The sequence below is a fragment of the Ictidomys tridecemlineatus genome, chromosome 7 (genome assembly GCF_052094955.1).
Source record: "Ictidomys tridecemlineatus isolate mIctTri1 chromosome 7, mIctTri1.hap1, whole genome shotgun sequence".
Lineage (NCBI taxonomy): Eukaryota > Metazoa > Chordata > Mammalia > Rodentia > Sciuridae > Ictidomys > Ictidomys tridecemlineatus.
The window spans coordinates 143,154,980-143,299,158 of NC_135483.1; the positions used below are offsets into that span (position 1 = coordinate 143,154,980).

General features: G+C 34.5%; 2 protein-coding genes, 1 long non-coding RNA gene and 1 other non-coding gene across 5 annotated transcripts; 2 read left to right on the top strand and 2 right to left on the bottom strand.

The window, feature by feature from the left end:
• Positions 1-7,745: 7,745 nt before the first annotated feature.
• On the bottom strand, positions 7,746-102,676 carry Atf2 (activating transcription factor 2). Its single transcript, XM_078017632.1, is given in 14 exon segments — positions 7,746-10,118; positions 10,120-10,325; positions 15,068-15,173; positions 26,701-26,907; positions 30,332-30,481; positions 42,868-42,957; positions 45,179-45,293; positions 45,945-46,123; positions 47,919-48,047; positions 48,182-48,300; positions 51,329-51,425; positions 62,866-62,935; positions 90,023-90,118; positions 102,565-102,676. Coding segments are annotated over 13 exon segments (1,512 nt in total). The 5' UTR covers positions 90,043-90,118; positions 102,565-102,676; the 3' UTR covers positions 7,746-10,094.
• Positions 102,677-103,167: 491 nt separating this feature from the next.
• LOC144365568 (uncharacterized) lies at positions 103,168-120,832 on the top strand. Of its 2 annotated transcripts, XR_013424155.1 has the most exons (4): positions 103,168-103,410; positions 114,001-116,095; positions 118,204-118,435; positions 119,427-120,832. It is a non-coding gene; the product is annotated as an uncharacterized LOC144365568 (long non-coding RNA). The 2 variants fall into 2 exon arrangements; XR_013424154.1 differs by having other exon boundaries at positions 114,001-118,435.
• Atp5mc3 (ATP synthase membrane subunit c locus 3) lies at positions 112,736-115,655 on the bottom strand. The gene is made up of 4 exons (XM_005324623.5): positions 115,538-115,655; positions 114,307-114,384; positions 113,493-113,686; positions 112,736-112,997 (listed from the first exon to the last, which is right to left on the bottom strand). The coding sequence occupies exons 1-4, from the start codon at positions 115,574-115,576 to the stop codon at positions 112,883-112,885; spliced, it is 426 nt and encodes a 141-aa protein (XP_005324680.1). The 5' UTR covers positions 115,577-115,655; the 3' UTR covers positions 112,736-112,882.
• On the top strand, positions 119,683-119,787 carry LOC120883799 (U6 spliceosomal RNA). Its single transcript, XR_005725995.1, has one exon. It is a non-coding gene; the product is annotated as a U6 spliceosomal RNA (small nuclear RNA).
• Positions 120,833-144,179: the final 23,347 nt, after the last annotated feature.

Here is a 144,179-nt window from a genome sequence, read left to right on the forward strand (position 1 = left end):
TATTAAGCAACACTGGGCAATGAGCTACATTCAGTGTAGTTTTAATAAGATTGTTTTTATCTAGAATTGCTGAATTTAAAAAATTTATTTAAAAATGTGACACATCTATATGTATAAAAAATTAGACAAAGTGAAACTGCTGAGTAATAGAACATGTATGTCTTTGTCTTTTAAAGAGGGATTTGAAGACACTGGCTCTGATGATGAAGGCATGGGGCCATGAGCCAAGGAATGCAGGAAGCCTATAGAAGCTGAACTCGCAAGAAAATGAATTCAACCCTAGACTCTCCAGAAGGAACAAAGACTTGCTGATGTTGGAAGGTATGTATGAACTGTGGATTTGGTTTGAGACATTAAGGCAGGGAAGCTGCTTTTCTGGGAACTCCTGGATGAAATTCCCTTGTTAGAGAAAGCCCAGATCAAGCTGGTACCTTGCCTTAGCTCATAGCCCCAGGTTCAAACACAGCCACTGGAGATAAGCATAAACTGCCAAGCACCAAACCACCTGTTTTTCCCCATTCTTATCGTATTTTTTTCTGAGTAAACTCCTTACTGATCCCCTTTGGTCTGTACCACTATAAATAAAGCATGTGCGGGTTTTTCTTTTTGTTAGGATCAGATCCATCAGGAAGGTCTATCTACCCGTCTGGCCCCTGCTTTAATATATTCCTGGTCTTTTGTCTTTTTCGTGTGTGTGTGTGTGTGTGTGTGTGTGTGTGTGTGTATTTTGGTTGTGGATGAACCTTTATATTTATTTATTTATTTATATGTGGTGCTGAGGATTGAATCCAGTGCCCACACATGCTAGGCAAGCACTCTGCCACTGAGCTGCAGACCCAGTCCATCTTTATTTTTTAACATTACTTTCAAAGCTTTTATTTTGCAGTTGGCCCACACCTTTAAGGGTTACACGCTCCCTTCCCACACAGGTTGTGGACAGAATGCTCACACCTTGATTTTTAGCATAATGAGACACATTTTTGGATATGACCTCCAGAGCTTTAAGAGAATTAATTTGTATTATTTTAATTTACTATATTTGTGGTGATTTGTTATAGCAGAAATGGGAAAGTAATATAAGAGTTGATAGACATGGCACTAGAGATTATGTTTCTTAAAAGATCTACAGGAGAGATGCCTTGATTCTTTGGCTGAGTACTGATTTGTATATATCAGAAAATAAATTAGAGCTATTATAATACTTTACTCAAGACTGGAGAAATAACCATTGGAAAGGAGTAAATCCATTTTCTGAGATCACATAGAACTGTGAATACTTTCCAACTCATATTTAAGGAAGAAATAATACAAAATTTTCACAAACTGTTCCAAGAACAGAAGATGAACCATTTCCCAATTGATTTTTATGGAGCCAACATTACCCTAATACTCAACCTAGATAAAAAACCTTGTAAGAAAACAAGATACCAGTAGTCCTTATGACATCATATATGCAAAAATAAAAATTTAACAGAATGTAGCAAGGAAGATAAAATAGAAAGAAGCTCCTGTGTGAGCCTAACAAGAATCCCAGAAGATAAGAATTATAAGAATAGAGGTTATTTTCAAAGATAATGACTGGAAATTTTCTGTAATAGATGAAAAACATGAATTCTCACATTCATGAATCAATTTAAATAAAACTTTGTGGAACAATATATTTTCTCTGCTTTTAAGATTTCCTCTTTGACTTTGGTGTTCTAAAGTATTTATGTGATGGGTCCAAGTGAAGAATTAGTTTTATTTAAACTGCTTTATGAAAGTGAGAAGTCATGTCTTTCATCTATTGCAGAAAATGTCCAGGCATTATCTTTGAATATAACTTCTGTTCTTTTAATTCATACCTTCTGGGATTCCTGTTAGGCTCACACAGGAGCTTCTCTTCTACCCTTTGTCTCTTTCTTCTCTTGTGTAATTATCTTACTAATTATTTTTCCAATTTGTGTATGTCCTTTATCTTTCTTGCTACATTCTGTGCAATCTCTCAGATCTAATGTGAGTTGGCTATTGTCTTATTATCTGTTTCTAAAGAAACATATTCACTGACTTTTACATTTCTATACGGATACTTTTTATTTATAAAAATCTTACTAATTATTTTTCCAATCTTTCTATCCCTATTCCATATATCTGCTTATGTGTGCCCCAAAGTTCATTGTTGGAAACTTGATCCCTAGTACAACAGTGTTGAGAGGTGATTAGGTCTTGAGGGTAAAGCCCTCACAAATGGACTAAAATCTTCATCATGAGAAATGTGTTTGTTATTGACAGAGTAGGTTTATTATAAAAATGACTTTGGCCCCCTTGCTCTCTCTCTCCCTTTCTCTTACCCTGAGATACCTTTCACCACATTATGAGGCAACACAAGGCCCTCTTCAGATGTCTGCCCCTTGATTTTGGATTTCCTGGTCTCCAGAACTGTAAGCTACACAAATCTGTCATTTTAAAGTTATCCAGACTCAGGTATTGTTAAAGAAGCATAAAATGGACTAATATAGTACTTTATTCTTCTCTTAGGGTTTTGATCCTTTCATTTAGTCATTAATCATTTCAACGTAGTTAGTTTCCCTTCAGGATGTTGTTTTATTAGCTCAAATTCTTGGAAGTCTAATCCTATTTGTTATTTGCTGCTCCTGGTCTATGGTGGACTTACTCCACTCCCCCTGCTGCACCTTGCCCCAGTGCTGGGATTGAATTCATGGGTGCTTTAACACTGAGCTACAGCCCCAGTCCTTTTAATTTTTTGAGATAGGGCCTAAATTGCCAAGTCTGGCCTCAAACCTGTAGTTCTCCTGACTTAGTATCCCGAGTTCCTGGGGTTATAGGCATGTGCCACTGTGCCTAGCTCTGTAGTGAATTTTTTACCTTTTTAAAACATTTGCTATTGTTAATGGGATAAAATTTTTGTACCTGTGTCACTTGAGCATGATCTAGACTGGGTATGTTCACTTTTAGAGATTTTACACTTGGGCCCCCAAAACATTACTAATTTTTCATTATGGATTCCCAGATTATGTGGTTGGTGCACATTGAAACCTAAAATGCCAACTACATAGGGTAGGGAAGTGGTTCCATCAAACCCAAGATTTCTAGATTTCTCTTCCATCCACAGATGTGAAACAAAGCCCAAGCCTGTAGAGATTATTGTCACTAGTTAAAATCATTGCACTGAAAATGTTTCTATAGGTCCTGAAAGACCATCATGCCCAGCTGTTGTTTCTTCACATTTTTCACGTGTTTCTTTTATGAAAGTCATAGATTCCCATGCTTTCTAATCTAAATAGCTTTTCCAGACCCTGAATAATCCTGCCCTTTCTAGCAATGCAGATCCACTTCTTACTCCTAAAACACGTCTGTCTTCCCATTGTCCTGTGAACATAGAACATTTGTATATCTAAATTTTTGTCTCTAGATTTTATTTATTTTTGGTACCAGGAATTGAACCTGGGGGCACTTAACTGCTGAGCCACATCCCTAGCTCTTTTTTTAAAATTTTATTTAGAGACAGGGTCTCATTGAGTTGCTTAGGGCCTCGCTAAGTTGCTGAGGCCGACTTTGAACTCAAGATCCTCTTGCCTCAGCCTCCTGAGCTGCTGGAATTACAGGCATGCCCCACTGTGCCTGGCTTTAGGTTTGTTTTCTTTCTACCCAAATTTCATCCATAATTTGAGGCGAAGCCCAAATTTAATGGTTTATCTTCCTACTTTACTTATAAAACCTGTTTACGTAAGTTGTTAGGCTGTAATAATTTTCCTCTCAGACTTGTAACAAATATGTTGTCTTCTCAAATAGATTCTACTTGTAGGTAGGGACCTGGTCTTTTTTACTTTAGTCTCTACAGCTTCCAACAGCTTAGCATGAAGTAGCAATGAACAGGTACTGATTGACCCAATTCTTCTCTTCCATGGCCTGTCATTTAGCAAACTAATACTGCTACATACTTTGACCTGCAAAAAACAAAACAAAAACTAAGTGAATTAATTAATTTTTTGGTGGTGCTGGAGAATGAACCCAGGGCCTTGTGCATGAGAGGCAGGAACTCTACCAACTGAGCTATATCCCCAGCCCATAAGTTAATTTATTTTTTATGTATTAAGAATTCTGGTGAAAAATTCATTGGGAGAAAATTTCAAGATGCTAAAATTTTAGTTATAAATGATTTTCAATTATACATGCCTATGTATTTTCTGACATTTATAGCAGGCATATAAATCCATTTTATACAAATTCTTAAATTATTGACTAATGTAATTTTCTAAAAGACTTCACTACCTTTGAGGCACTTATACAAGTTTCTTCATATAAAGAGGACAGTAACAAAAATGACAATGGGAGCATATCTAATTTTCAAAATGTTATCTCATATTACCTTGTCACAAATACACTTTAGTCCATAAAGAATCAGCCAGTTTTATTTAAACTGAATACTGTCATGAAGATCTGAAAAGCTCCTCTTGCAATATGTTACTGATGTGACTGTTTATGATTCAGCAGATTGCTTCATGGTGCTGAAAGTCACCTCAGAAACCATTAGCTGAGTTGAATGAATTAGGAGGTAACATAAGAGGTATTTTCCCTAAGAATGGAGACGTTGGAGGAAATCAACATATTTTTTAATTGCCCACATAATTATGCTATGATAGTTTTATCATATAACTCATTTTATTTGAATTGGTACTATTTAATTTGAACCTGACAATGAATTTTAATAAGCATACCTCCCAAAAATGGTCTGAGAAACTAGCTGCATTATTAAAATTACATTAAAAAAATCGCTGAATAAAAAAAAATCAAAGAAAAGATAATACGATATTAGTGGATAATGCAAAGGGTTTATTGTTGAATAATGGCATTGACAAGTTTTCTTATTTCTCATAAACATCACATAAAGTATTTGTCTCCCATCACGAGAAACTCATAATAGATAATGCTATCTTAAATTCTTCTAAATAAACCACATGAAATAATTTTTTTTTGCCAAATTTTGTGTTAGGCTTTGAAAAACAGCATTTCTTCTTAATTTACATGCTTCTTTAAAAATTGAGCAAAAATAAAAGGAAGGAGCTCACTTAGGGGAAACATTCTCTTTTATGCACTTTCACAGAAAGCAAATTCACTGCAAAATTAAGTAAGTAAGCCAAATCTTATTTCACATAACTAGAAATGAGATTAGGATCAGAAATACTTTTCAAAAGAATCGAGGTCATACATGATACAAACCATAGCAATTATTTTGTTCAAAAAATTCTGTCTCAAGAAATGCCTAAAATGTGAAATCTAATGCAAAACAGAGGCAAGGAAAGGCATCATGACCATGACAAGGGTATACCAATGACATAGTGGTGGAAATCCTTTGGAAGGACTAGTATGAACATTTGAGGAAACAGATGCAAACCACTGGCCCATCATCAAGTAACAGTACCTTTCTAGCTTGATTGCTGTGACCATGTTTTATATTTTACAATTAACCACAGATTTGGTGCTTTGGATTGCTACAAAGAATACATCTATGCAAGTTGTTTATCTTATTGTGGGTTACAATGTCACATGCGTTTTGCTATGTCGAAGTTCTTTCATTCTGGAAACAATTTCACTGAACTTTTCCTATGGCAATATATATATAAAATTTACTTAAATGGTTGAACTATCTGTTTATTTAGAAAGGCCTTTATTTTATATTTTGAGAATGTTTTCTACATAGAAGGATACTACCTAGATCTCTAGGATCTTAATGCTTTGCCTTTATGAACACTCAACCCTCTATCTACCATATTAATAACTGAAAAGATTTGTACTTAAATATTAGAAAATCACAGGAAAAGTTCATTGGTATTTATTAAAATTTAAAGACATTTTCATAACTGCAAACAAATGAAATTCTATAACTTTGCCTCAAAATTAACTATTCTGTGGTCAAGATAATCTAGAATGATCAGATTTTAAAATTATTTGTTCTAAATGTATTTTAAAAGTACTTGCATTGATAACTGTGTTCTCTAGGTATTTTGTGAATGTATTTGAGCATGTGTAGATTTATCTAAGATGAAGGCCTAGGAGTAAATGGGATTCTCCTATAATTAGTCTCACAACTAGGCATCAAACTCTGTAGTTTCATAGAAGTAGAATTAGTAAAACTACTTTTTAACAGTAAGCACATGCCATAAATAAAAGATTGTTCCTGTCCTCCGGAATAAGTCCAAATAAATACAAGTTTGATCTTTTAATGCATCACTTATTTGTTGAACCCTAGAAATAGAATTGGTTTGGTTCCAGACCACTGCAATAAAGTGAGTCACACAAATTGATTTCCCAGTGCACATAAAAATTGTTTACACTATAATCTATTATGTGTGCAATATCATTATGTATAATAAAACAATGTAATACCTTAATTAAAAATGCATTACTGCTAAAAATGGTAATGATAGTTTAAACCTTCAGTACATGCTGTTGGAAAATGGCATTGATCAGACTTGTTCAAACAGGGATGTTACACACCTTCGATGTGGGGGGAAAAAGCAATATCTGTAAACTAGAATAAAACGAGGTATGCTTGCACAGTTTATCTTTGTTAAACATTTTTAAAACCTAATATCAGACATCTATCTTAAGTACACTAGTAGCTATGCAATTGTTTGCATCTTGATTGGTTCCATCTGATATGACTAAAACGTCATTCCACTGTTCTCCACAGACTGTTTCTTCATTTAGCTCCTACCCCTTGTCATATACAATTGACTTATTTATTATGTTTCCCTACTCCTTCCTACACCCTCTTTAGTAAAAGGTAAGCTTCAGGAAGACAGCAATTTTTGGCTTTGGTTGCTGGGGTATGTAAGTGCATAGACCACCACCTGACACTTGGTAGCACTAAAAACATTCACTGAGCAAAACAATGTGGTTGGAGATGACATCAGAGATGTAATTGGATGGGCCTTGTAGGCCATTCTGAGGACTTGAGGAACAACTTGGAATTCTGAGCAGAGAAGGGCTGTAACCTGACAGGTTTTAAAAGCATCACTCTGGCTGCTGTACTGGGGATGAGCAGTGGTGGTCAGGAATAGAAATGAAGAGACATTTATAAGGCAACTACAGCAAATGAGGGCACAGATCAGGGTGATGGCAATGTACATGGTGAGAAGTGGTTGCATTCTGTATTATTTGGAAGGTAAGGTAAACCTTGAATAAGGGCTGGGAGAGTGGGGCATCAAGGATGACAAGAATGTTCTGGCTTAAGCAACTGGAAGAACTGCACTGCCATCAACTGAATCATGAAAGATTGTGAGAAGAGTATATCTGAGGTTAGTGTGAGGGAAGGTTATTTCAGTGTTGGATATGGTCTATTTAAGATGGTTTTTTTTTTTGGGGGGGGTGGTGGTGCTGGGTTTGAACTCAGGGCCTTGTGCATGCTAGGCAAGCACTCTACCAACTGAGCTATACCCCTAACCCCAATTTATGAGGTTTTTGTTAGGTGGTGAGGAGGTGGGTCTGTGGCTAAAGTTCAGGGAGTGTTCCAGGCTGGGGACATAATTGAAAGAATCATAGCATATGAATAGAGCTTAAGGTAAATGCATAAAAAAGGAATAGGCCTGAGCACTCTGAAGTTAAAAGGTCTTCAAGTATGAATGAATCTTATCAGAAAAGTGGAAAGAATCTCAGTTCTTCTCAGGTAGTTAAACGTCCTGAAGGAAAAAAACACTTATTAGGTGATATTACTTTGTGAAAGACAGGTAAAAACAAGCAAATTATGAACATAATTTAAAGATAGAATTTATTCTCTTGACGGTTTACTCATGCAAACTGCACATAAAAGAAAATAGTACAGTTTGTGTAACATTGCAAATATAAGGACTCAAAATGCTAGGTACAGAAGTAGTGTGACATCTTGGAAGTCAAAATGGAATTTGTGTTCATACAACTAATAATGATTTTTATTTGCTGAGTACAGATTGATTTACAATGAAAAGTTTGCTAACCTTGGTAAGCTCATTAACCGTTTACATGACTTCTTACATCTATGTAGTTTTATTTTACAGTTGCAAGAATTGTTACCAAAAACTTTAACTTGCATAAATAAGATGAAAGAAAAACGCACTGAAAGACTTTAGAAAGTGAAAAATTGAGGCTTTTCCTAACCCATCCAAGCTACGATAAAAAATAGCCTTCTTGTATAATTCATATTTTGTGCCTTGAGATCAACTCCTTAGCAAACTATGACAAAATCATGATTAGAAATTGATTACTTTAAAATTATGACATCAGTTAAAAATAAGAAAATTTTGAAGTAGAATTGTCAACCAAAATGCTCTCATTTTAAATAAGTCAAACAATAAAATTCCTATTATCTTCATACTTAGAAGTCCTGAAATATCATTTGTATAATTTGCATGTTTCCCAGTTTGAAACTTAGGCAGGTGGGATACTCCCTTGAATTATCAAGGATATTCCATATAGGCTTTTAAAATGTCAATCTCATCAGAAGATGGCACAGAGACTTTAGCAAGTAGTGTAGTATGGATGTAGAACAAACTACACAACTCATTATTAATGCATTACAGATATTTACATAATGGAATCCTGCTTGAATGCCAGAAGTTGGAACTGGGTAGGACTCATAACTATTTTACAAAGGTTTTTTTACACACATTTACTACTTTTTTATTTTTATTGTTTAACAATTGAGTCTATTTAAAATATTGTACTGTATTTTGAACATAACTGAAGAATAAAAATAGATAATGGCACATTAGAAAATTCAGTATCCCACAGATGATTGGATAATGAGAAGTGTACCTACAATCATCTCATCAGAAACAAGCTACTTCATGGAATGTTAGTTGTCCAAGCCTGCACAGTAATGACATTTTAAATTGCAATCATCTATTGGCCAGCATCACACTGAAGGCATCGTTAAACATTCAAGCAAAGATTGCTGGCATAAACTATTGAGAGACACACACACACACTCACACACACACACACACACACACACACATTCTCTCTCTCTCTCTTACATTTCCCACATTATAATTACATTGTTCTAAAGATAGATACTGATTTTTTTCCACGAGAAACGTTATCAAAATTTGCTACTAAAAGATGACAGTGCTTTCACAAGAATAAGTACAAGTTAGCTCGCAAGTACAAGACAATGGGGGTAAACAGTCGTAAATTTTCTAAGTAGTAATTTTAGGCTTTTCTGGCAACCATACCATACTTGATTATGCATAAATTCTGTCTGTAACCTGAAACCTGAAAAAAAAACCCTCAAAACAAGAGCTAATTTTAAAAAATTACTAAATATCTGATAACCCTGTATCGTATATTATATAATTTCATACTTTTCAGCCTCAAAACATAGTTTAAAAACACTGAATTTCAGACTTAAAAATAAAGTCATTTTTTAAATGCTGAAGATTCCAAAATTTTTGTCTACTTAAAATCTTAAAAAAAGAAAATGCATTATTAATGAACTTGATTTAACAGTGTGCACATAAAAGCACTGTATGTCTTTTATCATGTTTTCTCTCACTTAAAACAACAAACCAGTGTTCTCCAATATTATTCCTTTTGCAAAATGTGCAAAATAAAAGGCAAAAAGATTAAAAGCAAATTTCTACCCTTCTCTTGCCTAGTGCTTTATGACTTTGTTCACATTACAAAGTCAATAGGGACTATGCAGAACTTTGGTATAAATGATAACAAGACTACCATCACAGTTGAGGGATAAGGGGTGGGCAAAAGAAATGGAAGTGGGAAGAGAGATTCAATAACACCCCCATTTATTAAAACACCACCAAATTAAAAGTAAAATAAACCACAATGAATTATAATACAATTTACACATTGAGCACAGAAAAATTAATAAATCTAACAATATTTATAAAAAAGCAAAATCAGTCTTTCCAGAGACTTAAAACTGTCGTTCAGTCTTATCATCAACTGTTGCTACACCAACTTTAGAGCCAAATTTAATTTCAAGTAAAAAAAAAAAAAATTTACAACCACAGATTTCGCATAAATGGAAACTGGTCTTTCCTTGATTTCCCTTTGAAGTCACTAATGAGTATCTAAAACTGTTGTACTGCAGGTTTTTAATCAACTTCCTGAGGGCTGTGACTGGGAGGAAGGAGCCATGACAATCTGGGAAAGCGCAGGCTCCATACTCTGGTCTGCCATCTGGGTGAGGACTGAAGTGGCTACAGCTTCTGCCTTTGAGGTTGAACTGACTCCATTGGATGTGCTGACAGAACTATGCTGTATAGCTTCTGTATGTGGACTACTTGGCACCGAAAGGTCTTCTGAACTATCATCTTTATCAGCAGCTGGACAGAAAACAAAGAAAAATTAATCATTCCCTTCTTAAAGTATATGTAAAAGTATTAGACTGAGTCAACATACAGAATAAAAAGTATTTTACAAAACTGAATATTTAGATAAGTCAGTATGGCAAATTAAGTAACTGAAAGAAATGGCTATAAGTCATGAAGTAGGCAATTTTACCTGCAACAGGTCAAATGAAGAAACAACCATACATATGGGAACATCTGGGTGCCCAGTGCCTCACAAAATAGAGCTGAAGAAATATTTGCTAAATAGTGTTAAAGAAAATTAGGTAGGAGTTTGGGAGCTAGCCTTTCACACACACAAACAAATACTTATCAGGAAGCACATTTAACAAAACCAGTCTGTTCAACAACATGTCATTCTTTTTAAAAGATAAACAAGAATTTATAAGCACATATATATACAAAATGAATCTTATATACTGATTATAATTTCAAATTATTCCCTCAGCATTTTCCAGAACTATAGTCTGTCTGACTTTCCATCTTGCAGCCACCGATGTTTATAACACCTGATTCTAATGAGGCATACACATGAGTATAAGCACTATTTAGTCTAAATGCCACCAGCTGTTATATTTGCATGAATTAATTGGGATTCAAATAAAAATCCATATAAAACTCTAATGCGCTTGAAAAGATATTCAGGAAAGGACATTCCAAATTTTTATGAAAATAAACCTACCAATATTTATGCCTGAATAAAAATCTCTTAAATCTTCCTTATTTTAGCAGAAAGAATCCACCAATTTCATTTAGTGAAAAATTTGATGTATGCCACACAAATTATTTATAATATCTGTGAGTTATAAGGTACAATGATAACATGAACACCTGTGCCCTAAGTCCCCAACTTCAGAGAACACTGCCAATGACACTGTTGCTCCTTGGATGCTTCTCTCCTTGCCACAGGTAATCCTCTATTCTGACATTTCTTTAACCAGTCCCTTGTTTTTTCTTTGTAGAGAATGGCCAGATGCCCATTGTCAAAGTTAAGGAGTTAAAAAAAAAAAAAAAAAGACTCTGAACATTAGGAAGCAAGATTACCCCATGATTTGTAATATAAACGATGGAAGGGGAGAATAACTGATAAGCATAACTTAAACTCAAAATCCTTTTGAGGATTTTCTGAAATATAGTAAAATTTACAGAATTTTGACACATCTTCCTCAAATCCATACATTTTTGAACAGCAAGTTTTCATAAATATATTAATGAGATAAAATCCTATCTTCTCCTCTATAATGTTATAAATGCAAAATTGTACCCATGGACCAAACTTACCTCAAGATACAGTAACAGAAATGAAAATTAGTAATCTTTTAAAAAATTGTATAAAGCATTAAGAATATTTTTCTAATCAAGCACAATGAGTACTATAAAATATTAATAATTATTATTTAGCTAACACAATAGTTACATGTTCAAAGAAAACACTGGCAATGACAGGTTAACAGGAGAATACTAAGCAGTCTTTTTTGTTTATTTCACCACTATTTTTCAACAGAACAAGGCTGACCTTTCTCTGAATGTTAAGTTCTCAGGATATAGCAGCTTTCAAAAACAAAGGGATTGATAGATGATGAGTGGTACAAAGAAATCTAAACATATACTGGAGGCAAAGACTCAGAAATAATAAATTGTAATGGAGGAGTACTGACCTCCACTAAAAGTTTGCTCTAGGTAAAGCAAACCTTCAGGGAGCTGACAAGAATCAGTGGTTACTTATAAATTGTGTAATTATAAATTTTACATAGAAAATACCTTTGCAATGTGATATATCTTTCTTATGTCCAGTTCTAGAAGGTGAGGAGAGACAATTACCAGTACAATCAAAAGCACAAGAAATCATGCTGTACTCAAGAGTCACTTTAAGCTCTTTGTAAGCTAAATGGAATCAGATGTTAGACAATTCAATTCTATGAAAAGTTCTCTACCTATGTTTATACATATTTTCAGTAATGAAATTAATCCAGTAGCTTTGCCAAAGAGCTACATCCCCAGCACTTTTTATTTTGAGGCTGGATCTCACTCAGTTGCCTCAAACTTGAGATCCTCTTGCCTTGGGTTCCAGAGTGGCTGGGATTACAGCCCCATGTCACCATGTCCAGTTATTAGTGCATATAAATTGTACAAAATAATGGGACTTATGATGATGAGCTCATATGTATATGTAAAGTGTGTGTGTGTGTGTATAAAATGTCCTTTGATAATGTATTGCTTTCCTCTATCCTTCACCTCCTTCCATCTTTTCCATAACCTCTACTAGGTGATCTGATCTTCTTGTAATGCATTAATTCTTACCATATCTATCGCAGATTTTACCTCCACCCAGAATTGTATTTACAACTGCTTAGTGAATTTTCTGATTTGGATGACTACATAAGTAAATAAGTATTATTATTATTTTCATTCTGATTTTATATTATATAACATTTGGGGTGACCAACAGTCGACTGACTAAAGGGTTTCCTAGGATGTAACATAGGACTTTCAGTGTTAAAACTAGGCAAGACAGTGTTAATAAAATTGAGACCTTATGACTAACTATTGTCACCTTTACCTGCAAGATTTTACAATATTCCTTAATTTATACTAAATCTTGGTTCTCCTTCATAAGTGTTTTGAAAGACAGATTACCACCATTAATATTGCTATGTGCTACATGTTAGTGTGAAATCTGTAAACTTCTCCAAGATATATTCATTTAATCTCTATCACTACTTTCACTATTAACTCAGAAGAAATTAGATTTATTTCAAATATTTGAAATCTGCAAATATAAATCACTTAAAAATTTCTTTCAAATGCTAATAATTTGATTACCTAAACAACTAGACAGGAATAAAGGTAGAGATATTTCCAAATAATAAAAATATCTTTGTATTTCCTGCATTCTCATAACCTACTAAAAAATATATTCACAAAAATGTATTAATCTTGATTTTTGGTCATTTAGCCATAGATAAACCCATATGTCTATACACCTGAAAACATCTTTATAAATCAGTTGTTAAAATGAATAATTGCTTTACATTTGTTGAGCTTATATTACTTAGAAAAAAGAGTCAAAACTATTAGAATCATCCAATAAATTACTAAAGATTAAAAGCTGTATATAAATTTGAATTAAATGTTATTTGAGAAAAGAGTTACTTTATTTCTAATTTTATAGAATCGTTTGTATAATTCCATTTAGAGAGAGAATTTTTTTAATATTTATTTTTCAGTTTTTGGTGGACACAACATCTTTGTATGTGGTGCTGAGGATCGAACCTAGGCCGCACACATGCCAGGCGAGCGCGCTACCACTTGAGCCACATCCCCAGCCCCAGTATAATTCCATTTAAACTACCAAAATTCAAGGGAACTTTCCTGTTTAAGAAAATCATGTATGCATAATGCTGAACTCAGAAGCTTTATGTTAAGTCAGATGGGAACATAATGGCCTCATCCCTATAGCAATCATTGTTAATATAAATCCTAAACATATTTCTATATGGTTCCAATTTACTTTACAATGTGTTTCACTGGCCTGTGTCAAAATGACTAGTAACTCAGATTTATATTCTCGAAACTGACAGAAATTAGTGTCCTAAATATATATGGCAATGGAGAATTGCTAAATCTACTGAATCTTCTTAAATTAAAAAATATTGCCCATTCTGATGAAACTGCTTACAATGACTACAAGTAAAAATGGTAGCCATTAAGTTTTATCGTGAGCACCTGAGGAACTGTTTGCATCCAATACAAAACATTTTGTTCTTTTGAGTTACTGACACTGGCAAATTAAAATGAAGTGGATACATATGGCTGAAACAATCTTCACATTTACAAATATCCAGAAATATCACTAAATCATAAAAATGAAAGCTGTGGGTTATATATTATGAACGTTGCCTAATGCATTCCCAACTCTGTTATTTGTTTCAAATTTGTGCAATGGACAAAAATTGGCCATTTATTCAAGAGTAACAGCTGGTTCCAACATTGTGCATCTTATCTAACAAGGACATTATAGAAAGGAAAAAGCACAATTAACCTCTAAAATGCTGAAAACAGAAAAATCTCATTTTTTGGAAAACATTTAGGAGTGAACTTACAATCAGATGATTTAAATACTGTTCTAGCCTTTTCATAACTAACTATATAAAGATTCACAACAACAAAAACTCTGCACAATGCTGACATTACCTAAGAAATAATAATAGGATCTAATACTATAAATGGATATTGTATGTTAAGTGAAGATGGCTGATAAAAAGTATAATCCTGTGAAGATAAAAAAAATATCATCAGTACTTGTCAATATGTTTAAAATTTTTAGATAACACATATTGCTGATCTGCAGTAATGCTTAGAAAAAAGCTAAAAACAGAAAACTCCAAAACACTCTAGATTCTAAAAAGTATACCCCCCAACTCGCTTGTATAACAACCTTGCAGAAATTGATAATTAATCTTAGATTTAAGAACTGTGTAGGGAGGATAGGAAGGGCAGCAGAATAGAATAGACAATATAATTGATATGTGTACATTCCATGTATGTATTATATATCAAAATGCATTCTACTGTCATGTATGACTAAAAAAAATAAATAAAAATTAAAAAAAAAAAAAAAGAACTGTGCTCTCTACTTTTTTAAATGGTAGCTCTGCTCACTCTGGCAGTATTTCACTGATGTAGCCTAAGGCTGTAGGTAATGGAACATTACTCACTATGATAGCCAGATTTCTTCTGCATGGCGGTTACAGGGCAATCTTTATGAGCCAGAAGAAGCTGTTTCAGCTGTGCCACTTCATTTCTCAGCAGGGTGACTTCGCTCTGGAGAAGAAACAACTTATGTACCTTACCAGCAGTAGACTAAACACATTTTTTACTGTTCAAAATGAGTGGATTAAGATTTGAAAACTGGACATCACTGGCAGAACATTAAGGAATAAAAAAACTATGCTGCTTAAATATGTCTAATCGGTATACATCATTTTTGCTATTTTAGCTTTTATACAAAAACGGCAACTTGTATGAAAACTTAAATAAGACAACAGCACAAGTAGGTAGCATATTTCAAAGTTTTTACATTACCATTTGCCTTGGGACTCATTATATATTTTAGGTTACCTATTGAAAATATTTTTATTTACATATGTTATTTGTTCTTTTGATTATCTGATAAACAGAAAGTCTGAATAGAGGTAGGAGGAATTTTCACTGATTGTGTTAATATTAAGATTCCAGATGGGAAATACAATAACTAAAGAATCATGAATTTCTGAAATTTATTGCAAGGTTGGGCACCAGAACCACTGAAAGTACATGTAATATTTAAATGGCTTAGCTGTCTTTTACCCAGGCAATTTGTAAAACTGAATTTAAAATTCACAAATCAATGGTGATTTGTCCTAAAGCTTACAACAGAATAAGAACTTCAGTCTTTATATGGAATGCATTAATCTGTAAGTTTTATGCAAAAGTTCCAAATTGAGTTGAGTTCAACTCAACCTTTTGAGTTACCATCAAGTACTAAAAACGTATAAATTAGTGATCATTACCAATACTCAAGAATTAGAAATAATATGAATTTAACAAATCGCTAACATTAAAAAAAAATCCTCCAGGTGTGGTGGTGCATGCCTTATAATCACAGCAATGTGGGAGACTGATACAGGAGGATCCTAAATTTGAGGGCAGCCTCTGCAACTTAGCAAGATCCTGTCTCAAAATATAAAATAAAAAAGGCTGGGGATGTGCCTTGGTGGTAGATTGCTCCTGGCTTTAATCCCCAGGGGGGAAAAAATAAAGAATTTATAAACATCTTTAACTTATTTGAAATTAACATTGACTTTACCAATTTGGATTTTACTCCAAAGTAAATAGAAATATATAACAAACCAGGAGTAAATAAAAGTTTAGGCAGGTAGGTCTTTTTATATTCTGTTTCTTAATTAGAAAGCTCAATGTAAAATATTTCAGTAGATTAGGGTCATTAAGCCTCCGTAAGTGACCAATGCAGAAACATGAAAATCAACATAACAAAAGCTAAGCAATCTGGAGGCAAGTCTGTTTAATTAAATAATTCCTCACATCCCAACAACAATGAACTGTAATACTGTATCTAAAAGCACAAAACAAAACTGAGGGTCATAATAACTCTAAATATTAAAATAAAGGTCAGATTACATTTAAAATACTGAATTTAAGAATGGGTGAAGAATGATCAAAGTACAAAAGGTAAAATTTAAAAGTTTTGTTTTAGAAAAGATAAGCTGTTATTTAGAAAAATCATTTCCATGGAATATTATAACCACTGGTGTCAATACAATTAATTATAGCTCGTTCTTAATAGCACTACTGATGAGAAACCATGTTAGAAATAATCCAATATCTACCTTACCCTGCCTTGTCAGCTTGATCTAATACTGTTTTCTATAAGCTTCTCATTAATTTTTGTAATATGAAATGGATATTTATCTTTAGCTAAAAATATATAATCGTTGATAGTCTGCTGTGACCATATTGATTTCTGACTCTCACTGCTCTTCTAAAATACTATAAGCTTTAAACATACCAAAATACAAGTAATGTCCTTAAGTCTCCCTATCCTTGCTGCCTCCTTATTAGTCTGAGCCATATGAAATAACCACTATCTAATTGTCATGCCTTATAAAAATAGTAAACTTAAGTGAATAAAATGCATTGTCTCTTTCTGGAAAGTCTTTCCTTTCTTCTTTACTTTGGTAATTATTTCACTGATCTTTAAGAATCAATACAATACAAATTTGCAAAGGAAAAGAAGTCAATTTTCCTTTTCCATCTTCCCACGGCCATATAAAGGTGCATATTTACATTAATAGGTATCTGACACAGTACTTATACCAAAAATTACAATCCAGAGTGATGTTTATTTATCACCTCTACCAGATTGGGAATTTCTTGAGGGCAGAGATTATTTCTCTGTGTAACCTAAGAGGACAGTGCATGGTCTGACATGGGTTGAGTAGCTATAGTGAGGACTACAGTATATAGTGAGGACTAAAGTATATAGTGAGGACTACAGTAATTTCAGCTAATAAAAAATTCCAAAGAAGGAGAAATAAAATAGCTGAAATAATAAGAAATCGGTCTGAAGTCTTAATTTCATTATTTATACCAAAAATGTCACCAACATTGATATGCTGTTAATTTTCAACAGTTACAAAATGAAATTGACAAGCATTACCTTGATTATAAAATTTTAAAGATCACAAACCGTCTCTCAAATATTCCATAGAAACACTCATCATATAGTATACTGTGAGACAAAATGATATATGTAATAAAATGGCTGAAAGCAGTTCTGAATTGATTAACCAATAAAACAGTTGACTTAAATAATTCTATGATTAAAAATTAAAACAATATTCTTATGCATTCAAATAAAATAAATATTCAAATTTTCTTTTTAATTATGCAGAGCTGAAACTGATAAATATTTGAGACATCAATTTCTATATTTCACACAGTTGGTGATAGTATGGCTCTTGATCTAATTAGATTATCTGGTCCATCAACAAATAAACAAATGTGAAGATGCCAACAATGGGCAATAAATATTAAGGATGGAAGTGGTAAGGCACTTGGTTCTTGCAATTTGTATTTGTGCTCACTGAATTTTCACTGGAGCAAATAACAAGAAAGACCAACAGGAGGGGAAATTAAAAATAAAAAGTTTGCATACATATATCCAAAGACACAAAAGTATGCTCTAAGTTATATTCACCCAAACTTCAAACAACAAATTGTTTCTCCTGCACTTTTCACATGACAGAAAGGTTAAGAAAACCCTCAACAATTTTCAAAGTATACTCAAATATAAACACAGCCCAATTTGTTACATTATCCTGATTTAAAATGTTTTACAATGATGGTAAATTTTCCTAATGATGATCCTAAAGCTCAAAAGTGACTTTTGGGGGCTGGGGACCGGTCCCTCAGTAGTAGAGCGCTTGCCTAGCATGTGTGAAGCACTGGGTTTGATCCTCAGTATCACATAAAATAAATAAATTAAATTAAGGTATTATGTCTATCTTTATTAACTTAAAAAAATTTAAAAAGTGACTTTTGGATGAGAGGTTATAAATTAGACATAATTTGTGTTATTATTGTACCCTAATAATTAATTTCTTTAAAATCTGGTATAAGCACTAGTCTGAAAGCAGCAATAGGACATAGTTACTGGCAGTGGGACTGAGACATGTATTGAAAAGCAAACACAATTGAAGTGTAGGTTAAGCATGAGAATGGATCATGCTTTGATGGAAGTAGATTTAGTTGAGCTGGACTCCTAAATGTAAGCATATGCTAGTGGTTAAGACCAAGTCAAGTATAAGTTGAAAATATGAGGATTATGCAGATAAAGTTTATATAATAAATTAGGCAGAATAGGCTAAAGTCAAGTAATTTCTAAGTCATTCATGATATAGTAAAACTCAACAAATTTATCCAAGCATTTAAGAACTATAATCTCATATACGTAAGTTTTAAAGGAAATATTTTATTCTTAAGAACATAGGTTTGACTATATTACTCTTTGGATAAAGTGGTTGTACAAGTTATAATTTCAATTTTGAAAACTTTCTATAAAGAAAGATTAGAATACAGGTTGAGAGGGGGGCTGTTATGTAACAAATACAACATGAAGGCTTCTATACAGAAACTTCAGGAAGTTAAAGAAAAAAAAAAAGGAAGAGAATACATATACAACCAGTTTGCTTAAGCCAAAATAAATTTGAGAGGATGTTAAGACAGATTTAATAGTAAATGAAAAAAGAAATGTTTACACATCTACCATCTACTCTGTGGATTATTTTAGAATACACTTTAATTGGATTCAGCTTCCAAAGCCTTCCTGGTTGTATTGCCCACTATCTGTGAGTTAGCACTTGTAGAAGATTCTTAGATCATTTTGAAGATGAAACAAGGGGCATTAAAAGCATTTTGAAAATGCAAAAAAGTCTCATTCAAATGTGAGCAACTATTATTTTGTAAAAATAAAACAGATTGGGAAGAAAAAGGAAATGTTGAAAAAAATACTATTCTGGTCTAAAATCCAAAGTCAATTATTTTAACATCTTCTATACAACTGCTTCACTCTAATAATGTGGCTGCTTAAATTTAACTACATACTAGTGAACAAATAATATTTTTCTATATTATTTATCTGAAGCAGATAAGTCTGATGAATCATGACAGGTCAGTCAACTGATTAATCAATCAAAAATTTAGTTATGTTTTAATGGCCTGTTACTCCATAAATCTATGGTATTTGACTTTCTAGTTTAGCGACTACCCCCCAAATTGGAGAAATAATATTGAATAGTTCCTTCTTTTGGGGACTTCTTATTGCTATAAACTATTTTATTATATTCAGTTTTCACAAAAGCCAGTTACTAAGTACCAAGATTCTCACCACACAGGCCCAAGGATTATACTGGATGTAAAACCTTATAACTGATAATAAATTAGTTCTTTAATTTGTATCTGTAATAATAGGAAAAACAAATAGGGTTTTTATTAGAGTTAAAAAATATTTTGGAAATAACTTAAAAAATGAGTAGGAATGACCACTGTCCTATTTTCACATTTAATTACTTGTTTTGTGTCTGTCTCTGCTAGATCACAAATTCTGTAAATGCATAGACAATTATTTTTTACTGTTATATAATCTGTACCTAATAACATGCCTTGTACATACAGAAACATAATGACAGAATGAATAATAACTTGCACTTACATGATGCAGCTACAACATACTTCTACACTTTGTCTCACTTGATCTTTCTAACAGTAATTAGTCTATCAATTTGACAGGTTAAAAAATAAAGGCTTAGAAAAAGTTTTATTAAATAATATTAAAAGTAAGAGCTAGTGGCACATGCCTGTAAATCCACGGGCTGTGGAAGCAGAGACAAGAGGATCAAAAGTTTGAGGCCAGCCTCAGAAATTTAGTGACATCTGCCTCAAAATGAGAAATAAAATGGGCTGGGAATGTAGCTCAGTGGTAAAGTATCCCTGGGTTAAATTTCCAGTACAAAAAAAAAAAAAAAAAAGAAATTTACTAGAATTCAAGTCCATAATAAAACATACAAGGTAGAGATGAATATAGTTAAGATTTTATGGGGGTGGGGGGTGGGGAAGAGAGCACATCACAGAATTACAACTTTTTCAGTAATTAAACAAAACAGGCATTGTAGAGCATCTTCCAACTGCTTTTCTTTCCTATTTCAAGTAATAAATATAGAAATTTTATATTGTTTAGGTACTAGGAATAAAAGACTTGATTCTATTCCCTGTAAGTCACTGAATTAATAAACAAAACCTTTTCCACACCATTAACTATTGAGTGAAAAATCCTCGTGTATTAAATTATGCTTTTATTAATTTTGGGGGCTTCTACCTCACAATTATTTTGCAATATTTAAGTTTTTAAAAAAATCCCAAACGAAAAAATTAAATTTGCTCAAAGAAAAATTACTAAAGAGCTACTATTAATAAAGAGAAGAGGGGCTGGGGTTGTAGCTCAGTGGTAGAGTGCTCCCCTAGCATGTGTGAGGCCCTGGGTTCAATCCTCAGTACCACATAAAAATAAATAAATAAAATAAAGACATTGTGTCCAACTACACCTAAAAAATAAATATTAAAATAAATAAATAAAAATAAAGAGAAGAGTCTGCCTTTCTGTTTACAAGGACACATGTTAAAATTGTATACTGAAAACTAACCTCCATAATTAATATAATTGAAAGACAAAGTTAAACACAGGTTAAAACCATTTCAAATAAAAGATAAAAGTAACAGAACAGGTATTATTTTAAAATACAATTACTGATAACTAACAGTATTCAATTCTTGGTCTAGACTACCATAAATGTCTATAAATAGCATTTGATTAAAGTGCTCTTTTAGAGATTTTAGAAAGCTAAAATATGATTCAATGAATGAGGAAATGATCTTCATAATAATTTTCTTTAAAATCAAATATGTACTTGGTAAAAATATGAACAATCACAACTTAACACCTGTTAATCTTTTTATTGTATAAATAACCATGGGTCATTACCTAGTATACTGATCAGCTAAACTTGTATGCCACATAAAGGATTATTAAGGAAGTAGAATTGATGAATGATTTCCATAGAGTTTAATTATTTCTTTGACACTAAATTTTCTACATAATTCATTCTGTCCTTCAGTTAATGGGTTGGTTGTTAGCAGACTAAAAGAAATTCTTGTTCCCTGAAACCATTATAAGTGGATTAACACTTCATGCTCTGCAAATAAACTCTGGTCAAAAGAGTTTTAAAAACTTTTAATTTTATTTGAAAACATAACTATAAAACAACAAAAAGTAAAAATAATATATTGACTTGAAACAATAATAGAAAGTTATAACTGAAGTGCCTTTCTTCCCATCATCCATGGTTCTCAATCTCCTCCATCATCATTACTTACATCATGGTACACATCACTGTTAAAAACTTACCTGAATTTACAGAGTTATTTCCTAAACCATTTCTACACCTATATATTTATCTATGTAAACCACTTCATTAATTAAAAAAGGATTGTGCTATACCTTTTAATATGCAACTGACTTTGAGTAATTTGAAGAGAAATTCAAGTAACACAAAAGTAACCATTTTAAAGTGGCATTTAGTACGTTTACAATGTTGTACAACCATCACCCTCAATTATAAAATGTTTCCATCACTCTAAAGTAAAAGCCTTTACACATTAAGCAGTTTTTCCCAATTCTCTTCCACTCACCTTGCCAATATGCATTCTCTCTAGATAGATTTATCTATTCTGGGTATTCCAGAATAGGAATGAGTGCATATAATGTGCAATGTTTTGTTCTGGCTTCATTAAGCAAAATGTTTCAAGGTTCTTTCATACACTTCATTCCTTTTATGGCTGAATACTATTCCATTGTATGTATGCATATACCACAGTTTAATTCATTTATCCCTGAAGGCTGTTTCTAGCAAGATTCCTTTTGCCCATAAATATATATAATGGATATTTCTCCAGGTTAATACATATAGCTGAACTTCATTTTTCAATCTTTTTTTTTTTTGAGAAAAATTTTAAAGTAAATCCCTGATAACACATCATTTTACCTCTTCATATTTTGGAATACATTTCAAAAAACATAGTGCTAACATCATTTAATTTTTAATGATTAAAAAGATTATTTTACTTTTCTATTTGTAGTTTGAGATATTAACTGAAATCATTTTCAATTTAGAGCTTAATTTAGTAATTTCCTGAATCTGACATCCGTGTAAAAGTCAGATGCTTTGAAAATGGTGTGAATTAACTTCTACTAAAATGATAAATTTTGCCTTTGTTTCTCCAAGTGAGAAATTTCTACCCAAATTAGGAAATATAAAAAGTCACCTTTTGTTACAATAAACATTTTTATCATATGGCAGAAAAAACAAGATAAATGAAAAAAAGATTATATGTACTGTGAATACTGAATCTGAAATAATTAAGTGTTGCTATTAGTAAGTGGTGACCAGTGCTGTTGCATAATTAGGGAAAGCAATATTTCATTCAAAGCTATTAATACTTCTATAACTTGGGTCAAAGCAGAAAACTGGTCCTATATAAAGTCTTTGTAAATGATACCATACATTTATATACCCACTTAATAGTTTTCAAACACTTTTAATTTTTAAAACAAGACATAACAGACCAAATTACAAAGGAAAATACTGATAAGTTATCACTTTTTTTTTAATGGAAAACACTTGCATTCATTTCAATTTGATTTATGTAATGACAGAGAAACAGGACAAGTACTATTATTTCTATTCTACAGGTCAGACAACTAAGGCTGGAATCGATGGGTTTTATGTTATCCAACTATAAAACAGCCAAGTCATTCAGAAGGTTTTGTTATGATCAAAATCAAAAGATATATTTAAAGTCACTTTATTAATGTAATAAAAGTATTTGAAATTTTAAAACACAGTAGTTATTATTCTAACAGGTTTGGTAAAGTATATAGCTATTTTGTAGTATATACATAAATTAATATTTATAATCTGTTTAATTTTATTTAAAAGGTAAAAAAAAATTCAGAATTTTTTTCCTGAAAAATTGTGTATGGCTACAGATATAGATCAATGGCATTGTGCTTGTCTAGCATGCATGACACGCTGAGTTTGATCCTCAGCATTGCTATAAAATAAATAAATATGTAAACAAATAGTGAAACTAGTTCTTAAATAAAAATTCATTTATCATATGGTAATGATAATATTTCTTAATAAACTCTAGTTTTATACTTGTTATACTTCCACATGTTGGAAGTCTATGTGGTATAGTAAGTTATTAAAATTAAATGGTTAAATATAGGTTTGTAAGACAATTGATTTGTTCTAAAGTTACCATGTTCTTACTCAGAGCACAACATGGATTTATAAAAGATGTCTACCTCACATATTACAATTTTTGAATTAAAATATTTAATTTGGTTAAATACTATGTTTGCTGTTCGAATTTTTTTCCTAAGCATTTAAAGAGACAATTATATGTGTAATATCTTTACAGATAGATTTGAAAAAGGAGTAGGGGGTCTCTCTAATCATTAATTATGATTATATAGAAAGATTCACTTTATATTGGCCTATATTAATAATAAGTATAACTCATTAATATCAACTTCTAGTTGATGTTCATTAATTGGTGGCTAAAAAAACTTTATTAGAAAATACTCACAATGTTAAGAATGACTAAGTAAGGAGTCTTAAAATCTTTATGACCTCACGAGGTCCTAAAGAAACTATTTAAGGTCAATCTGGAACCTTTCATGAGTGTTAAAACAAAACAAAATAAAACTTGTTGTTGAGAGCCACAGCCAAAGGGGCCCCAGCAAACTTCCAGCTGCCAGCAAGCTTCAGACTGCCCCAGCAACATCTAGCTGATTGGCTCCTCTGCGGTGATGTTCATTGGGCTGTTTCCCTGCCCTTCAGACTGCCAGCTGATGATTGGCTCACAGCTGCCCCAGCAACATCTAGCTGATTGGCTCCTCCACGGAGCTGCTCATTGGGTGACTTCTTTGGCTCTGCCCACGCAACCCAGCCAATCGGCCTCAAGAGGAGGAGGATTGTGGGAGGAAAAGGCTGGTGTGGGGGAGAGAGGCTTGTGGAAGCCGGTGGTGGCAGTTGGGCTCTGAGGGTTTTTCCCTGGAGCTGTTTTGTTTGGGTACTAAAAATGTAAAAGTTTGATCAGGTGTAACTATTGCTGCTGTACCATTATTTGACCCATCAGTGAATATATTTGGAGCATTCATGATAGGTGTTTTTCTTGTCATTTTTGGAAAAATTACAGGATGCAATGACCAAAAAGACAATAAAGGATTAGATGGTAAGTGGTTATCAAATGAAACATTAGATTTGCACATTATTATTGCCCTTTCCCATATCATGAAGTTCTATTTTATTTTTTTGAGCTCATACAGACCTAGGTTAATGTTTTGCTGATCAGTTCTATTTTTTTTTTTTTTGACTATAGAGTTTTTAAACATTGCAATAGAGATTTTACCTGTAAAAAGTTATAAGGCCTTTACTATTGTGTTATGTGTTGTATGTATTATATTATGTGTGCACACTTGTGTTTTGTGTTATATGTTTGAATGTACGTATGTCCAATGTACATATTTCTATATATCATATATGATGAGCGCTCATGAAAAGATGGATCCAAATATTTTTTTTTTTATTCACGTGATTTAAATGGTTTAATTTAAATTGGGTAAATAACTGTTAAGAATTGTTTTAATATGTAAACAAAAAAGGAGGTTAACAGATCTGTTTGTTTACTCTCACCTTTAGTTTTCATTATATTTAATAATTCTCTTCACTATAATGTAAATTGTTAAGAAAATTGTTTTCTTTTAGTGTCTTCTGGAATGTTACCTAATTTTTTCTTTAGTCATTATTGCCAGAATTCCTATCTTCATCCCTGTGCCGGTGAAGACAAAGATAAAACTAATCTACAGTTTCTGCAATAGCCATCACTGAACTGCTTACAGAACTTACACTGATCATTCAGCTAAAATTTGGGGGTCAACAGAGGTGAGGCAAAGAACCTCACCCCCCCCCCCCGCTGAGACCTCTCCACAGGTGTGGCTGTACTGGACCGGTAGTCAATGACGGGTAAGATCCAATTACAATGGTACCAACCTAAGACAGGAGGCTGACGCCCTGAGGTCAGCTCATCCGAAGACGGGTAAGGACCATATGTATTGGACAACCTAAGGCAGGCACGGTCCATAAGCCACATGCTTGTTGTTTAAACAGAGAGGGGGAGATGTTGAGAGCCACAGCCAAAGGGGCCCCAGCAAACTTCCAGCTGCCAGCAAGCTTCAGACTGCCCCAGCAACATCTAGCTGATTGGCTCCTCTGCGGTGATGTTCATTGGGCTGTTTCCCTGCCCTTCAGACTGCCAGCTGATGATTGGCTCACAGCTGCCCCAGCAACATCTAGCTGATTGGCTCCTCCACGGAGCTGCTCATTGGGTGACTTCTTTGGCTCTGCCCACGCAACCCAGCCAATCGGCCTCAAGAGGAGGAGGATTGTGGGAGGAAAAGGCTGGTGTGGGGGAGAGAGGCTTGTGGAAGCCGGTGGTGGCAGTTGGGCTCTGAGGGTTTTTCCCTGGAGCTGTTTTGTTTGGCGTTTGTAGTTCTAAAAATAAAGTTAGTTTCTTTTTGACAAGTGGCTCCTGATTTGTGCCAAGCCAGACTTCGGCATTAAATTTAAAAAATTTAAAAGTGCAAACTGCTGAAGCAACTTAGTTATGATATAATCAAAAGATAAAGAAAGTGAATTTAAGTAATATTTCTAAATTTTGGAATTCTTTGATCTTTCTATTACAACTTCATAAAATTTAAGCTAGATAGTAAAGATAGTGTATTTTTTTTAAAGACAGAGAGAGAAAGAATTTTTAATATTTATTTTTCAGTTTTTGGTGGACACAACATCTTTATTTATTTATTTATTTATTTTTTAAATGTGGTGCTGAGGATTGAATCCAGCGCCCCGCGCATGCCAGGCGAGTGCGTTACCACTTGAGCCACATCCCCAGCCCAAAGATAATGTGTCAGTGCTGAAAATTTTATATCACTTCATCTCAGCATTCAAACACGTTTATAAAACTATGATTATATTACTATATAGTTTACCTAAACCCAATATTATGCCCTAAAATATCCTGATGGCCAACTAGAAAGAAACAAGGAAAAGCTATGTTCACAACTATTAAAGATAAATGGCAAAACAAAACACATATTTATGCACCATACCTGCAGTTGACCATTTAATGAACTCAAGTCTTCTGCTTTTTTTTCTAAGGATTGAACCCAGACTTTCCTTTTTTGTCGGCATCTTGAAGCTGCTGCTCTGTTTCGCTCTAAAAATTTCCTCCTTTTTTCATCAGGATCTTCATTAGCAGCTCTTCTTCGACGACCACTTGTATTTTGAGTCTGTGGAGTTGTGTGAGCTGGAGAAGCCTACAGTGCACAGAGATGGAAGTTTGTTATATTTATGTTTAGTGAGTGAACGGATATAGGCAGTAAAGGGTGTCAAAGGGGGAGAGCCACTAACTTTATTTTCTAAGTCTTGAGGAATACATTAGTATTTTGGAGCAACATAAAAATCACCCTGTGCTTTAATTGCCCCCTTGAAATAAATGAATCATACTATAATGAAATTCTTACTAAAGCAATGTCATAGTGAATATCTTCTTTAAAGTATATATAATATTTTCATTTGCTTAGAAATAAAAATCGAAAATATAATACTAATGATCATATGTACATCTTGAATTTTCTACATGTACATTAAATTGACTTTCTTGTAATATTTAATCCTTTGAAAATTACTGATTATTTAATAAGTTCAAAAACTTAACTTTCTAATTAAATTCAAGTCAGAAAACCACTTTTTTGTCTATTTTTTAGATAAAATATATATTAAATCTGTCAATTTTCTTTATTGGTTTTTCTAAAATTAAGGAATTAAGATATGTATATGCTTTGGGGTAGTTCGCTTTGAAATTCAGGGTCAGTCTTTTTCTAAGGGTCAGGTTCTTATAATTATTAGTGCTCATTTTCCTAGCAGGCAGAATCCCACAAGAACCCTAATTTTCATTTTTTAATTGATCCCATTTCCTCCTAATGGATCAGCTTGATTTCTGATCAGCCAAGGATATAAATCTTCAATCACTAGTCAGACTGTCTAGTATATAGGACTAGAGAACAACAGAAACCTCCAGTCCTCTTATGAGCCCCCAAATCCATGCCACAAAACAGGTGAATATGGGAGATTGGAAATGAACCACTAGAAATTTGTGTAGAAGAAAGAGCACTTAATTGTTATAGGTACATAATTCAAAAGACAAGACTAAAAACAATCTTTTACCTATAATTAATTATATTTTAAGGGTGTGAACAAATCAAATCAAATCAAGTCTATGTAATAAGCAAAAATCTTACGTATGTACGTGTTCAAGATAAGTTCTGCAGGTAAATTGCCAAGCTATTCCTCATTCTACAAACTCCCCCAAATAGTAAGTTATCACTTGATTCCTTTGTTCAAATAACTAGCAGTAAAAAATTAAGAGGGTTAGGACTGGGGATATAGTTCAGTACCACAAAATAAATAAATAAGAGGGTTATTTCACTTCTGAAGTATTTTTATTATAATAAAGATCAAGCACTAAATTAAATTGCTTTTTTTTTTAACCTACATATTGCAACTTAATCTTTTAAAAAATATTTGTATGGCTGGCTTCAAGAACTGCAGCCTTGAAATATTTTTCTTCATCCTCTATCATTTTTTTTATTGAGAACAATTTTTTTTATTCAATTGTCTGAATAGAAAGAACTTCTTTGATTTGTTTTTAATTGATTTAATTCATCACAGCAAAGATTAATCAAAGTAATAGAATAGCAGAAATTATTACAATTAGAATCATGAAAATATTTATAGAAACTATTCTAGAGTCTAGTGATATATCAGTGAACAAATAGATAAAGTCCTGTACTCACTGGGCTTCTATTTGATATAATAAAACATAAAGTTATAAATCTAGGGAAAGACTAATAGTATATGAAAATAAAGATAAAATAGCTAAGTAAATATCTATGTTTAGTTGACAATCTAAAACTTGGTATTTACCCATTTCTTTGATTGGAAATTAAATATCTATGTTTAGTTGACAATCTAAAACTTGGTATTTACCCATTTCTTTGATTGGAAATTTTTAAGGTCAATACTAATATTCTTCAAGTAGAGAATATAAAATTTATTGTAAAGGCTGGGGATGTAGCTCAGTGTTAAAGTGCTTGCCTAGCATGTGTGAGACCCTGGGTTGGAGCCCTCATACTGCCAAAAGGCAGGGGGTTAGAAATTTATTGTAGACATATAGAAATATCAATCATGATAGATAGTTAGAAACTAGAGATAAGTGAAAAGGGGTTCTTAGTATAAACTGCTGCCATATTTATTCTTTTGGTGATGTTTTACAAATTTTAATTCAAGAATCATTTGATTTGTGTCATATGACTTACACATATATGGGTATGAATATTTATATATTTAAAAGACCTCCCATCACCTAGAAGTGTAGTAAGAATACTTACATGAATAAATAAAAAGAACTAGTGCTTTATAATGAGTGAGCAAATACAACATGTGAAAACAAGAATTGCTAAAGAAAAAAAAATGCCTGCTTCTTTGGACATGTGGAACATCAGTTAACAGCCCTATTCACTTCAGTGGCTAGAGACCACTGCAACACTATAATACGCTAGGCAGTGTAATTAGGGACAATGATATTCTAGGGAAAAGGAAAATCAATGACAATTTTGAAAAGAGATTCAGAAAGATTCTTATGTAGTTTTTGTTGTACTGGGGATTGAGTGCAGGGGTGCATTATCAGTGGGTTACAGACACAGTCCTTGTTATTTTTTATTTTGAGATAGGGTCTCACTAAATTGCTGGGCTTGAACTTGCAATTCTCCTGACTTAGACTCCCAAGTAGCTGGGACTACAGGTATATACCACTGTGCCCAGTAGAAATATTCTTTAGAGATCTTAGTTTTGCTATCTGAAACGTTTCTAAAGAATAAGGCATTCTTCAACAATATCAAATAAATTGTTAATGTCTATAATGTTTACAGAACATAGACTATGTAATAATATTCAAGAGTACAGTTTAATATCAAACCTATTTATATCACAGAAAGGAAAATATATTGATAATTATTGTTTGTTTTTAAGACAAGTCTGTCTATAGTTTTGTGACAATAATTAAAAGAAACTCTTCATTCCCCTCAACATAAGGTTCTAAGGTTTTTCTAGTTATAGGACAAATTTTCCAAAGAGGAAATCACAACCCTAAAATTCCTCAATCAAGAAAGAAGGAATGAAATAAGTTTCCCAAAGTTGTATTAGGTTTCACTGTTAAAAACTATTTATTTAAAAACTGGCACAGTGGTTCACACCTAAAATCTCAGCTATATGGAAGGACTGTGTGTTCAAGGCCAACCTGGTCAACTTAAAATAAAAAATGAAAGGGTTAGGGATGTGTCTCAGAAGTAGAATGCCTCTGATTCAGTCCCTAGTTCCAAAAAACAAAACAAAAGTCTTCTGTGTTGTGTCAGGTCAATACACATAAATGCCTACAGAGTTTATTATAAAATGTCTTGAACAGTAACAATGTATCTATTATTTTTATCTATTTAATTTTGTATTAACACATACATATGACCTACATTTTTTTTAAAGATTTTTGATATAGTTCTGGAATGACAACATGATAAAAAAATATTTATTTTTTTCAAAATCTATAAAAGAGTCAATGTAAGTCACACTACATTTGTTTTTTTTATTGATAACAAGAGTAGTGAATGATTAAAAAAACACACATACCGGAGTTTCTGTTGTGGATGTAGCTGGTTGTTGTAATGATTGTGGGCGAGATTCTTCTGACTGAGTCCTAACCAATCCACTACCATGACCTTTGACAGTATCACCATTGGTAACTGGAGGATGTTGTTGGGTCAAAGCAGCTTTTAATCTCTGAAATGTAAACATCATTTAAAAAAGAAGTTTCCTGCTTTATCCCCAAATGTAGTTTACAACATACCCATTAGCTAATTGAAAATATTTGTTAAGGAACATACTTGGCTTTGAAATTAGTTTCAATTATCATATTTCATTGAGTATTATAAATATCAATATGACAAACAATTGTACATTTGGAAAGCTTCTCTTTTTGTCTAATTCTGAAAAGTTAAAAAAATAAAAGTTAGCTGAAAATAACTAGCTTCGATCAATTAAAAAACACATTACAAGTTAATTGTAATATACACTTTTATTCATTCTTTTCTCCCTCATTCTTATACCTCCTCCCCACCCCCAGGTTCTGCTTAAGATACTAAAACCTAAATCTATTCTTACCCAGATTTGGTCCCCTTTAATAATCTCTGTTTATAAGTTTGGTATTTGGACAATGAAGAGATGCTGCATTTTTTTTAGGCCACTATGCTGCCTGCCAGACTGAACTTCCTTCTAGAACTTACAGTTAGCTTTACTTCCTGTAGATCCTTTTCTTCCACTATATTTTATTTTTTGCCAGTAAAATGAACCGGACCTAACTGACTTATAGAATGTAATAAGTCTGGTATTAGATTACAGCCCTACATTTTATGGCTACACTTCCTCCTAAAGATACAATTTGAATGAAATTTATCTATCATCAGAAATATGTCATGTCATATGCCAATTAGATAGTAAGAGTAGAGATTATCTTGATTTCTTCTGTGAAACTGGGCAGATGTGTTTTTAAGTTAGTTTTATGATTTGTAAGTATGTAACAATTAGTATAAGATAATCATAGTATCTCAGCAATGAAAGGAACATCAAGAATCTGGAAAAACCTGGGACTACTATTGCTAACACTGCTCTTAACTGAGATGTAGTTCTTGAGCCCCAAATAAATTTCACTGAGTTGCTTAGTGCCTCGACATTGCCGGGCTGGCTTTGAAATTTCGATCCTCCTGTCTCAGCCTCCTGAGCCGCTGGGATTACAGCTGTGTGCCACTGAGCCCGGCTTGGATGTTAACTATTAAAAAAAAAAAGAGATTCTTAACAAATTTTCCTTTCTTCCTTTCCACAGCACATAGTAAAGAATGCATGTGAAGAAAAGACCTTTTGGGGCTGGGGATGTGGCTCAAGCGGTAGCGCCCTCGCCTGGCATGCATGCGGCCTGGGTTCGATCCTCAGCACCACATACAAACAAAGATGTTGTGTCCGCCGAGAACTAAAAAAATAAATAGTAAAAAATTCTCTCTCTCTCTCTAAAAAAAAAAAAAAAAAGACCTTTTGAGGGCTGGGGATGTGGTTCAAGCGGTAGTGTGCTCGCCTGGCATGCGTGCGGTCCAGGTTCGATCCTCAGCACCACATACAAAGATGCTGTGTCTGCGGAAAACTAAAATATAAATATTAAAAAATTCATTCTCACTTTCTCTCTCTCTCTCTTTAAAAAAAAAAAAAGACCTTTTGAAAAGGCCCTCAAATGTTTCTACAACTGTTTTCACTTATTCCAAGAAAAATTTTAGAAAATTTTATCAACTACAAAATTTTTTATCTATGCATATCTTTTTATTGTTTATTATATGTGATCCAAATCCCTCAACAACTGAAGCATATATGAAAAGATCAGTAGAATTTCACCACAGGCAATAATTTATGCCTAGATAAGCATTAGTGGACATTTTCTCTCTATTGAATGCTTATAGATACTGGATTTGATTTTTTAAAAAAGTCAGTAGTTTACAGAAAAGTCTTATTGAGGTATAAGTTTTACAGACAGTAAATTTACTCATTTTAGTATATACAGTTCTTTGAGTGTTAACAAGCACATACACTTGGTGTTACTTTCTCCACAACTAGGATACTGAATAATTCTACCCACAAAATGCCCTGATGCCCTATCCTGTCATGTTTTCCTTGCATCTCTGGCCCCTGGAAACCACTAATCTGTTTTTTGACCCCCAAAATTTTATCTTATCCAGAATATCATTTAAACGGAAACACACAGTGTCTAGTCTTTTGAATCTGACTTTTTTCCTTTGGCATAATGCACTTGAGATTCATCTGAGTTATCAATAGTTTTTAAATACGTTTTTAAATGAATAGTATCCCTGTTTTATAGATTAGGAATCCGGTGATCATTCTCTCAAGCTATTAAACTAGTTCAAATCCTGGTTTCGAATACAAAATCTCTTCAGCTTCAAAGTGTGCAATTTTTCTATGGCACTATGTTACATATATTATACTTGGTACTGTCAGAAAACACAGGGAAAGAACAAGAAAGATAATCTGAGACTGCATGGCTTTCAAAAGACAACCATAAAGGATTGAGAAAGACAAGCCTTATACAACTGCTAAGCCATGTCACCCAGGATCAGGCATGTTTTCTCCTTTTCTGACAGACTTTCTCTACGAACTATAAAAATCACAATATCTGTAAAGTCCTACTATCTTCACTGATTGTACACACAATGTATTATAATATTTTTTCAGATGAGAAGATCATGTACATATAGAACTTTAATTCAAACTATCCGTAATTTTGAATAAATAAATCTTTTGAGTCTCAATTTTCTTATCTGTGAAACTGGGAATAACTCCCTTGGAGGAGTTAAACAAAAATTAAATATAATACCCACAATTAACTGATTCATAAAAGGATTTCTAAAATGTTAGCTTCTTTATTTCTTCAAGAATAGTTATTGAGCCAGGTGTGGTGGCTGTAATCCCAGTGATGCAGAGGGTTAAGGTAGAAGGATTCTAGGTTCGAGGCCATTCTGGGCAATTCAGCAAGATCTTGTCTCAAAATTTTTTAAAAGGCTGGAAATGTAGCTCTGTGACAGATCATTTGCCTAGCATGCATGAGACCCTGGGTTCAATCTCTAGTACCAAAACAAACAAACCAATACCATATACTGCAATATATTATATTTAAGAATACAGACAAAATTCCTAATTCCTTCTTTCCTCTATATCCTAACATTTTTTTTAGAGAGAGAGAGAGAGAGAGAGAGAGAGAATGAGAATGAATGAGAATATGAATATATTTTTGTAGATGAACACAACACAATGCCTTTATTTTTATGTGGTGCTGAGAATCAAACCCGGGTCATGCCTGTGCTAGGTGAGCGTTCTACCGCTGAGTCACAATCCCAGCCCAAATGCCTTCTTCTTCTTTTTTTTTTTTTTTTTTTAAGAAATCAGAAACAATTTGTCGTTAGGACAAAGGAAATAAGGACACTAATGACTGAGAATAATGTTGAAGTAGACACATAAAAAATGGAAACAGATGAGTGACCCAACTGGTAGCTGGCTGGAAAAAGACAGGAATATTCAGGAAACTGATTGAAAAGAAGTGAAAGAAAGATAAAAGTTAGAAAAGAGTATAAATCACATAAACAGAACAAAAAAGGAGAGTCTGAGGAGATGGTTGGTCTGCATATTTATACCTTCAATAAACAGAATGTTAGAGATCAAAATATAACAAATAGTACCCAATTTATAGTGCTAAATTGGAGCTTTTGTTTCTGGATATAATATGTGCAAAAATACACTACAAAATAGAGCTGTGAGGCTTGATAAATTATGTGTTGGTAAAACATTTTTAAGTCCTTAGGTAGAAAACATTATAGAATTGAAGAGCATTTAAAGTTTTATAGTGAAGAGCTTAACTCTTAGAATTAATGAAATACAGTAACTACACATAGGGGAGTCTGAAGTACATAAACATCACTCTCTTGAATAATCTTTAGTAGGGCAAGTTACAACCTTACAGAGCACTTAAAAGCAGCATCAGTATTCATTCATTATCCTCCCTTGACTGCCCTAGGGTATACAGCACTCATCCAGTGAGGAAGCACTAATGTTTGCTCCATGCTGTTACATTGATTACAATGGGTCTGACTTGGAAAGTGTGCCAGTGGGTATAAAATATAAGAAAGAGACTTTAAGGGTTAATTAACACTGCTCAACTGCTGATTAATTTTTTAAAAACTATATATATGTGTGCTAAAAACTTAGAATGTTAGGTGAAGAAAGCAGGCACTAAATATTCATATAAATTTTTATAATTCATATAAGGATACCTATAATTTACCTTTATATATGTTAGGAGTATTTTATTTGTTTGTTTGTTTGTTTTTAAAGAGAGAGTGAGAGAGGAGAGAGAGAGAGAATTTTTTTTTTTTTAATATTTATTTTTTAGTTTTTGGCGGACACAACATCGTTGTTTGTATGTGGTGCTGAGGATCGAACCCGGGCCGCATGCATGCCAGGCGAGCGCGCTACCGCTTGAGCCACATCCCCAGCCCTGTTAGGAGTATTTTAAAGAAGGTCAAATATCTTGGTTTTAAAAGAATTAATGAAAGCAAATACAAATACAGTGGACATTTATTTTACAATAGAATTTTGGAGCTAGCTGAGATAATGGAATTCAGAATATAATCATCATCTTCCATATAAGAAACTTCTCAAAAATTGAAGTTAACTGCTCAAAATCATAAAGTTAGTAGCAGAGGTAAAACCTGAAATTCTATCTGTTGACCACCCCCACCCCCAGTTCACTTAACACATTATTAACAAACACTCTGCCAAAATAGAGCTTTGCCCTAATATTAAGTATTCTAGCACCTACCTGCCAAGGGTATTTAGACCAATGTCTACATCAAGCACCCTATGTCCCTTGAGCTGTATCTGATAGAGGGCAGCTATAACAAGATATTCCTGGTCAAAGGCAACATCCCTGCTGAAAGCTACACTTTTTCAACAACATTCTGCTGGACACTATCAGTGACAAGACGGCAGGACGTATTGAGAAGGCTGAGAAAATCCTTATCACTGAGGCCACCCAGAACCTCTTTTTCAAGACACCCAAGAAGATGACAGACTAAGCTAAAAGTGAGGGTTGGTACTGGGCCCCAACAACTACTACAGTTTTGCCAGCCAGCAGAAGCCAGAAGACACCATCATCCCCTCCCCAGAACTGGCCAAACAGGTCACTGAATATGCCCTGCAGCTAGAGATGTTTGAGCCCACTGGCCCTGGGGCAGGGCAAGGCATCATTATTTAAAACTCACAGTGCAGGCTGTCCTCCAATAAAGGTGGAATGTCATTCGTTCTTCCAGACCTTGTAACCCCAGTTGGAATGACAGAGAAACCATTATTATCTCTGCAGAATTTGGAAGTTTGAGGGCTTATGGAGGTTGGAGATAATATCCTCCCATCTAACCCAGTGACAACTGCTTCTGGTCTCACACACAGATGCTCTGTGAACCATGGAAGAGCACAGGTCCCATATGGCCACATTGGAATGCTGGGCCAGGGCATCCAAATCTTTCAGTAAAAGATGTGATGTATCCCATTTTTAAAATGTTGGCAGTGTACTAAATAATTTTACAAATGGAAAAAAAAGTAATCTAAGTATATTTGTTATCAATTATATTGATATATGCTCAGTCCATTACTAAGATCAAAGTTTCTCTCACCAGAGAAATTTAATAAGCAAATAAAAGCTAGGCATGGTGGAACATGCCTGTAATTCCAGCAGCTCAGGAGGCAGAGATAGAAGGATCCCAAGTTCAAAGCCAGCCTCAACGATGAGGTGCTAAGCAACTCAGGTAGACCCTATCTCTAAATATACAAAATAGGACTGGGGATGTGGTGGCCGAGTGCCCCTGAGTTCAAGCCTTGGTACCAAAAAAAAAAAAAAAAAAAAAAAAAAAAAAGGCAAATAAAGATTGAGTGTTCAGAAAATAAAGAATGAGCACTCAAAGAAATTAAATAAGATTTAAGTGATCTATAATCTCTAATATGTACAATAAATCCTAGGCATAATTTTAAGGGAAAGGCATATACTGTTTGAAAAAAAAACCTGTCTTTTATTATTATGTTTCTAAGAAGTAGATTAGTGTTTTGAAGTTGAGTTAATTTTTAGCAATGTCAAGTTCAACACCTATAATAAGAGCTTTTTTCTTTGAGATATAGACTGTGCCAATTAATTAAAGGGTGAATGGTGCATCTGCATATTTATACCTTCATTCATTGTGATGAACAATCTGATACACTCATTTTTATAGGTGATATGATAAAAATAATTTGTTATTCAAGTTCTATGTTCTCTGCTTATGTAGCACTCTTGAAATCATCTGTATCAAATCTGTCAGAACCTGATATGAAAAAAAAAACTATCATAGTTCAGAGAAAAAAAGATAACGTTCTCTAGAAACAATTTATGAAAAAGTCAGATACATATTTCATATGTGCCACAAAAACTCATCAGAGTAATAACCCTCCTTCTCCTGGGTGTTATCCTACCATCTGCTGCTCTATTACTTATCTTTATTTTTCAACTAATTAACAGCATAATCTTCTAAATTCAGCAAGTTAATTATCATTATTGTGGTCTTTGCAGCATCATCAGTCCTCATGAAGTCTTGTCTCCCCACCCCTAGAGAACATATGAAAATGAAGTAGGTTTGGAGAGGGTCTGTTTCTTTGGTGTGGGCTCATTAGGTGTTTGCTGATTAGCTTGGCATGCAGAGGCAGGTCAGAAGAATTCTGCTGAACATGAGGTTCCATGCAGGGCCCATCTAAGTTAATGTAGGTTTCTGAACATTTGCCAAGATGCCCTATGTCAGCTCTTGGTGGAAACCCCCCGCAGAAACCCTACTGGCTACCCACTGTGTACAAAGATATTTCTCAGTATGTCACAAGTCTTCAAGGAATGATTCTGAAGGCTACTACTTAAATACTTCACTAAATATTCCTAAACAAAACTCCCAGATTATCAACATCTTATTTCTAGAGTCAGTATTTTACTACAAATATTACATAAGAAAGTATTTTAAGAGTAACACAGATAGCAAATATCTACTGTTTATGTGTTTAATGACAAAACCAAAACCAAAAACCTCCTAAATCTAAATTTGATGATATCTGCTATAATTTTGTAAAAATAGCAGCTCCTGGGAAATTTTCTATAGTGTTAAAAAGTACTAGATAATCTTGTACTAGATAATTTTTATCACATTACTTTTCCAAAGACTAATAAGTTGTTAAATTTTTTTTCTTTTGAAGTTTACTTTGAAGACTTCAACAGAAAAGAAAGACCTTATTATTTTCCTATTTGTAGTCGACAAAACCTGACACATACATAAATTTTCCTTAAGCATTGGGCATCTGAAAATCAGGTTATTACAAAAGCATCCTTGGCTTTCTTAGGATACAAAGTTAAGTTTCTCTTCAACAGTGGTGTGCTCCATTCTTATTCTTAAGTGTTTCAATTTTGCCATTTCTCTTATTTTCTTAACCATAGGTTATATGAGCAGAATCACTACTACACTAAACTATGTAGCATGCCGTTAACATATTGTGACCAAAGATCAAACAGTTCTTGAGAGAGATGTAGAACCCCCAAAGAATGATTTTTTTAGCCAGGTGTGGTAGTGTACCACTTGTAATCCTAGCTACCAGAAGGCTGAAGTAGTAGGATTGCCAGTTCAAGGCCAGTTTCATCAACTTAGTGAGATCTTGTCTCAAAATAGAAAATTAAGAGTTGCAGATGTAGTTTAGTGGTAGAATGCACATGAATTTGATCCCTAGTATCACAAAAGAAAAATTTAAAAAAGATGTTTATATGTTTTCAAAGAGTTGAAAACTACCACCACTACACCAACAAAGCAAAATTCAACTGAAATAGTAAAAGAAATAGGTTTTACTGGTGGCTGCAGTCAGAATTATTTAACATATTAAATAAATCCAGGGGTTATGAGCTAAGAACTGAAAAACTAATGTGACTCCATTTTTAAAAAATAAATAAATAACAGCAACTTCTACCTCAAGGCCTGTCCTAAGGAAGGGGGCATGACCCTTGTACTTGGAAAAACCCACAGAGCACTCCTAAGTACATACCCACCCTGCTGAGTTGTTTGTCTGTAAATAACAGGAGAGGTCTGTGACGCCACCTGTCCCTGACTCAGGCTAGGTGAGAACCATAGCAAACCCCCTAGCAACCTCCAATCAGCATGAGACAGGGAAAATACCTGAAATGCCAAATGACCCCCAAGTAGTTTATGGTGGTTGATAACATGTTGGGAAACCATGTAGTTTAGCACGAACACCCCTCTTGGCCTAAACCAATCAGTTCAAAGGAATCCTCCTCTTGTACTGACCAATCACCCCTACCCAACTTGTTCCCGCCAGTGAATGTGCTAATCAATGTTAAGAGTTGTTGTTTGACTTTCCCTCGGTATGGAATGATTTGCTGTGTGATGTTGTGACGCATAGAGTATCCCCCCCCAAACCTATAAAATCTCACTGAACAAAGTACCGGGACTCACTCCCTGGGACCGCTGCTTCGAGAACGGTTGTGAGTCGAGCCTCCAGCTTGCAAAAATGACTCTTGTGTGCTTGTATCGGATTCGGCTCCTGGAGATCTATTTGGGTCTCACGAATCTGGCATAACAGAACCATCCACTTGGAGAAAATGAATGTGGAGTTCTATCTTTGTTGCAGGAAAACATCTAGTCTTGTGATCAATAATTTGGTCATCAAGAAACTTCTGTGCACTGATATGAACCTAACTTCAACAGTCTTCAAATGGGTGGACAGAATTGTTTTTATCTCCTGAAGCTTACTAATAAATTCATGACACTGACATTTTAACTTTAAACTTGGAAATCAATTTGCACTTTTTTGGTAAATTCTGTTCTAAAAGTGCGAAAATAATTTGCTACACTGAGTAACAGATTATCTTTGTATTTTAATTAAAAATGTTTAATTTGGAGATTGATTTAGACCTGTAAATTTTAGTTTTCAGTAGTAAGATAATCTTAACTAAGCTTCTAAATGCTATAGGTATATCTAAGAAAACCATGCCTCATCAAATCTAAAAGTTTAAGAGTTATCAAACACTTAGGAAAGTTTGTTAACTGAGAAATTTTTACAAATGTGGCTTAACATATTTCAGATGCATTATATTTAAAACCCTTTAGAAGCAATTATTACACACTTGTATTTGTAAATTGCTTTCAAAACTTAAGAAACTTAAGTTTTCAAACTTGTAACTTTGATAAATGTGAACATGTTTTTAAAAAGTAGTCCCTGAATAATCAGTTTGGGGCACAAAAGTCACTATCAATGGCATCAATTCTTTTTATATTTTGAAATTTTCCATAAGAAAAATTTAAAAAGGAAGTAGAATAATTTCCATATTTTTTATTTAATACAAAACAAAAAAAACAAAAATTCACTATGATATAATTCTAATTGCAACCCCCCTCCTAATATAAATATATATCTGTGTGTGTGCGCATGCATACGTATACACACACACACACACACACACACACGTACATGTTATACACCCACATACAGAACTAACAAAAATCTTGAATCCAATATATATATAAAGAATTCCTACAGTAAACGAAAAGCCATTAAAAAATGGGCAAAAGACTTCACAAAGTTTGGTCAAAAAGGAAATGCAAACCACCAGAAACTGCTATACACTCCTAGAATGTCTATAATTAAAAAGAGAAATCTAAAGGTCAGCAAGACTGTGGAGACAAAGGAAATTCCCATATACTTCTGGAGGCAATATAAACTCTTGGTAAAAGAAATAATTTCTTTTACAATTAAATATATATTTATCCTGACTCAGCATTTCTATTCATTAGGTATTTTCCAAGAAAATAAAAATTATGTTCACAAAGAATTGTAGGAGAATGTGCATAGTAGTGGGAGCTTGGGGTGTAGGTCAGGGTAGAGAGAGGGCTTGACTAGCATGCTGAAGCCCTGGGTTTGATCCAAACAAAATGAAACTAAATTAAAGTAAAAACAAAAGGAATGCGCATAGTAGCTTTACTCAAAACAGCTAACCACTTGGAAACCAAGTGGCCGTTAATAGGAGAATGGACAAAGAAATTGTGGTTTTATTCACACAATAGAATACTATTCTGCAATAAAAAGAAGCAAACTGTGATATACTCAACAACATGAACAAATCTCAGAGACATTCATTGAGCTGGATATAAGACAGTACACATTAATTTCATTTATATGAAATTTTAGGACTACAGTCACTATAGCAGCAGAACAGCTGGAAGGAGAACTAATAGGGAAGGGAAACAAAAAACTTTCTAGGTAGATGTCAATGTTCTATATCATAATGTGGTGTAGGTTCTGTGAACGCCTTTAATTATTAAAACCATAAAAGTATAATTGACTCAATCAGTGTATGTAAATTTTGAATTGAGACAGAAATAAAAATAGTTAAATGGGAAGTACAGAATGATAGTGTCACGTTACTAAGTTGGGTGATGAATACATGGAAGTTTGTTATATTATCCTATTTTCTTTTTATATTTTGAAATTTTCCATAAGAAAAAATTTAAAAAGGAAGTAGAATAATTCCCATATTTTTTATTTAATACAAAATAGGGAAATCTTATTTATTATCCCAATTAAAATAGGCAACCATGAAAATATGGCTATTTTACATTACCAAAATTCTAATAAGAAATTAAATTGGATTATTTTGTGGGTTATTTTTTTGTGGGGGGGGCATCGGGGATTGAACTCAGGGTTACTTAACCACTGAGCCACATTCCCAGCCCTTTTTTATATTTTATTTAGAGATAGAGTCTCACAGAGTTGCTTAGTGATTTTCTAAATTGCTGAGACTGGCTTTGACCTTGTGATCCTCCTGTCTTAACCTCCCAAACTGCTGGGATTTAGGCATGCACCACTGCTCCCAGCCTAGTTTTGGGATTTTAAGTGATGATTGTTTTTTTATATATAAAATGATAGAAGTTATCGCTTTGGTAGTTTTTTCACACCTAAATGTTCAAAACACTTTTACTCTTTCAATTTAGTTTTCTAGTTACCTAAGAGAAAAAGTTATTTAGTTAGTCTTAGGTTTAATAGATGCTAGAACTATTGCCTACACTTGTAGCCAAAAGAACTTCTTTAAGTTGGATGTTTTCCTTTTGAATAAATCTGTAGGAAAAAAAGTCCACTGAATGTGTAAGCCTATTTTTTGGCGCAGTCTACAACAACAGGATCTTTTTGACTTCCATGGAAGGGTTCTCACTGCATGGAATCTTAAATTGAATTTTTCATTAATATAGTATTTTAAACAGCAAGTATAAAAAATATCCCCAGTGAATTTCTTCTGGTATCAAGTTCATCTTAATATTTCCAAAGGCTCTGACCCAACATTCTATGATGTGAACAATTTTACCCCCTACGTTTTTATGTTCTTTCACAATAACCAGTCAATGTTTACATTTTTTCAACCAATTGTTGTTCGTTCAAATGATGTGTTAACTTTTAAACAAAGGTTATCATGTGCAAATATCAGATTGATTATTTGCACTAATGGAGAATAGCTGTAAAAACCTGTAAGTCTTACAACATGTAATGTTTTTTATGTCTACACAATTGTATCATTAATATAGTGCCTAGAACTGAAGCAAATAAAAGGATCTAATAACTACTATTTATTGATTTTCTAAAAATACACTAATAAATTGATGTTAAGAAGAATTAGTCCTGCATTGTCTCAGACTATAGAATGAAGAATTACACTGATTATAAAATAAAAAAAATCTCATGTCTTTTAAAAGAAAGTTAAAAAGTTTATGACAATTTGGGTTGAATAATGCCAGAAATCAAGTCTTAATTCTATTTTAAAGACAATAAAAAGTGGACCTCAGAAAAGTTAAACTGGCTTGATTTAGGGTAGTGAATAGGAAAGTTATGATTAAAATTAAAATGTAGATCTTATCCCTTTAAGCAATACTAATTTCTCTTTCTTTCTGGTGCTTTCTAATTAGACATAATAGTGGAATTCATTATGCCTTACTTGCACATGCACATTACATAATTTGATTAATCTTATTCCCCAGTAAAAACAATACTAATTTCTTATGTCTGAAACACAATAGAAAAAGATATACTTTTATTTATCATGTACAATGTTTCCTAGCTTGAATACTATTTCAGAATTCTTTTTATACTGTTTAAAACCACTCATTCAGCCCTGCCTTCAGATGATTACACATAGTCTCAGCTGTAATACTCCTAGTCTCCACCAGGAGGAGAGTTTGTTTAAAAGAGTCAAAACCAGACAAATTACAAATGACAAGAACCAGAACTTTATTCCCAACTCACCCATTTATTTTAAAGTACCACTAACCAATTACTACGCTAATAGAAGCTTTCCTTTGCCAAAATTTACGGTTCTTCTACAATGTAATATAGTCCATGACTTTTTAAAATGGGACCTAAACTGTACCTTTGAATCAGGTTTTAATGGAAAAAACTAATTCAAAGCTTAAAAAAATGTACAAAATAAACAAATTTTTGCTCACCATTTTTGCTTCTGACTGTTGTACTGGTTGAGGGGAGGAAGGGCCTGGAATTCCTGGAACACTAGGCACCATGGTGACTGGTCGAACAAGCTATGCAAAAAAGATATTGAAAAATATTTTCTATAGAATATTTTCAAAATGAGATTTGTATTTTTATTTGTATAATGGCTATTACAATTTGAAACATTAAAATCACAAAATTATAAAACTTATCTCTAGCTGATTATATCTCTACACCAAATCCTGCTTTACATCCAGATATATCCCTCAAAAGTTGTCAGTTTCTCTGAGACAGGTGCTTCCCTAATCTTCAATTTTCATGACTTCTTTAATGTTTCTTATAAAAACTCATAGTATTGGAAGTGATTAATGCAAAATTTCTCACAAATCTGTCACTTTCATTTTGCATTTGAAAGAATGTCAAAACTAGTGACAATAGGCATAAAAAATAATTTCAACAATGAACTCTGCTTTTCTAAAATATATATTTGTATATGAAAATTTTCTAAAATATGATTTCTTTGATGTATCAATATATTGGATAATGACAAAGAAGATGATTACTTCTAACAACTTCTCAAATAATCTGGAACAGATTTTACCACATTGGTTTTTAACTAGTACTATATAAATAAAATATACCTCTTCTTTCATTTTTAAGTTGCTGTCATCACAGATACAATTAATAGGATAACCATATAATCTCAAATACAAGGCAAAAATGTTTTCTATCTCAAAAATATCCTCAGCAAAAAGGAAGAACTTGTATTTGAATATTTTACAAAAAGTCTTTCCAATAATATATTTTGAACAAAAGTTTTGTTTTGAAGAAGTCTTATTATCTTAAAATTATCCCAATCAATACTGATTTTGGATACTTAGATCACTTGGAAGAATTAAAGTATTAAGCATTTAAAAAAGTATAAACATAATATTAATCTCTTAATATTTCTGGGGGTATAACTGTATTCAAAGTATCTGTTGTTATAAGTAGGCTTTTAAAAATAATTTTAAAAAGAAATACAGTGTTAACATTACTAAATGTCACCATTTAAAAACTAAACTTTTTTATTATATAAATGAGTATCTAAGGCTTTGATAAGATTTCCAGGAAACTACAGATTCAAAAACTATTATAAATAATTTAGGTGAAAATGAAAATGATGTGCTTGGAAAACTTTATTAGATATTTAAAACAGTGGTTCTCAGGATGAAAATGTGAAATGTTGACACATTTGGAAAGTATGAATTAAACTGTATAGTAAACATGAGAGTAGGGCAGAGTGTAATGGCACATGTTTGTAATCCCATCAGATCAGGAGGCTGAGACAGAAGGACTACAAGTTCAAAGCCAGCCCCAGTAATTTAGCCAGGGCATAAGCAACTCAGCGAGACCTTGTCTCAAAAAATAAAAAGGAAGAATTGTGGATGTGGTTCAGTGGTTATGTACCTTTGGGTTCAGTCCCTGGTACCCCACCCACTGCCCACCCCCAGAAAGTGAGTAGGAAAAAAGCATTATTTCTAAGTGACAGCATTTCACAATGTGTTTTTAAATTATCATCAAACTATTAAATATCATAAATAGTTATTTGACTATTTTGTCCATGTCTTCCAAAATTTATATAATGAACATGCCCTTCAAAAAAATCTCTTGGATCTTTTCATTACAAACTGGGAGACTACTACTTCAGCACATTTAGATTTTAACATGCTTGGGCAATCAAATTCTGTAAAACTAATTGGACCATAATGGCTCACAGAACCTTTATGAGGTCTTTATAAAGAACTTTTATAAATAAATAGAAATGCCATAGAATTATTTGATAGCATTCTAGTATTAGTATCTTTAAAATTAGAACTCTGGGGCTGGGGATATAGCTTCATTGGTAGAATGCTTTTTTTTTTTTTTTTTTTTTTTTTTTGCCTGGTATGCATGAGGCCCTGTGTTCAATCTGCAGTTAAAAAAAAACAAACACAAAAAAACCCCTTCAGAAATCAGAAATACCTGAATTCTACTAATGTAGGCAAATTGAAATGAACTGAACAAGGGGTGGAGTTCTTAGTATTAAAAAAGAAAAAAAAAAAGCAGGAAATCAAGATTTGAATGGGAAGAAAAACTGTTTTCTATCCAAATACATTTGCCTACAATAGTATATTTTATTACTACAAATATCAATAAGTAAATATTACCCACCACTAATAAGTATTTTGTTAAGTTTAGTTTCAGCTAATGAAGCAGTTCCAAATATATTTTCTAACTGCTTTACAAAAACCAGTTTGCTACAAGACTTAGTCTAACTTTACAACTTACTGGGACTGCAGCTGGAACATGCACATTAGAACTTGTAATTGATGCAGGAATAGCAACAGGCATGGTTTGTCCATTAGGGAGATGTAACAGAAGAGGAAATGGGCCTGGTACAGGGCTAAGAAAAACAAAACAAGGGAAATTTTAAAAAAGCCATGACAATTATCCCTTTAAAAAACAACAGTACTCTTATTCCTATTAATTTAAAAATCTTAAAAATTATTTAAAAATAAATTTTCTAATCATTGTAAAGCAAACTGCAAAATTTAATTAGTTTTAATTGTATCTTAAATGTAGAATCTATTCAACAGTGTTAAAAAATGGAAAAGATTATAGATTCATTTGGGACAATATTCTATAAAATGGGAAAAATTCTCATCAAAAAGCTCTTGGAAGCTACTTGCAAGAACTGAAAGAAATGTTATCTGATAATGTAGTAATTGTATGTTTTTCTTTTTTTTGAAACAGCATGAAAATAAGAGATCATTTTAAATTCATATCCTATGATGATTTGTTTTTAACTAAGATTTAGATATTTATTTTCTAATCTATAAATAGTATTTACAGTAAAAAAAAAATCAAGTTTTCTGAAATCAAAATATGCAGATCTCTCTCTCTCTCTCTCTCTCTCTCTCTCTCTCTCTCTCTCTCTCTCTCACACACACACACACACACACACACACACACAAACACTAAGGTCACAATTTGAATAATTAAATGTCTTAAGAAAAATCTAACAATACAGTCAATGACTGGCCAAATCACTTACACAATTGGCCTGTTGGAGGATGGTGCCTGGGTGATTACAGTACTTGAGGTTGGTGAAGGTACTGCCTGCTGAATAATTACACTGGAGTCAGAACTTGTGAGCAGCACATTGGGAACCTGTAATGATGCTGGACGAACAATAGCTGATGTGGGTTGTGCTGTTTGTGCCAATGGTACTTCCTATTTAATAATGAGATAAAAAAAAGGGTGTCAATTATAATGCAAATCAATTTGTGTACCCTATTAAACAGAATGAAACATATTTCTAAAAGCATCCACAAGATAATACTTGAACACCCAAAATCAAATTAATTGAAAGTACATTTTAGGGGATTGGGATATAGTTCAGTGGTACAGTGTTTGTCTAGCATGCGTGAGGTCCTAGGTTCAAATTCCAGCATCACAAAACAAGCAAAATTTAGAGGCAGCTGTGAAGCACTATGCAGTGCTCAATAATTTAATTTTTAACAACTTTTTTTTTCTCCCAGAATAACTGTGTTTCTATCAATCTATAAAAAATTAGGCTGAACAATTTGGCTATGATTTAATGAGAATTTCAATAAAATATGCAAATACAATTCATTTTCAGGAATCACAGAACACAGAATCCAAAAGGAATTGCCTAATCATACTCCCTCATTATACTGTATGGACAGGAAACCAGTATAGAGAGATTATGTCATCATTAACCAAAATTCAGTAAGAGAAATGCTCAAAAATATTTTAAAGCAACACAAATGTTTGCTAATAGGTAGCTACCCCTCTAATAGCCATAATTTCTCAATATCAAAAGGCCAATATTGCTATCTTGAATGTAAAATAAATAATTACTGGAGTAAGACCTTTCTGTATTAAACGGAAAAAATAATTTATGACTCAGCCAGAGCCTTAAAGGTATTCTTTTCCCCAGTTTCACAGATTAGCAAACAAAGAGATTAGGGTCTTACTCACAACTCCTTAACTAATTGGTATAAAAACTGGGTACAGTATGTTCTTTAAATTGGTCTATACACTGCCACTTACTGTGGAATTCTTACTAAGGTACATAGAAGAAGGAGCTTCATTTACTCAAGAAGTTTGAGAACCTGTAACATGTTCTCAAAGACTGGAAAGAGAGATAATAAACTAAAACAAAACAATTTAGATTGTTAACAAGTGTGAAGTGTAACAGAATAATAAATGCAACATAATAAATAGTGGAAGATCTAAGGGTTAAAGTAGAGTTGGATATTTTAGATAGAATAAGAGAAGGTAAGCTGTTTTGCCAAATGATATCTGAACTATATTGAAAGAGTAAGGAGGAAAGCATGCTAAGAAGAAGGAAGTAATATCACAAGTAATATCTCAAGGCAGGAAAAGCTTACAGTACTTGATGAACACAACAGAGGCAAGAGGTTGAGGATGAATGAATAGACAAGTTTAGATCAGAGAAGGCTTATGTTAAGGAGTGTCAATTATCATAAATACAATGGCAAAGTATTGAAGTATTTTTCAGCAGTGGAGCTGCTTTATTTATTCATTCATTCATTCATTTATTTATTTATTGGTGCTGGGTATTGAACCCAGGGCATCCAGCATGCTGAAGCAAATGCTCTACCACTAAGCTATATTTACAGCCCCAAAGTATTTTTTAAAATATTTTTTCATGTTGATGAACTTTTTTTATTTTTTTATTTTTTTATTTTTTTTTTTATTTTTTTATTTTTTTGTTGATGAACTTTTATTTTATTCATTTATTTATATGTGATGTTGAGGATTGAACCCAGTGCCTCACACATGCTAGGCAAGATAATTATCTGTAAAGGTAGAATCTTTTTCCCCTGAAATGTTGAATATTCACAAATATAAGGTGACAATGAATTTTATATAGTTTAATACACTGACATTTTGTAGAGATTAAATAATTAAACTTTACTGGGAGCACCAATTTTTTTCCACTTAACTTGTATTTCTACTACACAAATATATTCCTAACCTTTTCATCACTGGTAGTAGACTCTGGATGAGGTAAAGGACTATCCTGGTGAGTTGTTTCCACAATAGATGGTTCCTCAATTTTGCTTCTTATGATGGGTGTTGCAAGAGGGGACAAATCTAGAGGCATCTAATACAAACAACAAAGAAAATGTTATAAGTTCAAAAACTATATCAGTATGTCTAAATTAAGAAGCAGGAAATTTATACGATCATTACTTTTCCAATCAGAAGTATTCTTTAAGTTCACAGTTAACAACATACTTTTTTAATGTCATCTTCTGAAGCCTTCTTGAATTCATTCTCAAATGGACTTGCCAACTCATTAAACAAACCCACTTCTTCACAGTTTTTCAAGAATCTTGTTGGTGTTGGGGTCTGATCTGAAATAAATGTCAAGAAGTAATCATGCAGATTTAAATACCACGTTAAGACTTTCTAAAATATAGCTAGTAAATTAACAAATCAGCAGGACTGGTTCAATCAGTTGTTAATGCTCTCTTTGAAATCTCTTCCTTTAAAACAAATAAAATTTGGTTAAGTTTTTGTTGAACTTAAAAATATTTTCTCCAACTTCATGAACCATAAAAATATGAAAGAAATCCTTTTGATTCCATAGTCCACTCCTCTCTGAGTGGAGTGGCAAAAACATACTCTACTCTAGAGATAAACTATTATCCTAGTGATTAGAATTTTAAAAATTTACATTAAAATTGTAATTGTTTAAATACATGCAATTTGGGAAAAAGTAGAGTAAGAGCATCTATATTTGCTTTAACTTGACCCTTCTCCAGTTGTTTATAATTTAGTCTTAAAAACATTAAGATAAAATATAATCTTTAATATTTAATAGGTGGACCAAAATACTACAAGAAAGAAAAAGAAAGTTAAAATGAGAGCCCTAAAAACAAAAGCAGCCCTCTTCACTATTGTCAACTGAAGTTCATTTTCTATTTTAATGCATTTTACAAAACTGGTATGAGGAGTATGTTAGAGTCAAGTATCAAAAAAAGTTCTAGCTTAATTTTTACAACTAACAATTACTTTCTCACAAATTGAAATATTTCCAATGTACTTCAGTAAGTACTCATGTTAGGTACATTAACATGTTTATGTATTGTTTATAGAATAAATACCAGTTAAGGCCCATGGTTAATGAAAAATAGTAAATTTATAAAATTTAACCATTTAATCTTATTATTTTCAAGGCTCTTTATTCATAGTAATTAGAATTGGTAGTGTATTTAAATTTCATTCACATTTTATATACTTTAGAGCATCGATTTTATAGGTTATAACAGGAATCTAGTCTAAACTAAATAAATGTTTAGACTACCAAGGTCAACTCCTGGTTTAAGAGAAAAGCCAAAAATATTTTTTGTGAAAGTAAAATTCTTGTACTTGTTAACTATTGTTTTCCCAAAGTGGGCATTACTATTTTATCTTTTTCACCACAGGTATACCCAGAGTAATATTACATATAAATACATTTTAACACTAAAATGACCTACTTGTCACATACAATAGATATAATTTAAACCTGTCTCAGACACTATTAGTAATATCAGAATTACTTTAGGGACTCTGCTATGTCATAATTTTACGTGTAATTAATCTTTAACCTATGTCCTACTCCAACATCCAAAAGACTTCCAAAATCATATTACAGTAGGGGACTTGCATACATACATCAGCTTAAGTCCCTCATGACTGTATTAATAAGTCAAATATGACTTGGACTCTTCTGTTTACAGCCAAAAGATTTGTCTATCTAAGCTTATTAAAAGTTTCTTAATTTATATTAAAGGGATGGAAAGTCTTAAAAATGCATAAGTATAAGTCACTTTTATTGATTATTAGAACCATCAGACTTGAGACAAGTCAAGATAGGCACGATCGTTTGTATATGGCTACCGATCAAATATATACCACATACATCATGCATTTTATTTATACAGTAATGTTAAACAATCATCTCAACATGTCAGTAAAAAAATGTTCAAGTGTTGTTTGTGCTATATTTTTACACTCTATGAAATGTGATCAGATAGGAAAATAATTTCTAGAAACCAATTTCAAAACATTTTATGAATTCAGAACTTATACAGAAAAAAAATGCTCTCAGGGAAACAAAAACCTTTATGTAGGGAGTAAACTTTCCAGGTTATTTTTCTTGCTTTTTTCTTTTTATTTTTTTAATTCTAGCTCTTAATATCTATAATATTCCAAAGAAAGGCTCTTCTCTTTTACTTATAGGACTGAAGATAAGTTGAAAGTTTCCTTAAAAAAACTTACCAACTTTTTGTTACCTCCAATTTCTTCATTACAAAAATTTAGATACTGAAAGTACAGGACGAGCCATCCAATATTGTCTTATTATCTACCCAAAGCATTGTATATGACAATTTAATCTCAATACTCAGTAATAATTTTAAAAATACTAATAATATTCAGGTATAATTCCAAAATTGCAAACAGTATAGCCTAAGCTTCACAAGAGAAAAAAAAAGAATCTTGAGTTAATTGAATATAATGCAAATCTGTCATTATGATATAGAAGGTCTAACTAACATTTTTGTAAAGTTTGATATTAAAACTTGTTGTTTAGGCCCTCAGTGGCCCTAAGTTGCTGAGGCTGGCCTAAAACTTGCAATCCTCCTGCCTTAGCCTCCCAAGTCGCTGGGATTACAGGCATGTGCCACCGAACCAGGCTAAAACTTATTCTCATAATACATAATCAGAAAATATGCAAATGTACTCAAATTATACATAATATATGTGGGTACATATACATGAATGTGTGTGTATATACTTAAATACCAAAAAGGCAGCTAATATAGCATGCAATAACAATAAACCAATGCATGAATTAGGTCTTTCTTCTTATTTGTAATGAAAAATAATCACCTGTTTGTTTAAGTAAAAATGTATGATCAACACACCAAAAACAGCACTGACTGAATTTAGGCTCCTTTATCAAGAATATTTTATTAATACAAATAAAAAGAATTAACAAAATCCTAATGGACAAGTCTCCTAATTGCTCTTTCTCCATCATATAGCCTTTTAAACTGAGTTAGGACAGCTAAAAGAAACACTGACTAAATACCATATTAGTTCAATTATCAGTTAACTGTAAACTTTGTAGATTGTATGAATACTCCCAGAATTTCAATTAACTTCCATAAAATTAACATTGAAATTTATATTTGAAAAATAGACAAAAAAAAGTGAAATGAATGGTCAGAAGAACACATGAAAATGTAATGGGTAAAATGCATGTTGCCAACATTTACTGTAAATGAAGTAATTGGAGTATCACCAGACTATAATATTTACAGAGAATACACAAAAATTGTGCACATTCCAGGTGAAATATGTATATAAGCTATTAAAAAAGCATATACTAACCAGCCACAATGACACTGTCATTACGTGCTGGACCAAATTTCAGTGTCATCTCATGTTTATGTTTATGGACAGCCAAATGATCCTCGTTGGTAAAACGCTGTGGCAGAAAGTTTTAAAATATAGTTAAGATTTTCAATTTGATCAAATAAGTAAAATGATAAGGAAATTCATTTCCACAACATGTAAAACCACCATTAACAGTGACATAGCAGTTTGTCAACTATAAAAGGATCTACTGTTAGTATAGACAAGCATACTATATTTCAAATAATCACAGAGAAAGTCATTACCCAATGAAGAGCAATACTAATATATTACTAAATCACATAATTTGAGAGCATTTAAAAATAAAATCTAAGGCAAAGAAACTTTACATAAATTTCATTTGGATACTAAAACCAGATCATTATTATTTTTTTGTTATATCAGTGTAGAAATATATACTCCATGGCACAATGACTTTTAAAGAAAATTCTATATTTAGCTAGACTTAAGTTTACTTACCACTTTTTTACTGAGAAAATTTATTTAAAAATATTACTACTGAACAAATAAAAAATAAGTCATGATTTCTGTTACCACATAAAAAACAATGTCTTTGTTATAATCTAGTAAAGAAACAGCAACCAATACAATGATAAATCGGTTCATCTAAATAAAGTGTTTAGCTTACAGTAGCTAAAGTGATTTTTTAAACTATGGGGCTTATATTAAAAGTGAAGCAAAATTATTTAAAGGCTATCTATCACATTTTTTCCCTTCACTCAACCTGGATAAATCCTGCATATTAAATGTGACACTTATGAGTACAATATAATAAATACATTGTTTAAATATTCTCTTTATGAAGATGCTCCTTATCAAGCAACATTTATAACTACCTCTTGTTATTTCAGAGCAATTATTTTTTTGCCCAATTCCTGGTTTGGAGCATTAATTTAAAAATGTTAAGTTAATGGATCTAAACTCACTCTTTAGTCTATAACTTTACAAATAGGGATGTTAAAATTTTATATATAACTAACTTGGTTTTCCCAAATTACTAAAATGGATCTCCCCCTATTCAATTCACTATATCCTTTCATGTAACTAGTAACAGTAGCTTTAGGCTAACCCTAAAACAATGTAAAACAATTAAATATTTTCCTCCACTATATATATATATATATATATATTTTTTTTTTTTTTAAAGAGAGAGTGAGAGAGAGAGGGGGACAGAGAGAGAGAGAATTTTAACATTTACTTATTTTTTCTTAGTTCTCGGCGGACACAACATCTTCGTTTGTATGTGGTGCTGAGGATCGAATTCGGGCCACACGCACGCTAGGCGAGCGCACTACCGTTTGAGCCACATCCCCAGCCCCCACTATATATTTTATTCTAATTTTTTTCAAGCATGCCATGGAGTACCTATATCATCACTAGCCCTCAGCCTACAGATGTAAAAAGCCTTTATCTATGTCCATTATGCTCTGTGTAACACATTGGTTATAGCACCTATCATAATAGCATATATATTTTCATGTTCTTTTTAAGTAGGCCAAGCTCCTACTATCATCCTCCAAATATAACATGTAGTAGTATGCTAGTAGTATGCTTTAGCTATATTTTATCATTTAGTCTTTAGATTACTTCACACCAGGGGAAAATTAACTATTATTTTATGGTCCTCAGAACCTTCCTTTATTTCCATCAAAGGCAATCTGGTCAAAATTTAGTTATTAAGAAAAGACTGACAGATGGATAGATGTCCATTTTCTAACAAACACTTATAAAAGTAACTATAATATATGAAAAAATTTATTTTTGCAGAATCTATGTGAACTACTTTCCAGCCAAACTAAATGGTTTATTCTAAAAGTAAGTTTTTAAGAAAAATTTTTAATGATACTATAAAAGTGTTCAGATGCAACAATACTTCTGTCCCTTGCCTTATTTATTCATTAACTATTCAGACATTTACTGAGCATCATCTAGGGGCACTCAGACAATCTTAACTTTTCCCCACTTAGGAACTATCTTCCTTTTACTTTATCATTATAAGAATCCCTCCCAACTTTTGGGGAATAAGTATTGGTGACACTTTTGACAAGACTGCTAAATAACAAAACTCCTGGAGAATGAACATATCTGTAGTTTACTAACATTATTTTATTGCTTTTAATATTTTGTATAACAATTTTAAATGTATGTGTCTTATATTCTACACTAAAAGTATATTAAAGCAAGATTGATTTTATGTTCCAAAGAATGTCACAATGTAGTTTTTCCACTAAAGGAAATCATTAAATATTTGTGAATGAATTCATTTTAGTATAGGTTTCAGATTTTAAAACTGTAAAGTTGGTAAAATTAATAAGAATAACTTACAAATTTTTCTTCTAGGAATTTTATTCTATCTGTATTCTCTGCTTAGTTTTGACCACATATATTCAAATCAAAGATCAACTGGGGGGGCTGGGGTTGTGGCTCAGTGGTAGAGCACTTGCTTTAGCATGTATAAGGAGGCACTGGGTTCGATCCTCAGTACCACATACAAAAAGAAACAAATAAAATACAGTTATTAAAAAAAAAAAAGTAACTGGGGCTAGGTATACAGCTCAGGAACTGGGATTGTAGTTCAGTGGTAGTGTTTGCCTACTATGCTCAAGGTCCTGAGTTCAATCCCCAGCACTTCAAAGAGAAAGAAAAGGAAGGGTGGAAGAGACACAGAAACTACCTATAAAGCAAATAACACTGTCTTCTTTACAAAACAAATATGAGAGCACTAAGCTTTATCCTAAGTGAAAAGGAGTGGTTGTAACAAATACTCAAGATCATATGAACTAACATTAAAAGAAGAAATCCAAGAAAGATGCATTTAAAAACTCTCAGGGGATCCACAGATTGAATTTACCTAAATGTTGTTTATAAAGGGATTAGTGATCATACACTAATTTATATACACACACTTTCTGATGTGAAGGACAAAATATACTCAATTTGGCCCTTGATACAGGTGACTCTGACCCTGGCTATATCTTAAAACATTTAAAAGAAAATTAAAATCAGCATGAAGAAGCAATCTGGTCAAAATGTGTGTTGTGCATGTACACATACGTATTCTTTTTTCAACAAATACTTAAAAGTAACTATTACATGCTAAAATGTGTGTGTGTGTGTGTGTGTGTGTGTGTGTGTATGTGTGTATTTGCACCATCTATGTGAACTGCTTCAAAACTAAAGGGAAGATAAATTTTCTAGAAAAATTATAGTGATCTTACTAGCAATACCAACACTGAATTCATGTTAATTTTTTTCTTCTAGGCAATTCAAAGCACAGCCCCAATGCAAAATGCTATAGAAATTCACAAAAATACAAGTATTTTGTTAAGCAACAGAAGCTTGAAATCTATTACTCAATAAACAATGAGAAAAGCAGTGAAAAAAAAGTGTGTGTGTGTGTTTTCTGTTGTTGTTGTTATTAGATTCCTGATAGGTAACCATTTCTCTTAGAAAGTTAAAAAGGAAGGATAACCTGACAGATGGGATAAAGGTGAATCAGTTGTTTCCCATAATAAATTAATGTAAGCAACTAATGTAAACTCTGCTGAGAAATCTGTGTTTACAAGGCTCTACTACTCGCCAGAATTAACTTCATAAAAAAATCAGTCATTCTATATTTATCTATTCACTCACATCTACAATATACTGATTATTATTCCTAGTTAACATATTAAATAGACACAAATAAGTTTTCTAGTTATCAAGCCAATAGCTCATTTTACTACCTCTTTCACTAGTTGAAGAACTTGAAAAGCAAGAAGTTATTGATTAAAAGAAGCCTGCCTTAACTGAGACTTTAGAGTAAATATAAAGCCTATCTATCTATCTATACTTTGTAAAACTGCTTATAATGTACATTTTACCAAAGAAGCTATTTTCAATGAAAATATCACCAAGGCAAATACATTAGAAATAAAACAAAAGAGTACCAATATTAAATCAATTTTCACTAAATTTTTTCTATCTCTTACAGCATTCCATAGAACATTGCTTTAATACAACTGAAATTAACAGGAGTCTCATTGTGGAATACCTAACAGTTAATTAGGCATAATAAAAAAAGATTTAATAGCAAGAATCATCAGGTGAACTCTTTGTACCAATTTCTAAAGTCTTTCTCTTAGGTAATATTAGTAACAAAATACATTTTAAATTGTAAAAAGTCATTTGAAATTTTCAACTTAACTAATTCCATTAAGTGTGTTAAAGCTAAAATTAATACTGGTAATAATATTACTGCTTACTGATAAGAAAAATGATTTGCACTACCAACACCAAATTGGTGCCTGTAAAATTAATTCTTATTTACAACCTTCTCTCTCTCTCTCTCTCTCTCTCTTTACACACACACACACACACACACACACACACACACTGGAGATTGACCCCATGGGTGCTCTACCACTGAACTACATTCCCAACCCTTTTTATTTTTAATTTTGAGACAGAGTCTCATTAAGTTGCTTAGGGCTTTGCCAATCGCTTATGCTAAACTTGAACTTGTGATCCTCCTGGACTCAGCCTCCAGATCTAAGCCACTGGGATTATATGAGTAAGCCACTAAGCATGAACTAATTTTGTTTTGAATGAGAGGCAGAATTTAGGAAATGCTCCAAAATGTTAATGAAAGTTCTTTTTGAATTTCTTCTTCTTCTTCTTTTTTTTTCTTTTTGCAGTACTGGGCACTGAACCCAGGGCCTTCTACATGCTAGGCAAGCACTCTACCACTGAGCTATATCCCTAGCCCTTGTTTCATTTTTTTAAAGACAGTATCTCACTGAATTGCCCATGTTGGCCTCAAACCTTTATCCTTCTGCCTTAACCTCCTGAGTAGCTGGGATTACAGGCATGCTCCAATACTTGTGGTTTTGCTTTGAATTATTTTGTCGTTTTAAACTTGTCGACATTTTCTGTGGTACTTTTATAATTAAAAGGAAATAATTTTTTTAATGTCAAGAAAAAATACACATATACAAGGAACAGCATTCAAGTAAGAATCTCTTGGTATCTTAGCATGCTATTTAGGGATGACTCATTATATATGTTACACAAGAATATGCTTGGATTCAAACCTAGCACTAGTATTTACTAATTCTGTGACTCACAAAAGTTCAGCAATTTGTCTCAAGTTTAGTCCTTGTCTGTAAAACGAGGCTAACAATACTGACTTCACAGGGCTGTTACAAGGATTAAATGACATAGAACACATCAAGTTCTTAGTATCAGTGAGTAGCTAAATAAAAAAATGCTATCATTATAAATGTTTTTATTACTAAGATGACTATTATATAAACCTTTAAGTCTTCCAATCCTTTTTGAAACAAGTTGGGCACAGATTAAAAAATACATATGATAAATATCTGATAAATATTTGGAAGCCCTATTCTGTGGCTGGATAGGTAAATTTTATGTACATATGTATTTCACAGGTAGTACTGTTTTTGTTGTTACTTTGTTCTCAGTTACATTTCATTTTGGAAACTGTTAAATTCACAGAAAAGTAGAAAAGATAGCAAGAGATTTCTAAATGCTTCTTAACCAATTTTGGTTCCCCTAATGTTTTCTCATTACTAGGTATACTGTTCAAAACTACGAAACCAACATTAGTACATTACTATTAACTAACTCAAGATTTCAGTAACTTTGTTTTAAGCTTATCTAACTAGACTCAGGCTCCCACTGATTTTTTGCTATGTATCCAAATTTAAAACCATTTCTGAAAACTATGACAAGGACTGCTAGCTGTCTCCCAACAAGTAGTCCTCCTTTTACTTCAATAAAAATAAAATGTTCAGCATTTCAGGTGAGCATTTAGTCACCCACAACAAAGACTACATTTTCTAGCTTCCTTTGCAGTTGAGTGGCCACTAATTAAATTCTGGTTAAAAGGAATGATTGAAAATTATGAATTTATTACTTCTAGCTAATGACTTGAAAATGATGGAGATGTAGTGTATGCTCTGCTTCCCTTTTTCCTTACTATTATTGTGGACTTGATGGCATGAGCAGGAATAGCTTCTTGGAGATACAAATGGAAGTCACATGTTGAGGATGACAGAGGTAGCCTACTGACCCTGGAATTCCTATTTCTGGACTATTACATAAGAGACAAATATATACATTATTAGATTGTATCTGTGTGCTAACTTGTATCCTAAGTAATACAAAGGGCTAAAAATTTGCCATCTCTTAGGCTATTTCAAAAATGTGTCAAAGCCTCAAAGTCTCAAAAGATTATTTTGTTGGTTCAATGAAACAAACAGAAGTCTAGTTTTTAAGGTGACTATATTGAAGGACATATGTTTGTATGTCTTAAGTTCAGGTATGATTTCTTTTCTATATTCAAATCTTCCACACTTCTCTTCTCTTCACTCAGTTACTATGAGCAAACTATTCATGGTTTATCTAACAATAGTTCCTTCACTTCATAACTGGATCATATCTACTCTTACTTACTTAAGGACTGGACCCCATTCCTGCAGTGGTCCCCTAACTGTGCAGTAACAAATACGCTGTTACATTCCTACTTTTTTATTTTTAGTTGTAGTTGGACACAATACCTTTATTTTATTTACTTATTTTTATGTGGTACTGAGGATTGAACCCAAGGCCTCGCACATGCTAGGCAAGTGCTCTACCACTGAGCTACAAGCCTAGCCCACATTCCTACTTTAAAATACAAAACAAACAAATGAAATTCGTCTTCAATTCTACATCCTTCTCCAGCTATATATCATACTTTCCCCTTTAGGTTACACTCCAAGAAAGAGCTCTTACAATGCCTCCATTCTCTCTCTCTCTCTCTCTTTAGTTATACATGGGCACAATATCTTTATTTTGTTTATTTATTTTTATGTGGTGCTGAGGATCAAACCCAGGGTCCCACATGTGAGAGGTAAGTGCTCTACCACTGAGCCACAACCCTAGTCCCTCCATTCTCTTTTTTTCCCCCATTCTCTAAATACTCTGATCAACACAGGTGTTCCTGCTGCTTCACTGAAGCTACTCTCACCAAGGTCTCTAATTATCTTCACTTTTTAAAATTTTATTTTATTTTACCTTTTTGCAATGCTGGGGATCAAAGTTAGGACTTTGCACACATTAGGCAAATGTTCTACCATTAAGCTACAAGTGTAGCCCTAAGAATTTCTAAATCAAATAAATACTAAATTCTCATCTGATGCTATATGGCTATATCCCCCCCATCATCAACAACTTCAAAACATTTCTTACTTGACTTCCAGGACTCAACCTTCCTCACTGGCTACTGTGTCTTAGTTATATTCTCCTCCTATTTTGACTTTTAAACACTCGAGTGCCCAAATGCTTTGTTTTCAACCCTTATTCTCTATGCCATTTTAAGAGTTATAAGACAAAATTTAAGTTTTATAAACCTTGACAATGTAAGAATAGTACAATAATTATCAGATATCAGGAGATGGAAAAGGGAAGTGGAGAGTCAAATATCAACTTGTTAATGTTTTTCATATGCCATAAATTTAATGTTAGAGGTCTTTTAGGAAATAAAAACTCTTACGATGCATATATACACATATATTCTAACATCTGGCATCAGTTTCTTTTTCTTCTGTTTAAATAAATTTAAACACAATGCTTTTTATAAACAAAGGCATGTATATTAGTAAGAAGTCTGTTATGTTTAGATGTGAGGTGTTCCCCAAAAACTCATGTGCAAGACAATGCAAGAAGGCTTAAAGAAATGACCAAGTCATGAGAGCCTTAATTCAATTAGTGAATTAATGCCCTCATGGGATTAACTCAGTGGTAAATGAGACAGGTGAAGCTGAAGGAGGTGAGTCATTGGGGACAGACCTTTGGGGTACATATTTTGTAGTATTTGTCAAAGAGTCTCTGCTTTCTGATCATCATGTAAGCTGCTTCCCTCCACTACACTCTTCCACCAAGATGTTCAGCCTCACCTTGAGCCCTGAGAAATGGAGCCAGCTGTCTATGGATTGAGAACTTTGAAACTGTAAGCCCCCAAATAAACTTTTCCTCCTCCAAAATTGTTCTTGACAGAGTTTTTAGTCACAGCCGCAATAAAAGCTGACTAAAACAGAGTCAATCACAAGATAACAGAAACATTCCAACTATTTTAAGCAGAAGAGAATAAGGACAAAGAATTAGGTAAGGCTTGTCTGAGTCTGTATTTTCAAGAACAACTGCTAGAACATGACCAAACTGGCTGATGCCCAAAGATTGTCCTGGAAACATATTTCATTAGCTGTTGCTGTAGACCTGGTTCCCAAGTGGGCATTATTGGGAAAGGTAGAACTACTGAGAGTTGGGGCCTTATGGGAGGTTCTTAGGTCACTGGCGGAGTGCCCCTGAAAGAGACTTTGGGACTCTGGCCCCTTCCTCTTCTTCTTGGCACTCTGCTTATGATAAGTGGTTGGTTCTGTTTCTTGCTCCTGCCATGATGTATGTTCTGCCTTGTCACAGGCCCAAAGTAACAGGACTAACCAATCATGGACAGCAACCTCCAAAACTGTGAGCCAAAATGAATATTTTCTTCTTATAAGTTGATTATGTCAGGTATTTTGTTAAACTTTTTAAAGCTCTCTTAACTTTATAGGAAAATGCATATCAAATATAACTTCAAAACAGATGTCAAGTTAGTCTATTTCTATGTCCACCATTACTACTTAGTCAAAGCCACCTAGTCCATCTCTCATCTGAATTGCTGTTAGCCTCTAATCTCCCTAACTTTCACTCTTATTTCAGGAATAGTTTCTTACCGTTCTGTGCATAAACCCCAAATAGTATGCAAAATTCTAAAGGATATTTCTCCTTTTTCCTACCATTCTGATTAACCTCTAACCCTGCCTCCCATTGACCATTATATGCTCCAATGCAAAAGAAATATATGCACATTTTCTTCATTTCTTTGTTAAAACACATTTCCTGACCAATCTATTTAAAACAGCATCAACTGTGTTAACTCCTGTCTTTATCCCGCTCAATATCGATACCAGGTAATTGAAATCACAAGACACCACTAACATCTTCACCAGAATTACTAAAAATTAAAAGACTAACCAAAACAATCTTTAAAAGGGAGAACTAAATTGAAAAACTTACCCTATCTGACTGGAACACAAACTGCAAAGCTAGAAAATGTGGAACTGGCATAAAAGCTGAGACTGATGAACGAAACAAAAATATAAAAGCCCAGAAACAACCTCATCTTATATAATCATTTGGTTTTCTATACAGGAATCAAAGCAATTTAATGGAGAAAGAAACATCTTTTCAACAAGTGATGACTGTCTGAGAAACTATATCCGGATAGATTAACTTCAATCTATACCTCACACTGTATATGAAAATTAGTTCAAGATGAAATCAGAAGACTAAGCTTAAAAAAAAAGCTTTTAAAGGAAAGCAAGGACAAATATCTTTGTGACCTAAGGGTAGGCAGAAGTTTCTTAGGCAAGTTACAGAGTACACAAAACTTATGTAAAGTAAAAATTATATATCAGACTTCATTAAAATTAGAAACACCTGTTCATCAAAAATTACTATGAAACCTAAGATGCAAATCACAGGCTTGAAGAGAATATTTGACAAATCGCAGGTATCTAGAATATATAAAGAAATGCCACAACTCAGTAATTAAAAGACAACCTGTTTTAGAAACAAAAAATAATCTGAAATGATACCTCACAAAAAATAAGGTATACAAATGGCTGATAAATACATTTTGAAAAAGTGCTCATTTTTTCATTAGTTAAAGAAATGCAAATTAAAACTACAATGAGACACCAGTATACACACATGAAGATGACTAAAATTTTAAAGACCCGACAACATCAAATGTTGACAAGCATAGGGTTTAATTAAATCTCTTATAAATTGTCAATGTAAATGTAAAGTGATATCCATTTTGGGAAGCAGTTTGGTAACTTTCTAAAAAGCCAAACATAAACCCATCACATAATCCCATCATCACACTTCTGGGTATTATCTAAGAGAAACAAAAGCACATATTCAGATAAAGACTTGTATACTAATATTCACACAAACTTTCTATCTGGAATAACTAAACACTGGAAATAAGTCAAATGTGTATCATAAACAAGTAAATGAATGAATTGTGGAAAGATGAAATATTATTTCTCAATGCAAAGGAATTAATTATTGATCATATAACATAGAGGCTATAGTTTGGGTATGTCCTTAGGAATCCACATGTTAGAAACTTTAAAACCTAAAGTCATGTTAATAGTATTTGGAAGTGGGGCCTTTGGGAGATAATTAGGATTAACAGGATTATAAAGCTGGGTCCCTCATTATATAATTAATGACTTCATAAGACAGAGCAAGAGGAAGCTTGTTTAGTCCTGCTGAGATGCCCAAAACTGTCTAGAGATTTTATAGATTACCCCATCAGGAAGGTTCTCACTGGTTTTGGCCTCTAGAACCATGAGTTAAATAAACTTTTTTTTAAAAAATTACTTAGTATCCAGTCTGTGGGATATAGCTATAGCAAAAAAAAAAAAAAAAAAAAGACTAATTCAGACTAGTTAAAATTGACTAGAAATCTTAAGTTATGTGGCATAAAAGAAGCTAGACAAATACACAAACTCTATGATTCCATTTATATAAAACTTAGAAAATGAATACATCTACAGTGACAGCAGGTACATCAAGGGTTGACGGGTGAGAGAAATTATAAATGGGCATGAGGAAAATTTTTGGAGTAAGGGTATGTTTGCTATCTTGTTTGTAGTGATGTTTTCTTGAGTCCATACATGTTAAAATTTACCACAATATGAGTTTTATGCAATTTATCATACATGACTTCTATCTCAATTAAAATAGTGATTACAGAAAATGAGAACTAATGAAGTACTTTAATGCTTATGACTTAAAATCCATATTTAAGTATGCTGTAATTTCAGTATACATCAAATTTATTCTTTCCTAGTGTTTATATTTATTTGAAGAATAGGATAATTATAATAAATTAATGATTTAATAGCCTACTAAAAATCTGAAATATTTATTATTTTCTAAAACTGCTTCCACACATGTTCTATATTAAAGATATTAATTTAAGAACACGGATACATTAATGATAACATCAGAGGTAAATATCAGTTAATTTCATAAGAGTTCAACACATAAAACAATTTTTATATAAGACACATGTTTGATTTCTAATTAGATAGTATACTAATGATTTTTGATGAATGTTGGTCAGATTTATAACTTTAAAAATCCTAGATTTTTACATTTCTATTACAAAATACTCCCCCAACCCCACACCCCCCGTTAGACTGTATTTTCTAAAACTCAGATATGTTATTGAAGAAAAAAATGAAAAGAAGAAATTCTTTCCCAAAGTGTTCTGGGCTGTTTTTACCATAACTCTTACAAAAAACACTGTAAGACAGGGCTTTTTAAATAACAATGTATTCTACCATCAATGTTCTACAAAATTATTTAAAGTAACTAATATCTATTACCTGGCCACATCCAGGGGCAGTGCATAGAAAGGGTTTGTCATCACTCATATTCCACAGGTCCTTGTATTGCCTATAATAATAGAACATAAGATGGTCACACATCTATAATATGTACATATTTTTAAATAAGGAATAGTTTAAAATATAAATCTCAAAATTTGACTTCTACTAAACTTAACTTTTTTCTATTTGTGAAATAAAACACTTTTATCGACATTTTAACTCTATTTTTCATTTCTTATGAATATAGAGAAAAACATTGTAACATGAAAATGTTATACTATAGAAAAAAAGGTGAGGAACAATGGCTATCAGAATCTTTCCTGCTCAAGAGTGTAAAAGTACTTATGGTGAAATGAACAAAGTTCATTCATTCAAAAAAAAAAAATTAAAATGAGCAACTACTATGAAGTCTTTTAAGGATCACACTGCATAGTAGTGGAACAGTGGAAGAATTTCTATCATCAGGGTTAGGGATACAGTTCAGTGGTAGAATGTTTGCCTAGTTTCTATGAGGCTCTTGGTTCAATACCCAGCACCATAATAAAGGAAAAAAAAATATGTCTTTCATCCTAAATTCTCGATGGATATTTATTTATTGGCAAAATGGGTCTATATAAATATCTCACCTAAACATCAGTTTGTCTAAAAAAATATGCTTAAATCCTACACCTCATTTGGGGGATTGAACCCAGGGGTGCTTAACCACTGAACTACATCCCTAACCCTTTTTTAAAAATTTGAGACAGGTCCTGCCAATTTGCTAAGGCTGGCTTTGAACTTATGATCTTCCTGCCTAGGCCTCCTGAATTGCTGCAACTAAGGTGTGTACCACCATGTCCAGCTGTTAAATCCATTCTTAAGTTTGCAAAGTGCTAGGGAATACTCTCAGAGCAGGTAAAGATATCCTAGGCTCAAGAGATCTCTCCTCCCAGTAAAGAAAATAAGATGGTAAGTCCACAGGAACTGGTTTCAAGACATCTTGCAGAAAACAAAATACACAGGTGCCTAAGACCCTCATATAAAATGGCATATTTGTATGTAACCTAAGCACATCCTCCTGTATATTTTAAATCCTTCTGAGATTACTCATAATACCTAATACAATGTAAGTACTGTGTAAATAATATTTAGGGAATGATGACAAGAAAAGTTCTGTGCATGTACAGACACAATTTTTTTTTTTTCAAATACTTTGGTTCCTGGTTGGTTGAATCAGAGAGTAGAAGGCTGTCTGTATTAATATAACAAAAATCTTTATTTCTAACTCTGATCTCTTTCTAAATCCAAATTTTCCAATTCTTTGTTAGTGGTAGATCTAGAGTCAAAATCTAATCTTGATTCACAGTTCCAAGCCCCTGCCACAATTTCAAGCTCTTTCTTCCTAATGTATCAAAATTTTTGTCAAAGGTTTAATAGTCCTAATTTTAGGACATTCATGATGGTTCTCAGTAGTTACTATTTAATGTTTTAAGCATGCACACAACCCATCACTGCAAATTTAAAGGGTTTCCAGGTGGTCATAATTAACATTTCATATAAAATTTGTGAAATGTATGAATGAATTACTGATTGCTTTATCCACTATAATTTTTAAATAGCCTATGGACAATTTGATACTGCACTTGTGCAAAGATGTCACTTAGTGAAACACTGATTAAGATTTTTGATTTCTAGTTCAACATATACAGAGCTTGGAAATCATCACTTCTGCCCTCATAATAATGAAATGCTATGTAAATTAACTGAAAAACAAAAAAAGTTGAACAAACAGAAAATCATCAACTTTTATATCCATCAGAAAATTGAGAGTAAAGTGCTGCCCTGAAAAGTGGAGTCAGAGAATAATCACTGATTACCAGGAATAGGAGCCTGCTGCAAGAGCCAGTACTGGTAAGAATACCTAAGTTATAATGGACCAATTGCCAAAAACTGGGCTTAGACTAGCTTGAGAAGTAAAACTCCTGAAGCCCAGTCTTGAGTGGTGGTGGTGGCACAATTTCCTGAATTGTACCTACTGGAGCCCCATTACAATATCAGGGTAAAGATTTGGAGGGGGAAAAAAAAGTAGCAAGAGTAGGGGAAAGCAACTATTTTGAAATATGCCTAGCGCACTTGGTTCTTTTAAACAAAGCACCATTCTCAGAGGAATCTTAACTGATCTGAGGACAGGAAATACTCAACTCTAGCCCCCAGCACTTTTAAATCACCTATGGAGAGTCACAGCCTATGGGTGCAGGTTCACTAAAGACTGTTGATAAGCTGAGCAAATCAATGGAAGGATTTTAGAATGCTTTCACTCTTTTCATATTTTACTACCACCATCAAACAAGCTCTTGCACAACAGTGTAACACAGCTGCCAGGCACGCCAGTAATCCCAGAGGCTTGGTAGGCTGAGGCAGGAGGACTGCAAATTCAAAGCCAGCCTCAGCAATTTAGCAAGGTGCCAAGCAACTCAGGGAGACCCTGTCTCTAAATAAAATACAAAATAGGGATGAAGATATAGCTCAGTGGTTGAGTGCCCTGAGTTCAATCCCTGGTACCAAAAACAAACAAACAAACAAACAAAAAAAAAACAAAGAAAAAAACCCTCACAATAAACAAAAAAACAACAACAGTGGGACACAGCTGAAAGATCTACAAAGCTCAGGCCTTATTTTAGCAGGAGTCTCTAAGGAAACCAAAAGACAACAGGGGAAAAAAAAGCAAGGATACCAGAAAATATTTTAGATTTGGACGCCTAGAGCCACAACAAATAATAAACAGCCCAATCATACCCAGATAAATACAAACCTTACCCAAAGGCTTATTAACCTCAATTCCTGTAAAACCAACCAGTAAAACCAACCTGTAAAACACACAACATAATTTAATAATTATGATTTATAAATCCTCATGAAGTAGGGATGGTATAGCAACTCTTATTATTTTCCCCCAGTACTAAAAATACGTTCCCTTTAGTAATAAAAAGTTTATAGCTGCACAAAATCTTGAAGGATCAAACCGAGTACTGTATCAATAATTACAACTTCAAATAGTAAAAAATTCAATCAAAACAACTTCAACAGGGTAATACTGTTCATCTAATATACTGCCTTCTTCTGACAGTTGTATAACGGCAAATTCCTAACAAATTCTTAAAAATAAATCTAATGAAAAAATGACCTATACATCTAAAACAATCAAAAAAACCCAAACTAAAAAAATATTTTCACAAGAAATTAAAGGCCTAAATAAATGGAGAATATAATATATTTACAGATGGAAGATTCAATGTTAGTTAGTTAATGACAATTCTACTCTAGTTAATCTATTAGAAATCAAGTATCTCAATCAAAATCTCAAGCTTATTGAGTGTGTAAACTGATCCTAAAATGTATAAGGAAACACAAAAGACTGCAAGATAAGCAAGACAATCCTGAAGAACCGTAATCAAGCTAAAGTACTTACAATATCAGACATTATATTAAGATCCACTATAAAACTACAATGAGATATTGTGATATCAATCCAATGATAAACATAAAGCAATAAAAAAGAATGGAGTCCAGAAATGGACTCATATATAAGGTCACCTGATTTATACAGGTTTTTAATTTGTTCTAGAAATTTTAATAATAACAGTATTTGACTCAATTAATAATTGTTAATATTCCCTTTACAACACCAGCTAATCAATCCTTTAGATCAATGTTCCCCAAAGCATTATAGAAAAAAGATCTGTATTCCACATAAATTTAGGAAATGCTGAAGTATGTGAGGTTCATCTTTAGAGTACTGTTCAGAGCCTTTAATGCTATGTCAACTAAGTACCCATAAGGAAAACTATGACCCTTAACTCCTATTTCACATCAAACCAAAAAAGTCACTAGCAGATCAATGATCCAAATGTGATAAGTAGAGCAAAAGATTCTGGAAAGAAAACCAGGAAACAATCTTCACGATTTTATAATACACAAAGTTTCCTTAACAGAATCAAACACTAAGAAATAAGACAAAAATTAAGTAGGTAAATTCATCTGGATACAGTATGCTCCGGGAAACCTTAGAGAAGCTTTGAGTTGAGAAGAACACATACTACAGAGAATATGAAAAAAATCAATAGAATGTTTTTCTAAAAATGAATGAACCTTACAGAACTCAAAGCAAAGAGAGAATAGCATAGTCAAAGAAAGTTTGGTATACAGCAAAATACCAATAAAGACAAGCAAATCATGCAACCCAATGTCTGAAACAGGTAAGAAAAGGGAGGAAAAATCAGCATTTATTCTGCTATTTTTGCTTAAATTTGTATTTCAGATAACCAAATAGTTGACGAAAATAAATTTCCTCACAAAAAAATTTATTTTAGTAAGTGCAGAAAGAATGAAATAATTAGAAAATCACTTTAATCCCAGTGAAATGAATCAGTGTAACTATCATCAATGTGTGATTTTTAAAACTATTAAGGTAAGTGAAACTTTATAATGGTTGGATTAGGCATATGACATGAATAAATCGTAAATCAACAACACTAAAATTGGATCAAATACACATTAAGTACCTCCTAATATGACCTAACAGGAAGCAATGATAAAGTATCCTTGAAGGGGTTGAAGGTGGTATCAAACCTGAAACTAATCAAGCCTCCATAGCTCCAACTACAAGGAAATACAGGAAAAACCAGGAAGCTATCAGCCAAAGTCAATACATGGGAAAATTTAGAGGACAAATTACCTGGTCTCTTCAACAAATGTATGTCATGGGTAAAAAACAGAGTATGTCAAATTAAACAAATATTATGACAAGAAGTAATATATTATAAGAGGTAATAAAAATACATTCTTGGATCCTGATTCAAGCACAACAACTACAAAGAGAGAGATTTTTGAGTCAAAGATTACTTTCTGACTTTAAAATTTCCACTTAAAGTGTTCAATTATTCCTTCAATCAACTTGCAGCATAGCACCTGTATTTCTTTTCTTTTTTCTTTTTTTGGTTCTAGGGGTTTAACACAGGAGTGCTTCACACTGAGCTACATGCCCAGCCCATTTCATTTTTAATTTTGAGACTGAGACTTGGCTAAAGTGCTTAGAGCCCAAGTTGCTGAGGTTGGTCTCTAATCTTTTTCCTTCTTCTCATTTAAAAAAAAAAAAAAAAAGTTTTATTGCTTTGCTAGTGAAAAAGAAACACTGGGGACTCCTGTCCTAGAGGCTGTGATTCTGTCCATCATGGGAACAGGGTTTGTTTTTTTTGTTTTTTTAAAGAGGTAATTCAAAGGCTACATTCCATATGCTCAGAGTTGGAGTTGTGATATACTTGTTAATGTGGGAGACAGTCATTTCTGAGATATTCGATCTCTGGTACCATCCCCATTGTCTGGACTACTTTGTTCCTATGGTGTACTCAAGGACAGATAAATCAGCCTAAAATGGGGAAGAAAGGTAGTCCTGTTTTCCCTGAGTTTAGAGAGGAGCAGGGAGAGAGACAGAGAAAGAAACACATCCATTTTCAAAATAAATTGCCAGTGGTAGAGCAGCAAGGGTGATATTCAAAGTAAAAAGTGGACCACTAATACATTTCTCCACTGTTAATTTCTAAATTTTATTGCTATAGAAAAAAAGGGTGAAGACCACTCCAAGTTGCTTCTTGCTGAAAGAGGGCAAAACTGGGGGAAGTAACCCAAGGTCCTTGTTCTCTATCAGGTAGGGCATGGACAGTTAGGGGTACTCAGCATCAGAGTAGTCCACAGGTCCACAGTGGCAGGTGGCAGGTATCTGGACAAGGCATACATAAGGCAAGGAGCATGCTAAGACAACAAAAAGCAAGACATCAAAGCATTACCTCTTTTGTAAACAATTAGCAGAAAAAGCAATTTGTATTTAAGCTAATCTCTAAAAAACATGAAGACAATAGCTCATAATCGTATCAGTTTAAAAAAGAGTTTATCAATGTGGGAGATAAGAAAGATTTGTAGGTCTATGAGATTGCAAAAGGGATTCACTTGATGCTTTGACTATATCCCTTGTCACTTTAAAACAACATTTTCCCCCGAATCATCTTCTCCCCAACCTCCTCCCTGATCTTCTTTTCACTTTCTCCTTATTTATTTTATTTTCCCTAACCTTCTCTTCCCTGATTTTCTCCTTCCTGATCCCTCCTCCCTAATCATATTTTCTCTGAACCACCTCTTTCAAAAAACCCTGTTCTCCATGATGGGCAGAATCACAGCCTTTGGGACAGGAGTCCCCTGTGTTTCTCATTTGCTAGCAAAGCAATAAGCCTCCCCCCACCCCTTTTTCTCAAGACTGTATCCTCATTATTGGATTGGCATTGGGGACAAGGATGGAGCTTTCACCAACAAAATCAGGCTCAAATTAACTCAGGACAAACTGTGACTAGAGTCTTGTGTGATCATTATTATTAGGCACTCTTACACAAGAACTCTTCCTTTATGCCAGGTGAGCGCGTTATAACTTGAGCCACATCCTCAGCCCCCAAACTCTTCCTTTATGGCCTCCAGGTTTAGTTATTTTTCATAGGTCTGACACAAGTTAGCCTTAAGTTATGTTAAACAACAACAAGAACATTGTTTTTCCTTTTAAATGTCCATGTAGCACTGTGCTTGCTATACTTTCCTGCCAGGTGTTTAAGACTAAGCTGGTCAGAACTAACCTTGTTCCTATCAACTCTTAACTGTCAGCTAAAAAGGAAACAATCAATAACGTGAAGAGAGACCCTAAAGAATGGGAGAAAATCTTTGTCACCTGCACCTCAGACAGAGCATTAATCTCAAGAATACATAAAGAATTAAAAAAAACTTAACACCAAAACAAACAAATACAAATAAGCCAATCAATAATTTTCTTCTGTGAAGAAAATTATTTCTTCTGTGACACTTCACAGAAGAAGAACTAGCCAACAAATATATGAAAAAATATTCAACATCTCTAACAATTAGAGAAATGCAAATTAAAACCACACTGAGATTTCATCCCACTTCAGTCAGAAAGGCAATGATTAAGAATACAAATAACAATAAATGTTGGCGAGGATGTGGTGGAAAAAGCTATACTCATATATTGCTGGTGGGACTGCAAATTGGTGCAACCACTCTGGAAAGCAGTATGGAGATTCCTCAGAAAACTTGGAATGAATGGAACCACAATTTGACCTAGTAATTCCACTCCTTAGTTTATACCCAAAGGACTTAAAATCAGCATACTATAGTGACTTGGCCATATCAATGTTTATAGCAGCTGAATTCACAATTACTCAGCTATGGAACCAACCTAGGTGCCCTTCAACAAATGGACAAAGAAAATGTGGTATACATACACATGAAATATTACTCAGTTATAAAAAAAATGAAATTATGGCATTTGTGTATAAATGGATGAAACTGAAGACTATCATGCTAAGTGAAATAATCCAATCCCCAAAACCAAAGGCCAAATGTTCTCTCTGATATGTGGATGCTAACTCATAATAAATGGGTGGGGGAAAGAATAGAAGTTCAATGGTTTAGGCAAAGGGAATAAAGGGAAGGGAGGGAAAATGGGGATAGGAAAGACAGTAGAATGAATTAGACATAACTTTCCTATATATATATATTTTTTTTAGTTGTAGCTGGACACAATACCTTTCTTTTATTTACTTGTATGTGGTACAGAGGATTGAACCCAGGACCTCACACATGCCAGGCGAGTGCTCTATGGCTGAGCCACGACCCCAGCCCTCCTATACTCTTATATGAATATGTGACCAATGTAATTCCATATCATGTACAACCACAAAAAAAGGGACATTATATGTCCCTTTTTGTATGTATGATATGTCAAAATACATTGTACTGTCATGTATAATTTAAAAGGACAAATTAAAAAAAAAAAGACTTGGGGAGATTCTTTCACAGATCACTCATTAGGGATGTGTGCAAAACCTCTTGGCTCCTTTAGATTTCCTCTACCAGTATTGCCATCTGCCAGGATGGGTTAGAGTTTGCTGACCATACGTGGCTTCCCTTGGAAGCATAAGGGACATATTCCTCTCCAACAACCCTCCTCTTGGAGAATGTATGCACACTGGTTGGCTTCCTGTTCTATAGGGTACTCTCCATCTCCCTGATCAGAAGATTGGGTGACTCACTAAAGTTGCAGGGCCCAGAGTAGGGTCCTGCTGTTCTATGGGTCCTGCCTGACCTTAGAGAGCAAGGGCAAAAATGTTGGCTGATTTTTTCCTTGGCCCTTTTACTTCCTTGACTTTGATCTCCAAGTTTTTGGTTTTAAACACCCAACAGGTCTGTTTCACTAGTCTTAAAGTAGGAGTAACAAGTTACAACTTCAATATCTATAATTTTACAGTTGCCCCTTTCATTTAATTGGTATTAATGTTAGTACTGGAAGTCAGCATTTTATACTATCTGTCCTACAGATAATGGTTTATTATCTCAAACTTAAGTTGTTTTATTAGAAGCAGTACCTCTGCTAAACACTAACAGGCGATAGTTCTAAAGTTTGGAAGGAAAATACAAAATGAAATTAACAGAGCAAAAACATTTTCAGTTTGTGTAACAGCTATGAACCAAGAAAAATATTTTTATAATCTTAAGTCTTTACTTAGTTATGTATTACATCGCCTATTTGAGGACATAGCAATCTTTACAACAAAAATCCATCTTTTGAACACAACTTTAAGTGAGCTCAAGTCAAGCCCATTTTGGAGCCATTCTAACACGGAGTGAGGTGGGAGGCAGAGCCTTATCTCAGGGAAGGCAGGATCTCGACAAATAACACAATACAACATTACATCTGAAACATGAATCAAACAAAGGCTAAGAGAACTTGTAACTTAAATTTTGTGAAAAAAGTAGCAAATGCTTCTATTTTACAATGTCACCTTTAAACAGATCAGGCTCTCCTTATTACTTTCCAAATATATATTTACATTCTTATTTCAGTGTGAAGAGTAACAGAGTATATATATAACTTATTGACAACAGGTTATTTTATCCAGCTATGAAATATCAAATGACATAAATACCAACCAAATTTGTTATTTATGTACAAATCTGAGACTTTTTGTTATAGATAATTTTAGTACACAGAACACCAACTTAGTACTAAGTGTTCTCCCTAAGCTTTACATTTAATTAAGTTTAACTTTTAAAATATGATTTAGAATCTATAGTGAACAGTAACAATAATCACAGATCTGCATGGGTTAGCAGTACTAGTAAAAAAAATCAAAGGATAGCCTTATATCTTTTATACATTTAGGAAACAGTGTTAATAATTAGAAATAGACTTAAGTCAAAGCAAACAGATATAAGGCACATCTTCAAATGACAGTGTGGCCCTTCTCTGTCAGATAAAATGTATAGAGAGCACTTATTGGTTACTTTGCCAGTAAACCTAGATAAACTTTCATTTCGTAAACTTTGACATGGCTCGATAGATATAGTTCTCAGATGGATGCTTATATCTAGTCACATATATTTAGACTGTAAATTATATTGTTATAAATAGTTCTTCACCTAACCAGTTACAAAGGTAATCATTTAAAAGACTTTAAAACAGGTACAAAGGTTGGGGCTGGGGCTGGGTCAGCAGCATCCCACTTGGCTGGCATGGATGAGGCACTGGGTTCTATTCTCAGCACCACATAAATAAAATAGAAGACTATCAACAATTAAAAAAAAAAACAGGTACAAAACCTAATTCCTGCAAGACTTAGTTTCCCTAAGTAACAAAACCTAATGGATAGAGGAAATTATCTTGAGAGATAAGACCAATGTTTCAGATTTTGCTTAATATCAGTACATTAAAGTTCAAATAACTTTGTGCTAATTATAGCCAATTTAATAACAAACACAAACTTTTTGAGACTTACTTTCTACAAAACTTCTACAACTTACTTAAACATTCACAACTTGCTCATAGCCTTAGTTTTGTCCTCTTTTCCATCTTGGACTTAAGCACAAGACTATTACTTTACCAGACAAATACTTTCTCATCCAGAAGTATTTCTTTTACCTTCTAATTTTTTGTACTAAAATATACTTCCATAATATTTATTTCCTATAACTTTCTTATCTTTTCTAGTTTTGGACCCTTTAAATTCATACTCTGATACAATCCTTATGAATGTTATCTGATTTTAATTTACACCACAAATTTCATTAGGAGGGGTTTAGACAATCCAGCATATACAAAAACCGTGCCTTAATCTTTTTTTCCCCAGGTTGCATTCAAGGGGTTGGAGCACAGGGTATTTTTGAGCCTGACCTGTCTCTCTTATCATTATCACAATGCCATCAACTTTAAGTGAGTTCCCCACTGTCAATTATACCCAGAGGATCCTTTGGGTCTTTTTCTTACACTAGGCATATTTATATACAATGGAGGAGGCTCTTTCCATCCTTTTCTTTAGGTTTTCTTGAAGATGCCTTTGCAGAGGCTGCCTACAAAACACAGGCTGGCCTTAGTTTCTGTCTTTTTCTTTTCTGGGTGCAGTTATTTATTCTGCCAGTCTTCCCAGGCACTGGGTTTGATGGGATTCTGTTATAGCAAGAACTGCTTTGCCCCAGTGATGGATATCCCTTGGCCAAATGGGTTATCCTGTCAGATCTTAAAAGGGGTGACTATTCCTGTCCCCAGATTATACACCAACAGTGCTAAAACCCACTGCCACATTCTTTATGGCCAGCAGCTTCCACCCCACCATGGGGCAAAAGGGGCTGGAAGGCAGGGTAGAGGCCAGGTTCTCTTTGGGCATTTTTCCAGAGCCCAGGCAGTTTTTCTGGGATTCCCCTCCACCCCCAAGTTTAGGGCTAGTGTCCTTGACCCACAGTGAGATAATCTGTGGCTGCCTGGGGCCAGGCTGAGAAGCTGTGCTGGGAGTGCCAGCACTGGGTTTAAAAGATTTAAATCTTTTTAACCCTCTCTCCTGATGTCCTGCTATCCTTGAACACCAGGGGCACTGTCTTTTGGCACCTTCAAATTAGCTCCAGACTATTCAGACCCCTTATCATGCAAATATACATACAAAATCTGTTTCATACACTTTCTGTCAGTTGGCTGACAGACCAACTTTAAGATTATATATAATATTGGGCTGGGGATGTGGCTCAAGCGGTAGCGCGCTCGCCTGGCATGCATGTGGTCAGGGTTCGATCCTCAGCACCACATACAAAGATGTTGTGTACGCCAATAACTAAATAAATAAATATTAAAATTCTCTCTTTCTCTCTTAAAAAAAAAAGATTATATATAATAATCCAGAAAAACCATCCAGAGGCCAGGCTGTGTTACAGCAAACAGTTTTTCTCTTAGATAGGCTTATGCCTATAGGTAGCCCATTCAGTTAAGATTTCTTGCTTAAGAGACTACAGGTAAGATCAACACAATATGGCTCATGTCTTAAAGGACCAGTAACAGACACAAAAATACAGACAGACAAAGAGAGGATCACTGAAACCAGGGCTAACAGATAGAAACCTTTAAAACATGTACAAATTGTTTCTACTTACTTTACCTTTGACAGACCAACTCCAATTGCAAAATTGTATAATAATTCAGAAAGTTACTTATTCAAAAGCCAGCTCATTACAGTAAAACATTATCTTAGATAGGCTTACATCTAGGTGGCCCTTTCTTTAACTTACTTTACCTCTGACAGACCAACAATTGCAAGATTATACTAAAAAGAAACAGAGAGAGAGACAACCAGAGAAAAGCCCCAAAACCATGGCCCACAGACAGGAACCTTTAAATTGACCGGCCAAGATCTTTCTCAAGAGACTAAATACAAGTCAATGCAGTATTGGCCACATGGTACAAACAAAACAAAAACAGACAACCAGAGGGAATTCCCAAACCCAAGGACAACAAACAGATGAGAACCTAGAATATAACAGAAGGGAGTAAATATCCCTAGGTTCTTAAAACCCATGTAATCCATGATTCCTCTACCAGTGGTGCCACAGATGTCTCCACAAAGAGTGACCAGATGTTCCCATGAAGAGGAACCAGATGTGTGGAATCAAGGGTCTCAGTGTGCACACAGAGGAACTTACCAGATGGCTAAAGGTGTCATGATTAACTGAGTTCAGTTTCCTTTTTCTCAAAGTGGACCACAATGGAGCAACCTATACCCTTCAAGGAGACAAAGCAGGAGTTCCCGAAAGCAAAAGGAGCTTCAGCAGCTGCTGGGAGAATCCCTTTACTCATAGGAATAGCTACTCTAGTTTAAGCTAAGGCAAACTCACCAGTCTCCTAAATCTTCTGCATTTGGCTCTCAACAAGTTCCCAGCCACCCTGCATCCTCAGCATGGATGTGGGTTCCTTAGAGAGCCAGGCCTATCCAAGAAAGCTGGAGTGGGGGCTGCTCCCAGGCCCCATCTGGGGTGCCAAATTTGTTATAGAAAGCTCAGTCTTTGTCCCTGATGCCTATCTAATAATGAGGATATGATTTTGAGAAAAAGGAAAAAGAAGTTTCATTGCTTTGCTATCCAAGGAGAAACATAGGGGACTCTGTCCTAGAGGCTGTGATTTTCTAGTCTCTAATTAGTAATCCTACATCTCAGCCTCCCAAGTTGCTGGGATTACAGGTGTGCACCACATCTGCCAAAACGAAATATTTATCTAATAGAAACAATGTATGAAAAATTTACAAACTAAGGTATTAAAAAAATGACTAAAAATACCAAATTTGTGCACATACCTGGCAGAATTCACATGTAACTTGAATTTCATAAGTTGAACAACTTATCACGTTCTCTTTTTCATGGCAAGGATACTGAAAAAAAAGTGAAAGCACTCAAATTATACTCTGTAACACTAGGAATATTCAAAACTCCAATCACTATTAACAAACATTATAAATGACAGAGCACTGCTCCTGAAATATGAACAACCATGTAAATGCCTTAACTGTAGGTATTAACATATTCAACTCTACCATAGGGGTTTAATGAGCAAGAAATATTTAATTCAGCCCTTAGGGCTATGGTTGAAGGACAGTCATTAAAATAGTAAAAGTTCTTACTTTATAAGTCTGACAAAAAAAAAGATCTGGCATTTCAAAATTTCTACTCAAGAAGCTTCTAACTTAAGATATACTTAATGGTGGTAACAATATCAGTCTATTTTGTCAAAATGTATTTATCCCACAGTGTAAATGATCCACATAAGCAGCTCCCCTTTCCATAATTTTGTAACTTGCTTATGTGATATCAACTTAAACACAGCATATTGAAACAAATAAGGTCATTTTCAAGCTCTGCCAAAACTTTAACTTATATTCACTGAAACTCCATCTAGTGGTAAACATAGTGTACTATATTATTATCCAAATAAAACCATGATATATAGAGGAAAATTATATTTTTCATAATTTTGCTTATAAATCTTGCTCAGAAAAACTGGATAATCCCTGAGCAGAAATGTGTAACTAGAGACGCAGTTCTGAGTCCTGAAGTAAAGGTCACCCTCATATGAATTAAGACAAAGGATCTTCTTCCCTGGCTGCAGGCAAAACTTAATCTGGTAGGGTTGCATTTTCCCATTCATATCCAATGGTGAGGAAAGGAAAAAGAATACTAGAACTATGCAAAGGAAACATAGAGTAGTAATGCTTCTGTCATTACCAGCAAATGTGAGCTCAGGAAGGGCAAGGAACGTATCTTTTGGCTATCTAAAAACGATGTCTCAGTAAGTTAAGTTCAAGAAACATCTAAACATAACTAAATGCAATCATGAAAAACAACAAAGAGTTGTTTCCCTGCACTTGAAAAACTAGCAGAAGAAAGAGAAATACATAGGTATGATTTCAATTAATTCATAAGAATATAGGAAAGTTGGGGCTGGGTTGTGGCTCAGTGGTAGAGCACCTGCCTAGCATGTATGAGGCAGCAACACATAAATGAATAAAATAAAGCCATAAAAAAAAGAATATAGGAAAGTTAAAATACTATGAGAGTATAAGATGGGCACGGTGGCACATGCCTGTAGTCCCAGCGCTCAGGAGGCTGAGGTAGGAGGATCGCTTGAGCCCAGGAATAAGGCCAGCCTAGGCAACACAGAGAGACCCAACTGAAAAACAAAAAACAAAAACCAACAAAAACAAACAAACAACTATGATAATGTAAAGGCAGACCAAGGATCAATCTGATAGTTCTAGAAAAGTTTCTAAGGGAGTTAACCCTTGATACCTCTCTATATAATCTTTTCTACCCTTTTATCATAACTTTCCTTTTTACCTATACAAGCCTATTTTCTAGAGTCGATACAAATTCACATTCCTTTACTACCATTTTCTAATACCTAGGTGAAGTAGCTGTAAACAAACAGTTCAAGTCTGGAGATACAAATGGTATCTTTTTGTTCATCTAAATGAATCTAAAGCTGGTAAATCTAGGCTTATCTCCTTTTTTCAGCAAGAATGGAAATATGCTCAAGACAGAACATTTGCAAGTGAGACTTTGTTACACAATACATTGTTGGAGAAGTACATGATTTCTGATTTTTAAAAAAAAAATGTAAATTGTGCCAGGAGCACATGCCTGTAATCCAGTGGCTCAGGAGGCTGGGGCAGGAGGATGGCAAATTCAAGACCAATCTCAGCAACTTAGTGAGGCACAAAGCAATCTAATGGGACCCTTTCTCAAAATAAAACATTAAAAAGGGCTAGGAATATAAAGCACCCCTGTGTTCAATCCTCAGTACCAAAAAGAAAAGAAAAAAAGGAAGATTGTTAATTGTTCACATTATATTCTCTGGTAAGTGTCTAAAAACCTATATTTCTATTCCAGAAAAATCACTGTCATGAAAAATCAGTCTTTGGGGTACCCAAGAGGGTTCTAGGCAAAATTTTAAAAATTCCCATTTCTTTGTTTTTTATCACCTCTAACTCTTCCCATACTTCTTTATTTTTCTCGATCTCATGATCTAGAGCTATCAAATTCCCCCTTTTCTTCTATCAAAAAATGAGTATACTTTGTGTTTGGCACTATCCTGGATGCTAGGAATGAAGTGATGAATTAAAATATAATTCCTGCCTTCATGAAGCTTCAAGAATAGTAATGGAGTTTATACTTGCATCCGACTCAGACAACCTAAATTAAGAATCAAAAACTACCTCTGAATGCACCTAACAAAACTATGAGCTTCAACCCTTTAGGGTTTTATCTACACTCTTAGAGATACAACCTGAACTGACTTTTATTTCTAATCTCACCTCCTGCCAGAGATATTTCTAATACACCATGGCCCATTTAACAGTATCAGACTGCCTGCCATCCGTTGAAGATGTCCCTTAATTTGCATATCCTCAATTTACATATTATTTTCACTATATCTAAAATATATCCTCCCAGATGAATGCCTGACTTCTTTGCTATTAGACAATCAAGGCCCAGTTCAAATGATACTTTCACTGCAATTCCTTCCCTATAATCCAAACTGAAATTTTCTTCAACTAAGCTTTTTGTATTGTTTATCCTCTGCTTACAGCACCCATATTAGATTTTGGAAAATAACAGATTATACAATCTGTATGCTTCTTTCACTCCACCCCAACTATGCCTTGAAGAATCATAATATACTGTAGCAAAAGCAATCAAAACTGGCTCAAACCCAGGCACTTGGCACACACCTGTAATCCCATCCACTGATGAGGGTGAGGCAGGAGAATCCCAAGTTCAAGGTCAGCCTGGACAATTTAGGCCTTGTCTCAAAATAAAATTAAAAGGGGAACAGGGTGCTGGGATATGGCTTAGCGGTAGAGTGCTTGCCTAACACACATGGGTTCCTGGGTTCATCCCTAGCACCACAAGGAGAAAAATATTGGCTCAAAGACTAGTTGTGCCACTCCTAAGACAGGCAATCTTGGTCAAAGTTCTAAACTCCTTTGAGATGCATTTTCCCCACCTATAAAGTAGGGGTAATACTATCTACTTCACAAAATTGTTAAGTATTAAAAATAGTACAGGTGAAGTGCCTCACACAATGCTTGGCACTTATGAACTCCTGAGAAAAATGGCAGTGGTAATTCTATTTTGATTTTTGTTGTTAATATTGCAAGGCTATTCTATGTATCCTTATGTCTGCATAGCATCTTATTTATAGCAAGCACAGAGTAAATGTTCAATTATTAATCACCCCCCAAAACACATACAACTTGTAAAATGAGTAGATATACATTTACTTCTTGCACAAGTGAAAACTCTATACTTCAACTCAAATGCTCTAAAATTTTAAAGGAATGGATAATATTAAACACTTTCATCTTTTTAACTGGGAAAGGACAATCAGATGATTTTTATGAAAGAAAAAACTAAATTTGGCTAACCTGAAATTCAAATATTATGAAGAATTTAAACATCACTTTTCCATTTCTCAGAAAATTATAAATGCTTCAAATCCAATGATTTACTACTAGTTAAGACATAAGTGCCTAGTACTTGCAGTAGAGATTAGAGATGAGCTACAAGAAGCATCTGTTACAGACTATTCCAAGATTCTTTTAATGTTTATAAGGGTTGAGGCGTGGTGAGTTAGAAAAGAAAACTTTAGTTCTGCAGATTCTAAAACTGAAGTAAAATGCCATCTGTATAGCAGCAGCACTGGAAGAAACATGGTGACATTTTTATTTCTGTGGTAATGGGAATTGAATGCAGGGGCACTCTACCACTGAGCTATATCTTACATCTCCAAACTTTTCTTTCTTTTTTCTTTTCTCTTCTCTTTTCTTTTTGAGATAGGGTCTTACTATGTGGAGGCTGGCATTGAACTTGTGATCCTCTGGCCTCAGCCTCCTGAGTTGCTAGGATTACAAGCACATGCCTCTGCACCCTGCATGGTAATATTTTTAAAAGCAGAGTTCACATCTGACTGTGCACTGTTGTCATAGCCTACACTTTCACTCTATCACTGTGACATTTGGTAAATGGGAATAATAATATTTACACCACAGTTATTTTGATAGTAAAATGAAAATATTGTATTAAAATGTAAGCTCAATAACTTTCTCATAGTGAGCATTCAAGTAGCAGCTGCTGTTACTTTTTAAAATACAAATGATATGCAATAAAAATGGCTTAGATGATAACAGTGATATATATTACCTCAGTTTTCTGATTCATCATTACCACTATTTAACACAGGCTCTAATTGCCCAGAAATAACTATTCAGAAAGAGAAATTAAATAACATACCCCCCTCCTTTGAGAATAAATAATAAACCACAAGAAATCGGAATTAAGTCTATTTAAGAAAGAAATTATCTTTAACTTCATGGGTAACTATGAAGCAATCACACACTACAGTAAAATGTCTTAGTCCTGGAATGTTTAAAATGCCTTGTGGATTAAAAAGTATTAGCTAGAGTAAAATATTGAAAATTAAAAGTCCCAAATCAGATTATCTTGCTATGCTTGATTTAAATAAGAACTTGGCCCGAAATGATGAAAGTATTCTTAAATGTACACAGAATCTGTCCTGAAAACTACTGATACATATTACAACACAGATTAATCTAAAAATCATTATGCTATGTCAAAGAGGACAATCTAAAAAATATCACAGAGTATGATTCCATTTATACAAATTCAAGAAAAGGCAAACTATAGGGACAGAAAGCAGACTAATGGTAGCCTAGGAACAGGAGTGGAAGATTACAAAGAGGTCACAAGGGAGCTTGTGATGAATAAATCATCTTGATGGTGGTGATGGTTTGATGGATGTATACATATAAGTCAAAACTTATCGAATTGCATACTTAAAATATGTGTGGTTTATTACTAAGTCAATAATATCCCAAAAGCCATTGACTTTTTTTAAGATTATGAAATAACCTATCATAGTTACATGAACTTAATACCAATGGCTAATGACCAATCACAAATAGTATCTCTTATATAAGTGAAATTCACTCTACTTTTTTCCTTCCTCTTACCTCATCATGAGCTAGGTTCTTCATTTCATACTCTAAAAAAACTAAGAAAACACCAGGTGCAGTGGCTCATGCCTATAATCCCAGCAGCTCAGGAGGCTGAAGCAGGAGGATCTCAATTTCAAAGCCAGCCTCAGCAACTTAAGCAACTCAGCGAGACACTGCCTCTAAATAAAATATAAAAAAAGGGCTGGGGGGCTGGAGATGTGGCTCAAGCGGTAGCGCGCTCACCTGACATGCATGCGGCCCGGGTTCGATCCTCAGCACCACATACAAACAAAGATGTTGTGTCCGCCGAAAAAACTAATAAATAAATTCTCTCTCTCTCTCTCTCTCTCTCTTTAAAAAAAAAAAAAAAAAAAAAAAGGGCTGGGGATGTGTCTCAGTGGTTAAGCACCCCTGGGTTCACTTCCGGGTACCAAAAAAACTTACTAAGAATCAACTGAAGGTTTGAAATGGCAACTTGCTCTCGTCTCCACTATGCAGTAGATAAATAAAGTGCCTCAAAACCTTTCTCCAAATTAAATCCAATGAAGCTTTACTTTCAACACTTTAAAATTACACCTACTTCAGGTTTCTTGTAATAGCAGTATAGTACTTTAAAAACATTTTCTGGTATGAATCCACAAAAAAAGTCTTAATATGTATGCTATATATGCTAGTTCAGAAAAAATGAGTATTCGTCCATATGAACTAGTATCTCAAACTTCAAATGAAAAACATGACCAAACTGCTCTAAGTTCAAGAGCAATAACAATTGCTCCTAAGATTAGACAGAGAGGTGGTGCAGAAAAACAGGAATAGTAAATTTCTAAAATATGTAAATGAAAGAAAATCTATATATTATAAGATAATAGACCTTAGTCATTTTGATACAGGCATAATAAACTTCCTATGAACTGAAGATATATGTTTGGTGCTCTGCTGCAGAAACAGACCAGTATAAAAGTCAAGTTTTCATTTTCTGGTTTTCTATGATAATTCTACCTATAAATATATATCCATTCTTCATGTTTTCCATATTTTATTGCCACAAAGTTTTATTATAACCCAAACTTGTTAAAATTATACTTTAAATTTTATTTATGACAACATAGTCAGCAATTTCTATTATTTGGTATCCTGCACAAATGACCAAATTTATTTAATTCTAAAACAACCCTTAAAATTAAAATTTTAATTGGAGTTCCAAAAAAATTCCCTCCTGAAAATATTAACTAAATTACTCTTAGTCAACTAAGACACTGTAAGGAACTTTAAATTTGCTCCCACAAAAACACAGAAGTGAAAAAAGAATCACCTGGAATACTACCACTCAGTTAACTACTATTAATATTCAGAAGTACATATTCCAGTTTTGTCAGTGTGTATGTGTGTGTGTGTGTGTATTTTTTAATACCTTTATTTTTATTTATTTATTTTTATGTGGTGCTGAGGATTGAACCCAATGCCTCACATGTGCTAGGCAAGTGCTCTACCACTGAGCATATACACATTTATATAACTTTAAGAAACGTAAAAACAGCATGAAAACTGACTTTAAAATACAATTATCTAGCAGGGTGCTGTGGCACACACCTATATGGGAAGTTGAGGCAGGAGGATCACAAGTTCAAAGCCAGCCTCAGCAACTTAGTAAAGCACTTAGTAACTTGAGGAGACCCTGTCTCTAAATAAAATACCAAAAAGGGCTGGGGATGTGGTTCAGTGGTTAAGTACCCAGGGTTCAATCCCAGGTACCAAAAAAAAATTGTAATTATCTACATTCTGCCACATCATTAAATAATAATGTCATTAAAGATTAGATGTCTGGGCTGAGGTTGTAGCTCAGTGGTAGAGCACTTGCTTTGCATGCACGAAGCCCTGGGTTCGATCCTCAGCACCACATAAAAATAAATAAATAAAAATAAAGATATTGTGTCCATCAACAACTAAAAAATATATTTTTAAAAAAAGGTTAGATATCATTTTTTCAAAATAGTTTTTAGTTGCAATGGACCTTTATCTTATTTATTGATATGCAGTGCTGAGAATTAAACCCAGTGCCTCACACATGCTAGGCAAGCATCCTGTCACTGAACCATAATCCCAGCCATAGATGTCATTTTAAATAGCTATATTTAAATACAGCTATATGATATTACATCATTATCAATGAATACTTTTGGGAAACAACTTTGTGCAATATCTATAATAATTTCCAAAGGATGAATTTCTAAAAGTGAAACTGCAATGTCAAAATGAAGGCATATTTTGAAGGCTTTGAAATTATATTGTGTTAAACTGTCCTCCAAGAAGCATTATTTATTTCTACTTTCCCTATATAAAAATAACTCATGTCTCTCAACACCTACACCAACAGTGGTACTATTTTTTTTAAATGTCCAATTAATGAAATAATTTAAAAGCTGTGTATCTTGACATCCTAATATGGTGAATTTTCTTCATATACATAATAGTCATTTATACATCTCTGTGAATTGCCTTCTTTTGCCTATTTTTAAAAAATAAAATGTTAGCTCAAAATTCTCTCTCCTGAATAAGTACTCTACCACTGAGCTATACTCACAGCCCATGGAGTTTTTATTATGACATGGGACTTCTGACCACGTACCTCACTGTGTTCCCAGTGTAGACCTAAGTATTCACCCTACAAATGAGAAGACTGAAGTTGAAAAGTGTGAAATTACTTACTCAAGGTCAAAAACCAGGGCAAGGCCCAGCACAGTAGCACAAGATATTCCCCATTGGCTCAGGAGGCTGAGGCAGGAGGATTGCAAGTTCAAAGCCAATCTCAGCAATGGCAAGGCACTATAAAAAACTCAGTGAGACCGTCTCTAAATAAAATCCAAAATAGGGCTGGGGATGTGGCTCAGTGGTTGAGTGCTCCTGAGTTCAATCCCTGGTACCCAAAACAAAACAAGCAACTTATACTGTGCCTACCAAGCTACGATATCTTTATTTTACACCTACCAACTACAGAGAAATTTTATATAAATCATATACAAAAAATGGTATTACAGAAAGATTCTTTGGAACTTCCAGAGTAATCAAATGGAATCATATAAAAATGAAATGCCAGTAAGAGGACCAAAAAAAAAAAAAAAAGAAAGAAGAAAAAAATAGATGAAAATTGAAGAAATTAAGTGTAAGAGTATCTGCATGACAAAGCTAAGACAGGCTATTAGGTTTCAGCATAGTGCAGAACCTGGGTGGGGTAGGGTGAGAAAGATGTCTCTAGTGAGAAGAAAGGAAATGAGGGTTAGGCTAAAAGGAAGGAGGTCAGCCCTACATGGGATACTGCAGTCTGAGTTGAATAAGGAAAGGTCTCTGTGTGGAGGGAAGTGTAGCCTGACAATTCTACATATAAGCATGCATTTGTTCCTCCTATTTTCTGTTTTATTTGCCACAAGTTGTATGATTCTGTTTGTTTTTAACTTCATAATACAGAATGTAGTTTTTCAATTTCTTTTCATTGTTTTGGTGCCAGAGATCGAACCAGGGGTGCTTAACCACTGAGCCACATCCCCAGCCCTTTTTTATATTTTATTTAAAGACAGGGTCTCACTGACTTTCTTAAGGCCTTGATAAATTGCTGAGGCTGTCTTTGAATTTGTGATCCTCCTGCCTCAGCCTCCCAAGCCACTGGGATTACAGGTGTGTGCCACCACGCCCAGCTCAATTTCTTGATATATCTAATAACATGAAAATTATACACAGAAACAAGAATAGACTTGTTAGAGAATCAGTACATTTTGTATTGAAGACATGGTCCAATTGGGTTAACTTGGTCAGGTATCTCCCCTAATTTACCCGAAACAGCTATGTCAGGATCATGGATATAGGATTGTTCTCTATTGCACTGGTGGTGGGCTCTCTAAGAGGTGAGTGAGTGTGTGCTGAGGGGAGATGACTAATGCTAGCACACTCATGTTCCCACAGCATCTGTGTTTTATCTTTTATAATGATTATATATGTATATCTGTATAACTGAATTAGTATCATTGTTATTATTATTTTCACTTGTTTATCTTCCTTTTTAGTCTAATTTTAAGGACAGAATCCATCTCTTATTTTTAACATGGATATGATAGGCAACCAAATGTTTTCCAAATGAAGTTCATAAAATAAAGAGGAAAGATGACCAAGTCCAGCACACTCATGTTCCCATAGCATCTATGTAGCCTGATATGAGATGTTAATGCCCAAGTGGGCTAAAGAGGCATCCACATGAGATAAGAGACAAGGATGGCACTATTCTAGTATAGGATGTCAGGGCCAACTAGTAGAATATATGCTTGATGGGGAAAAGTCTAGTGGTGAAAGGCAATTCATTACATACATACCCAGGAATTGATCAAATTTAGTAAATACATCAAGGATATGATAAGTGAAAGTAAATTCACATTATAGGTGACTATAGATCAAATGAACTATAAATACGAGGTGAACCTTTGTATTAAATGGGTTCTGAAGATAATGACATGAACTCATGACTTTCAAAATAAATATAAAGATACAGAAATAAAGATGTTAATGTCTATACATGTATGCATATATGTTCATAAAATTTATCTAGTTATGTCCACTCAGAGGGCCAGGAACACGGATAAAAAGCACATATATTGGGGCCAGGACTGTAGCTCAGTAGTAGAATGCTTGCCTAGCATGCATGAGGCGCTGGGTTTGATCCCTGGCATCACATTAAAAATAAAAGTACTGTGTCCATCTGCAACTAAAAAAAATATATATATTTAAAAGGAAAAAAAAAGCACATATAGCATTCCATATTTTATTGTGTAAATACCATTTTCCACCAAATGGGACCTTGGCTCCTTGAAATACTGGTTGATTTCAGGGATGGGCAGGGAAAAGTACAGGGCAGACCTTAAATATCTTAGGTAGAAAATAAAAACGAAACAAAAATCTTGCAGATTTAGCCCTGAAAGTGACCAAACGTGGGACAATTTGAGAATCAAAGCAAATAATGACAGTGAAGGATCAAAACAAATAATGATAGTAAAGTAAACCCTAAATAAATAGAGTTCACAAATCCATACTGATATACAAGAATAAATTAAAAGTTTGAATAGGAATAAAATATTTATTTCATCTCAAAGTATCTTTCTATAAAATAAAATGTAATAACTAAGGACAAAGAGTAATTTACAGTACAAAAATCTAGTAAACATCACCTTAATCAAGTGATCCAAGTTAACAATGTTAGAAATAAAAAGCAAAGTTGTGTGCCCTTTTTGGAATGCAATGAGAAAGACATGTCATCACTTCTACTACAATAATTCTGAGGATCAAATCATGAGCACCCCAAACTGAGGTAAATTCTGTAAAATAATCTTTGAAAATGTTCAAGTTATTGATGTCAAGGGAAGACTGAGGAACTGTTTGTGATCAAAAATTTCAATAAGATACAACAAATAACTGCAACATGAGATATTAGATGGAATCTTTTTGCTATAAAAGATTACTGGGAAGACTTGCAAAAATTTCAATGTGATCTGCAATATTCAGGTCTAATACAGAGGGTAGAAATAGACCTGTGTTGATTTCCTGATTCTCATAGTTATACTGTGGTTTTGCAGGAGAATGTCTTGTAGAGAAATATAAAATTTGTTAATAATAGGTAATAATAAGGCATCACACTGGCAATTTAGTCTTGAATTAAAAAAAAATAAGGAAGGGGCTGGGGCTGAGTGGTAGAGCACTTGCCTAGCACGTGTGAGGTCCTGGGTTCGATCCTCAGCACCACATATAAATAAAGTTATTATATGAAACTACAACAAAAAATAAACAAACATTTTTTAAAAATAGAAAAAAAACTAACAAGATAAGCTTAAGTAATACATTTATAATATGTGCTAAAATAATTCACTACATAAGCATTATTATATAACTAACGTTTTAGCAGTAGTCATGAGAAAAATACTAATAATAATAATACTAAAAATACTAATAAATAATAATAATAAATTGTACTGATTCTCTAACAATTCTCTCCTTTCTGGCTTATAATTTCAAGTTATAAAATACATCAAGGAATTGAAAAGCATATTCTATATTGCAAGGTTAAATAGAAAATGAAATTATACTATAGTAAAAGAATTTACCAATCTGAATGAACTTATAGAGGATACTAGATAATTATTTATCTTATTAGTTTCCTTTTTAGAAATATGAAATGAGGGCCAAATCTATTGCACAAATAAAAAAATCCTTCAGGCTGTAGTATCAATATTCCTATGCCATTTTAAAGTCTACCATTCAGATGATTAGCAATGAAAATATTTATTTTCCTACATCTTGATCAAAAACAGATTAAGAAGGAAAATAATTCATTTCATAAAAAAATAGTGCTTGTGAATGAATTTCTAAAAACAGAAGTGGGGGATCAATTTCTGGTGACTCTAGAAATTTCTATACTTTAAAATGTGAATTTAACTGACAATCTACTTAGTTGGTTACAGAACTATAAAATTTTGTAAACTCTTAGAATGCACTCAAATTTAAAGGCAAATTTCTAAAATATGGATAATAGTGTTACATATAATATATAGCATTCTCAAACATTTCTAATAAAAATCATTAACTTTTATGAAATTTATTTGGAAAACATTTGACTGCCTATTTTGCAACCATGTTAAATACAAGAGGTATGGATTCTGCACTTAAAATTAGATTAAAAAGGAGGATTAACAAGTGAAAATAATAATTTATTTATGTACATGTATAATCTTTCTTTTATATAAACACAGATGCTATGGGAACATGAGTATGCTGGACTTGGTCATCTCTCCTAAACACCTGCATGATCCCACTAGAGTGCCTGATCTGCCAACAGTGCAATAAAAGGCAATCCTAATATCCATGATCCTGACATAGCTGTCTCAGATAAATCAGGAGAGACACCTGACCAAGTTAAGTCAATCAGACTACTTCTTTAGGAAATTGGTAAAAAGGAATAGTCAAACAGAAGTGGGCACAAGACATTCAGAATCATACTTGAGACTAGTGGACATTTTTGGTCATATTTACAGTGACACATTTAATAAAAAGAATGGAGAAGATACAAAAGAATAAAGTCAAGAGAAAGGAAAGTAATTTCTACGATTGGATTTGTGGATTTCCTGGAAGTTTCTAGGACTCTTAGAATGAGGATTTTTTTTTTTTGGCTTTTTTTTGCCAGGGTACTGGGGATTGAACTCAGAGGCACTCAACCACCAAGCCACATCCCCAGCCCTTTTTTGTATTTTATTTAGAGACAGGGTCTCACTGAGTTGCTTAGTGCCTCATCATTGCTGAGGCTGGCTTTGAATTTGCAATCCTCTTGCCTTGGCCTCCCAAGCTGCTAGGATTACAGGCATGCACCACTACGCCCGGCTAGGCCAAACTCTTGAAATAAAAAAGTTTCTCACATTTTTAAACAATGGTATAGAGAGTAGGCAAAGAAGAACATGCAACAGAGATCACATGTGGTTCCTACAAAGCCTAAAATATTTTCTTTTGGTCCTCTTCAAATTAAGAAAAGTTTCCCTAGCCATGTTGTTAAGAAATTGAAAAATTTTAATTTGGTAAGATCACTAATAGAAATGTGGAGGATGGATAAGAGAGAGCTACACTACCTAAGAAAACTAGAAGATACTGTGAGATTGAAGAGGGAATGATGGTATTAACTCAAGTAGTGCTAGTCAAAATGAGAGGAAAGGAAAGACCAGTTATGAAGAAAAATGCTCTTAGGACAAAGCCTCATGAACTGATGGCAGCCTTTCAGCCCATCGTACTCCAGGGTACGATGATTCAGACACGGTCCCTTGCCTTCATGGAACTTACAGGTTATGAAGAATACTTCTAACCTGATCATCAACTTAAACATTCAAGTTAGTTAAGTAGCTTAAAACTATTTAATCCTTTTACTATTTAAGGATTAGTATATAAGAAAAAATTATCAAGTGTTACCACCCTTTCTTCCTTGTATTTGCTTTAAATTTTTTTCACCTTTTAAATACATATACATTTCAATTATTTTTTAAATATTTATTTAGTGTAAATGAACACACAGTATCTTTATTTATTTTTATGTGGTGCTAAGGATTGAACCCAGTGCCTCACACATGCGAGGCAAGCACTTAACCACTGAGCTACAGCCTCAGCCCCACATTTCAATTATTTTCCATATTTTTGACAAAATTAGAGTAACTCCATTTATGCATTTTTTTTTCTTTTGATTTGGACCTCTGGGTTTAGGTACAAAAGCACAGGCCAATTTGCTCATACATCTTGATATATTTGCAAAGTCTACCATTAGACTGCCATGTTTTGAAAGATTCTGCATGCCAGATCACTTTATTAAACTGATATTTTTCCTTCCATTTTATTTTAATTTTAATGAGGAGGGGGAGTACTAGGGATTATACTCAGGGGCACTTTACCCCTTAGCTACATCCCCAGCCCTTTTTATTTATTTATTTTTTAAATTTGAGATAGGGTCTCCCTAAGTTGATGAGTCTGGCCTTGAACTTGTAAACCTTCTATCCTGGCCTCCAGAGTTGAGTTGTTGGGATTGCTTTCCATTTAAAAAAGCTATATTTAGAAACTATAAATGGCTTGAGATCAAAACCCACTGTATCTCATATCTCTAATATCAATACCATATGGCTAGCACATAGATGCTCAAAAATGGTATAATTCAAGGACCTTATAATGTCAAATTAATATTTCTGATCAGTATGAAATAATAATGGTGATTTACTTGGCTGAAACAAATCAATACAAAAGCAAATAAATCTAATGTTTAATTTGCTTGTATATAGAGTATGTAAACTTTTGGCCACAAATATTTCTGAAACATAGAAAGTACTTCATAGATTTACTACTGTTACTAGTCATAAAATCCTAGGAGAATTGGGATGTTTATGTTGGGTCTACTTGTCTCCAGTCAAATAAATTTAGGAGCCTCTGAATTAAACAAAATCTAACACTTTAAAATCAGTCTTAGATGCACTTTAATATGCTGATACATGTTCTATCTCCAAAAGGACATTTCCAACTTGGCTGACACTCAGAATCTTTTTTTTTAAACTAAACATTATCAATATGGTAGCATTCTAAGTAATACTGTACAGAAACATCAGTTAAATTCAATAATATTTGGAGACAGTCAAAAATAAAAAGAATGCTTTTGCAATAAAAGCTTAATTAAGATTTCTTACCTTTCTAGCTGGTAGGCCATGAGTTTTATTCACTCTGTAGTCAGGAATCCCTCAGCTCTTACCAATAAGCACAACTTAAGTTTCCATCTAGTATCCCTAAGAAAAGAAGAGGCAGAGAAGTGTGAACTCATTACCCTGTGTGATCTGAAGAATAGCCTCATGTACTTTAACTCCATAATGATAAACACTTCAAATGTTTCTTTCATATCAAAAACACGCATCTGAATTTTGCTTTCCATCTATATGTTTTAATAGAAAATTAAAGCTCCCTCCAAAATCCTCAGTGATTCAGGAAGACATTTATCCTGTAGTCTCCAATAATTTTTGGTACATTATCACCCACTAGAGGTATAACAGTTCCAAGGATAAAAGTAGGACAATGGACCCATGATGAAAAGAGAAAATGATTTTTATCATAATAAACCTGAGGTGGGGAGGGAATCATGGATAACAGGTGACATGACATGAGATCTAAGCATCAAAATTCTTCATAGAGGAGATTAATAGTTTTTGTGTGCGTCAGCGCTACACTGTAACATCCAAGGGATCCAGTTTGTGTGCTGCTTATTTGAAAAAATAGCTTGACTTTTTGTTTTGTTTTGTTACAGGGAATTAAACCCAAGGGTGCTCAACTACTGAGCCACATCTCTAGCCCCTTTTTCTTTTCTTTTTTAATTTAGAGATAAGGTCTCACTAAGTGGTTTAGGGCCTTGCTAAATTGCTGAAGTTGGCTTTGAACTCATGATTCTCCTGCCTCAGCTTCCTGAGCCACTACTAGAATTATAGGCATGCACCCAGCCAGCATGACTTTTTAATATCTGTTAGGATAAGATTCTGCTGTTAATGACAGAAAACTCAAACAATGGCTTAAATTATTCAGAAATACATTCAATGGAAATGTAGGCAGTCCAGAATCACTATCATAAGGAACCCAGCATTGTTCTATTTTGTTTCTCTGCCTTCCTCAATGCATGGCTTCCCGTTCATCGTTTTAAAAATGATTGCTCAAGCTCTAACCATAACCTCTACTGATTAGAAAGCAAGAGAAGAAAAGTTGAGCAGCAGCTTCCCTTTAAGGAAAATTTTCAGAACTCTCATAGGAAACTTCTGTTCACATTCCATGTACCAGAACTTGGTCACACAGCCAAAGCTGGCAGAGAGGCTCCGACATATTTATTTCACCACAAACTTATTAATTAGAAATTGCAATATCTACCACTAACCAGAAAGAAGGGAATGAATTCCGATAGACAATTAGTTATTTATGCCCTCACACCCATTTCATACTACAATGTAAGATGGTTTGATACCTCATAGAAATGAGTTGGCAGTCTACTAAAGGGAGCTTTTGAAAGTAGGTCTTGCCAGTGACAAAGACCAACATTCTACCAATAAAAGGTCAATTTGCATGTGACAAAGGAAGAAGGGAAAAAATCTGAAGACCAGGATGACAAAGCCCCTAGTGCAAAGAAACAACTGGAATCATTGTTTGGGAGACTAAATCCACAAAACACAAAAATTATTAGATAGAACCATTATGTAAATAATGGAGTGCCCACCGTGAGACTGGAGAAACACTCTGCAGAAAGCTCAGCTACTAACTGCATTAAGAAAAGGTAATGAAGTTGGAAGTATGATGGTCAAAGGAGAAGTATTTTCTTCTACCATTATCATAGGACTATGTTCCCACTATCAGGCCAAGAAAGAATTTGGGAGATTTTTCTATTGCAGACTGTTGAGAAGAAGGGCTATAAGTAATTAAAACAACAAAGACAAAGCTATGAGAATAAAGAAAAAGAAGAAGGACTACTACACTTTAGCTTATTAGCTTATCAGATTGTCTAAAACATTCTATTATGCTTAAAACTTGGATGGAAAACTGGGAAGACTCAACTCAAAGGTGGCAATTCTGCTTTAAATAGGATATTTAGTTATACAAATAGGATATTTAGTTATACAAATGTAAAATGGGACTATAAATGGAACAGCAATTCAAAGGACAAATGGCTCTGTGGGATAACATAAATGTTTACCTATTTCAGGGGGAGATAAATTTTTTTCCAATTGTTTTCTTTCAGAGAAATGTATATTTGGTAAATTAGGCTCTAAGTTTTCCTATTTGTATAATCATATAGAAATGATAATTTGAAGATTAAAACTACTGTCTTTTTTCTTTCTTACCTTGAAAGGCACAGAATCTCTCCTTTTCCACAAAATATCCTACCTAAAGTACAGGCATTTCTTATAATTAGATATAACTAACCTGAGGGTAGAATCTCTACCAAAAGGTACATATACTGCTAATTGTCATGGTAAGAGACAAGTATTGTGCCTGCAAACAGGCCTAAAAGATATGTATTAGTGTTGAAAGAAATCAATCCTGTACAAGAAATCAGAAGAGTCTAACATACCCAAGTACAATCCTGTGTGGTAGAGGAGGGTAGCATATGTCCTTTGGGAGAGGAGGATCTAGACAGTAGTGAAAAAGTCTTAAAGAGGCAGTGTTCAAACTAAGTTATGTATTATTAAAGGGTCATGATTGTTTTCCAAGGGTACCTGGGCATGCACATCTTCAACTTCTCTTTGCTTCCCTAAAACTGATGTGCCTATTTTCCCTGAATCCTCATTCTCACACATTTCAAAAAAGCCAAAAGCAGGGCTAGGACGGTAGTTCTATGTTAGAGTACTTGCCTACTATGTGCAATGCCCATGGTTCCATATCCAGTACTGTAAAACAAACAAACAAAAAACAATACTTCTCATCCATCTCAAATCTTTTTTTTTTTTAGTTGTATTTGGACACATCATCTTTATTTTATTTATTTATTTTTTTATGTGGCACTGAGGATCAAACCCAGTGCCTCCCACTTGCTAGGCGAGCACTATACCTTTGAACCACAGCCCCAGCTCCCCCACCTCAAATCTTATTGGAATGTATTGCCCTGGGTTGTAAAAACTTTCATTAAACAAAACAAATGGGTAATTTAAAATAAGAATGTCTTAAAGCCTCTACTGATGAAGGCACCATTAAGCCTCAGACTCATGCTTTTTCCCATTTCAGATAAATGCAAAGCACTACGTTAAAAATGGTGCCTGTCCTGTGTTTAGAAATGTTCTGAATTTCAGATATACTGTATACTGTGATGACACTAACAATAATCTTTAATGACTGTTTCTTTCATTCTTGAAATATTATCCAAAACTGTAGCCTTGAGAGGGAGTTCCATAAGAATGAAGAAAAGAAGAAATTATAGGATACAAATCAATATACAAATATCAAGTTTTCCTACACACCAATAATGAACCTGCTGAGAAAAAAGCAGAAAAACAATCCCATTCACAATAGCCTCAGGGGTTAAAAAAAAAGAGAGGAAAAACCTAGAAATAGGCGAAAGACCTCTACAATAAAAAACCAAAGAATGCTGAAGAAAGAAACTGAAGAAGACACTAGAATATGGTAAGCCCTCTCATATTCATATGTCGGCAAAAATAATGTAGTTAAAATGGCTATATTACCAAAAGCAATACACAGATTCAATGCACTATCCTTCAAATTACCAAAGATATTATTCCTAGAACTAGAAAAAAGCAAGTCCTAAAATTCACCTGGAAGACTAAAAGACTTCAGAATACATAGCCAAAGCAATTTTAGGACAAAAAAAGCAATGCTGGAGGCATTACAACACCTGACTTCAAATTATTCTACAGAGCTATAGTAACAAAAACAGTATGGTACTGGCATAAAAACAGACACATAGACCAATGGTACAGAAGACACAGACAAACCCATAGTGACAGTCATCTGATCCTTGACAAAAGTGCCAAAAACTTGTTGGAGAAAAGTGCCTTTTTAACAATCGGTACTTGGGCTGGGGTTATGGCTCAGTGGTAGAGTGCTCGCCTAGCAGGCATGAGGCACTGGGTTCAATCCTCGGGACCACATAAAAAAACAAACAAACAAACAAACAATTGGTACTGAGAAAAATGGTTATCAATATGTAGAAGAATGAATCTAAATCCTTCTCTCTCATCTGCATCAAAGTCACCTCAAAATGGATCAAAGACCTAAAAATTATACCAGAAACTTTGCAACTCCTTAAAGAAAATGTGGAATACATACAAAATGGTATTTTATTTAGCCGTAAAGAAAAATGAAATTATATTATCTGCAGGAAAATGGATGGAACCTCAGAGCATTATGTTAAACAAAATAAACCATTCAGAAAGTCAAGGGTCATAAATTTTCTCATGTGGAAGCTAGAGAGGAAAAAGAAAAGAAAGAGGTGGTGGTGGTGGTGGTGTCTCATGAAAATTAAAAGACCAGTAGAGTAGAGGAAAAGGACCAGGGGGAGGGAAAGGGGATATCTTGAGAACAATTAAATTATATAGTTACACCATGTGCCTAAGTGCATAAAAATATGTAAAAATGATTCGCTATTATATAATTATAATTCACTAATAAAAATATGGAAAAAAAAATCAATTGAGAAATTTTGAAAATTTGAATATGTATTTGTTATAAAGTATGATAAAAGTGATCAATAAGATATTTTTATTTAAAACATTAAAATACACTGGATTCAAATAAAATTATATTGAAGGAATGGAAAAAAATAACATTTTAATAAGAAAAAAGGAACAATGAAAATTTCCAACTGTTAATTAATTTACATTAAAAAACAATTGTAGTATCAAATCATTATGGCAATTGATATTATAAGAGTGGTGTCTATATCTAGAAAAGATAGGGATATTGGCCAAATTATGTTGTTTTGTATGCATATAACAACAAATCTCATATTTATGTACAACTATAACGCAGCAATAAAAATGTGGAGGAAAAAAATAATAAAATGCATTAGAGTTTTCTTTTTTCAGTACTGGGATTGAATCTAGGGCCCCACATTTGCTACCTCTGAGCTATATCCCCAATCCTTTTGTTATTTTGGGGGACAGATCCTCAACAAATTGCCCAGGCTAGCCTTGAACTTGTAATCTTCTTACCTCTGTTTCTCAAGTATCCAGGAATGCAAGTGTGGACCACTGTGCACAACCAGAATACTTTTCAACTATCCAAACTCAGATGAAAAATTTTAGGAAGCAATTTAGAAATGTACAGGTATAGTTTATGGAATTTCTTTGCAGAATATGTGTATAGTAGGTAGAATAGCCCCTATGATGTCCATGCTCTAATTCCAGGAACCTCTGAACAGATTATATTACATGGCAAAAAGAACTTTGTAGATGTACAAGATTACAGATTCTAAAATAGAATATCCTCAGTTATCTAGGTGGGCCTGGTCTAGAGCACAGAACTTTGTTGATCTGGAGTCAGACATACAAGCAGAAAAAGAAATCAGACAAGTGAGATGCATGAGAGGACTTGATCTGCCACTATTTGAGGAGAGCACATGAACAGTATTTCAGCTTCTAGAAGCAAAGAGCAGCCCTTGGCTGATAACAAGCAAGGGAAGGGGGATGACAGTCCTACAACTGCAAGCACTGGAATTTAATCAACAACCTGAATGAACTTGGAAGCGAATTATTCCCTATAGACTCCAAAAAGGAACATGGCACTGGCAACACATTGATTTTGGTTTTGTAAGACCCTAAGCACAGAATGAAATTCTGTCATTCATGACAACATGGATGGAATTAGAGATCATTGGGAGAGTAAAATAAGACAAACTAAAAAAAAAAAAAAAATACAAGTACCATGTGATCATGCTTTTTGTGTAAACAAACAAACAAACAAAACCCCAAAAATCTCCAAACCAATCTCATAGAAGTTGGGAACAAAATGTTGGTTACCAAAGCATGTAGTGCAGGGTGGAGAGAAGGATGGTGAAAAGTTGATCAATGGGTACTAGTTATAGTCAGTGATAGGAAACTCTTTGTGTGGTACTGCACAGTAGAATGACTACAGGTAATAATTATGTATCTCAAGAAAGGATTTTGAGGGGCCGGGGATGTGGCTCAAGCGGTAGCGTGCTCGCCTAGCATGCGTGCGGCCTGGGTTCGATCCTCAGCAGCACCACATACCAACAAAGATGTTGTGTCCGCCGAGAACTAAGAAAAAATAAATAAATGTTAAAATTCTCTCTCTCTCTCTCTGTCCCCCTCCCCCTCTCTCTCTCACTCTCTCTTAAAAAAAAAAAAAAAAAAAAAAGAAAGGATTTTGAATGTTTTCACCTGGAAGAAAAGATAGATGACCAAGGAGACAGAAATGCTCAACCTGACTTGAATGCTACACAATGTATACATACATCAAAATAACACATGGTACCCATTATGCACAATTTTTTTTAGATATCAGAAAAAAATGAAAAGAACCCAAGCAGATGACTCAATTGACCTTACCAAGGCTTCTGACCTCCAGTAGCTATAATATGTTTGTATTATTTTAAGATGCTCAGTGTGTGGTAATTTGTGAGGCAGGAATAGAAAATTAATGTAGGAAGATGGACTTGTACTCTACAACTTCAAGGACAACAGCACCATAGAGGCAAAAGTTTTCTTCTGTGCTTGTATGTATATATGTATGTATGTATGCATGTATGTATTTATTTATTGTGGTGCTGGGGATTGAACCTAGGGCCTCACACATGCTGGGCAAGCACTATATAAATGAGCTACACTACAACTTCTTTTATCTTGGTTGAATGCCAAAAAATGCAAGAAATAATCCCAGAGCTCACCTTGGGAACAGCAATGTGGTCATAATAGCAAATCTAAACCCAGGAGTTTGAAAACCAATAGTCATGACCTCGAAACATTTCACTCTTCCTTTCAATTATCTTGGACTTCCTACACTAGGGCAATCTAAATAGCATAATTACACTGTGATCCTCTCCAGTAAGAAATAACATGCATTTCAAGGTTGTCAAAAAGAATTAAGGAAAACAATTTATGCAATTATTGGTTTATATTAAGTTTTTCTGCAATATTTTTCTTTTAGTTTCCTTTCTTCTTTCTTTCATTATTGGGTCCTCTAAAACTGAACTGTACCCCCTGCTCCCTCCTTCCTGCTCTCTGTTTTTGGTACCAGGGATTGAATCCAGAGGCACTTGACCACTGAATCACATCCCCAGTCTTTTTATTTTGAGACAGGATCTTGCCACGTTGCTGAGGCAAGTCTTGAATTTGAATCCTCCTGTCTCAGTCTCATGGGTCACTGGGATTTTAGGCATGTGCTACCATACCTGGCTGGTTTCCCTAAATTTGGAGGCTGGCCTTGAGCTTTTCAATCCTCCCTGCCTCTGCCTCCTGGGTAAATGGGATCACAGGAACAAACCACTACACCAAGCTTACTTTAACTTCAAATGTACATTCTCCTAATGCCTAATTAATACCTAATCTTACTCTCTTTTCATTTTTAAGGCCAGAAACTAGTAACTACATATTATAGCCACAATGTACCAATTAAAAAAATGAAGAATATTTTTAAAACTATATAATATCAAAATCCTCTGTGAAAATTAAACTAATCTTTAACACATTGATTTATTCATAAAATTGATGTTTATTTCATTAATAGAGAGAAATAATACAAATGTTAGAAAAAGTTAAAGCTCATTTTAATGAGGAAAGCAGTTTCCACTTTTTCTTCTCTCACAGAAGACATGACAGATGTCTTTCACATACATCACAATCCTTAAGAGTACACTAAAGTTTTGATGAAATTTTTCAAAGCTGATGGGACACACAAAAATCATGTCAGATTTCCTGAGACTATATTTGAATATGTGAATATCCCAATATCTCAAAAACTTTCTTTAATAAAAATAACAGTAGTCCAATTTTTAACTTCATTTTTAAAGTGAGTTGATTATTTTCAGATCTCTCATCCCTGTTTTATGGAAGGTAAGCAAGTTCTTGCTTTACAGTTTAAAATTACAACAGAATAACATTAAAAGCATATAAATACAAAGAACTTACAGATTAAGAGTTATGAATATAAATTATGAGTGCAAATCTTACTATATCACTTTAGATTTGGTAATGGAATCAGTCTCATAATGTCCACAGCATACTTTTACCTAAAGGTAGATGAATAAAATATATCTTTGTTGCTAAAAAACTTAGCTTTTTTTGGAACAAGTAAAAAGAAGCTGGGTGCAGTGGCATACACCTGTAATCCCAGTGGCTCGGGAGGCTGAGGCAGGAGGATTGCAAACTCAAAGCCAGCCAAAGCAAGGCGCTAAGCAACTCAATGAGACCCTGTCTCTAAACAAAATGCAAAATAGGGCTAGAGATGTGGCTCAGTGGTCAAGTGCTGGAGTTCAATCCCTGGTACCCCTCAAAAATTAATAAAAAATTTTAAAAAAGTAAAAAGAAAATAGAAATTCATAATTCACTAAGAACTACAAAAATTATAGACACCACCACTACTAATAATACATCAATTAAAATTTCTCATTTACAAAGAGAGCACAAACAAGATAAACTACACTGTATATATAATTCCCATCAAAACACTAATAAGCTCACCTCTCTCCCTTCCTCAAAGTATGTCCAAGTTCAAGTAAGTGAAAGTGATATTACTAATAGGAAAAACCCTTAATCCTAATCTATATTTCAACAATCATTAAAATCTGCTTTACAAACAACAAAAGACATCAGTAACTCTCAACACTGTGGATGAGAATTAATAATGTAGTTATATTACTTGAATAATTACTAAGGACTTTAAAAGAACAACCATCAGGACTGTTATTTTAATTCATCATAATCTCCTATGAGGAAGAAATAAAAGGTCTCACTAGATTGTTTATGGTGAAATTGGCCTAGAAGAAAAAAAATGGATTTTATGGAAATTACAGTATAATTGTATCACCTCAAACATGTGCATGCTAAAATACTAAAAATTTGATATAGAAAAAGTCTGATTTGGGAAAAGGGTCACACATGGAACAAAAAATATATGATACTCTCTTAAATGGATTTATGAAAATTCTAAATTAGTAAATTCCAGTACAAATAAGTTCCTGGGGAAAACCCAACTTTGTTGTCAAAACTACCAAATAGATGGATGGTGTATTATTTTCAAGCAACATCATAAACATCCTTCAAGTGGCTGTACTACATTAGTATTTCTGAGTAAACTCCATCAATAATTATTATATTATATGTTGAGTTCTCATTAAGTTCCTGACACAGTTTTAAGCATTCTATAAACATTATCTGAATACTTACAAGGTTTACAGTTCAGTGTTATTCTCCTTAAAGGAAAATGAGGCACAAAAAAAAAGACATAATTTGTCCCACACATAATACAGCTCCTAAGTAGACTCATGACAATCTGGCTCCTAAAAAAAAAAATCATCCCCAAATCCTGACTACATACTTACTATGTGCCAAAAGAAGATATCAAAGAAACAAAACCTTAATCAATTTGGCTACAACACACACAGACTTTATTTGAAGGATTATCTATAGGAAAATGAATTTGTCATTTTGAATCTCAATAATTATCAATCATGAATTATTAAGATTCAAAATGACAAATTCGTTAAGACAGAAACCCTATGGAACCTATAGTTAAAAGTCTATAATCTTAATACCATGAATATGCCCGATCTTGTCTGAAATCTATAGTTCAAAAAGCAGAAAAAAAATGAAAAATATTTATCAAACTACAAAAACATATAGTTGACTAAATAATTTCAAAACTACTAAATAATATAACTTAGTGCCATTAATAATTCCCAATTAAGCAATCACATTTTATTTAATAAGCACAATTCCAAAGTCAGCAAAATTATGGCAAAGCTACTGCATTCATAGTCTCATGACAGTGTAAACTTGGTCAACTCTACTTGGGGAGAAGCAAAAATTTAGCAACTGTAGAAACATTTCTATCCTTTCAGCAGTAATCCTATTTGAGATTAGTATCCTATGGAAACAGTTCAAAAGAAGAGAAAGCTACATGAACAGAGCTGTTCAATTTAATGTTATTGAGAGGAATAAAGTACAAACAATTATTTCCCTTTGGGGTCCTTAGAATTGAGGAAATTTTAACAGTAATTTGGCTGTCACATAACCATCAAATATTACAAAGGTTAGAAAAGTAAAATAAACAATATCTATGATATTATAAATTCTGCAAAAAACATATAGTATGTATATGCAAATTAGAAGAAAACAGTAACAATGAAAACAATTATTTGTTAGTATGGTAAAACTGGAGTCGATCTCTAATAACAGTATTCCAATAAATGTTCAATAAACAAAAGGAAACATTAGTGTAAGGAGTAAAATTAAGAAAAAAAAACAAAGCTAAAATTGGAAGAACAAAGGTATAAAGTTGGAATACAAAAGATTAGGTTCCACATAATAAAAAAATTCAAAAATATTTATAAATTTAAGGTCAATGTTAAGAGATGAAGATAATTATGCAACACCAAATAACTAAAGTTCATTTGGTATTTTGCCAATTACAATTCTCACACTTTATTCAACAATAATAATTATCACATTATATACTGAGTTCTCATTAAATTCCTGACACTATTGTAATGATTGTATAAATATTATTTGAATGCTTACAACAGGCTTTCAATTAAGTGTTGTTCTCCTTAGAGGAAATTTTGTTTACATCCCTTTTTGTTGAACAAAAATTCTTAAGTTTTTAAATCACTTTACTACCATTGCCAAAATGTCATATCCAGCCCCCCAAAATTGCATTTAAGTAAGGAAGACTTTACTACTTTGTTTTCAAGGGATATTTTAATAAGAAAAACAAAGAGAAAGAAATACCAGCTTATAGACATATTTCATAGGAGGAAGAGCTTGAAGAAAAAAATGAGTGGAAATAGCATATATGGTGGAATTGTTTACCTGATCTAGCAATTCAATTTAGTAGCAAACAACATAAATCATTGAAACTATTGTTTTTTAAAATACAAAAATTCAGGTAAAAAATGTAGATGATTTCTTGAGAGTAAATGCTAGTTATAAGTAGAAGATATTTGATGGATAGAATGTATTTTTTAAACAATACTTACATAGTTTCCAAATTCTGAATACTAATAAAAGCGCCCTTCTGATTATTTGTTAAAGAGTGACATAACCTTTTCTACCATTAATTTAGTTTAAAAATACTAAAATAGAAAATACTCCAAACAAAAAAAGTTACAGGAATTTCTGGGTTACATATTTAATAAGAGAATAATATAATGCCCTTAATACAAAATAAACTTTTTTCATAAGGTATTTAAAAAAGAATGACAGGAAATGCAATCAGATCTACAGAAGGTATTATGTACCTTAAACACACACAAAAGTTCCTGAAAATCCTTAACTGATAATTAAAATACAAAACACCTAAGTTCTAAACTACCACAATATTATATTAAAAATAATTTTTAAAAACTCAACAGCAGTAACATCCTCAAAGCAAGAAGAAACATGTCTTAGGAAGACAGCATAACACATCACTTGTAAATCCGCAAGAGTCTTAGGAGTTATTTTACAAAAACTATTATCAATAGCCTTAAAGATCATGAACTGTCTTAATTCTTGACGTGAATGGTGACCATTTTTTAAAAAAACATACTTGTTTAAAAATGATCATTACTGGCAATGGCAACGCTGGTGGTTAAAGTCTTCAAATACAACAAAAAGTGTGCTCAGAAGAAGTCAGTGTGTGTTCTGATTTCAAGTATATACATAACACGCATGTATTATGACTGTCTCCATAATGTATAATCCCTAAGAAATTATTAGCTTTCACATTATAATTAGGGATTAGTCAATAAGGCCTAAGGTTCATCAGGAGTGTTTCCTTTTATTTCAATATATTCATGATAGTTTTGCTATTGACCTCATCAGTTTCAAGACTCGCCAGTAAAGAAAGACAATTTTATACTACCTAGAGGCACAAAAATAATACTCAGCTACTCCTCCTCTTCCTAGCTTCGGTTCAACGAGCAAGCATGGAAAACATACATACACATACACACACACACACGTACACACAATCCCTGGGTCCTGGTCCCTAAGGCATTGATAAAAAGCACAGATAATTTCCCTACAGAAGCTCTGCATTCCACTCCTGCAGGTAAAAAATAGGAGAAAATACTAGTCAATCTGCACCCACACTTCTGCCCCGCCCCACCTGGAAAAAGTGGGGGATGGCGGGAGAGTGAGGGTAACAGAAAGGACAGAAAAGGCCGAGGGCTTCAGCTTCTAGGTTCTCCATACCATCCGTTACACCAGTTTCCCCCGAAATCTGGGACCCAGACCTTTTTCCACCAGCGCCTCCCAATCTTCCCAAGCCATCACCAACAGGGTCCTTCAACCGCTTGAGTCCTGGGTGGGGAGAGCACAGTGGGCCCTTTGCCTGCCCAATCCAAGGATTGAGGAGGGAGATCTCCTTGTGTACTGGAAGGATTCGTTGTGCACCCAGGGACCTCTAAAGTGACCACAGGAGGAGACGGTAAATCGAAGGGAGGGGTCTTTAAGAGGAGCCGTTATTCCTTTTTCCTCTTCCTTAGGAAAGCGCGCGAGAGGGAGGGGCCGGAACATCGAGAGCCAGTTACCTAGCGGTCCGGTCCCGCCGCTCAGGCTCCTACAGCAGACAACGTGCGCCGCTGAGGTAGCGGCACTTTCACCACTGCCCTAAGGGGTGGGATCGCGGCAGCAGCGCCCGAGGGGATGAGAAGCGGGGGGTGGGGACTACGGTGAGCGACGTCGCCATGTTAGCGCCTTCTTTCTCCGTATCCCTATAGTCTCCAGTCCTGCGGCCCTCTCCCCATTACTACTCACCTTTCCAGGTCACTTATTCATGATCCTTTCCGTCACCCGGGAGCCCGGAGCGCAGCCGTGTTTACAAACTACCCCTGGAGGAAAGGGCTGAACCACACTTTAAAGGCCACGGGCTCCCACAGGCTTCCGTCCTCTCTCGCGAGAACGGACTGACAACCCGTCTCCCCGCCCTACTCCCGGCATCCCCCCTTTCTTCTCGCGCCCCTCCCCTCCACGCACACGCCCCTTCTTGCCTTTCCTCAGAGGGAGTGCCTCCGGGTCAGGTGATTCCGTCAGGCTTAGGGAAGGGGGCGGGTCCTCCGGAAGGCGGATAGTGAGAGGGCGGGAACCAAAGAATACTTGGACGCTGCTGAATGGACAAGCAGCCTGAAGGGCGGGAAGCTGCTCTGGAGGGGGAGGGAACAGAGGGCCTAAAGAGCGTAGTCTGAAGCCAGGGGGCTGCGGAACAGTGTGATTGGCAGCCAGCCAGAGGCTGCGAGGTGCCGCTGCGCGGGTGGAGGTGGCTGTGGAGGGCACCGGAGGAAGTTCGCGGTGAGGGAAAGAAAGGTGAACTCTGGAAAGGCTGCAAGTGACTGCAGTGAAGGCACGAAGTGTCCTCCAAGCCCATCCCTGAGACTTGGGTATTAACGTTTCTTGTCACTTCCCAGCCTTTTTTCTAGGGATATGGGTAAAATGTAAGGAGGCGCGCCCCTAAACCCACCCCAGGCACCCCGGAATCTTGAGATGGGAAGCTTCTGTTAAACTGGTTTGGGAGGGCCAGTTTTGCCAGTAATCCTCACACCCCAACAAAAGAAAAACCGAAACCGACACGTCTAAAAAAAGAAAAAAGATCAGTTCTAAGTAGAAAAGAAAAAAACTGTTGTTCTAAATTGGTTTTGCTCAAATTTTACTAAGCTAAAACTGGTCCTGATTCTTAGGAGTTTTTCCCAGCACCAAGTGCGGTGTATGATATTAGCATATGATTAGGCTTGGTACCATAATTTAAAACAATGCAACAACCTATTTCTGAGAAAATACTTTATATAATGGTGTGTCCTATTTTGTCAATCATCTTTTACTTGGTTATAGATAAAATATATCCATTTCAGTAATGATCATGTCAATCTTTTATAATTTAAGTAATCTCATTGATGATTTAAAGAGGACCAAAGAACACCACATTAGAATATCGCACAAAAATGGCACTCTTCCAACATACTATTCTCCTGCGTACTAGGTTGTTCAATGCCTAAGAAATGTCTGGTAAGTTTGAAAATAATTTTTTAAAAAATGGGCCAGAAAGATCATTTGATTAATGTTATAGGACAAAAGAGAGCATCTTTACAACTCGATTTGACACAGATACGCTCCTTAAAGCACAGAAAAAGTATGCTGTTGAAAAATATTTCTTTTTAATATTGTTTTATGATTCTCTATACAAATTAAAGATCTCAGAGTTAATTGTAGGGATATTGGTTGTTCAACAAATAGGCACAAGTTGACAAATGTGATTGGGAACACTGAAAATTTGCAATAATTATCAAAAAAAAAAAACAAGCTTTTTTCAATGCCTTGTTTTTTCCATTTGTTAAAGGTTGATTTCTAGCTTATAACAGAATTATTATATCTAGTCACAAAATGCACTCTCAATCTTTCCACATCAAAGTGAAACAAATTGTTAGAAGAGTTTGAGGAAGAGTATTTAAGAGTTAATGAACCTGCAGTTCAATAATGATATCTGGCATGAAAGTGAAACTCTAATGGCATTGGACCTTTTAATAGGTTTCTGGCTTGTATACATGTATGTGAGCCAATTCAATCTTCTTTTAAAACCAATTTTAATTACTCGAGAAATATGACAGAAGCCAAATTATTAACACTGTTTAGTTCTTAAAATTAAAGCACCATCTTATAATATCAGTAACATCGCAGTAGTGTTAGTGTAGTATAACACTAATTGTATCAGCAAAACATCGTCTGCTCAGATTACTTATGGTGAAAATGATAAACAAAAATATGTGATTGACAGATCACAAATAGTTAGGTATAGAAAACATTCACTCAAATGGTGCTTCTCTCCATCTGACAAAATATCTGAGGAAAAAGAACTATAAACTTAAGGCATTTCAAAAAAACTTTGAGTCAATTGGAGTAATTTTTAAATAAAAGTGTTTTTCCATTTGTATATATTAAAAATTTTGAATTAATTTCTCCAGTTTGATTTATTTTTATTTTCAGTTGGCAATACCTCTTATATTTAATTTTTTCTCCTTATTCCTCCTTCAATCTGCAGTCAAATAGTTAATTATCCACACAATGCACTAGATGTTATTGTGTTTGTTTTGGGTACTGGGCATTGAACCCAGAGGTGCTCAATCACTGAGCCACATCTCCAGCCCTTTTTTTAATTTTTTATTTTGAGACAGGTTCTCACTGAGTTGCTGAGGCTGTCCTTGAACCTGTGATCCTCCTGCCTCAGTCTCCCAAGTTGCTGAGATTACAGGTGTGCACTACCGTGTACATAACTTTTAAAGTTATTATTTTTGCAGTCAGGGGATTGAACCCAGGGTCTATGCATCTAAGGCAAACACACTGCTTCTACAATACATCCCAAGCCCTCAAGAAATGTTTTTAAAAATTCTTTTGTGCTAGCATGCCTGTAATCCCAGTAGCTCAGGAGGCTGAAGCAAGAGGATCACAAATTTAAGGCCAGCCTCAGCAAAAGTGAGCCACTCACATCACTGAGGTGAGACCCTGTCTCTAAATAAAATACACAATAGGGCTGGGAATGTGGTTCAGTTTTTTTGTGCTCCTGAGTTCAATCTGGTACACCCCCCCAAAAATTATTTTAGGAGTTTTTATTAGATAGGAGAAGAACTATTTATTAACATGAATAGTACTCTGATCTATTTTGAAAATTCAGTTTTAGCTATTTTTTTAAGAGAAATAATGCTTAAAGTGAGAAGAAATAAAGGTGTTGAGGGAAAAACATGGAAACATGCAAGAATGTTATTTGTATGAATTAGCAACCCGGCAGTAAGCAAAGTGACTCACTTTAGCTATATACTTCTAGCTAAATTACTATAGTTTTTCTACAAAGAGAAAAGCTAGATGAATGTACTCAGTTCTGATCCCATTAACCTGTACAGCTCAGTAATCCAAATCCTCATAAAATTCTTCCTTTCCATTTTTCTTTTTTAGTTCCTCATCTTCAATATCCCCAATAGTCCTAAAGTTCTCTGAAATCTTCTGTTTACAAATGCAGAAAACTTCTGGGCTCCTTTGCTTGTCTAATGGTTCCATAAATGCATCCACCCAGTTTATTTTTAGGAGAATTAGTGAATTTCCTTTAAGAACCCAGCATGAAATGATGCTCAGTGTATACATATGTATTTCATTTTTTGTCATGTCCTCTATGTTCATGCTTTCTATTTTTCTTATTTGGTGTCCTGATATAAATGTACTGATGTGTCTGAAATATGATTATGTGAGTGTATATTGATAGCCTCTTTTGTAAGTGCCTCAGGACATTGTTTTTCTCATGGATGTTCCAGATATCAGAGCTTACATCTATTAATAATTGCAAAATGTATATATAAACAACAAAAATAAAGTTTTGTAACAAAAGTAAAATTCATGATTTATGGATAAAACTAGCATCCCTTAGATACTAAAAAGGCTGTTTGAAGAACTCATTTCAGTCATGAAAATGTTCATTACTAAATACCATAAGAACTCATGGTTGCTTCTAAATGCTCTCAGAACCTTCCAAATACCATGGAACGAACGTGGTATTTCAACCTTAATTGGAAGTATGACAGGGCTGTCAATCCATTAATCTATTATTGCTCATTAAATTTTACTATAATTAATTTATAAAACAGTCTCTGTTTATCTGCAGCTAAACAAAACAAAAATACTCCAGCGCCTCTTGTGTCTGCCTTATACAACTAGTTTCAGGTTCAGAGAAAGAATTTCCACATTTTTATGGTATCCTCAAGATGTAATCCCATGCAGTGGATTGGCTGGGATTTTACCAGTGGGATCAAGACAAGTGTATGTGACGTGATATGAAGAGTTGGAGCAAGTGAGGCATGACTCCTCACTTGATAATGGAGAGATGAGATACGAACTATGTGGTCCAAAACATTTCAGTTGATTTTTTGGTGGCTTCTACATCATAACAGATTTTCTTTTCTTGCCCATTGCTGAAATTGCTGAAGTGGCCTGTTTCAGTTAATTCTCAGCACCTGGCCTTACTATGTATGGTTTTTTTTTCAGAACATTTCAAGCACAGGGATATCCACTCTCCAACCCAAATCATTGTTTCTCAAAATAGTTTATAATGAATGGTGTGTGGCATTGTGGAGAAAAAAGAACTGTGTTTATCTTCAAATCTTAACAGTTAGCTTATAAGACCAGAATGGAATTTAAAGGTCTTGTTTTCATCCTTGATAACAGTGTCCCCTTTCACCTCTTATATAACTCACCAGAAAGAGAGGTTGTCATTATATTCTGCTCCCCACACATTCTGAAGTTGTCAATAAAAGCAGATGGAGGGGCTGTAGGTCAGTGTTAGAGCGCTTGCCTCACATGTGTGAGGCACTGGGTTCAATCCTCAGCACCACATAAAAATAAATAAATAAAGGTATTGTGTCCACAAAAAAAAAAATTAAAAAAATAAAAGCAGATGGAACCATTCCTAGTATAGTGTGTTCTGGCATTCCACTGTCTACCTTCATGGCTCTCCATAAAAAGTCTATCACCGTAAGGCCCATTATAACAAAATCATGAATTATTATTGTAGAAACCAAGGAGTCTCTCTGGTTATATGGATCAGACCCTCCTTGGACTAACACACTACTCTTTTCAGTTATCCTGTGTTGGACACAACCTCTGAGATGAACTGTCAACTGAATGTCTCTTTACTCATAAAGCATCATTGTTTATTGAGCATGATCATTCCAGGCACTGCTCCTGGCTCTGAGGCTACAACTAAATAAGACAAAAGTTCCTTAAATAGACTGTTGGGGAGTACATCAACAATAAGAATTTAAATAATGTGAAGTACTATGGTGGAAATAGAGCAGGGTGTGATAATGTGCAATGTAAATTTGCTCTTTTTATACAGCTTCAGAGTAGCAGACATTTTAGGAAACTCTAGAGAGGTGGAAAAATTCTGTGAGCTCTTCTTTAGATAGTGTCCAACAGTTGAGATACACCAGCCAACCTATGTAGATGTTTGAGGAAGCAAACCTTGGGGCTCAACTCGAAGAGATCCTAGAATCTTCATAGCTGGGAAGTGCTAACTGTTGTTGAAAAGTAGCCACTGCCAATAACTATGGGTCCTCCCAGGAGTCTCTGTCAAGATCAGTTGTAGGATGCTAGCTCATACTAATAAGAGGAACAACTCAACGCCCTTGGGTTTATGAGTCACTCTTGATTTTGGGTCTATCAATTCCTCTTCACTATTTAAGCTCCTTTGAGAAAAAAGTATCTTAAGTTACTAAACATCTCAGAATAGATACATTATTTATGTCAAATCAGGATAAAAACAAATTATTGCCAGGAAATTAGGTCAATTGTTTATGGTTGAAAGAATGTGAGCTACTGAGAGATAGGTTTACCCTCAGTTTATAAAATTGACCTCTACAGAGTTTTAAGTGCAATGACATGTATTAGAACCTGTCTTTCTCACTGAAAGATTAGACCAGTTGTTCTCAAAATTTTGGTTTGGGGATGCTGGGCCCTAAAATAACATATAAATAGTATTTTTTAAAAAACTACACGTTGCAGAACAAAAATAGAATGGCATCTTTTTTCATTTTTGTAAGTTGCTATGTCATGCTTAATAGAAACTGCTGCATTCTTGTATTTGTTTCTGCATTTGATCTGTCTGTTGTGGTATGATGTTTTGAAGTACATAACAAAAATCTAGACTCACAGCTATGTAGGTAGGAAAGAGTCTTGAGACCCCTCAGAAGTCATTAGACCACACTTTGAGAATCATCAAGTTAGCCAAATATTCCAATGCAGGAGGAAAAAAGCTCCCAAATGAATGAGTTAACAGTTTTAAAAGTTAAGGAGTCTGAGTCATGACATGCTGGGAATTGCAGTATTCCAGTACAGTGCTTCTCAAAGTTTAGTATGTACACAAATCTCCTGAGATCCTTATTAAAATGCAGATTCCACTTGTATAATAAACAAGATAAAACTCTTGTTTAAAATTATATAAAAATACAAAATTCATCATTTCCCCAAATCAGTTTTGTCCTTGTTACCTTTAACTTACACTACAAATCAAAGCATTGGCCTAGGCCCGCTTTACCTCTCAGCAAAGCTACTATAGTAATCATTGGTCATTGCTGACTCCCAGATTGGTCTAATTAACCTTTCTGAAACACAGCTCTAAACTTTCAATGGCTGCCTGTGGTCACATGAATACAATCTATACAAAATTTGACCCCAATCTACCTTTTAATCTCACATTACTTCCATCCTATGCCAAGCAATGCTGTTTTTTGCCCCCCCTCCCATACCAATGTGAAAGATAAAGAGGGCCTATCTAGGATTTGGCATTGAGTATTATAAAGAGGACTGCAAAAGTAGTGTCAATAGAATTCAATGCTTAGATCTCCAGGAAGAGTCAGGAGATGAGAACTTATGCATTCCCTATAGTAGATGAGTGCTATTCCCTGTACTAGAAGCTTTCTGTATACTGTCATTTAGTCTTCATGACCTACCTTTATTTATGCTATTCATTAGCCAAGATACTCTCTTCTCCTGGCTTATCCTCATTATATAGTTCCTCAAAGTTAATCTTAAATTATAGACAAATAGCACTTTTTCATATGATCATTTTATTGAAATATTATTGAATTTGCATGCATGTATAGTGTTCCTAGCTAAATAAGATTTTCTCTTTAGTTCAAAGACAAGATTTCATGCTGAAATCTATATTTTGAATGAATCCCAAAGACATAAAATGCCTCAAGGAACAACAATCTGGGTAAATATGGTTGAATTGGTAGCCTATCACCCTAGAGTACTCTTGCCCATTGGAGTTTTTAAATAAGCCAACTACAAAGGAAAATTATTTCATGTTTGTTTGGTGTTGAAATTAACATCTCTGTCAGCCTCTGTTCAGAAACAAGTAAGTTAGTAACATTTCATTTACCATTTACCATTAGTATTTATTAGCAAAGCTCAAAAAACTAAGGAAGGTAGTATTTGCTATAAAAATAGTGAATAAATGTTTCTGCTGACACAGTTGATATATTCTAGTTACATACTTCCAATGTCAGAAATCTGTTACAAGAAAAAATAAAATGTAAATTAAAGGATATATGCCAGGATAATTGGAACTTCAATGCAGTATTTGGTTTCTCCATCTAGGTAAAATAAATAGCCTATAGTTATATTTCTAAGTTACACTATTTTCTACTCATCCCCAGTCCCCGCCCAGTAACCTGGGGACCACTTAGCCACAGCTTCGGTATTTATTTACTTATATACTGGGGATTCCCTCAGCTGTGGGATCTCTTCCAAGAAACCTGTTCTAGAATCAGTTTCAAGGTTTCTGAATAACCAAGCCAATACCAAGAGTAGGTCATTAACCAAGACTGATTGATTAATTTAAAATGAACATGGAACAAAGGACGAGATAATTGAAGTATTTCCCTATTTTTTTTAACGTGTGGATTTTACTATGTATTTTGTTACATAGGTTTTTAATTGTAGTAAAATACACGTAAAATTTGTCATATTAGCTTTTATTTAATTGTACATTTCAGCAACCTTCTAAATGACTGTTGTGCAATCATCAGTTTAACATTTTTGTCACACTCCAAAATGAAATCCCATGTCCTTTGAGTGGTTATGCCCATTTTCCCTTCCCCCTAGTAACAACTAACAGGCTTTGTCTCTATGGATTTGTCTCTTCTGGGTATTTTTATAAAAATGAAGTCATGGGCTGGGGATGTGGCTCAAGTGGTAGCGCGCTCGCCTGGCAAGCGTGTGGCCCGGGTTCGATCCTCAGCACCACACAAAGATGTTGTGTCCGCCGAAAACTAAAAAATAAATATTAAAAATTCTCTCTCTCCCCCCTCTCTCACTCTTTAAAAAAAAAAAATGAAGTCATACATCCATGGCTTTTTTGTTTCTGGCTTCTTGCATTTAGGTTTAGCCTCTATTAGTACTTTATTTTTTATGGTTGTATAATACTCTTACTATATGGAAATACCACATTCTGCATGACTATTCATCAGGTGATAGACATTTGGTTGTTTCCACTTTTGGGCTATTATGAATAGTACTATGAACATTGTGTAGAATTTTTTTTTATTGGTATCATCAATTGAACCCAGGGACACTCAACCACTGAGCCACATCCCCAGCCCTTTTAAAAATATTTTTTTAGATACAGGGTCTAGCTGCTTAGGGCCTTGCTAAATTGCTGAGGCTGGCTTAAAATTCCTGATCCTCTGGCCACAGCCTCCCAAGCTGCTGGGATTATAGTCACGTGCCACCATGCCCAATGTGGAGAAATTTTTGTTTGAATACCTATATTCAATTCTTTTGGTTACACACCCAGGCATGGAATTATTAAAAATTCTACTTACATTGTTGAGTTCAAATACTGGATAATGCTGTTCAAGAAAATAGTCTAGGCTTCAAGAATCTTGCATTTGATATAGACTACATGATTACTCAACTAAATGTGTAGTTGTGGTAGCTCTAGCAGTCTTCACCTTTTTTATTTGGCAGTTTTGGGGATTCAACCCAGGAGTTGCTCTAGCACTGACATGTCCCCACCAACCTCCCCTCTCCATTTTTTAATATTTTGATAGGGTTTCACAAAATTGCAGTGGCTGATGTCGAACTTGAGATCCCTTCTAAATCACTGGGATTAGAGGTGCATGTCATTCATGTCTAGCCCTCACTTCACTTTATGTAAAGTAGCAATATATGGAAAGGTAGTGATTCTCAAAAAGTATGCACAAAAATTACCTAGGATGTCTTTTAAAACAAGAACCCTAGGGGCTGGGGTTGTAGCTCAGTGGTAGAGAGTGCTTGCCTTTTAAGCGTGAGGCCCTGGAGTTCGATCCTCAGCACCACATAAAAATAAATAAAGATATTGTGTCCATCTATAACTAAAAAAAATATATTTAAAATAATAATAATAATAAAAAACAAGAACCCTAGGTGATTTCTTAGGTAGTCTTTCCACCATGTTTCAGAAATTCTTGTATCTGACTATTTTTTTCTCAGTTGATATCAAATTAGGAAAAGAGAAGTAAATGGGTATAATGCAGCTTTCCTTCAAACACACCCTGACAATAATAAATAATATGATGGTACACTTTATTTGCTAGGGGAAAGACTCTTATAATAGCACCACTTTCTTCCTTAAAAGTCTGACCAAGGAGTGACATGCAATGTTAGAAGCAAGGTAATGGTGAACCAAGTGTCACTTCCAGGACTCCCACTACTAACATGCTAACAGTAGCGATAAACATTGCTTTAGCAGCTTTTGGCTTTTAAAGATATAACCAATTCAGTTCACTTCTTGATAATTTATTTTTAATAAGAAACTAGCTGCCAGATGATTGACTCCCTTTCTTAGATAACAGATGGTGGTTCATTACAATTACTTAATGTGAGATTTACTAAAAAATAAAAATCTCATTCCTTTCCAGTTTGTTTTCAAGTCCTATCCTGTTTTCATTAGTACATTTCATAGAAACTCAAAGGACTAAAATACTTCTCCTTATATGAATAAACAAAAGGCCCATGAATTACAATGTGCAGAACACTATATAAAAGAATTTCCATAAAAATTACATTAGGCTCTTTTTTTAAACCATGAGACTACTACTATAGCTTCCTCCAAATTGGATGGCATCTGCCTGAATGCATCTTCTTTGTGATGATCTAAATTTAGGTAAGTACAAATCACAGCAAAAATTAAAGTTTTCATCTTTAATGAAATGACTTTGGAAATAACGTACACTTCCATGACACCAACACTACAGTTTTTCGGAGTCACAGTAAGATACACAGAATTACATCCATAATTACTATGAATGCCAACATTTCAAGCAGTAATTTCTGTTACATGGCAAACAAGATCAAGAAAGCGACCATCAAACAAAAGAGACCCATAGCTTCAGACAAGGCAAATCCCAGGATAGCATAGGAGAACAGCTGCTGCTTCAGCGAAGGATTTCTAAAAGAGATACAACACATATGACTGTTACTTTGATATATTAACTTTAACATACTTGGTAAATGTTAAAGAATCAAATTACTAGTGTGGTGATCTTATAAACTGGAAAGTCCACCTAAAGGGTATTTGCCTAGGTCTCTTTTGCTTCTTTCTACTCTTTGCCCCAACCTTAATCATAAGGCATAAAGGTAGGTAACTATCTGTATATCAAATTATTTGTTTTGTCAATGCTAAGGATTAAACCCATGGCATTTGCAAGCAAGGCAAGTGCTCTACCACTGAACCACATCCCTAGTCCTTCTGTAGGTCAGTTTACATTAATTTGAGTCCTGACATTTTTCTTATCCTTCTGGTTAAGTGAGATAATGGATATAAAGCTACAAAATAAAACATTAGATACACAGTGGGCACTTAATATAAAGAGTTACTATTATCCTCCTAGCTTTCTAAGTTTCCAACTATTTCTTTTAACTTATTAAAGTATAGAAATGATACCTGGCATAACCAATGATAAGGCTGCCAAAGACTGTTCCAATACCAGCACCAGAACCAGCCACTCCTACTGTTGCAGCACCTGCACCAATAAATTTGGCAGCAGTATCAATGTCTCTGCTGATTACACTGGTCTGAAACTCCCTTCGGATTAGCTGACGTTCACCATTCTGGGCCTCATTAAAAACTGTAGAGCCCTAGAGAACAGGAAGTAAAAGCAAAGGTCAAATCAGTAGTCACAATTATTTTAATTATTGTACTGTCAAAATGATAACTATTTCACTGTATTGCAGCTGAGTATGAACAGTGGTATTGCACAACAGAAATATAAGAGCTTAGAATAATTCTAAACTTGTAGAATACTGAAAATAACATCTATACATTATAAAGTTGTTAAAAATTAAGAAACAGATATAAATATGCTTTGTGTAGGAGGTAAAGGGGTGTACTCAGGTGAACCCTACCACTGAGTTAAATTCCTAATCCTTTTTATATTTTATTTTTGAGACAGGGTCTTCCTAAATTGCTGAAGTTGGCCTCAAACTTGTGATCCTCCTGCCTCAGCCTTCCAAGTCACTGGAATTTCAGGTGTGTGCCACCAAGCCGGGCTAAATATGCTTTTTAATACAACAGGTTTCTCAGTAACTGTGACTATTATAATCTTATATATTGGTAACTCAAAACTAGAGGTTTACATATATTTTTGGATAAAAGAGTAGAAAAAGACTGCCCTCAAACCAATAGTAATGAGACCCCCAGCAAAACTGTTAAGATTTATTTGGTAGTGTTATCTAATTTCTATTACTACTACTCTTACCTTTCCAGGTCTAGTCTCTGGTCGAGATAACACTGATACAGAAATTGGTCTGTAAGCAACTCTGGATCCAGCTCGGATCTATTAATGAAAAGATTCCAAGTATTAGAAATGCAGACAATACTTCAATGACCTTTCTTGTACCATGAGTTCTAAGAAAGCATGTATTAAAAAAGGATTAGATACATATCTATCTGTATTAACTCTTATCTTGACTGCTTGATCATTTTCAATACATGAAGCAATTTTAATAAAGTTTCATGCTAATAAAATTGCAGACTTGCTCCATAGTTTATAATTCTCTGAAAAAAAAAAATTCTAAGAACAATTAGTTTAAAAGAATGAGTACTGGGCCAAATATTTCAATTATTGTAGTGCCTCAATTCAAGGAACACCCCACACTCTTTGTGAAGTTTACATGGATTAACAGGTATATTAGAAGAGTCACTAATATAAAGTTATCATTTAAAATAGCACAACAGTTACTATGAACTCCCACTATTTCCAGGATGCCAACTAATTATAAAATTACACAAGAATTTAAGCAATTTTACATCAGTTTAATAATCAGTGAATCTCTCATCATAAGGGCATACTCTAGTCCGGCTTCTCTGCCCTTGAGTGTCCATTACACTAAGGTCACAGAAAACCCTTTCAAAACCAAGACTTGATTCTCTAAGACAAATCCTCCAGATTTAGACTTCACCTAAGGCCTCCGAAATGGTTATAGAAATAATATCCCAGCGACAGAAAGACTTTGGTTTCCCCCACCGCCTTTCTCCACCCACGCACAGTAAGGCAAAGTCCCTCCCTCTGCAGCAGCAAGTATGACCTACAGACAAGCACTGGAGAGCGCTGCTGCGGGGAACTAGGCCTCAGCGTCCCCCTCCTTTGCCCCCAGTTTTCCAACCATAGAGTCCACCACAGCCCGACTGAAGTGGTGGGGGAGGGGCATTCCAGGTGGAAGAGCAAGGAGGATTTGACCTACACAAAGTGAGGCCTGACCGCTAGGCCTGGGCTGCTCTTCCCCGCCCTAATGGAGGAGGTCTGAGGTCTGAAATGTCCCAGGATTTAGGAGGAAGGCAAGAAAAGGGCATCAAGTTAAGGGGTGCGGGGACTGCTGTTCTTGGGAGGGCGGTGTGCCCCGCCCGCAGGTTGCCCCATTCAATAACCGCGGACTCTCCAGGCCCGCAGTCCTGGCCCTCGGTCCCCCGGCCCAGCCAGGGCTACACACCAGAGCGGGGGTGCAGGCGAGCTTGGCGCAGGCGAACATCTTAGACTCCTTGGGGCGGCGGGGTTGGAGGATCTAGGTGACAGGCGACGTGGGCTCCTCTCCCGCTTCCTCTCTGCGGAGGCAAACAGGCTTAAGGTCATGTGCTCTCCAGGGGCCTGTCCTTCCCACCCAGGCCCCAAGGGCCCCCATGCACGCCGTCAGCTTGGGCCTCGTGCCCAGCTAAGCAACAGCAGAATGAATGGGTCCCTTCTGGGCGCTGCTCCACCCTGGCCAGGCCCGGCTTCCGCGCCCTCCACTTACCTTCCCAGGAGGTGGCGGCGGCAGCGGCGGCAGAGGTCGAAGGAATGGGGCTGGGCGCGCAGGCGCGGGACGGCTCTTATCCTCGCCACAGCACCCGGATGGAGAAGGCGGAGTGTCGGGTGCACAGGGGAAGACGCTCAAGGTCACTTTGTAACAACTTTATTCGTAGCCAGCTGGGAAGGACAACCCTAGCCTTCCGGTGAAGGGCTGGGGAGATAACGATATTCAAGACTAGCGCTGAAATTGCGGACCCAACAGGTGTTTCACTTTTGATCTGGCGGGATGATAGTGGGGCTTTTTTTTTTTTTTTTCACATTCACACTTTGTGAGATTTGGTCTTTTACCAGTTGCTACTTCTCTTTAGTAGAAAGGTCTCCTTCCCGATCATTCTTCTCTGTGAAAAGGGGAAGGGGAATGGCGGTGGGCGGGGGGTGTTCATTTACTACTTGACAAAAAATTAGTGAAGCTATTTCTTTCAAGGAACCTGGAAAAGGGTTCCATAAGTATGGTTAATTTTCTAGCTGAAAGAGGGACGAATTCAGGGATTATATTGTTATTGCATGTAGAGTTTAGACTAAAGCCACTTATTTTACCATCTACTTTTGGTAACTTTGGACAAATAATTTTCTTCAGATGGAAGCAGATATCTCAGAAAAACGACTTTTACTGAATTTCTCGTGTTGTTATTAGATCCTTGAATTATGTAAACTTAATTTCATAATTTTAATAAATGATACCTGGAAGTGATACAAGTCCACAAGAAAGTTTACACATTCAGGCGCTGAGAATGTAGTTCAATGGTAAAATACTTTCCTACCACGAGTGAGGGCCTGAGTTTTACCCCCAGCACTGCAAAAGAAAACAACAAGAAAAACAAAAACAAAAAAAACCCTCAGGATGTACAGCTAAACTAAAGTACACTGAACTTTGCCTAGAGCCCTAGCATGAAAAAAACATGAATCAAGAAAATCAACCTATAGCAATATAGTTAGCACAAAGATGCAATATCATCTACCAGCAATACTGGGGAGAAACCCTTAGAATTGAAACATGAAAAATAAGTAAGTCTTTACTGATCCAACATCAGACGCAAATTGTTGAAAATAACATGAATGCTAATATTTATTCTCAGTCTTTGCCCATAAAATAGAGATAATTCACATGTGCAGTTCAACAAGTGATTATTAGTAGTTTCTCACATAATTCTAACCTGAAGTATTGTGTCGTCTCTATGTTATCTACAGTAGAAAAAGCAGCAAGGCCCTATACGTCAACAATAGATCCTCTATAGGATAAATTATTCTAGATATATTTGTGTGCTAAGTTGGATTAAGTACCATTCCTGCCTCTTTAGCACAAAAATAATAGCAGGAATTTTTTTGAAGAGGAGCAGGAGAGAAGCTTGGATCCCTTACAGGGCTGATTACAAATTACCTATGGACTAGATACCTATGGCAGGGAGAGACTTAAGTTCTGAAGCTCAGCTCACATAGTTTTATGATTCCATAGCTCTAGTCAAGCCTTCCCAGTAACAGAACTGAGCCATCCCAAATGAACTTTACCCAAATTCCTGACACAGAGTCAAGAGCAATAAAAGGGTCATTGTTTGAAGTTATTAAATTTTAGGGTAGTTTGTTACAAAATAATAGATACATGACAGATAGATCTCTGTTCCTGGTTAAAAAATAACAAACTTCTCTGATTCCCTTACAGTTAGGAATGCTGAGGGAGGGTGTGATAGGAGAACTGAGGTTTTTTGACAGCACCCCTAAGACATAGATTCAAATTGATCATTTCTTTGTTTCATTACCTTTTCTTTTTCCTGCTTGGAATATGGATGCAATGCTGGGAAGTGAAGCAGCAATCTTGCAACAATGACAACAAAAGTCATACATTAAAGATGGGGAACCTCAGAACTAAAGGAACCTCAGTTTTTAATTTTTTTTTAAATAGCTACAACAGCTCTTAACTAAGTATTTATGAATTTACATTACATGAAAAAATAAATCTTTATTCAGTTAAGCCACTGAGGTCGGTTTTTGTTATATATACCTGAATACAACCCTACCAATATATAATTCTATAAATTTACATCTCTGAAGCTCATTGGTCTTTGTACTGTGATTACAGCTTAAGTGGCTTCTTCCCATATAATTCACATTAATTTGCATCTGTCATTTCTTTCTTATTCAATGATGTATCTGCTGGAACCATCAAGACAGAAACCATACTTGTAATTTGAAGAGGAAAAATTCAGTGTAAAAGTTGCTAACCAGTGAGGGGTGTTTAATTACTAAAAGGCATAGAGTGGCTCTATGGGATACAGTGGTAATAATATAGGTACACCTACTACTTATGTCTGTCAGAGAGTGAACAGCAAGCAAGAAACATATTTAGAGAAGAGGGCTTGGCTGCCAAAGGAATGTGTGTGGTCCACCCGTGATAAAGAAACTTGCTGGAAGTGTGGACCAGACTGGTTCATGAAGACTGCTGAGGTGAATACCGCCAGGCATCCCTTACAAACTGATGCACTAGCTGCGCACACCAAACAGAATACCAGAAGGAAGGAGAGCTCTTTCCTTCTGCTCTGGTCTCCAGGTATTTAATTTAAAAAAAAATAACATTTTGCCAGTTCTCAAAATGCAGAAAATGCCTCCAGGATCCATCTCCAGAATAACAAAGCAGGGCAAAAAGAGTAGATTTGTAACCTAAGTTAATGATAAAATTCTCAAAGGCAGGGATTATGTCTGATTCATATTTGTGTCTTCCATGGCACATAATAAAAAGTGTTAAACATAGTATTCACTCAAATATTTGTTCAATAATAATATGTTCAAAGTTATTTGCAATAATTTTGTTCTCTTTGAACTAAGATTCAGTTTCTTGGTGCAAATTAGGATTACTTCTAGAATTTTCTTTTTTTTTAAATGGGTATTTCAAAATTTAAACATAGAGAACCCAATAAATACTTAAAATTTTGTGGTATGAGTTTATACAAAACCCCTGAACATTAAAAATAAAAAAAAAAAATCATGTGTGATGCTGGAGATCTAACTTAAGGTCTTGTACAGGCTAAGCATGTGCTTTACCAGCCTGCTTGAACTTTTCTTGTGTCTATGAAGGATTCTGTGTTTATACTCTCATGTGCCTGAAGAATTTATTAAAAACAATATTAAAGTCTTTTGTGGATAATTCCATGATACAGTAGAATATTGGCAGGAATGAAACATAAGTTGAACCAAATCTAGGCCCTAGACCTGCGTGTTTGGCTACAATTTCCTTTCATGTTTTTCAACAATGTCTTTGATCCACTCCAGGTAACTTACTCTCTCTAAAGGTACTTGGGATCTTCATGTTGTCTCTTTACTATGTAAGACTCTCCATGGTAGCACCTATTAAAGGCCATGTCCAGCTTCTGAATTTTTACCTATGTAAAATTTTATTTTTGTTTGTTTATTTATTTATTTATTTAGGTACTCAGGATTGAATGCAGGGATACTTTACCACTGAGCTACATGCCCAGTCCTTTTTAAATTTTATTTTCTTTCTTTTTTTAAAAATTTCTTAAAAATATTTATTTTTTTTTTAGTTTTCGGTGGACACAACATCTTTGTACGTGGTGTTGAGGATCGAACCTGGGCCGCACGCATGCCAGTCAAGCGCGCTACCGCTTGAGCCACATCTCCAGCCCCAAAATTTATTTTCTTGAAGTAGGATTTCCCTAAGTGCTGAGACTGGCATTGAACTTGGGCTTCTTCTGCCTCAGCCTCCTGAAAAGCTGGGATTACAGGCATGTGCCACCTTGCCTGGATAATATAAAATTTTAATGTAAAATTTTAGCCTTAGTGCTTGTGTCACCAATACATATAACAAAATTGTGGTGTTATAGAGAAGACTAGCATAGTCCCTGTGCAAGGATGTCACAGATTCATCAAATATTCCTTGTTTGCCTGCGTGTGGTGGCACACACCCTGTATTCCCAGTGGCTTGGGAGTCTGAGGCATGAGCAATTTAGCAAGACCCTGTCTCTAAAATATATATGTGTGTGTGTGTGTGTGTAAATATATATATATATATATATATATATATGTGTGTGTGTGTGTGTGTGTGTGTGTGTTTGTATGTGTATATATATATATGTATACACACACACATATATGTATGTATACACACACACACACACACACACATACACATATCGCTGGGGATGTGGCTCATTGGTGGAGAGCCCCTGGGTTCAATCCCCAGTACAAAAGAAAAAATATTCATATTTGTATACTATGCTACCATTTATCTCAGAAGTAGAAGAAGAGATATATTGTATCTAAGAAGTAGAGAAAATTTCAAAACTATTTTCTATACTTTAAAAAAAGGAGGTTTATAAGTAGCTATCTGTCTATGAGGGGAAGAATAGGTCAGAGGAAACAAAAAGAGAAGCTAGACTTCTTTGAATATACTTTGTAGATTTGAATTTGGAAACATGCAAACAATTTATTTACAAAAGTAATACTTTTTAAATCCATATAAAATAACAATAATGGAGCAAATTAATTTAACTATATGTAGTTGGTAGTGTAACTAAACTGGAAAAACAGAGTTTTATTGAAGGTATAAAAGGACATTCCTTATTTGCTCTGCTTCCTGCACACTGGCCTCCTTGCTGTTTCTCAAACAAGCCAACTGCACATCACCTCAGAAAGTGGCACTTTTTGTTCCTTCAGCTTAGATATTCGCTTGCTGCACACCTTCAGTTTATTTAGTTCTTTCCTCAAATATCACGTTTTAGGAGAAGCTTTCGTGGATCACCTATGTTGAATTTTCTTCATAACTCTTAGTGCTACCTGGCATAATTTGTTATTTGTTTATTTCTTGCATTAGACTGTTAGTCCACGAAGACAGGGATTTTGTTTTGTTCATTTTTGTATCCACCAGTCTAGAAAATGCTTGGCCTGTTAATAGGCATTCAATGAATTTTTGAGAAATGTTATTGTAAAAGGAAGAAACTATTAACTTTTTCTTTACACATCTCTATATTATTTGATGTTATTGTAAGCATAGAATTTCTGTAAAATAAAAAAGGAATGTTAGAAATGTTTTAATAATTGATAATAAAATTGATGCATGTATATTCTCCTCTCTGTTGTACTTACGCTAATTAAGCCAAAGGGAAACATGAATAAATGTTGAATTTCAGGTCTTGGTGATAGACTTGCATATACTTTAGGCAGAAACACTATCATGTACTCTTTGAATTAAGATTCAAAACCTTTTTTTTTTTTTTTGATACCTGGGATTGAATCCAGGACACTCACCCACCCAACCCCTTTTTCTATTTTTATTTAGAAACAGGATTACTAAGTTTCTGAGGCTGGCTTCAAACCTGAAATCCTCCTGCTTTAGCCTCCCAAGCTCCTGTGATTATAGGCGTGTGACAATAGAAGCACAGTAAAGTGGTGCGTCCTGAGAAAGACACTGGAAACTGTTACTGGCTCTGAAAATAAAAAAGCAGCCTACCCCCAAGGATTGCAGGCAGCCTCCAGAATCTGGAAAGGCAATGAAATAGAAAGAGCACAGTGTTTCCAACACCTTGAGTTTAGTCTGCTGAGACCCATTGCAGACTTCTGACTCAACAACTACAAGATAATAATAAATCTATGTTGTTTTAAACCACCAAATTTGCAGAATTTATTTATTTATTATTTTTACAACCACAGCAGGAATCTAATATAGTCATCAAACTCTTGTCTGATTCCAGGCATGGATCATTAATCTGAGAGTACAAATCAAGGAAATGGGATGTGATCTTGATTTTGAAATCCAGGCAGCTGGTGTGTCTCATGTCATGTGGGATGGCTCATTCATCATGGATCAGTTTAGCACAAGGTCAGGATTCAATCAGCAACATCATGCCCTGACAAACGATGGCATGATCTCCAGGAGTGTGGTAAGGTATATCAGCAAGTTGGCTGGATCATAGGACTAGTCCCATTCTGGGCACCCAAAATTTTGGAGGCTAGGTACAAGATAAGGTACCCAAGAAACTGGACAAAAGTTGTCAGGATATCCCTAGGCAGCTAGACTTGGGAAGCTTGCAGCTAAAATGCTCTTGAACTAAAGTAACAGAACACTTTCTGAATGACACTGACTGTTAGAAGAAGAGTTAGAAAAATATTTCCATGTTGGGCTCCTGTGGTTCCAAGTTGCTGTTAGGTTAGACAACCCTGCAGAAGGGGGGCATCTAGAGGAGAGTCATCAATGATATAGTATTGAACAGAAATGTAATAGAAAGAGGGCCTGGAAATATGAAGTGGTATCACTTTAATGATGGGTCAGTTCTACTCATAGCTTACTGGAAGGTAAAATTCATGGCTTCTGGATTTACACTTCTTGACCATAAAGGGGTCTTTTCCCTGGGGAGAAAGCCTAGACACATCTCTTTCTTTTCCTATTGAAACCATTCTATTTAGGACAATACTTTACTGGTATTGGTTCTATCTATCTATCTATCTATCTATCTATCTATCTATCTATCTATCTATCTATCTATCTGTCTGTCTACACATATCAAGGATTGAACCCAGGGGCACTTAACTACGAGGTACATCCCCAATCCTTTGTAAAAAAATTATTTTATTTAGAGACAGGGTTTTGCTGAGTTGCTCACGGCTTCACTAAGTTGCTGAGACTGGCTTTGAACTGGCAATCCTCCTGCCTCAGCCTCCTGAGCCACTGGGATTACAGGCATGTGCCACCACACCTAGCATTCTACTCTTATTTAATTTATTTGTCTTGACCTATTCTCCTTTAGATTAATATGACATTTATGTATTCAACAAGCATTTTATTCATTTATTTTATTCAAATACAAGACTGCTTTCCTAAGGTAATCCTTTGATGAAAAAGAGGAAAAAAAATGTGTACTTATTGATGTAACTTAAGAGCTTTCCTTTTTCTATCCTGCCCTTCTCCCTACTCCCATGGCTTTTTTGTTATTGGACCTCTCAGATCTGGCCACTCTGAAATGGTCCACTTCCCACTGTCCAACCACCCATTCAACCATAGCATAAAGAAACTTTATGTAACTTTGGCTATTTTACTCTAGTAAAGTTCACAGGGACCTCTGAGTCTTCAGTTTCCTCTTACATATATCAGTAAAACATATGCTACCCAAATACAGCTAATGAGTAAAAAGAGAATAAATGGGGTCGGAGGGGGTGGCAGAAGGGGGAAGATTAAGAATTAAGACCAAGTTTTCTTTACTGTTTCTATTTGCTACTGATATTGGCAGATTATCTGTATAAATAGCATTACCCTCGAGATCTGCTAATTCTTTCCCACACTACAGCTATCTTGCCTCAGAGTTTTTATTTAATTTGGATCTTTAGCCTGCCAAAATATTGACTCTTAGCTTAGTCGGCCCATACTTTGACATATGACCAACTTTATTTTAAAGCCAAGCAAAAGAGACTTTTTAACATTGCATAAGTAATGCATGAGTACATGCTTGCAAACAATTTTTAAAAAATATGAAATTAGGGCTGGGGATGTGGCTCAAGCGGTAGCGCGCTCGCCTGGCATGCGTGCGGCCCGGGTTCGATCCTCAGCACCACATACCAACAAAGATGTTGTGTCCGCCAAGAACTGAAAAATAAATATTAAAATTCTCTCTGTCTCCTCTCTCACTCTCTCTTTAAAAAAAAAATATGAAATTATATAGAGCAAAAAACAGAGCTCTGGCTGGGAGTATATAAATCAGTGATATAATATGTATTTAGCCTGTATAGGCCCTGTGTTCAATCTCCAGCCAAAACAAAACATGTCCAAAAACAAAAACAAAACCACAGCTCTTGTGTACTACCAATTATTATTATTTTTTCTAGAAGTAATGATTATTTACATTAATTTAGTATGTTTCTTTCTGTATATTTCACATGGAAACATATGAATAGAGTTTTTTTTGGGGGGGAGGGGTACAAGGAACTGAACTCAGGGGCACTCAACCATTGAGCCACAATCACAGCCCTATTTTATTAGAGATAGGGTCTCATTGAATTGCTTAGCACCTTGCTAAATTGCTGAGGCTGGCTTTGAACTTGTGATCCTCCTGCTTCCACCTCCCTAACCGCTAGAATTACAAGTGTTTGCCCCAGCACCTGGCCATGAATAAAGTTTTAATTTTCTTAAATAAAAGCTTATACCTTCTTTTTAACAAATGGTGCTAGGAAAATTGGATGTCTAAAATTAGATGTGCGAAATTGGACATGCAAAATTATAAGAATATGGAAAAGTTAATTCCAAATGAATAAAGATCTAAGTGTGGGATCTAAAACTATAAGACTCTTAGAAGAAAACATAGAAATAAATCTTTGTAACATTGAATTTGTTGATGACTTATTGGATATGACACTAAAAGTACTGACAACAACAACAAAAAGAAGATAAATTGAACTTTAGCAAAATTAAAACTTTTGTTCATCAAAGGACACTATCCAGAGAATGAAAAGACAACCCACAGCATGGAGGATAAAGGATTAATATCTAGGTATGTAAAGAGTTCCTACAATTTAATTACAATGATAACTATAACAAAACAACTCAATTTAAAAATGTACATGGTCTTATATAGATGTTTCTCTAAAAGAGATATATAAGTGGCCAATAAACACAGGATGCCAATCATTATTTATCATTAGAGAAATGCAAATAAAAAACAATGAAATATTACTTCACATCCATTGGGATCACACACACACACACACACACACACACACACACACACATATATATATATATAAATAAGTGTTGATGAATACTGGAGAAATTGGAACTCTTGTTCATTTATGGTGGAAATGTAAAATGGTGCAGCCAGTTTTGAAAGTAGTATAGTGTGGGCTGGGGTTGTGGCTTAGTGGTAGAGTGCTTACTTCAAATGGGTAAGGCACTGGGTTTGATCCTCAGAAACACATAAAAATAAATAAATAAAATAAAGGTATTGTGTCCATCTATAACTAAAAATATTTTTTTAAAAAGAAAATGGTGGAGTTGGGTTTGTGGCTCAGTGGTGGAGCACTTGCCTGGCATGTGTGAGCACTGGGTTCGATCCTTTGCATGGCATAAAAATAAATAAAAATTTTAAAAAACCAAAGTTATTGCTTCCATCTACAACTAAAAAAAAAGAAAAAGAAAAGAAAATCGTGCCAGGTGCAGTGGTGCATGCTGGCAATCCCAGTGGCTCTGAAGGCTGAGAAAGGAGGATCCTGAGTTCAAAGCCAACCTCAGAAAAAGGGAGGCATTGAGCAACTCAGTGAGACTCTGTCTCTAAATAAAATACAAAATAGAGCTGGGAATATGGCTCAGTGGTTGAGTGCCCCTGAGTTCAGTCTCTGGTAATGGCTCCCCACCAAAAAAAAAAAAAAAAGAAAGAAAAGAAAATGGAAATGGTATAGTGGCGCCTTAAAAGATTAGACATAGATTTCCTCTGATTCAGCAATTCCACTTAAAAGAATTGAAATAGGGACTCCATGGATACTTGCATGCCAATGTTCATATATAGCATCATTTACAATAGCCAAAAAATAGAAACAACCTAAATGTCTATCAACAAATGAATAGATTTAAAAATGTAGTATATACATACAGTAGAATATTATTCAGTCTTAAAAAGGAATGAAATTCTCATACATGCTACAATATAAATAACCTTGAAAACATTATGATAAGTGAAATAAGCCAGACACAAAAAGTTAAATAGCATATGATTCTGCTTGTATGATGTAATTCATAAAGACAGAAAATAAAATAGAGATTACCAGGGTCTGGAGAATTGGAGGAGATGGAGAGTTACTGTTTAATGGGTAAAGTTTCTCTCTGGGATGATGAAAATGTTCTGGAAATGTACAGTGGTCATGGTTGTATGACACATGAATGTATTTAATGCCACTGAAATTTACACTTAAAAGTGGTTAAAATAGTAAATTTTATGTTTACCATAATAAAAGCTTTACCTTGAGTTTCCAACAATACATATTAGTAATATTTCAATTTCAGGAAATACCTAGTTAAATAAATATTTTAATAATAATGTTTTCAGTTTTATAATGGAACTTTAAAAACAATCAAAAGTAAAGTAAGAAATGTTTGCCTATCCTGAGATTCAGTGGTTATCAGTGCATGGTCAATCTTGTGTGTTCTATTCTCCCTCTCTTCCACTCCCTTTCCCCACTATCCCTTGTTATTTTGAAGCAAATTCCAGAAATAATAATATTTAAATTGTAAATGTTTAACTATAATCTCCATAAGGATTCTTCTCTGAAATACATAACCATATAACCATTATCACACCTAAATGTTTGCTTTAACTATTTCTTGATAATGATAAAATATCCAGATACCCCTGATTGTATCTTAATATTTTTAAGTTTTTGAAATTAAGGATTTGAACAAGTATACATGTTGTAATTACTTATATGTCTTTTTATTTTTCTTTTTGACAGTGCCAGGGATCAAACCTAGAGCTTCAAACATTCTATGTAAACTCTCTGCCCCAGTTATATGTCTTTAGGTCTCTTTTAGTCTGTAGATTCTCCCTCCCTCCTCTTTTAAATTTATCAGTTGAGAAAACTGGATTTTCATCATGTAATTTCCCATAAACTGGATCTTACTATTTTTATCCTCATGATGTCACTGAACATGTTCATTGAACTCTATACTTCCTGTACATTAGTAGTGATATCTATAGGTGTGATCAGCTTTCAGTTTTTACTTTGTCAAAATAGTCTTTTAGGTGGTGGTGGATATTTCCTCTATGCACCAATTAGGATATATAATATTTGATTCTTTTTCTTTGTATGTTAAAATTGATCAGGAAGTTCAATCAAATTTATTAATTGTAAAGTTCCCTATCAGTTTTTCACTTAGTGATTTGAGTGGCCATTAATGGTTTTTGCCTATCTTCATTATTTCATTAGAATTGGAAAATGTCAGTATCTTATTATTTCTTCCTTTTTAGCTGGAATTATTGCACAAAGAAAAATTTTCCCTGATTAGCATTTTTTTGGAGGGGGTGGTCACCAGGGATTGAATTTGGGGGCACTTGACCACTGAGTCATGTTCCCAGCCCTGTTTTGTATTTTATTTAGAGACAGGGTCTCACTGAGTTGTTTAGTGCCTTGCTTTTGCTCAGGCTGGCTTTGAACTTTCAATTCTCTTGCCTCAGTCTCCTGAGCTGCTGGTATTATAGGTATGTGCCACTGAGCCCAGCTGGTTAGCAATTTTTATTACCTTGTATTTAAGTTAGAACATAAAAGGTGTGAAAAACTGTTGGTTCTTTCTCTTATTTACCAGTTTTCAGAATGAGTCATATATAATTTTAAATCCTTAGGAAATGAGTCAGAAATGACTTATCCATAGAGTAATAGTGGGCAATATATTCTTAATGGAATTTGGATGATTTTTCTGTCTTTAACAGAAATCTAGACTAGGTATTCTCCAAGGTCAGATCTTACAAATCAGATCTCTTATGAACTGAGTGTTTCTCACTATGGAAAAATATTTATGCTTTAATTCTCAATTTTCAAAAAGAATATTAATATAAGCCAATGTTCTTTAGAGGACAGACATTACATTAAAATATAGTATACTTTATTTGCCAAAGAATTTGTAATAATTTTGTGCTTTGTCTCATAGTTCTGGATAGTTAGCTAATGTTTTCTTCAGGGACTACTTTACTATGTTTTTGAAATTTTGTGTAAATTTTTTTAAATTTAGATTTTAAAATTCTAAATCTTTAAGTTTTAAACAATAGAAGGTTATAAGAAAAGTACAGGGAACTCCTGCCTGTCCTTTTCCTTCACCAATTTTTATTGTTTACTGCACTTTATAATATTCTCCTTCTCTAATCTCTCTCTCTCTCTCTGTCTCTCTCTCTCTCTCAAACACACACACACACACACACACACACAGTATTTTTTATATACATAGTCATCTATGGGTCCATCTATCAACTTATTATACATATTTTAAAAATTATTTCTAACCATTTGAAAGATTGCATGCATCATACTCCTTAATATTTCTGTGCATATTTCCTAAGAACAAGAAGATTTTGTTATACAACTATGATACACTTATCAAATTCAGGAAATTTGACAATTATATAAAATTTATCTCATCTATAATCCTTATTTCAATTTTATCAAGTATTCTAGTTAAATTCTTTTATATACAATTTCCCTGCTAATAGAGGATCCAATCCAAAATCACATGTTAGGTTTAGTTGTGTCTCTTTAGTCAATTATAATCTAGAACATTTCCTTAGCCTTTCTTTATATCTCATGGCATTGACATTTTTAAAGAATAGAGGTCAGCATCTTTTTTCTTCACTGCTACAATCATATACATGGCACCTTGCTCAGTTATAAATAATAGAAATTGCCTCTGGCTAATTTAAATAGGAGAAGAATTTATTGAAAAGATATAGGGGAGCTTCTGGAACTTTAATATATCTATATATCTTAATGAATATATTTTATTTTGAAATGTGATACATAAAATGATATTATTTACAAAAATATGCTAAATGGTAATTATTGAGTACTTATAATGTGTTGGACACTGTCCTTATTACATTACAGTCGTTGCTTATCTAGCACATAACCCATGAGGTAAATTCTTTTTCAGACATTCCTAAATTCATTTTTAAAATGAGATAACTATTTTAGGGAGGTTCAGAGGATTGTCCAAAGTCACACAAGTAACAAGGGCTGAGACAGTTTGAAAGTCAAAGCTATGAAAGTCAAGCTTTGAAAGTCAAGCTATGCATGACACTAAAGACCATACTTTTCATAGTCTACACTTTTATACGATAGCATAACTTGAAAATTTTTATAAGGTATTTACTAGAAAATGAATGACTGAAGGTAAGCTGAAATTATATTGCTTTAGTTAATATATATATATATATGTATATATATACATATATATAGATTATATATATAATCTAGATATACAAAGATATATGAAAGAATTTACACTTATTAGCCTTTTCTCATCTTTAAAAGGTCTTACAGACATTTTACAGACTAATGCTAAAGCACTGGCCAGAAAATCCTCAGCATGCACATCAAAGTGTACCCACTTGGGGGCACCCACAATGCAGCTTTTCTGCTTATTCTCCTGCCTAGAAGTCCCACAGAGCTGGAGTTGAGCCAGCTGACAGGTTCAGTCTGCTCTGTGGGACTCAGACAGCCAGATCTGATGTCTCAAGGAATCACTCCCTTCTATCTTCAAATCTGAGGAATATCTTAGTTTGTTGCCCTCACAATAAACTATTATGTGCTGTTTAAAACATTAATAATTAGTACATTTGCTACAGGCCAAATGTACTAGATATATTGTTTGTTAGGATTTAATGACTAAGACATTTTTAAAAATGCTGATTAAAAATGATATGTTTATTCACAAGATTATTTTGGATTATGCTATGCCAAAATTAGAAACATCATAATTTACCAGTGCAGGTAAGAAATGCACCATAAAATCAAATATTTTAAATTGTTCTTGTGTTGTATTCTCACCTGAAGCATGCTCTGTGGTGTGGGCATATGTTGGTGGTCCCTAGAGCAAGGGAAACCCCTAGGTTAGTTATTATTTGTCTTCAGCTCCATTTGATAGTAGAGATTCTTCTGAAATATACTCATGTCAAAATTAACACTGGCCCAGATATAGTTGCTGTGATTCTGCCTAGAAAAAGGGTTATTATTCTGGAGCATAAGAACAGAAGCTATGGAAAATGGTATTGTATTGGATGTGGCTATCACAGGACCTCTGCTAAAGAGGCAAGGGAGAGGCTACATGTTTTTTACCATATAAATCTGCATTTCATATGGTTGATTGGAGTTGAGAGCACCAAAATATAGTTTAGGGAACAATTTTTGGTTTGTTCTGACTCAAAAGGCTCTACTCAAAGAGGGACAAGTTGGATAAGTATCGTCTCACTCACGAGAATCTGATTTGGGAAACAGAATATGAGGAAGTGAATAGTAGACAGTGATATGAAAGAATATATAAAGAGACAAACGTGGTGGTACATGCCTGTGGTTTGGGAGGCTGAGGCAGGAGGATTGAAAGTTCAAAGCCAGCCTAAGCAATTTAGGGAAGCCCTGAGCAGCTCAGGAAAACTTGTCTCTAAATAAAATATTTTTTTAAAAAAATGCCTGGGAATGTGGCTAAGAGCAAACCTAGGTAATGAGGAAGCCAAGCTCTGACAAAGGCAAGATAACAATTAAGCAGAAGCTATGAGAAGGAAAAAAGATAAAGAAGAGGACTCCAGTCCTTAGAGGGAGGTGTACTAAGAAGATGTGAAGAGAAGCAGAGAGAGAGGAGACTGAGCTGTTTCTGGTGGAACACTTAAGAGAAGAGTCAGCTTTGGCTCCTGAGGGTAAATGAGTGCGGTCCCAGTTTCTCTTCCAACTTTGGACCCTGCTCATTGATTGCCCTGCAATCCCTGTTTCCATATATATATATTTTAAATTACATATTTTTAGTTGTAGATGTACACAATACACTTATTTTACTTATTTATTTTATGTAGTGCTGCCCTCACTAAACACCACTGGGTCCTTAGGGCCTGGAGACATTGTGCTAAACCCAGCCTAAAGCCTCATTGGTGAAGCCAATGATGCCTTGAAAGTTCCCTGAACTTTACTGTGCCCTGCTCTGTCAGAATGGTTGAATGTCCGGTTCTTCAGTAGATCAGTCAGAAGGTTAAGGGAGAGGCTACGAGCTAATAATGGGTCCACTCAATGCCATGGTTAAATGTAATTGCTGTTAACAAGAATTTTAGTGACCGTTTATGGTTCACATTGTGCTTTTATACATTCATTCATTTTATTTTCATATTTATCCTACAAGATATATACTATTATTTTTCCATTGTGTAGGCAGGGAAATTGAGGTTAAAAGTGACCAAGTTACTTGCCAAAGGCCACATGGCTGGTAAGTGACATAATCTGAGTGACTTCCATTGCCAGAAGGTGAGTCCAGTCATTTCACTTCTCATTTCACTTTATTTCTAATCAGTGTTAAAAAGTTGAACCTCAGTAGTGTCAATAGTATTATGAAGGGCCATAATTGTCATTATAATAGATTTGTTGATGAAAAACTTGAAGGAAACAAATATTTATTGTTTCATGTTCCATAAAATCATGTTAAAAATTCATCTGTGTTTCTTGAGTTTTTAGCAATTCAGATTTTCTCAATATTGGTGTACGAGTTCTTAATCTTTTGCCCTCAAAGTGGTCAGGTGGTCCACAACCTCTCCTGTTCACGTCTCTGGGTTGTACAGATATTATTTCCACATGTTCTGTGGCATGAAATAGGATGGGACAGAACAGCAAATTAGTTGATATTTCAAGTTTTCCCACTCTTGCCTTCTTAGTCAAATACTTATGAATACAAAATACTTTGGGTAACTTCATGGCTTAAATGAGACTTTTTTTCCCTTTTTATTATCTCAATTTAGATTGCTTAAAATTTAAGTTTCTGATATCAGATATCTCCAGGCTGGGAAGAAGGCATAGGTCAATATCTAGGAGACAGAGGAATGGGATACCAGTTCAATGAGATTAAAGATGAGCTTCATGAGGTTTGGAGACACATGCCTGTTATTTCAGCTATTCAGGAGACTGAGGCAGAAGGGTTTTGAGTTCAAGGCCAGTCTGGGCAACTTAGTGAGACCCTGTCTCAAAATAGAAATACAAAGGGCTGGGGATATAGCTCAGTGGTAGAGTGCTTGCTTAGCATATGCAAGGCCCTGGGTTCAATCCTCAGTACCACCAAAACCAAACAAAACCAAATATACCAAAATCAGAAGCAAACAAATAGGATGCTATGAGAAAGGGTGATCTTGAAGGAAGTACTCATAAGGCAGATAGGGCTTTGATGAAAGCCAAAAAAAATTATATAAATTTCATCTTATCTAAGGGCTTAAAATAACCCATCAATCAAAGAATTATTTAAGAAAAGATCTCTACACGTTACATAAGTGCTTTTACTTAAACTTGCTTACGTTTATGAAGATTTAAACAGTTCCCCTGGAAGCCTGTGCTAAGCATTCTCATTAGTGAGAAGAGTGCTTCTCAAACTTTGCCACACATTAGATTTACTTGGAAAGATTTTTAAATGACGCATCCTATATCAACAAAATCAGAATCTCTGGAATTGAGACATAGGCATCAGTATTTTAAAATATTTCTAGTGAAATTCTAATGTCTGGGAACCAGTGGTTTAGAGTAGGTTTTCAAACTTTAGTTACATTAGAGTCACCTGTCAGCCTTGTTAAGCCACATGTTGCTGAGCCCCACCTCCAGAGTTTTTGATTCAAGTAGGTTAGCAGTGGGGCCTCAGAATTTGCATTTCTAGCAATTTCCAAGATGACACCGGAGCTGCTGGTCCAGGGAACAACACTTTGAGAAGCACTGATATGGATAATTATTTATGTAGTTATTAATGCCACTTGAAGACATGAAAGTCATAAATTTTTGCCAGGCAGCCCAAGTGGATGCAACATCCTTGGAAAAGAATCTAACCACAGTTGTGAACTCATTGCACACACTGATTCTCTGGCAGGGTTACATTCAAGCCCATCTGTTAGGCTGGCAGTATGCCCACAGAGGATGTGCTCTGCCAATTTCAGCAAGGCATAGGTGCTAACCAAACACGGTTTTAGAAGGGTGGCTTTCATCACACAGCAAGCGCCATTTCTTGGGCCAGGCAATCCTGCTGTTTGCAAACAGCTTCAGTCTGAGGCCACATGCTTCCTTACATCTGTAGATGCTTGAGGACATGATTAAAAAATAAATAATCAACAAATGGTTGATTATATTTCTCCCTTACAATTACAGTCTGCCTTTGCATTGTAATTTGGCATGTAGAGAAGCACCCTCCCTTCAGTGAACTGGAAGCCATTCTAAAGGACTATACGCTTGCAGTGCTTTCAAGCGGCAAGATTTGAGTCAGCTGTATTTGTTCCTTTGAAGATGTTGTTAGTGTTTTTTGCTTTTTTTATTTTTACTTAGGCTTTTGTTCTGTTTCTGAGCTAATTTCCCCCTGTATCCCCCATTTTAATACTAGTATTCTGAAGTATTTATTTGTTTGATTTTTTTAAAAAAAAATTGGTTTAAATTTAGTGAAGCCCTGAGCAACATAGCACGACCCTGTCACAAAATTAAAAAATAAAAAATGGGCTGGGTATGTGGCTAGTGGTTAAGTGCCCTTTGGTTCAATCCCTGGTACAAAAAAAAGTTGTTATATTTATACACACACGCATACATACATATATAAATATACACACATATATATAACATTGACACATATATACATACATGTATGCATATATATTTTACAGAAATTTTAGGTTGAAAACCAGTGGAAGGCACAGACATTTCCTTTGTCCCTACACATTATAACCTTCTCTGTCATCATGAAACCTCACCACAGGGGCACGTTTGTTACAATCCATGAACCTATATTGATACATTAATGTCACCCAAAGTTCAGAGTTTATATAATGGTATACTTTTCATATTATCCATTCTATGGGTTTGGAAAAATGCATAATAATATATTCATCATTATAGTATCATGCAGAGTAATTTGACTATCCTAAAAATCTGTGCTTTGTTCATATATTTCCTTTCCCTGTTTCTCCTGTATTGTCTTTATAGTTTTGCCTTTACCACAATGCCATACAATTGGAATGATACAATATGATGGCTTTCACTTAGTAATATGTATTTTAGTTTCTTCCATATCTCTTCATAGTTTGATATCTTATTTCTTTTTAGTGCTGAATAATATTCCATTGTTTGGTTGTTTGGATATACCTGGATGCATCACACTTTATATATCTTCCATGTACTGAAGGTCATATTAGTTATTCTTAAACTTTGTCAATAATAAATAAAGGTGCTATAAACATCCATGTGCAGGTGTTTTGTGGACATAAAATAAAAGTAAAGCATGCCCCCCTCCAAAAGAAATCCATTGATTTATTACAAAGAAACCTATTGCTTTATCAGACTTACAAAAAACCCTCTTTTCCTTTGTGAAAGCATATTGATTATGCTGGGACCGTACATAGTAAGCTGGAGCTGAGAGAATGGATAGGTAAGGAGAAACCCGAAGATCCAGACCTCTTCCTTAACCACGGTTGGATTTTATATTGGGTTAAGTGGGATTGAAAGGACAGTTAGAAATCTGAAACTCTATATACCCCCAGTTCCAGGTAATTGAAAATAATTTTTATCAATCATTGCTACTTGATTGGATGAGAAAAGTTATACTTAAAAGTGGATTAAGAAATGATAGAGGCAGCCACTATGAAGTCAAACAACAACAAATGCTGGCGAGGATGTGGAGAAAAGGGTACTCTTGTACATTGCTGGTGGGACTGCAAATTGGTACGGCCAATTTGGAAAGCAGTATGGAGATTCCTGGGAAAGCTGGGAATGGAACCACCATTTGACCCTGCTATTGCCCTTCTCAGACTATTCCCTGAAGACCTTAAAAGAGCATGCTACAGGGATACTGCCCCATCGATGTTCATAGCAGCACAATTCATAATAGCTAGACTGTGGAACCAACCCAGATGCCCTTCAATAGATAAATGGATAAAAAACATGGCATTTATACACCATGGAATATTACACAGCACTAAAAATGACAAAATCATGGAATTTGCAGGGAAATGGATGGCACTAGAGCAGATTATGCTTAGTGAAGCTAGCCAATCCCTAAAAAACAAATACCAAATGTCTTCTTTGATATAATGAGAGCAACTATGAACAGAGCAGGGAGGAAGAGCAGGAAGAAAAGATTAACATTAAACAGAGACATGAGATGGGAGGGAAAGGGAGAGAAAAGGGAAATTGCATGGAAATGAAGGGAGACCCTCATTGCTATACAAAATTACACATAAGAGGTTGTGAGGGGAATGGGAAAAAAAACAAGGAGAGAAATGAATTACAGTAGTTGGGGTAGAGAGAGAAGATGGGAGGGGAGGGGAGGGGGGATAGTAGGGGATAGGAAAGGTAGCAGAATACAACAATTACTAATAGGGCATTATGTAAAATGTGGATGTGTAACCAACGTGATTCTGCAATCTGCATTTGGGGTAAAATTGGGAGTTCATAACCCACTTGAATCTAATGTATGAAATATGATATGTCAAGAGCTTTGTAATGTTGTGAACAACCAATTAAAAAAAAATAAAATAAATAAGTAAAATAATAATTTAGAAAGAAAAAATATAATTTGGCACTCCAACTTCAAAATAATTGAAAAACTGGAATTGACATGATCCCTGAAAAACCATGCTGAGCCTTTTAAAACTGCAATACAGAAAAGCAAGTATTAGAGAAATAAAGGGAACGTTAAATTATTTTAATTTGAAAAGTATCTTAAGAATTAATTTAAGGACCTGTAGTTGTTCATCATTAATTTTTATGTCCTTCTTTAAACATATATTTATCATTAAATAAACTGATAATTTTTATTGCTTATTTCAAGCTAAAAAAAAAAAAAAGAAATGATAGAGAAGCTGGACACAGTGGCACATGCCTGTATTCCTAGTGGCTCTGGAGGCTGAGGCAGGAGGATCACAAGTTCAAAGCCAATCTCAGCAAAAGTGAGGCACTAAGCAACTCAGTGAGACCCTGTCTCTAAATAAAATACAAAATAGGGCTGGGGATGTGGCTCAGTGGTTGAGTGCCCCTGAGTTCAATCTCTGTTACCCCCCCCCAAAAAAAGAGAAATGATAGAGTATCAGCTAAGATTCTTATTAGTCTCTATAGCCCTTGAAACTATCTTGAAGCCACCATCAGAATTTTCAGAGATGTCTCTGATGACATCTTCCTGATTTCTACATGTAAGAATTTTTTCAAGGGCAATTTTTGAAGTTACATTTAAAAACTTTTTATAGTTTAACATTTTTATGAGTAAAATTATTTATCATGAACATTTTTTCTTTCTTTCTTTTTTAATTTTCAAGGTCAGATTTGTGAATAGTACTTGGAGAAATAGGCCCAGCTAATGTGCATCAGCCACATTATTTCTTTGAGAAAATATGACCCAAGAGTGAAATACACAGCTTAAAATTTCAAAAGTCAGAAGTTATCTGATAGGACAGTTGCAAGGTCTAAAAACTAATGGTGGCTTTTCAAAAAACAAACTTATTGGGGTATAATTGACATGATAAGTCACACATATCTAGTGTGTTATTTGATGGGTTTTGACAGAAATATACAGCTGAATCCATCACTATACACAGGATAGTGAATATATCCATCATCCCTGGAAGTTTTCTGTGTGTGTGTGTGTGTGTGTGTGTGTGTGTGTGTGTGTGTGTGTGTGTTCACGAGCACGCACACACACACGTTGATGTGGTACTAGGGTTTGAACCCAGGGCCTCTTGATGCTTGGCAAACATTCTACCACCGAACTACACCTCTTTGTATTTTCTGGAATTTTATATCAATGAAGTCACAGTGTACTCATTTTTGTCTGAATCTTTCAATTGGCACAAGATTTATCCCCAATTGGTGGCTTTTAAAAATATTTTATTTTAGTTGTAGTTAGACATAATATCTTTATTTTATTTTTATGTGGTGCTGAGGATGGAACCCAGGGCCTCGCACGTGCTTGATGGCAGTCTACCGCTGAGCCACAATTCCAGCACCCATAATTGGTGGCTTTTTATCTCTGGTTTCAAATGGTCTTCAGGTAAAATAATTTTTAGGTTTGCATTAGAACAGCAAGCAGAAGTCCAATCAATTAGAATTGTAAATTGGAATTCATGGCAGCCAGTGATCTACCAGACAATCACCTTTACTTGTAATGTAGGGCACCACATCAGTTGTTTGAGTTGTAAGCAAACACTTATAGAAAGGAGGAATTTACTGGAAGAACAGAAACTGGTTCATGGAAACAAAAGAAAATGTGAACAACCAGGACTTTATAGTGCAGTTTCAAGCTATATTGGAGTTTGAGGCAAAAGGAAAAATCAGTAACATTGACCTTGTCCTTAAACTTTTGATATGCACATGCAAGCACCCACAGGTACGCACATACTTTTTGTTATATAGAATTGAACCCAAGGGCAATTTATCACTGAGTTACATCTCTAGTCCCTTAAAAAAAAATATTTTTTTTTTTTTGAGACAGGGTCTCATTAAGTTGTTAAGGCTGGTGAAACTTGTGATCCTTTTGCTTCAGCCTCCTGAGTCACTGAGATTATAGGTATGTGTCATTGTACCCAGCCTTAAAGTTTTGATATTTTTTTCATCATGGATTTTTACATTAAATTTGATTTTTTTAAAAAATAGTATTAACTTGATTACTGAGAGTTTTGGAGCCCTCTCAAGCTTTGTACTTCAGGTGAGTGTCTTACTTGCCAACATTCTGGTCTTGGCCCTGGCTCTGCTAGACAAAAACCGGGGCGGCTCTGGATTCTAAGTAAGAGAAAACAGTGTGTTCTCTGGTATGTGGCAGAAGCTCTGGTCAGCTCTCACTGCTTTGAGTTCCATGGCTCAGGATTCAACTCCCAGGAGGTAAGGTGCTAGTTGTCTCATTTGGGTTCTAGGCTCTGTCCTTCTCTTGTTGGCAGGTAGGGATAGGGTCACCTTGCTTAACAGTTTTGCCAGAACTTATTTTTTCAAAAGCAGGTGGAGAAGAAACCTGATTGGTGGAAATGGCAGGTGTCGGAAACTTGGGAAATTCATGAATACATGGAAATCAAATCACACATTCCTGAACAGCCGATGTCAAAGAAGAAATTACAAGGGAAATTTGAAATACTTTGAGACAAATGAAAATGAAACCATAAAAACCCAAATGCATGGGATATAGCTAACACAGTGCTTAGTCGGAAATGTACAGCTGTAAATGCATATTTTTTAAAAAGAGAAAGATTTCACATCAATAATCTAACTTTTCACTTTATGACACTGAAAAAGAAGAGAAAGTTAAACCTAAAGCAAGTAGAAGACATAGTTTAGAGTGGAAAAAATGCTGCAGAGAATGGAAAAACAATAGAAAAATAAATAGATAAACCAGAAAGTTGTTTCTTTGAAACGATCAACAAAATTGACACATCTTTAGTTAAAATAACCAAGAAAGGGGGGGGGGGTGGAGAGTGGGAGGGGCATGCTTTAGCTTACTAAAATCAGAGGCAAAAGAGGGAATATCACTATTGATTTTAAAAAATTAAAAGGATTTACTATAAATAATCACATGCTAATAAACTATATTATAAATGAAGAAATGAACTAAGTTCTAGAAAGATATAAAATCAACATAAACTCAAGAAGAAATAGAAAATCTGAATAGACCTATAGCAAGTGATCAAAAAAACTCCTCCAAAGAATAGCCTAGGATAAAGTATCAGATATACAGAAGAGGAGGGCGTGTTTCCCAACTCATTCTAAGAGCCTTGTGTTATCCATATACCAAAGCCAGACAAGAACATCACAAGATAACTACCGGCCAATATCCTGTATAGATATAGACAAAAATCCCCAACAAAACACTAGCAAACTCAGTGCAGCAGCATGTAAAAATAATTATACTCTATGATCAAATGCAATTCATTCCAGTATGGCAAGGTTGGTTCAATGTATTAAAATGAATGAATATGATATGCCATACAAATAGAATAAAGGACAAAGATCACATGATCATCTTAAGAGGCAGAAAAAAAAATTTGGCAAAATCCAACAAACTTTCATGACAAAAAGACTCAACAACTTTAACCTCAAAGGGCATCTATGAAAACTCCACAATTCATGCCATACTTAGTGGTAAAAGATCAAGAGCTTTCCCTCTATGATTAGGAAGAAGACAAAGATGTCTATGTTTAACAACTTGCATTTATATTTGTAATGGAGGTTCTAGCTAGGGCAATTAGGCAAGACAAACAAGTAAAATGCTTTCAGATTGAAAAATAAGAAGTAAATGAATCTCAATTTGCAGTTGACATGATCTTATATGCAGAAAATCCTAAGAGATCCACTAAAAAGCTATCAGAACTAATAAACAAATTCAGGAAGTTGCAGGATACAAGATTGATATACATAAATCATTTTACTTCTATACACTAGCAACAATCTGATATTAAGGAAATAGTTCATTTATAATAACATAAAAATACTCAAAAAATAAATTTAACAAAAGAGATGTCAGATTTGTGCATTGAAAAACATTGTTGAAAATTTTTTAAAAGTTTTAAATAAACAGTCATTCGTGCACCAAGATGGGAAGACAGTATTGTTATGATGACAGTATTCCTCAAATTGATATTTAGATTCAGTACAATTTCTAGAAAAATAGGAATTTTTTTTCAGGAAATTCTAAAATTCATGAAAATTCAAGGTACTCAGAATAGCCAAAATAATTTGAAAAATTGGAGTTTTCACATTTCTTGATTTGAAAGTTATAGTAATCAAGATGGTATACTACAAAAATACAGATATTTAGGGGCTAGGATTGTGGCTTAGAGATAGGGTATTCACCTAATGTGAGTGAGGTACTGAATTCGATCCTCAGCACCACATAAAAATAAAATAAAGATATTGTATCCACCTACAACTAAAAAATATTTACATTTTTAGTCAATTCATTTTTTGTAAGTGTGCAAGACAATTCAGAGGTGAAGGAATAGTATTTTCAACAAATGGTGCTGGGAAAATTGGATGTTTACATGCATAAAGAATGAATTTGGATTCTACCTCGCACCAAACACAAAATTTAACCAAAAAAAAAAAATAATAGAACATAGACCCACACTTAAGAGATAAGACAATTATTAGAAGGAAACATAGAAATAAATCTTTGTGATCTTGGATTAGTCAATGGTTTCTTAGGTATGACAACAAAAGCACAGGTAATACTACTATTCACAATAGCCAAGGAATGGGAGCAATCTAAGTGTAACTGATGGATCACTAGATAAAATGTGGTACATATTCACAATGGAATACTATTCAGCCACAAAAATAATAAAATCCTGTCATTTGCAACAACATGAAAAGAAGTAGAGACAATTTTGTGAAGTGAAATGAGGCAGACACAGAAAGACAAGTATTGCATATTCGCACTTGTATGTAGAATCTAAAACAATTGATCTCATACAAGTTGAGAATAGGATGGTGGTTGCCAGAGGCTTAGAAAATAATGGGAAAGGAAGCAATGAGAAATGCTTGATTGACGAGAACTAAGTTACAATATAATAAAAGCAAGAAGTACCAGTGTGCTATTGCACAGTAGGGTGATTATAGATAACAACTATGTACTACTGTACATTTCAAAAATAAAATAAAGGATGAAATTTTTATGTGTGTTTCAAGGTGCTCTAACAGAAAGTGAAAAATAAACTCACAGAACAGAACATATTTGCAAATCATGTATCTGATAAAGGACCAGACTATATAAAGAATTCTTGCAATTCATGAATAAAAAGATAAATAGCTCAATTAAAGATGGACAAAGTAGTTAGGTGCGGTGGTACACACCTATAATCCCAGCAGCTTTGGAGGCTGAAGCAGGAGGATCTCAAGTTCAAAGCCAGCCTCAGCAAAAGTGAGGCACTAAGCAACTCAGTGAGACCCTGTCTCTAAATAAAAATAAAAAAAATAGGTCTGGGGATGTGGCTCAGTGGTTGAGTGCCCCTGAGTTCAATCCCTGGTACCTACAGCCCCCCACCACCAAAAGGCAAAGCATTTAAATAGACATTTATCCAAAGAAGATATACAAATAGCCAATAATTATTTGAAAAGATGTGCATTAGCTAATAGGGAAGTGTGAATTAAAGCCACAGTGAGATAATACTTCTTGCCTTGAGTTGAATTGTCTCCTAAATAAATATTTTGAAGGCTTTATTTCTGTACCTGTGATTATGACCTTATTCGAAAACAGAGTCTTTTCAGATATAATCAAGTCAGGATGAGGTGACACTGGATCAGGGTGGACCCTAACCCAAAATGACTGGAGAATAAGCTCAGAGACATAAAGGAGAACACTAAATGGTGATAAAGGTAAGGACTGGAAACATGCCTGTTTAAACCAAAGATGGTTAGGATTTTTGATGACAGAAGAAACCAAGAGAAACCTTGGAACAGCTTTTACTCGGAGCCTTCAGGCTGATACTTTGATTTCAGACTTTTAGGTCCCAGAAACACTGAGAATAAATTTCTATTGCTTTAAGTTCTCATATTATGGTAATGTTACAACAGCCTAGGATACAACTACACCATTTCCACCATTAAGATGGTTGTAATAAAAAATATAGACAATAACAAACATTTATGGGGACCTGGAGAAATTGGAACCCTCATACATTGCTGGTGGAAATGTAAAATGGTGCAGCCATTTTACAGTTTGACAGTTCCTTAAAAAAGTGAACAGAGAGTTACCATATGACCCAGAAATTCTAAGTATATATCCATGAGAGATGAAAAACGTGTTTCTACACACGCTATTATTAATAGTATCTACAATGTGGGGATAACCCAAATGTTCATCAGTGGAAAAATAGATAATTAAGATGTGGTAATAATGATACAATGGAATACTGTCTGGCAATAAAAAAGAACAAAGTACTGATTCATGTTATAACATGGATGAATCTTGAAAATATTATTCTGAATGAAAGAATGCAGTTGCAAAAGATCATATAGCTTAGGGTTCCTACAATATAAAACATCCAGAAGAGATAAATCTGTGGAGGTAGAAAGTAGGTTAGTGGTTGCTTAGGGCTGCGGTTGAGGATTGGGGATAACTGCTAATGGTTATGGGATTTCATTGGGAGGGGTAATGAAAATGTTCTAAAATTAGACAGCGATGATGATTGTACATCTCTGTGAATATATTAAAAACCACTGATATGTATACTTTAAATGGGTGAATTTTATGATAGGTGAATTATATTCCAATAAAGCTACTAAAAAAAAGTCCATTTTTCTATGGGTGCTTCTCATTTTATCCATGCTGAACTCACTCTGATTTCCCACCTCTGAGTACTTATGCATATTCTGCCTGGAATATTCTTCCCAACTTTTGTCTTGCCTGGCTCAGTCTCATTTAGTCTTCAAAACTCAGCTTACACATCCCCCAATCTGTGAGGCTTCTGTCCTTCTGGGACATTTATCTGTGTTGCCTTTTGCTTTGGGACTTGTTTAAACAGTTGCACATGTTTTCTTTTTTGCTTTAGTCTCTTGTAGATTGCGTTTCCCCTCAGCACAAAGATTATATCTCACTGCATTTGATCTATCTCCCGTGCTCATCCTGGAATTTGGCACAGAGCAAACACTTGGTATGTACTTGCTAAATGGAATGGAACAATTAGAAAGCATATGGAACAAAACAGGAATAGTCAGAAAAGAAAGGATATAGGTTGTGGTCATGCGCAGCATTTCCTAATTGGAACATTAAGAATGGCAACATGGGGGCTGGTGTTGTGGCTCATGGGGCTGGGGTTATGGCTTAGTGGTAGAGAACTTGTTGAGCATATGTGAGGCACTGGGCTCGATTCTCAGGACCACATACATATACATAAATAAAATAAAGTTCCTTTGATAACTAAAAAAAGAGTGGCAACATGGCATTTGAGGCACCAATGGGTATAAAAGTTTTCAAATCTATCCTATTATCCTAGTTGTACTTCCAAAAGCCAGCTAGCTTTTAGCTTTCATTCCTACATCCCTCCTACTTTGTATCTCTTTCTTCCTTCCTTCTCTTCTTTTTATTCCTTAGTCAACATATTCATATTTTTTCCTATTTAAAAGAAATTTCACTTCCATTCTGAAATAATTTTAGGCTCATAAGAAAGATTACAAAGATCAAAGAATTATCATATGTCCTTCACCCAGTTCCTCAAATATTACTATCTTACAAAAATTGTAGTACAATGATCAGAACCAGAAAATTAACACTTATATAATATTATTAAATAATCTGCTGACCTTCTTTAAGTTTTGCCAGTTGTTCCATTAATGTTCTTTTTCTGGTCCAGGATCCTCTATAGGAATTAGAGTCTTGCCTTCTTGAACTCTTTAAGTTTTCAATCTGAAACATTTTGTCTTTCATGCCCTTGACACTTTTATGGAGCATAGTACAATTGTTTTGAAGCATGTTCCCCAATTTAAAAAATTTATACCAGTAACTTTGTGGTTACTGTGCTAAGCTCTGGAGTATTTTAATCTAAGCTCAGACTTTGCTCCCAAGAGCAAAGGAACAGAGATGTACAGAGTAACAGCTAATTACAATGCAGTGTAATAAATACTTTAATAGAGGTACATACTGAATATGGAGAGAATATTTGAAATATGTCCTGCAGGAGCAGGAAAGACTTGGAAGAGATGACATCTAAACTAAGAGCAGAAGTATGAGGACGGGTGAGCCCTAGAGAGAAGAGTATTCCAGGTAAAAATTTAATCCATCAAGTATAGCAGAATACGGCAGTCATTTTAAGGAATAACCTAAATACTCCTTATAAAAATCTTTATAATCAGGACCACATTTGAACATGTTGAAGAAATCTGCTTTGACCTTTTCTGTCTTGTCAGAATTCATTTAAAACCCCTTGACATTCCGACATTCATCCTTGTACTTTGGCAATTTCAGAAGTTCTGTTGATAAAATTGACTTTAAGAAGCACAAAAAATGTGAAGCTAAAGAAGAAGAAAAAAAGATTTTTTATTGAGGTGAATTAATACAAGTAAATTCTGAAGTACTTGAGCCTCTGAAGAGAATGATTAAGGATGATATAAAAGGAAATTAATTTATCTGAGGGACTGTGTTCTTGGTTATTGCCAAGAAGCAATCATATAAATGTCATCATAAAGTTAGAGAAAATCATGCAATTGTGTAACCTTTTTGTATCTTGTAATATCCAACGGGAATAGTCTCCATTTGGACTCAATGGCTATAATAGGTTGTATAAAAGGTAGTTGGTCTCACTCATTTAAAGCTGGGAATCTACAAGTTGACCTATGAACTGGAAGTTTCCATCGCTCAGATTCAAATGTTTTCAGTTAGGAAACTTTGAGTAAGTTTCTTGGGGGCTGGGGTTGTGGTTCAATGGTGGAGCACTTGCCTCACACATGTGAGGCACTGGGTTCAAATCCTTAGAAACACATAAAAATAAATAAATAAAATAAAGGTTTAAAATACACAAATAAACAAAAAAGATTCTTGACTGTGACTTAGAAACAAATTAAGAATGGGACTATAGGTAAGTTCTATACTTGGGGTAAACAATTTCTTCTTCCTTTTCCTTTTCCTTTTCTTCCTT

What these genes read in the sequence shown, in the direction of transcription:
- Atp5mc3 (XM_005324623.5), bottom strand. Translation starts at nt 115,576, where the DNA reads ATGTTCGCCTGCGCCAAGCTCGCCTGCACCCCCGCTCTG. An exon ending in TCGCCTGCACCCCCGCTCTG is followed by an intron (nt 114,385 to 115,537) that starts GTGTGTAGCCCT and finishes TTTCATTAATAG; the next exon opens with ATCCGAGCTGGATCCAGAGT. An exon ending in CTTATCATTGGTTATGCCAG is followed by an intron (nt 112,998 to 113,492) that starts GTATCATTTCTA and finishes TATCTCTTTTAG; the next exon opens with AAATCCTTCGCTGAAGCAGC.